Source organism: Trachemys scripta, chromosome 7 (assembly GCF_013100865.1).
Source record: "Trachemys scripta elegans isolate TJP31775 chromosome 7, CAS_Tse_1.0, whole genome shotgun sequence".
NCBI classification, from domain to species: domain Eukaryota; kingdom Metazoa; phylum Chordata; order Testudines; family Emydidae; genus Trachemys; species Trachemys scripta.
In genome coordinates, this window is record NC_048304.1 from 42,510,022 (window position 1) to 42,654,200 (window position 144,179).

At 43.0% G+C, this 144,179-nt stretch overlaps 1 protein-coding gene across 4 annotated transcripts; it reads left to right on the top strand.

Moving 5' to 3' along the window:
* Positions 1–41,544: 41,544 nt before the first annotated feature.
* On the top strand, positions 41,545–78,470 carry RFT1 (RFT1 homolog). 4 transcript variants are annotated; one of them, XM_034775928.1, is made up of 14 exons: positions 41,545–41,791; positions 47,025–47,183; positions 47,928–48,013; positions 49,013–49,129; positions 51,307–51,496; positions 51,751–51,852; positions 53,461–53,595; positions 58,389–58,467; positions 62,083–62,133; positions 63,324–63,454; positions 64,856–65,000; positions 68,867–68,972; positions 72,014–72,263; positions 77,587–78,470. In XM_034775928.1, the coding sequence occupies exons 2-14, from the start codon at positions 47,133–47,135 to the stop codon at positions 77,749–77,751; spliced, it is 1,608 nt and encodes a 535-aa protein (XP_034631819.1). In that variant the 5' UTR covers positions 41,545–41,791; positions 47,025–47,132; the 3' UTR covers positions 77,752–78,470. The 4 variants fall into 4 exon arrangements, with proteins under 4 accessions (XP_034631819.1, XP_034631816.1, XP_034631818.1 ...); XM_034775925.1 differs by lacking the exon at positions 47,025–47,183; XM_034775927.1 differs by lacking the exon at positions 41,545–41,791 and having other exon boundaries at positions 44,393–47,183.
* The last annotated feature ends 65,709 nt before the right edge of the window (positions 78,471–144,179 follow it).

Genomic DNA, 144,179 nt, shown 5'->3' on the forward strand with positions numbered 1-144,179 from the left:
GGTACATATGCCCCGAGTCTCTCATTGCAAGTCTTCATTCCCTGTCCTAGTTACTAGAAGAACCCTGTAAGGTAGCTGAAGTAAACAATTATGTTAAGTTAGAGTCTTGGTTGCATAAAAGGGATTTGTCTTAAATTTATGGTGCAAGGATTTTTTCAGTCCAAAGGCCTTTGTCATGAAAAATGCCTAAAGAAGATTTCCTGAAAGCCTTGTAGCTGAAATGTTCTTATGAACATTGGCTGGGATTGTCAAAGGAGTCTAATGGAGTTAGCATTCTAATTCAGTGGAATCTGAATGCTAGTTGTGTGCTTAATTCCCTTAGGAACTTTTGAAAATCCCAGCTGTTCTTTTATGTCATCATGCATAGAAGCCAAAGGGATCTGATTACAGGACTGGCATGATCCCAGCTCTGATCCAATCCAAACACATTGTGCGTTTGAGACTATCACTCATTCTCTCTGTGCCTTAGTAGTTTTCCCATTCCAAACAGGGATAATGCTAGTTACTTACTACATAGGTTGTAGAGATTAGTGGCTATTGGTACAATATTCTGAACACAGTAAGTGTGAAGAATGATTATAATCCTTCTGATAGAGTCACATGGGTTTAACAAATCAGGAAAGTTTGTATTTTAGTTTTGAAAATGTATATGTTTTCATTAGATAAAAGCCCATAGCCTTAATCAAAGAAAGACATAGTAGTGCTTTTTCAGATGTGAATGGAGGCAAGACATACTTTCTACCACCCTTGCTGCAAATGTTCAGAATACAGACAGGGTCACAATAATCACTGTCATTTTATAATAAATCACACTCCCAAGTTTTCTGATATTCATGGTAGGATGCTGTGACTCTTGAGATGCTTTCCATATGATGCCTATTGATTGTAAGAATCCTGTTCCTCCCACGTGTTCACACTCTCCCATAGAAGGACTGAAATGTTTTGACACTCCACCTATTATTTTCTTATCTCAAAGCGGACATAGTTGTAACAAAGAAAATGTAATGCTCATGAATTAGGCTAGAGAGACAGTCTGAAATTCTCTAGTTATTAATACAACAGTACTAGTAATATATGGAGAATAACATGGGAAACTACCCCAAAATAGCATATGCCTAAAAGCAATCCTAGAGAAAGTTTAGTTTCCATGTCCACACAATCCTTGCCCTCTTCGCTTAGCAACAATTGTAGTGGATGGTTTTGTAACATGGATCTCTTTTCCCTAGTGGATCTGAAATAATGACTGGAAAAGAAAAGTTTGGCCCCATATCACTTTGTCAATCCCATCCAGGACCCCCCCGTGATGTTTTCCAAATATGGATGTGGAATCCACAGACTAGCTTCCTAAGACAGAAACATCATTTTGTAATAATCGTTTTAAACAAGTCATATGTCATGACCTTCCTTCCTATGATTAGTTGTCTACATGTTCAGGAAATGTACTTCAGTTTTTCCTTCTGCAATATGAATGAAGTACTGTGGCTAGTGTACATTTTTCTATTTCACTTAGAGTCAATTTTAGAATTCATTTTATTTTTTGTTGGTTTAATATACCCGTCAGTATCTCCTTTAGTTCAGTTTTTAAGCAAAAAAAGCATAGACAAGGGTCATCAGGCCACAATATCAATTTTATCTTTCCATAAGAATAGCACAGAACACCACCTGCCACTTCGATAGCACTTTTAAGTCTCATATCATTTTACAAAAAGAGCAAAGTTTTATTATCCCCATTTTACAGAGGAGGCAATTGAGGCACAGGGCAATTAAGTGATTTTAAGATCTCACAGCAAATCAGTGGGAAATCCAGGAATACAATGCAGTTCTTTTGAGTCCTAATCCATTGCTCTACCCATGCTGCCTTTCACAAGGATGGCGATTTCAAGAAAGTGTCAATTCTGCTCCCATTTAACCTAATTATTAATTTATTCTACAAGTGTCTCCTTCTGTACATGAGTTGTCCATGACCAGCTTATACGTGCCACAGATTCATTCTTTGTAACATTTATTTTATTAATACCAAATAACAGTAGATTTTCATGAGCAGTGTGTCTTAGTGTTGTTACCCCTTTTGATCAGAGCAGCTAGCCAAAAATTAGCAGTCTCGTAGGTAGTTCCAGTTGAGAGGAGAAACTGAAGATGCTGTCTGGTGCCTTTGAAACAATCTTGTTTATTTACAATGCATGTAAAAAGAAAGTCCTGTTTCTCTGAACATGGTACAAATCAAAATAGCAGGAGACATTTCCTTTGTTTGCTTTTCTGAGCTTGCCTTTCCAGCCAGCACTCTGTACCCCAAAAGCTTTTTCTCTAAGCGTGGTCTGAGGGCCACATTTCTGCTCTTCCAGGATCTCTCTGCTTGGCTCTCCCCCGGGCCTGCTTCTGACTCCTCCCTCCCATCCCTGTGTCCTCTCTGTGCTTCTGTCTGCACTTCAGCTTGTCTCTCTCTCACACATGCCCCTGCCATCAAACAATACCCAGTGGAACCCTCCGCCCAGATGGTGCTAATTTCTGTGTGGGCTCCCATACCCTTTGTCTTAAGTGAGAGTTTGTGATTAACTTGTTTTAAATGGCAACAGAGAGTCCTGTGGCACCTTTAAGACTAACAGATATATTGGAGCATGAGCTTTCATGGGTGAATACCCACTTCGTCAGACGCATGTAATGGAAGTTTCCAGAGGCAGGTATAAATATGCAGGCAAGAATCAGTCTGGAGATAACGAGGTTAGTTCAATCAGGGAGGGTGAAGTAGTTACTATGATATCTGCACAAGGAAACAAATCAACAGAGCCGGACATGTACTCAGAAGCCTCCTGCTACAAGACAAGCCCAAGAAAGAAACCAACAGAACTCCACTGGCCATCACCTACTGTCCTCAGCCTAAACCTCTCCAACGCATCATCAGTGATCTACAAGCCATCCTGGACAAAGATCCCTCACTTTCACAGACCTTGGGAGGCAGTCCTCACCCACAGACAACCCGCCAACCTTAAGCATATTCTCACCAGCAACCATACACCACACCATAACAACTCTAACTCAGGAACCAATCCATGCAACAAACCTTGATGCCAACTCTGCCCACATATCTACACCAGCAACACAATCACAGGACCTAACCAGATCAGCTACAACATCACTGGTTCATTCACCTGCACATCCACAAATGTTATATATGCCATCATGTTCCAGCAATGCCCCTCTACTATGTACATTGGCCAAACTGGACAGTCACTACATAAAGGATAAATGGACACAAGTCAGATATCAGGAATGGCAATATACAAAAACCTGTAGGAGAACACTTCAACCTCCCTGGCCACATAATAGCAGATGTAAAGGTAGCCATCTACAGCAAAAAAAACTTCAGGACCAGACTCCAAAGAGAAACTGCTGAGCTCCAGTTCATTTGCAAATTTGACACCATCAGATCAGGATTAAACAAAGACTGAATGGCTAGCCAACTACAAAAGCAGTTTCTCCTCCCTTGGTGTTGTGACCAGATGGTCAATATAGTATGGTGGGTCCTGCACTTTTCTTGGTGTTAGGGGGGGCTAAAATTCCACCCCTTACCTCTGCTCTTGGGGCACCAAGGGCCCCATTAGTGGCCCAGGAAGGTGGTAAAGGAGGGAAGTGGGGGAGGGGTCTGGGTTTGCACCTCTCTCTGAGACCCAGCCCCTCTCAACACCTACAGATTCTTACCCTCTTCCCCCTTGGGTGGGGTACCTTCAGTCCTTAAATGCTGGGGGAGGGAATATCCCTCCTCTGCTGGGGCAGGGTCTCCCTTATTCCAGTTTTCTGTTCCTCCAAGTCTCACAGCACACCTCTAAGCTCCAGTCCTCTCTCCTTCCCCCTGACTGCCTGAAGCAAGGGGTTTTATTAGGTTTCTAACAGGGCCTTAATTGATTACAGGTGCTCCAATTAACCTGTATCAACCCTCCCTAGTCTACAGGGAACCAGGCCTTAATTAACCTAGGGTTTATATACTTCCCTTCTACCACTTCCCACTGCTCCCTGGTCCTCTTGTATCACAGTGTTCACACCTCAACTGCTAGCAGAGGACCACACCCTCACTGATTGAACTAACCTCGTTATCTCCAGACTGATTCTTGCCTGCATATTTATACCTGCCTCTGGAAATTTCCATTACATGCATCTGATGAAGTGGGTATTCACCCACAAAAGCTTATGCTCCAATACATTGGTTAGTCTTAAAGGTGCCACAGGACTCTCAGTTGCTTTTTATAGATCCAGACTAACACGGCTACCCTCTGATACTTGTTTTAAATGAAGGGTAGTAGTTAAGCTTGTAACAGTTTTCAGTATGCAAAATTGGAGCTATATTGGTACATTTTGATTGTTCACAGGTCTGATGGTATTGTCTCTTCCCCCATTAGATAAACACACTCTTAATATCTGGTTTGAAGTGTGATTATTTTCATTTACTAGTATAAGATTATCCATGAGTATGCTCCAATAGTAGCTTAAAAGTTGCTTTTCCTACAAATATTTCTGTCTGTTTACTAGTTGTTTATAAAACTAAAAACAACACTAACAGCTGTTGCTATATCAGACTTATTTAACTTGTACTGTACTTGAGATGAATTATTTGGAAATGTTATTCTCTTCTACTTGATTATATGATAGGGCCCTGTAAATCATTCCAAGTTGCCCATGCATACAGTTAACTGAAATAATTTTTAACAGAATGTCTTAAGATTACTTGTCTTTAAGAATGTTTGTTTCTAGCATAGAGGTGAAAAAAAATGACTGACTATCATGCTGGTTCAGAGAAGACACCATGAACAAATTTAGTGAAATGTAGTTTGGTTTTGACCATCCATTAAGTGTTTGTATTGTTTAAATAAGAAGCAGAACACAGTATGTGGTTATTTGTTAATATATGCCTAGGACAAAATACTACTTTTATCCATTTTCATATGGTAGCGTTTTCTATTATCAAGTTTATAATTACCGATTACATAGCTATTTGGTAGCAATTCTGCCACTGTAGATTTCAGATTTAGAGACCTGTAACTTCTCCAAACTGCTCTAATTCTTTTTGCACATGGCAATATATAGAATGTCAGTAGAACATTAAGAAAGCCCACTATGTAAGTGGCACTTTAAAAGCAAATAACTTTATTCATAAGGAAAGGCAATTACACAAACCTGTAATTAGTAGTCAGAATTGATGGCAGTCTTAAAAGAACAGACAGTTTCGTTCTTGGAAAAAAAGAAAAGTAAGATGTAAAGAGTTTCAAGTATTTTATAGTTGCCCACAGTATGTCAGATTTACTGCCAGATTCCATCCTGATCATGTACTTCACAAGAGAATCTTGTTTTCTCCTCCCTATCCCTATCTTTTTTCCAGTAACTAAACAGAAGATAACTAGATACAATACAGTCTTACAGAAGGTTATGTAACAAACAGTGCCGTAAAGCCACATGAAGATCAACTCTATAGAGGCTGTGCCTCCTGCTAGGAGACCATTAGTACATGATGGTAATTTATGCTCACTGTCTTACTTTAATGCCATACATATCTGTATGCTGATGAAAGCAGATTACCGTAGGCTAAATTATGTAAAGAATATCACCATTCCCTGTGGTCTGACCAAGAACTATCCAGAATCCCAGTGTATGAAGGCAGAGACCTCTGCATTAAGCCAATGCACCAAGGGGCAGAATTTGGAGTCCAATCCAAACCTTTAGAGAACAAAAAGAGTGTTCTAGCTCTAGCCAATTTGGTTGTTTTGGATAATGGCTGGGACTCGGGCGAAGGTTCTTGCTTCTTCATAAATAATTTTGCCAGCATCTCATAGCTAACATTGAAAAAAGAATATTGGGCACTAAATGACAAAACTATCTGGGCTATTGCCAGACTAGCAGTATCGAGATAAGAGTGACTTGCTGGGTGAGAGGTATAACCCATCCTTTTTAAGCCCTCCGTAAACATGCACAGTAATGAGGGCAAGTAACCAACAACCAACCTTATGGATTAAAGCACACTGAGAAACCAGGAGTTGTACTGGACTTCATGCTCTGGATTGTTCCCTGAGCTTCTTCCAGGATGATGGGCAGACACCAGGAGCTTGAGACCACCGCTGTATCTGAGGGAGGGTGAGGCAATTAAAAATCTATGAAAGTCCTTGGTAGAGTGAGTGGTGTCAGTGGAATATGGTGAGTCAGAAGCAGAAGAAATGGGTGTGAGCTAAGTTGTGAAGTGTGATGCTTCTCCTTTGGGTCCCTGCTGGCAAAGATTTGAAGAGCTAATTTGCTGCAGCAGACACCAAGCAATCTGCCTGATTTTATGTTAGGTTCCCAAAATGCCTGGAGCAAGCAGAAAGTTGTTATGAGCTAGGGTGAAATATTGTTATTGGTTGAGTTAAAACCTCATTCACATTGATGTGAGAAAAAGTCCTCCATTTAAGACAGTTGTAAGAGACAGGTAAGGGACCACACCTAAAACAAAGCCTAATAGAGTCTGCCCAAAGACTAGCACTATGTGGGCTGAGGGTTTGATTCGCTATTGTGACCAGGTGTATGGGTGTGAGAGGGAACACGTAGAAATTGAGGGTAGACAAGAATAGAAGTGTAGAGGCAAAAAAGAGAGAGAGAGAGAGAGAGCTGCGCAAGCTTTTGGGTCCATTGGCTAAACAGTCTTGGGGCTGTACGCTAAGGGCTTCTCTGCACCGGTGAAGCTGTGCCATTGTAGCGGTTTAGTGAAGACGGTACTATGCCAAAAGGACAGTTTCTCCTGTCGGCATAATTAATCCACTTCCCCAAGAGGCGGTAGCTTTCTTGATAGGAGAAACTCTGCCACCATCTTAGCACTGTCTATGCAGGGGTTTAGGTTGGAACAGTATTAAGTCTCTCAAGGGTGTGGATTTTTCAACCCCCTGAGTGGGGGGGTTATACTGATATAGGTCTGTAGTGTAGATCTAACTTAAGAAATTGCTCTTTTTGTTTTTTGTTTCTTCTGCATTCAGAGATGCAGAACAACTGTATCAGAGAAATACCGGACCAATTTCTGCTCCCAACTGGAATGTCTCCAGGGCTCCAAAACTGGAATAGCTGCTCAAGTCTAAGAGGGGCAACGATATTGTGAAATCCACATGAACTCTGAAGTCCATTTACTTCATAGTAGGTATTTGCTTTTGGACCATGGTGTGGGTAGGAGAGGATACACACTACTGATCTACTCTTAGGCATTTGGTCAAATCCTATTGTTTCAATTGTTCCAGATTCTCTTAGGGTACGTCTACACCACCCGCCAGATCGGCGGGTAGCGAGCAATCTATCGGGGATCGATTTATTGCGTGTAGTGTAGACGCAATAAATCGATCCCCGATCACTCTCCCGTCGACTGCTGAACTCCAGCTCGGTGAGAGGCGGAAGCAAAGTCGACGGGGGAGCCGTGGCCGTCAATCCTGCGCCGCGAGGGTGCGAAGTAAGCAATTCTAAGTCGATCTAAGATACGTCAACTTCAGCTACGCTATTCTCATAGCTGAAGTTGCGTATCTTAGATCGATTTCCCCCCCCCCCCAGTGTATACCAGGCCTTAGATGTGAATTACATTATTCCAGTGTGCAAGGACTTAAGTGACTCCCACAGGATGTCCTGGAAGGGGCTGTGGCTTCATTGGTCTCCAGGAAGAGACTAGGGCTTGTCTACACTGGCACTTTACAGCACTGCAACTTTCTCGCTCAGGGGGGTGAAAAAACACCCCCCTGAGCGCAGCAAGTTTCAGCACTCTAAAGCACCAGTGTAGACAGTGCCCCAGCGGCAGTGCTTTAAAGTTGCCAGTGTAGACAACCCCTTTGAAAGGGCCTGTTTTAGGTTGGAAGGAAGTGGAGGGTCTAAGCTGAGCAATGTACTGAAATGTACTGTAAGCCTACAAGAACAGGTACATGATTAGATAAGATCAGAATGTTAGTTTATATTACAACTGAGTATGAGTTGTGGGCTAGGGAAGAGAAGGTGTGTGTGTGTGGGGAATGGTTTGAGTTTCTAGATTTCTAGCAATGCCATGCTGAAGAGAAGTGCTAATAGTGGATACATCACTGGGGGGCTTAGGTCCATGGCAACCCAAAGAGTGAACCAATGGGGAATCAAATTGTGAGTATGAAGTTTCTTTCAATGAATCAAGCCGTCCTTTGGACACAAACAGGGCCATAGAGGCAGTGGGAGAATTCTGGAGGGCCCTAAACACAGCCTGTTAGTTTTCTCTTCAGTATAAGACCTCAGCAGGAGCATATGCCCCTCACAGTCTCTAAGCAGTGTTTGGACACCATTTCTAATGGAAAAAATAGTGCAATTCCTCTGGCCTGGGAAGAGCAAGAGTGAATGACAACAATATCCACCCAGATTTTTCTTTGGTAAGGTCTCCCTCCTGTAGTAAGGACACCCTGGTTATGATTTTTTCCAGAATTGGTGGGTCTTACTTTTCTGCATGTTTAATGAAAAGTTTAAATAGGTTCTCTCATGCTAACCCATCTATATTCATCCCTTTTAGTCAGTTTGCTAAAAGTAGGCTGTGCTGAGATCATGCATGTTTGTTAGCTCTCATAAGTTTTGTGTACCTAGCACAGGTAGAACTGGCCATGATCCGAAAGGATATCTCTAGTGTCTGGTAGAGTTAACTACCTTGTTGTAGGGAGTCCCTCTAGTTCACTGGGCCATGGGGATTGGGAGTGCTGTCCCCAGGGAATAGAAAAGGCAGTGGCAAGTCAGAATGGGGTCTCGTCTAGTACAATAGGGATATTCAATCACTAGGATGCAGTTATGTTTTCAAACAGCATAAACTCCCATACAGGAGGATATGGGAGTGTACAGAATGAAGACTTATTGGCATTGAGATGCCAGTGTGGACCTGGGATTAGCTCGAGGGAGAGAAGAGAGCCCCAAGAAAAGGGCTAGAGCCCTTACTCCTATACAGGTGCAGCAAAGCCACAAACCAACATCTATTAATCTGAAGAGGGGCTGCTCAGCAATGCAGGACAGCGTCCAGCTACAATACAACCAGTTCTCTGTCTATAACAGGAAGCAGGAATGTCAAGGAGTGTAATAACACATCTATAAAAATCTATTGCTACAGGAGAACTTTGCCCTCAACAGGGGTGAAAGTAACTTAAAGGATTTACCGGTACGCTGGAGTCCTGAGCAGGGTGTGGCCTCAACTGGAAGGGGTGTGGCCTCAACTGGAAGAGGAGGGGCCTTTCAAGATTTAAAGGCCCTGGGGCTCTGGCTGGGAGCCCCAGGGCCTATAAATCACCCCGGAGCTACCAGCTGCAGAGGTGGCTGGGAGCCCCGGGGCACAGGGGCGAATTAAAGGGCCTGGGGCTCCGGCCGCCATGGAGCTCTGGGCCCTTTAAATCCCCGCGGGAGCCCAGCTGCTGGAGCGCCGGCGGCGCTTTATAGGGCCCGGGGCTCCCTGCAGCGGCCGGAGCTCCAGGCCCTTTAAATCACTGCTGTGGAAGCCGGTCCAGTCCGGCATGGCATACTGGCTCTTGCCGGTACGCCATACTGGACCGTACCGGCTTATTTTCACCTCTGGCCCTGAAACTCACTAACTTGCAGGAAGAGAAGGGGGAAGTGGAACAGCCAGCCATTAGTATCGACTAAGCCAAATCCATCCCTCCTGTAATTCTCTAATCTTCAAGGGGCTTACCCCAGGGATAATATTGGCCCAATATACCTATTGCTCTGAATGGGATCTGTGTTAGTGAGGTAACCAAGGAAGGAGTGAACATTCTTGCTTTGTCAGTTACAGCTAGACCCTTAGCATTTTGACACTGTGGTTCATTTGTAGTTTAATCATATTTGGTTGCAGAAAGGGAAGTGTGTCTTTCTACTTGGTTGCTTTAACTGCCTTGATGTAGCACAAACTCTTTCAAGTGAGCGGTAAAGCTGAAGAAAGGAAGTGTGTGTTTGAAAGGAGACATACCATAATAGTTTATTTTATGGGGAAGCAAGAGGGGGAAATTTACTTGAAGCCTTTAAGTAAATAAGGGACAGGTCTGGGGAAATCCCATAATAATGTTTATGTGAAAGAAGATCTCATGTTTGTCTTAAGACTTTCAGAAAGGTGTCTCACATGAGCACTGCTCTCGTTTGTTATTTTTGTTTTTCCACCAGCATTATGTAACTCTTTGTGATTCAGGCAGATGGCATTACACTTGCCTTACCCCATACCATGCAATGCTGTTCCCTTTGATCCCATAAGATAAACAAGGTGGGGCGGGTAGTCAGTATTTGGGTAAGTGTCTTCCAAATAACACCTGAGCACTACAGGAATATTGGTAATACAACACGTGACAATGTCTGAAATATTAATACATCTGCATTGTACTGGGGAGGTACAGTTTTTTGTAGGCCATCTGTAATATTAATGCATGCTGTTAAATAGGCAACATGTCTCACTCTTTGGATGTCTTCATTTCAGTAGTGACAAAGAAACTTGTGTACAGTTTGTATCATTTTAAATAGATTAAGTACTGTGAGATCTTCCTAGGTGAAAGGTGCTATTGCAATACAGCAGAACCTCCAAGGTTACCATGCACTATTGCATATTACACACCATTTTTCTGGTGTGGCTGTACAGTACAGCTGTCAATCATAGTCTGAAGTGAACATATTGTCAGTGGAATTTTGGAAGCTAATGATGTCTGTAGGGATTAATCAAGAAGCTCAGAATTCTCTACAGCAAGGTGGAACTCTGAGGGAGCCTCTATAAGCAAATGGAGGCTAGGAGGGCTGGGGCATTGGTTCTGGAGTTTAAGGGTGCCAGACAGTGGGTTCCCACTACCCAAGAAAGGTGTCAGACATGGGTCTGGACCTAGAAGTGTGCCTGAGAGGTGCAGAGTGAGGAAGAGTGACCAGTCAGTACCCTAACCCAGAGGGCTTAGAAGCACATGGGATCCAGCCATTGGGTCCACTAACAACAGACAGGTGCCCTATGAGAGAAGGAGACTCTGTGGCCCTATCCCAGTAGATGAGTCCCCAACATGGAGTGGGAAAAACCTCCTAGGACAGTGAAACTGGGTTTATGTCTGTTTGCTTTCATGACAAGAGCACATTTGTAACATCACAGCAGAGAAGTAATAAATAGATCAATTAAATGATTCTGAGGTACAGGATGCTATTGGAGAGACTAAAATATGACTTGACTGGGCTGTAACAAAATGTTGATCCCAAGTAGTAATTTGAAAAACAAACTGGTCAAAAAAAGCTCATGACACAGAAGGTTTGAAGATAAATATGTTTCTGCAAAAATTTCCTGCTTGTCTCTTGGAATGATATGGCCATCAGCTCATGAAGTAACAATGCTGCCCTCTGTCTGTCTGCAACATAATAGAATGAAGGGAGGAGAATGATTTAAAAGTGCAAAACTGCCAAGCATTAAAAAATATCTTGAGTCAGAGCTCCATTTACTAAAAATCAATATGTTAGAAAGAATTCATTATTGATTCTTTATATTTACCTTCTAGTTTGAGACTTTAGGATGCACTTAGTTCATGTTTTTTAATGTTTCTCCACAACCGTGAGGGCTAGCAACTCTTAAAAGCTGAAATTTTCACATGATTACAGGAGTTGAGGATTTAAGAAAAACACCAAATCTGACAAGATTTGCAATAAAAAGTGGCAAGAGTTGGTCACACTGAGTATGATAAAGTATTTTTACAGTACTACTGTATTTATGAGTTGTAGAAGGTTCTTTTTTTCTTAGTTAAGCACTGCTGACTAGGAGATGCAACTGAGGAGGATAGTAAGCTTCTATAGAAGTTAACAGTATTTCTGAGAATTAGATATTTTAATATGGGAAATGGACAACATGGGTAAGTACCTTGTCCAAGTAGCTGATTACAACTCAAGACATCCTGGCTCCAAACCTTTTGCTCATTTCTCTAGACTACACTGCCAAGGAGTAAGTATTTTTAGAGGTGCTCCCACTAGAACAGAGGTCTCCAAACAGTGGCGCACACCCCTCTTGGGGGGCATGGAAGTCTCAGCATGGATCTGCTCCTGGCCTTGGCCCCAGTCTGAGCCATTGGCTGCAGCTCCGTTCTTAGTCCGGGGCTGAGGCTGGGGGCAGGGCCGGGAGTAGAGCCAAACCTGGTCACAGGCTCAGCTGCTGACCCTCTCAGCAGCCTGGCTGCGGCTCTCCTCAAGCCCACGCCCCCAAGCCTCAGCCCCTGGCCGTGGCTGTGACCCATCCCCAGACCCACCCCCAGCTGCAGCCCCAACCTCAGCCCCCTTACCCCTGTATGCGTTCCCTGTCCTCTTCCCCCCCCGCCCCGAGCTGCAGCCCTGCTGTCAGCTCCAAGGGGGAACAGGCAAGGGTAAGGGGGAGTGAGATTCTGAAAAGTTTGAGGAACACTGCACTAGAATGTAGACAGTACGTTTGAGAAGTCTTCTTGTCTTTTGTTTTCAGCTGATGGGAAACTGCTGTGTGCACCTAGCTACTTGTGCCCCTCTTCCCGCTAGTAACTTGTCTAATAGGATTTGGTGTACTGGGTGTGAAGTTTGCTCACGTTCCATGTAATGGTAATGTTGGCCTTTCCCGGGGGGAAAGTAATTTACATTTCTTTCCGGTACAGTCATATCACAAGTAACCCACCTCTTCTATATACTTCATGGATACCTACCTTTGCATGACTTAGATATAGAAATTAAAGCTACTACTATCAATACTAAAAACAACAAGGAGTACTTGTGGCACCTTAGATACTAACAAATTTATTTGGGCATAAGCTTTCATGGGCTAAAACCCACTTCATCAGATGCATGGAGTGGAAAATATAGTAGACAGGTATATATACACAGTACATGAAAAGATGGGAGTTGCCTTACCAAGTGGGGGATCAGTGCTAACAAGACAATTCAATTAAAATGGAAGTGGGCTATTCTCAACAGTAGAATACCAAGGGAGGAAAAATCACTTTTGTAGTGGTAATGAGGCCAATGTAAACAGGGTGGCCCATTTCAAACAATTGACAAGAAGGTGTGAGTAACAGTAGAGGGAAATTAGTATGGGGAAATTAGTTTCTGTAGTGACCCATCCACCCCCAGTCCTTATTCAGGCCTAATTAGGATGGAGTCCAGTTTGCAAATTAATTCCAGTTCTTCAGTTTCTCGTTGGAGTGTGTTTTTGAAGTTTTTTTTGTTGAAGAATTGCCACTTTTAAGTCTGTTATTGAGTGTCCAGGGAGATTGAAGTGTTCTCTGACTGGTTTTTGAATGTTATAATTCTTGACGTCTGATTTGTGTCCATTTATTCTTTTGCGTAGAGACTGTCTGGTTTGGCCAATGTACATGGCAGAGGGGCATTGCTGGCACATGATGGCATATATCACATTGATAGATGTGCAGGTGAATGAGCCCCTGATGGTGTAGCTGATGTGGATAGGTCCTATGATGGTGTCCCTTGAATACATATGTTGGACAGAGTTTGTTGCAAGGATAGGTTCCTGGGTTAGTGTTTTTGTTGTGTGGTGTGTAGTTGCTGGTGAGTATTTGCTTCAGGTTGAGGGGCTGTCTGTAAGCGAGGACTGGCCTGTCTCCCAAAGACGGTGAGAGTGAGGGATCATCCTTCAGGATAGGTTGTAGATCCTTGATGATGCGCTGGAGAGGTTTTATTTGGGGGCTGAAGGTGATGGCTAATGGCGTTCTGTTACTTTCTTTGTTGAGCCTGGCCTGTAGTAAGTGACTTCTGGGTACCCTTCTGACTCTGTCAATCTGTTTCTTCACTTCACCAGGTGGGTAGTGTAGTTTTAAGAATGCTTGATAGAGATCCTGTAGGTGTTTGTCTCTCTTTGAGGGATTGGAGCAAAGGCGGTTGTATCTTAGAGCTTGCCTTTAGACAACGGATCGTGTGATGTGGTCTGGATGAAAGCTGGAGGTATGTAGGTAAGTATAGTGGTCAGTAGGTTTCTGGTATAGGGTGGTGTTTATATGACCATCGCTTATTTGCACTGTAGTGTCCAGGAAGTGGATCTCTTGTGTGGATTGGTCCAGGCTGAGGTTGATGGTGGGGTGGAAATTGTTGAAATCCTGGTGGAATTCCTCAAGGGCCTCTTTCCCATGGGTCCAGGTGATGAAGATGTCATCAATGTAGCGCAAGTAGAGTAGGGGCGTTAGGGCACAAGAGCTGAGGAAACGTTGTTCTAAGTCAGCCATTAAAATGTTGGCATACTGTGGGCAGCAACACACACAGCAATGGGGGTGGCAGGTGGGGGCTGCAGCTCCAAGGGGAACCACTACCCACAGCAAAGCCGCCCCAGCCCCCGGCTCGATCCTGGCACATGGAAGGTGTGAGCGGGCCAAAAGGGGCAAGAAAGGGGCATCCATGGGAGGGACTGGTCAGAGCAAAGCATCCTTATAGAAACTTCCACATTGGGTCGTACATCTGCTCTCGCTGTTGTCGTGCCATGCCTTGAGATGAATGTGCTGCATATTGGCTCTTTCCAAGCCATAATTTCACATATGGGGGCATGGGATTCCACTGAGTATAAGGAGGTCCCACACGTGAAATGAATAGCAAGTCCACCACATGGATGAGTGGTAAGTGCAGTCCGTTTCACTGTAATGATGTTGTTCATCGCACTGAATCCCCTTTCGCAGTCAGCATTGCTTGCAGCAAGGTGTCCACTGCAAGGATGAGTTTTTTAAGTTTTCCGGGAATGTTTTTTCCTCCAGAAGCCTTGAATTCCACAAATCCCAAGTGTGTTTCCTGTTGATTGATTCTCAGTTGATCAGCCAATGCTCTTATTTCCTTTTCTCCAAAGTGGGGATTCTCTGGATTCTCTGTCCATTTTTCAGGATTCAAAACCAACAAATTGTTAATTAAGTTCTTATAATTGGAAGCCCTTTCTTCACTTGTGCTTTGATCGGCTTTGTTTGAGGCAGTTGTGAATAATTTTGTCCTCATGTTGTCAATGACTGCTTGAGACGAGTTGATTCTGGGGCTTTTTCCAGCACGGTTTAATTTGCTGTTTTTTGAACATCATGGATTATTCAGCCTTCTGAGCTTTTTCAGAGTGAACTCCTGGGTCTGTTTTTTAGACTTTCAATTCTCTTCATGTATATTTTCATTAGGTTGTCTGCTTTTGGAGTTGTCATGTTTCATTGTTGTAACATCTCAGACAAGTTCTTCAATTCTGTCAGCACATCCAGCGTTAAAGAAAGGTTTCTGATGAAATTTACAGAACACAGCTTTGAGTGTAGTCCTTGAAATTTAATACTTTTGCTTCCGACTCTTGACCGGTCTTCTGAGGCCGCCTCAAAGTGTTTTGCCAAAGCAGGGTATGTTTGCCACACTGCACTGACTGCTCTCCACATTGATGCCACCCACCTTAAATTGAACACTTTGCCGATTTTTTTGAAGTACAACATGTAATTCATTGGCATGAGCACTCAGTTCACGCGAGTTTTTTGGTGATTGACTGTACAAGGAATATAATGCATCCAAAAAAGCCTTAAAGTGACTTCTAAAGCTTAATTAACAGCAAGTTCCAGTCTATGGTTGAGGCAATGCCATAATATCACATTAGGAAAGTCCATTCGTAGTAGTTTTCCAACACCAGCTTTGACTCCTAATATCACATTTGCGCTGCCACTACAAAAGCTGATCAACACTTCCAATAATAGTGCTTTAGTGAACCCACAACACAGCAAGCATTTCAAAATTTCCCCTTTAATGGCTGCTGCTGTTGCGCTTTGCAGCTCAATCAAGTCCAGAGGAAACATAAGTGGCATCATAACTCCATCTATACTGGCTTTCAAAAAAATGATGAGAGTAGAGTTTCCAGCGAGAATAGCTGATTCATGGACCAGTACTGTAATTTTTGACTTATTGTCGATGATTTTGTTGACTATTCTCTTTTATTTCAGTGGCTATATGATTGATTATGTCTACACAAACTGTTCTACTATGCAACAAACACCCCATTTCAATTCCGTTGATTTGCTGTAGGTCAATGAGGCTCTTGTGGTCACTGAGTGGTCGATTTGTTTTGGCAATGTAGTAGGCTGTTTGGAATACACGAGCAGTAGTTTCAAATGCTGCTTCTTCACTTTTAGGATTCAGATTAAGAAGAGTTTCTTTTTTAGCCATGGCTTGAATTTTTTCAGCCTCCATGTGAGCTGCAGATTTCTTATGTTCATTTATTTTTTTGCGAAGGGAGGACAGCTCTGTCTCTTTATTCTTTCTGTACGAGGATGTTTTACAAGAGGTCCAGTTTGGAGAGATGTTAACCCCTCTTGCAGAATGGAGCTTCAAATCGGAAACGTCATGCACCCAAGTTTACTGCCCGAAGCAAAAAGGCAGTAGTTTTTCTTTTTGAACTCCTCAAATTGCATTTTTGACCACACAGCAGGGTATGGTGGTGGAGTATCAGTTTTCTTACCTGGCAATTCAGCAGTTTCATTTGTCTCCTCTCTTTGTGGTGGCTGCTTCTCACCACGTGACAAAGGTGTAAAAGTGTCAGCCTTTTTTCCCCGTGGATGACTAGTTTCAGCTTCTTCATTTGTTGCTGTTCTTTTTGACTGACAATCCCCCATTGCCTCACTTTTATGTTTAAACATACCCATTAGGGTCTGTTGAACGTATATCTTCTTAGGTGGCATTTTCCCCCACACTTACTGTCCTCCTATTGTTAATTACACGCCTGACAAGACTTGACCAATAAGAAGCAAGCCCACGCGATTACCATGTGGTGGTATGGCACTCAAGCTAACATTCGTAACAACTACACGAACGTCTTCCTGTGAAAACAAAATCTTCTTGTCTTGCTTGATAGATCTATAACTCTCTCTATCCCATTCATGAATGTTATAAATGTATATGTACAGTATGGATGGATCTCTCAAAAAAGAAAGCTTTTCACTGTAGGACCAACAGCCCCCCGGGGCAGGACACCATTAAGCAGCACCCAGAAACTCAAAAGCTGGGCACCCACAGATGCACTGGCGGCACCCAGCCAGACCTTGCAGAAGTTCCCGAGGTGTTAGTCATGGAAAAACTGTTTCCCTTGTCCCCCCACCCCTCAAAAGGGTGCCCGCGCCCTCCCCACTCCAGAGTCCCAGGCTGCGCGCTTGGAGAATACTCCCAACCACTGGAATGGGTGGCCGCTTGTTTGCACAAGGACAGTAAATGTAAGTAATACTGTATGTATGTATATAAATGTGTCACAAACAATGCAGCTGCAGCCTGCCGCTGACCAGCAGCGACCCCAGCAATCAGCCCTTGCGGGCTGCTGCCTACAGAGAGCTAGCAGCTGCTGATGAGTCTGGCGCTGGGCTGGATCCGCCAAGGAGTAAGTAACCAAAGCAAAAACCACAGCCAGACAGCCAGGAGGTGGGGGGCAAGGGCCTGCGCTGTGCCATGCCTGCCAGTGCCCCGCCTGCCCTAGACCCTCCCTATTTCCTAGCAAGTCAGATATCAAGGATTGTTTAATCTCCCTCCCAGGTGCATAAAAGGGTGCAGGGGGCACACCAATGGGTGGCTAGTAGTAGGGTGAAGAAGAAGTGAATGAAGGACAACTAGAACAGCCTTCATGAAATATACAATTTACTTAGAGAAAATTTTGTCAATTTCAGCCTCTGCACTCCGCAGGACCCTGAAACAAAACAAAAAGAGATCTGAAATCGCGCCCCTATGTCCTAAGGACATTTCAGGTGTTTAATTGAATATTATAAATGGGCGGAATGGAAACTATTTTTTCTTTCAAAGGTGGCACAATAATTTCCCTGAATATCCAGTTTTCCCCTCTGATCTCTTTGTGGTTTTGTCTATGAGGCTATTTGCTTTCCCTGTGATTCTTTAGTTGCTTTAGCAAAATTTCTTTGCCAATAATAAGCCCTGATCATCATGACACATATTCCCACCACATTCTCCGTGGGTTTTTTTTAAAGTAACATTTCAAGGAGGATCTGCAAGCAGTTTGGGCATCACAACCATCCTCTGATGGGGAAGGAATGGGATAGATTTGAAATGGTCCCCAATTCTGATTGTATTTGTGTATTACTATTGAATCCCCTCATCCATGGCAGAAAAGAACTGCCCCTTGGTCACACCAACAACTGTGAAATAAACAAGGATGCCAGAAATGGCCCCTAATCCTGCAGGTTGAACCATGGAGGGAGCAGGTTAATTTAAGCTGTTATGCAGGTGCCCTGGGCAGGCTTCTCCCTCAGCCAGTCCCCCTCCTTCCCGCAGCAAGCTGGAGAGGAGCCGCAGCAGCCGCTGCTGAGTGCGAGGCAGGGGTAAAGCACAGAGCCTAGCCGCCTTCTGCAGCCTGGCCAGAGGAGGAATGAGGAGAGAAACAAGACATTGAGTTTTCACTTCCCAGGCTTTCATTAGCTCTGAGTTTAAGCTGTTATGCAGCCAAAAGAGGTGAAAGTAAGCCAGTACTGAATGTTTTGGCCACTTTCTTACCGGTATGCCGCTGCACTTTTTTTTACCAGTACGCCATTGTGACGTTATTGACATAAACTGGGACCATATAGATCATTGTTGCAACCAAGGTCCTGTAGTGGCACCCAAATCTTGTATAAAGGGGGTCAAATGGGGTGTCTAGGACAAGGTTATGGTTTACTGGTTATGATTATGCTGTCTATATGTGTGTATCAGTTTTGTAGTCGAAGTTATGAATATTGGCTCTATACTGTCTGTATGGCAAACTTATGCTATGCTTCTGGATGACATCCCAGACAAGCTGAGATTAGCTCTGCCTAGCCTGCTTGATGGCCCATTAAGGACCATCAGCTATACAATGGACCCATTGAGAGAAGGCAGATACGCCTTGTACCTCAGCAAAGTATGCAGGGACTGGCCCATGTGACTCCAGACTCCATTTTGCTGTAATTTTCCACAGTAAGAACAAAGGTGTTCTTACACCTAGAAAAGACTATATAAGGCTGATGCCTGATCTCCATCTTGTCTTCAATCCTGCTTCTTACCTCTGGAGGAACTTTGCTACAAACTGAAGCTCTGAACAAAGGACTGAATGACCCATCCCAGCTGGGGATGTATTCCAGAGACTTGATTTGAACCTGCAGTTTATTCCATCGCTGCTGCAAGCCTGAACCAAGAACTTTGCCATTACTGTATGTAATTGATTCCATTTAACCAATTCTAACTCTCATTTCTATCTTTTTCCTTTTATGAATAAACCTTTAGATTTTAGATTCTAAAGGATTGGCAATAGCGTGATTTGTGGGTAAGGTCTGACTTGTATATTGACCTGGATCTGGGGCTTGGTCCTTTGGGATCAGGAGAACCTTTTTCTTTTACTGGGGTATTGTTTTTTATAACCATTCGTCCCTATAACGTGTGGCACTGGTGATAATACTCGGAAACTGGAGTGTCTAAGGAGATTGCTTGTGAGACTTGCGGTTAGCCAGTGGGATGAGACCGAAGTCTTAGTCTGGCTGGTTTGGTTTGCCTTAGAGGTGGAAAAACCCCAGCCTTGGGCTGTAACTGCCCTATTTTAGCAATTTGTCCTGAGTTGGCACTCTCAGTTGGGTTCCGCCAGACCCGCATTGTCACAGCCATACCAGCCCATATCAACTTACTTTCACCTCTGGCTTTTCCTGAGCCGAGATTAGACAAATGTAGGTTGTGACTGCTTTGAGAAATAAATTATTTGCTTGTGACTAGGGAATAAGGGGAATCCAAAAAGTCTAATTCACTTGTAGCAAGAACTGTCAAACAGATTAGATAAAAACAGAGGGTCCTCCCAGCAGGGAAATGTTAATATTTTACTCAGTTAATTTGTCAGATTGATAACTACTTTCCACAAGGGGAGCTATCCCAATAGAGAATGAAAGTATAGTCAATGTAAGTACTATGACATGAAGGGATACTTGACTTCTATTTCACTTTGTTTTGCAGGCAGGCACATACAATATTTTATAATAGAAAAACATGAAAGCTGTTTTCTATGTAAAAGGTCATTGGTTTATAAAAATATAAAAAATATAATCATTCTATTTAAGTGAGTCCAGAGTTTCCAGACAAAAGTTTTTGTTTTTTTTAAACATATGGTAGCAAAAACATTTCTGATTGTTCCACAGCAGATGTCCCTTATGGCTCATAACTGTGACTTGGACAGATCTTCAGCCACTTAAGATGCATCTCTTTTATTATATTAGGTGACTCAAAGGAAGAAGCAGAGAAGAAATTATGATGAGCCTAACGTTTTACATTAAATCCATTTTCAGGGGGCCAAATTCCAGTACGTAATCCAGAAGCACACTCTTGATTAATGCTTTCATTGTTCATTTCCCACCATGTTTGATGTGCTATTGATCATTAACATTCAATTGAAATTAATCGTACCTAACCCATTTGGGTAACTTTTGCTCATGTCAAAAGTGTCTTTAAAAATGTTTTTGGTACAACTCAAACATAACAGGTGCATTCTGAACAATTTAAGTTGTAAGGCCTCCAGTTCTGTTTTGTGATTATTACTGGAAATAGCTTAACTGAAGATATATAACAAATACTAGTTTGTATTAAACATTTTCTAGCCCTTCTGTTTCTCCACATCTCTGTTTCTCCACATTCTCTCCATTGGAAGTATTTGAAACCCAGAAGCCCTGATATTCAGTATCAGAAAATACTGTGTTATGTTTTTGTAGTATAAAGATGCCAAATACACCTCAGACAGGCTACCAGAGTGTAAATGCTCTCAACTTCAGAACCTACTTCTGATGTTTTTCCTACTGCCACTGTACCTCCTTGGTATGGTGTTCTGTCCCCACTAGTGGGACAAAGACCACTTCGAGATTAATGAATCTGCTACAGCCATGTGACTTTTAGCTCATGCAGTAGAGGCTTATGCATTTAGCTCCAGAAGTCCCAGGTTTGATCCCACCCACAACCAGGATCTGTTGATGTTACATATGTCCATCACTGGAATAGTATGAAATACTAAAACCAGGACAGCACTTAGAATTGTATCAAAGCACAGCAGAGAGTCAGGAGAAGTTTAAATAGTACATCCAGGTTAGAATTGCCAACTTTCTGATTGCAGAAAACCAAACGCTCTTACCCGTCCGCCGCCCCTTCTCTGAGGCCCTGCCCCCACTCACTTCATCCCCTCTCCCTCCGTTGCTTGCTCTCCCACACCTTCACTCATTTTCACCAGGCTGGGGAAGAGGGTTAGGGTGCAGGAGTGGGTGAGGGCTCTGGCTGGGGGTGCAGGTTCTGGGGTCTGAAATGCACCAAGGGTCAAATCTTGAACACAGCATCTAGCCACTGTTGCTGGGTTGAGCTTCAGTTTGTTGCGGAAAAACATAATCCTCCATACCCGCCAGGCTGCAGAGTGACTCTGCAGTGGCCTGTACACTGAACTGGCCTGTACAAATCCTCCTGAGGACCCCTATATTGAGGGCAACGACACATTTCTGCAGTGGCAAACCAATTGCTTCTAACTCTTCCAATGCCAATGCTTTGCTGCTCACCTTTACCTTCTGCAGCTGTTCAGTAGGACAAAAGCTTTTCTCTGTCTAGGGAACATACACAACCTTCCATCTGCAGCCTTCTCACCACTTACTCATGCAGTGGAACCAATATGAAGTTCTTCACAGCCATGGATAATGAGGCTGGATTTCCCTCATGTGCATGATTTAAAAAAAAATTACACATTATAATGTAACCTAGACTACAAAGAATTTGTATATTGCAAAGCTAGAGGCACATTCAACTCCTGCAGGAAATCCATAATCTTGGGTTTATAGTCTATTCAGTTAATGCTGTGCTATCTCACATAAATCTTCTAGATTTAATAAAACTGTTTCATCTCTAAACTCAGTTTCTTGAAGACCCCTCAAGTAAAGGACAGATAATTTTCCATTTTCTTTTTGCTTGTAGGCTTTATATTGCTAGTTGTGAAACACAATATTAATTTGGGTTAATAAAATACTAAGGTTTCAACTTCTGGTATTGCTCATTAAACTGGCCCTGACTTTGATTCTGGGAAGGGACCTTTATATTAGACTAAATGAAAAATGTCAACTGTTCAGACTCCATGCAATGTCTCGCTGCTGGTTTAATAGATTCCTATTTCCCAACTCCTGCTATGTCATTATCATTAATTTGCGAATGCTTGAATCCTAGGAAATTAGCTGTAATATTTTAGTTGAAGTTGATTTCCCCTCTGAGGAAGTGATATGATTGAACAGACCTTTAACTGCACTTAGCACATTTTAAAACTTTCTATAGTACTTTCATGTGCTTTGTTATTTGAACCATTTAAACCCTGAATGCTCTTTTCCTTTAATAGTCTGAAACCAGAAATAAGTATAAAAGAAAGGAGCTTTAATAAGTGAGTAATTCTGCTGGCAAGAGTTATAATAATTTGCATGTATAATGTCCCTTTCATCCTGAAATACATCACTAACTAGCATTGAATTTCAGTCATCTCACAGCTTTTAAACTCCACAAAGCGCTACAAGGAAAGAGAAATTTTGGCTTAGGACAATCCCCTGCTCTTACAAAAGCCCCTAGGAGCCATAGAGCAGAGAAGCTCTGTTTCAGTTCTAGTGCAAAGAAGTCAAACAGACTATGGACTGATGGTGCCTTTGAAGAACATAAGAATGGTCATACTGGGTCAGACCAAGGGTCCCTCTAGTCCAGTATCCTGTCTTCCAACAGTGGCCAATGCCAGGTGCCCCAGAGGGAATGAACATAACAGGTAATCATCAAATGATCCATCCCCTGTCATCCACTCCCAGCTTCTAGCAAACAAAGTCCAGGGACACCATCCTTGCCCATCCTGGCTAATTGATTAACCTATCCTCCATGAATTTATCTAGTTCTTTTTTAAACCATGTTATAGTCTTATAGCAAGGAGTTCCACAGGTTGACTATGTGTTGTGTGAAAAAATACTTCCTTTTGTTTGTTTTAAACCTGCTGCCTATTAATTTCATTTGGTGACCCTAGTTCTTGTGTTATGAGAAGGAGTAAATAACATTTCCTTATTTACTTTCTCCACACCAGTCATGATTTTATAGACCTCTATCATATTCCCCCCTTAGTCATCTCTTTTCCAAGCTGAAAAGTCCCAGCCTTATTAATCTCTCCTCATACAGAAGACGGTCCAGACCCCTAATAATTTTTGTTGCCCTTTCTTGAACCTTTCCCAATTCCACTATATCTTTTTTGAGATGGGGTGACCACATCTGCACGCAGTATTCAAGATGTGGGTGTACCAAGGATTTATATAGAGGCAATATGAAATTTTCTGTCCTATTTTCTATCCCTTTCTTAATGATTCCCAACATTCTGCTCACTTTTTTGACTGCAGCTGCACATTGAGTGGATGTCTTCAGAAAACTATCCACAATGACTCCAAGATCTCTTTCTTGAGTGGTATCAGCTCATTTAGACCCCATCATTTTATATGTACAGTTGGGATTATGTTTTCCAATGTGCATTATTTTGCATTTATCAACACTGAATTTCATCTGCCATTTTGTTGTCCAGTCACCCAGTTTTGAGAGATCCTTTTGTAGCTCTTCACAATCTTCCTGGGACTTAACTATCTTGAGTAGGTTTGTATCATTTGCAAATTTTGCCATCTGAGTGTTAACCTCTTTTCCAGATCATTTATAAATATGTTAAATAGGACTGGTCCCAATACAGATCAAGGGGGGACACCACTATTTACCTCTCTCCATTCTGAAAACTGACATTTATTTCTAGCCTTTGTTTCCTATCTTTTAACCAGTTACCAAGCCATGAGAGAATTTTCCCTCTTATCCCATGTCAGCTTACTTTGCTTAAGAGCCTTTGATGAGGGAGCTTGTCAAAGGCTTTCTGAAAATCTAAGTACACTATATCCACTAGGTCCCCCTTGTTCACATGCTTGTTGGCCCCCTCAAAAATGCTAGTAGATTGGTGAAGCATGATTTCCCTTTATAAAAACCATGTTGACTCTTCCCCAACAAATTATGTTCATCTATGTTTCTGACAATTTTGTTCTTTACTATAGTTTCAACCAGTTTGCCCAGTACTGAAGTCAGGCTTACTGGCCTTTAATTGCCGGGATCACCTCTGGAGCCCTTTTAAAAACTTGGCATCACATTAGCTATCCTCCAGTCATTTGGTACAGAAGCTGATTTAAATGAGAGGTTACACTTAGTAGTTCTGCAATTTCACATTGAAGTTCCTTCAGAACTCTTGGGTGAATACCATCTGGTCCTGGTGACTTATTACTGTTTAGTTTATCAATTTGTCCCCAAACCTCCTCTAATGACATGTCAATCTGGGACAGTTCCTTTCAGATTTGTCACCTAGAAAGAGTGGCTCAGGTTTGGGAATCTCCCTCACATTCTCAGCCGTGAAGATTGATGCAAAGAATTCATTTAGTTTCTTCACAATATCCTTATCATCCTTGAGTGCTCCTTTAGCATCTCAATTGTCCAGTGGCCCCACTGGTTGCTTAGCAGGCTTCCTGCTTCTGATGTACTTAAATTTTTTTTTGCTATTACTTTTTGAGTCTTTGGCTAGCTGTTCTTCATATTCTTTTTTGCCCTTCCTAATTATATTTTGACATTTCATTTGCCAGAGTTCATCCTCCTTTCTATTTTCCTCACTAGGATTTAACTTCCACTTTTTAAAGGATGCCTTTTTGTCTCTCAGACTGCTTCTTTTACTTTGTTGTTTAGCCACAGTGTCACTTTTTTGGTTCTCTTATTATGTTTTTTAATTTGGGGTATACATTTAAGTTGAGCCTCTATTATGGTGTCTTTAAAAAACTTCCATGCAGCTTGCAGAGATTTCACTTTTGGCATGGTACCTTTTAATTTCTGTTTAACTAACTTCCTCATTTTTGAATAGTTCCCCTTTCTGAAATTAAATGCTACAGTGTTGGGCTGCTGTGGTGTTTTCCCCACCATAGGGATATTAAATTTAATTATATTATGGTGACTATTACCAAATGGTCCAGCTATATTCACCTTTTGGACCAGATCCACTTAAGAGGAAAGGCAATTCTTTATTTAGTCCTGTGGGTTCCAGGACTAGCTGCTCCAAGAAGCAGTCATTTAAGGTATCAAGAAATTATATCTGCATCCCATACTGAGATGACATGTACCCAGTCAATATGGGGATAGTTGAAATCCCCCATTATTATTGAGTTTTTTATTTTTATAGCCTCTCTAATCTCTCTGAGCATTTCACAGTCACTATCACCATCCTGGTCAGGTGGTCAGTAATATATCCCTACTGCTATATTCTTATCATTAGAGCATGGAATTACTATCCATAGAGATTCTATGGAGCAGTTTGGTTCATTTAAGGTTTTTACTTCATTTGAATCTATGCTTTCTTTCACATATAGTGCCACTCCCCCACCAGCATGACTTGTTCTATCCTTCTGATATATTTTGTACCCTGGTATTACTGTGTCCTATTGATTATCCTCATTCCACCAAGTTTCTGTGATGCTTATTATTTCTATATCCCCATTTAATACAAGGCACTCTATTTCACCCATCTTATTATTTAGACTTCTAGCATTTCTATATAAGCACTTTAAAAACTTGTTACTTTTTAGCTGTCTGCCCTTACATGATGTAATTGAATGGGACTCTTTTTCATTTGACTGTTTTTCATCAGATCCTACCCGTATTTTATCATCTTCCATCCTCTCCTCCTTACTAGGACATAGGAAATCTTCCTTAATAGATCCTCCCCTAACAGAGGATTAAGTTAGGAGCTGACCCTACCAAGTTTCATATGCAACTCCAATGAACCTAGGTAAATCCTACCTTATGCAGTGTTGTCAATCACAAGTATTCAAGTAAATCACAAAATTGGCCCAAAAATAATAAATTAGGGGTTCTTTTTATTTGCCTCCTGTTGGAGCTGTGAGAATACACCTGGGTCATATTTAAAGACTTTCTCTGCAACCATGAGCGCTAAAGACACTTTTAAAGAAGACAGATTCTTATGTAAGCTCTTGACTTCAGAAGCTGGGGTTTTAAGACCAACTCCAAATATCAAACCTTGTGATAAAAATTACAAGATTTGGCAACACTAGCCTTACATACTAGCACAGACTGCTCTTCAAAGGCTTAGCCCTGGTCTACACTACAGGGTTAGGTCAAATTTAGCTGCATTAGGTCGATTTTATAATGAATGCTTCTACACAGGCAACCCTGTTCCATCGACCTAAAGGGCTCTTAAAATCGATTTCTGTACTCCTTCCTGGCGAGGGAAGTAGTGCTAAAATGGACCTTGCTGGGTTTAATTTGAGGTAGTGCGGACGCAGGCAGAACTCCGATCAAAAAGAAGAAATGCTAATATATATGCCAAAATCACACAGGGCATGATGGACAGAAGCTACAAGAGGGACACAAAGCAGTGCCGCGTGAAAGTCAAGGAGCTCAGGCAAGCCTACCAAAAGACAAAGGAGGCAAATGGTCACTCTGGGTCAGAGCCCCATACATTCTGCTTCTATGATCAGCTGCATAGCATTCTAGGGGGGGACCCTACCACTACCCCACCACTGTCCATGGACACCTGCAAGGGGGGAGTCTCACGCAACATGGAGGAGGATTTTGTGGATGAGGAAGAGGAGGAGGAGAATGCACAGCAGGCAAGCGGTGAATCCGTTCTCTCCAGCAGCCAGGACCTTTTCATCACCCTGGAGCCAATACCCTCCCAAGATGGGATCCCCGACCCTGAAGGTGGAGAAATCCCCTCTGGTGAGTGCACATTTGCAACTACAGTACGGGTTTAAAAGCAATAGTGTTTAATGTTTGATTTGCCCTGAAGACTTGGGATGCATTTGTGGCAAGTACAGCTACTGGAAAAGTCTGTTAATGTGTCTTGGGATGGAGCGGGAATCCTCCAGGGACATCTCTATGAAGCTCTCCTAAAGGTACTCTGAAAGCCTTTGCAGAAGGTTTCTTGGGAGGACTGCCTTATTTCATCCTCCACAGTAGGACACTTTACCATGCAAGCCAGTAGCAAGTAGTCTGGAATCATTGCAGCACAAAGCATGGCAGTGAATGGTCCTGGGTTTTGGTCATATTCAAGCAACATTGTATCTATATCTTTCTGTGTTAGCCTCAGGACAGTGATATCGTTCATGGTCACCTGGTTGAAATAGGGGAATTTTTGTAAGGGAACAGTAAAAGGATGCCATTCACGCTGGGCTGTTTGCGCTTGGTGAAAAGGGATCATCCCTGAGAATAGCCACGCAGTGGGGGAGAGGGGTGAAGGGATCATCCCAAATAGCCACGTGGAGGGGTGGGGGAAGTGTGTGCTGCATATACACCCGAAAACCACAGCCCCTCCTTTTAAATGGCAAACCCAACCGCCGTTACTTGCAATGGGAAAGGAGGGCGCTGCAGTTTGAAAACATTCACACATGTTATCAAGGCATTAGAAGCCAAACCCGTATACCCTTTGGCTTACCATGGCTGCCTGGAAACCGAATTCTGTTGCCCAGCCATGTGTGATGTGTCACCATACCGGCAGGCGCTCAATATAAAAGGCAAAATGCAACCTTTTACTTAAAGTACATGTACTGTCTGCTGTGAATTGCTTGATTCACTGTGAAAGAGTCTCCCTTTTGTTCTCAGAAATGTATCATCTTAAATTTTACTCTCCCTTTTTACCTCCCGCAGGTGCAAATGTTTCTATGCTCCCCCATCACCTCTGTCCCTGAGGTTATTGCAGATTAGAAGGTGAAAAAAACCACACTCACGCTGACATGTTTTCCGAGCTCATGAAGTCCTCCCACACTGATAGGAAGAGCTGAATGCATGGAGGCATTCAATGGCAGAGTCCAGGAAAGCATTAAGTGAGCACAATGAGAAGAGGCAGGATGCAATTCTGAGGCTAATGGGGGAGCAAATGGACATGTTCAGGCATCTGGTGGAGCTGCAGGAAAGCCAACAAGAGCACAGACTGCTGCTGCATCCACTGTACAAATACCTGCCCTTCTCCCCAAGTTCCATATCTTCCTCACCCAGATGCCCAAGAACGTGGGAGGGGAGGCTCCGGGCACCCAGCCACTGCACTCCAGAGGATGGCCCAAGCAACAGAAGGCTGTTATTCAAGCAGTTTTGATTTGTAGTGTGGCTACAATAAGCAATGTGGCCTTGTCCTTCCCTCCTCCCCTACCCCACTGGGGATATCTTATCAGTTATTTCCCTTTTTTTTTTAATTACTAAAGAAAGAATGCATGGTTTCAAAACAATAGTGACTGTATTTCCTTTTCCAGCTGTGGTCGAAGGAGGGCGGGTGGTTGGTTTACAGGGAGTTAAAATCAACAAAGGGGGCGGGTTTACATCAAGGAGAAACACACACAACTGTCACACCATAGCCTGGCCAGTCATGAAACTGGTTTTCAAAGCCTCTCTGATGCGCAGCGTGCCTACCTGTGCTCTTCTAATCACCCTGGTGTCTGGCTGTTCAAAATTGGCAGCCAGGAGCTTTGCCTCAACCTCCCACCCTGCCATAAATGTCTCCCCCTTACTCACAGATATTATGGAGCACACAGCAAGCAGTAATAACAATGGGAATATTGGTTGCGCTGAGGTCTAACCTAGTCAGCAAACAGCGCCAGCGAGCTTTTAAACATCCAAAGGCACATTCTACCACCATTCTGCACTTGCTCAGCCTATAGTTGAACTGCTCCTCACTACTGTCCAGGCTGCCTGTGTATGGCTTCATGAGCCATGGGAGCAAGGGGTAGGCTGGTTCTCCAAGGATAACTATTGGCATTTCAACATCCCCAACAGTAATTTTCTGGTCTGGGAAGTAAATCCCTTCTTGCAGCTGCTCAAACAGCCCAGAGTTCCTAAAGATGCGAGCATCATGAACCCTTCCCAGCCAGCCCACGTTGATGTTGGTGAAACGTCCCTTGTGATCCACAAGTGCTTGCAGTACCATTGAAAAGTACCCCTTGCGGTTTAGGTACTGGGTACTCTGGTGCTCCGGTGCCAAGATAGGGATATGGGTTCCATCTATCGCCCCACCACAGGGAATCCCATTGCAGCAAAGCCATCCACTATGACCTGCACATTTTCCAGAGTCACTACCTTTCGTAGTAGCACCTCAGTGATTGCTTTGGCTACTTGCATCATAGCAGCCCCCACAGTAGATTTGCCCACTCCAAATTGATTCCCAACTGACCGGTAGCTGTCTGACGTTGTAAGCTTCCACAGGGCTATCGCCACTTGGGCTTCTCAACTGTGAGGGCTGCTCTCATCTTGGTATTCTTGCGCTTCAGGGCAGGGGAAAGCAAGTCACAAAGTTCCAAGAAAGTGCCCTTACGCATGCGAAAGTTTCACAGCCACTGGTAATTGTCCCACACCTGCAACACTATGCGGTCCCACCAGTCTGTGCTTGTTTCCTGGGCCCAGAATCGGCGTTCCACGGCTATAACCTGCCCCATTAACAGCATGATCTCCAAAGCACCGGGGCCCGCGGTTTGATAGAATTCCATGTCCCGGTCCTCATCACTCTCGCTGCTGCGCTGCCGTAGCCTACTCCTCGCCGCCTGGTTTTGCAGGTTCTGGTTCAGCATAAACTGCACGATAACGCGCGAGGTGTTTACAATGTTCATGACTGCTGTCTTGAGCTGAACGGGCTCCATGCTTGCCGTGGTATGGCGTCTGCACTGTTCACCCAGGAAAAAGGCATGAAACGGTTGTCTGCCGTTGCTTCCCTGGAGATGGGGGAGGATGTACCCCAAACCACCCACGACAATGTTTTTAGCCCCATCAGGCATTGGGATCTCAACCTAGAATTCCAATGGGCGGAGGAGACTGCGGGAACTATGGGATAGCTACTCACAGTGCAACACTCTGGAAATCAACGCTAGCCCCAGTACATGGACGCACTCCGCCGAATTAATGTGCTTAGTGTGGCCGCATACATTCGACTTTATACAATCTGTTTCCAAAATTCGAATTATATAAATTCGGATTAATCCCGTAGTGTAGACATACCCTTAATGTGCTTAGTGGGGACATACACAATCGACTGTATAAAATCAATTTATAAAAATTGACTTCTATAAAATTGACTTAATTTCATAGTGTAGATATACCCTTAGGTTGGTTAGGCTGACAAAGTCTTCTTCAGATCATAGTTCCAATTCAGTATCTTGTCCTAGATTAAATGCTTGATACTGTCTGTTAATGTTATTTGAGGCTAAGTCATTGATATTGATTGTACTGATAAGTAAAGAAGCCTACTCTCCCAAGTTTTCATGAATAAAAGGGAGTTACAAACATGAAGACTTTTGTGCTGCATTTGATCAGCTGTTGTTGTTCCACTGTTCTAGCAAGGCCTGTTCAAGCAGGCTTATTTTAACTGTTGCTGAGACATAGGCATGCAACAGAAACAGTGAGGATGCTAAAGGTCTAAAGTTGTTGATTTTAAATATCACTGTGCCACATAATGCTTTGTGGACTGAACAGTATTCCCTGTTTGCTGCCTTAAGGAGGGCTTACCATCTAGTGGCTCAGATGCATTAAATCAAAGAGGGAGCAGGTGGCTGAGATGATTCCAACTGAAACCAGTTGAAGTTACTAATTTCTCTTTCGCTAGCTTCTACAGCTTCATATTTATAAGGTGACAAATCAAACTCCCAAGCAAGTCAGCAGCAGCTGTCACTTACTGCTGTTCACAGCACATGTCTGAAAAAGACCAGACAATGGCCCCCAATTAGCACACATTTCTCTCCCTCCTAATTCTAGGCCTCCACTTCATTTACATATGCAAAGAAAAGTGGAGGGCATGTAAATCCTTGTTACTCTGTTTGTAGATGCTTCTAGTTTGACATTTATTAAGTGCTCTTTTCTTACCCTTTGTGATATACTAGATCATTTGTGGTTTTGTCCATAATGGAAAAGTTCAGATGCATAATTCTCCACCATTGCAGCAAAAGCAGAGGTGGTAGTGTATCCTAGGTGCTTTTATTACTGTCATCTATAGTATAGCTTCCACCAATCGAGATCTGATTAGTCTGACACGTCTTGACACTTCCGAATGTACTTTCCTTCTAGGACTTGGTTGGAGAGCAGTGGAAGGGCAGAATAGGGCAAAGGGAGACAGCGTGTCTTAGGGGCTCAGAAGACTTATCATATCATAGAAGATTAGAGTTGGAAGAGACCTCATGAGGTCATCTAGTCCAGCCCCCTGTTCACAGCGGGACCAATCCCAACTAAATCATCCGTATTTAGACTTGGATTCTCCTCTAAAGAGAACAACCCAGTAAGGTCCCAAATACTGGCTAATTGCTCAGGAGAAAAGGGGTAACACTGTGGTAGTTTTTAAGGCAATCTTCATGTAGGTTGAATCCAGATCTCCAGAAATCAAAGGACATAATTCAAAGCATTAATCAACCCTTCTGTCTCCTCTCATATTGTAGAAGAATAGTACAGTACATAACTGTCATTTATTTCACATAATTATCTCATTAGCAGCACCCTGAAAACCCTAATAAGGATCAGAATCATATGCCAGACATCATAGCAATTACTCCTTGCTCCTATTATATGTTTAATCAAATTAGGGGCCAATTGTAACTTTAGTAAGAGCTTGATTTACTAGACAATATTAAGATTACTATAAGTTTAAAAGCCACCTGAGAACAGGCAAAGTTGTGAATTGCAAAGTAACTTTTGAACATATCCCCGCTTACAGTAGGGAATGCAAGTCTAGACTATAGAAAATTGGACCATGCAGATGGAGTTTAAGAACTTTTTTAGTTAATAATGTACATCACATTTCTTATCCCAGTAATTAATATACTTTTGAGTTTACACCACAGTCTTCCAAAAACACTCTTCACAAATCTCTGCTGAAAGCCAGGTATCCAAAGGCAACTGATAAATGACAGCAAACTGTATTGGGGTGGTCACAAGGGCATATATGAATCCTTTAGTCTACATAGGTTAAGATTTTTACCAGATTTTTGCTTTAAATATTAGCATAAATATATTGATAATATTGCGGTTCCCTGGCCAAGTACACCTCAAATTCAGCTGTTTAGTTTTCATCCTTATTTGTATTAAATTTATATTTTCTTCTAGCAGTCATCTATGCTTTTAACCAGCCCTGGATCTGACTCGTTTCCCTCTGGAACTGTCACTGACTGCATAAAAACTTGCTCCTTCCTCACATTAAGTTAATTTTATTAAACGATATCATGCTCAAGAACGATAGGCCATATTTGTCTACCATAATGCCTAACTAACCGTTATGAGAGTGTTAAATGTTCAGCACTGTAGGAGTTATTTCAATATACACTTAAAAAAAAAAAAAAGGCTTCAGGGCTCTATTTTCATTGCCATGTGCTTGATGTGTGTGAAAAATACCAGAAAATAAGCATGCATGTGCATATGCAGTCTGTTACCCACAAAATTAGATGCAAATATACATCTGTCTATTTCAGCTCTGCAAAGACACTGAATCATAGAATCGTGGGACTGGAAGGGACCTCTGGAGGTCATCTAGTCCAGTCTCCTGCACTCATGGCCGAACTAAGTATTGTCGAGACCAGTGGTCTCCAACCTTTTTACACCCAAGATCATTTTTTGAATTTAAAGGCAACCCAGGATCTACCCTGCCCCTTCCCTGAGGCCCAGCCCCTCCCCCCAAGCCATGCCCCACTCACTCCTTCCCACCCCCCATCACTCGCTCTCCCACACCCTCACTCACTTTCACAGGGCTGGGGTAGGAGGTTGGGATTCGGGCGGGGGTATGGGCTCTGGGCTGGGAGGTTTGCAGTGTGGGAGGGGACTCTGGGCTGAGCCTGGGGCAGGGGGTTGGGGTGCAGAAGGAGGTGCAGGGTGTGGGCTATGGGAGGGAGTTTGGGTGCAGGAGGGGGCTCTGGACTGGGGCAAAGTGTTGGGGTGCAGGAAGGGGTACAGGGAGGTGGTTTGGGGTGCTGGCTCTGAGAGGGGGCTCAGTGCTGGGGGTTGGGGTGTGGCCTCCTGCTGGGCAGCACTTACCTCCGGCGGCTCCTGGTTTGTGGTGCAGTGTGGCTGCCACTAAGGCAGGCTCCCTGCCTACCCCGGCCCCACGCTGCTCCCGGAAGGGGCCAACGTGCCCCTGCGGCCCCTGTGGCGGGGCATGTGGCTCCATGCACTGCCCCTCTCTGCAAGTACCACCCCCAAAGCTCCAATTGGCCACAGCTCCCTGTTCCCAGCCAATGGGAGCTGTGGGGGTGGTGCTTGCAGGCAGAAGCAGCATGCGGAGGGAGACTGCTGCTCCCCAGCCCCTGGGGCCACGGGGCCGTGCTGGCTACTTCTGGGAGCGGTGTAGGGCTGGGGTAGGCAGGGAGCCTGTCTTACCGGCAGCCCCGCTGTGCTACTGGAGATCTCGATCGACTGGTCGATGACCACTGTTCTAGACCATTTCTGACAGGTGTTCGTCTAATCTGCTCTTAAAAATCTCCAATGATGGAGATTCCACAACTTCCCTAGGCAATTTATTCCAGTGCTTAACCTTGCTTCAATGTAAGCCCATTGCTTCTTGTCCTATCCTCAGAGGTTAAGAAGAACAATTCTTCTCCCTCCTCCTTGTAACAACCTTTTATTTACTTGAAAACTGTTACCATATCCCCTCTCAGTCATCTCTTTTCCAGACTAAACAAACCAAATTTTTTCAATCTTCCCACATAGGTCATATTTTCTAGACCAATAATAATTTTTGTTGCTCTTCTCTGGACTTCTCCAATTTGTCCACATCTTTCCTAAATTGTGGTGCCCAGAACTGGACACAATACTCTACACTGATTAGGCCTCAGGTGGAGTAGAACGGAAGAATTACTTCTCATGTCCTGCTTACAACTCTCCTGCTAATACATTCCAGAATCATGTTCGTTCTTTTTGCAACAGTGTTACACTGTTGACTCATATTTAGCTTGTGGTCCACTATGATCTCCAGATCCCTGTCCACAGTACTCCTTCCGAAGCATTCATTTCCCATTTTGTATGTGTGCAATGGATTGTTCCTTCCTAAATGGAATACTTTGCAGGTGTACTTATTGAATTTCATCCTAATTACTTCAGACCATTTCTCCAGTTTGTCCAGATCATTTTCAATTTTAATCCTATCCTCCAAAGCTCACCGTCCCAGCTTGGTATCATCTGCAAACTTTATAAGTGTACTATCTATACCATTACCTAAATTATTGATGAAGATATTGAACAGAACCAGACCTAGAACTGATCCCTGCAGGACCCCACTGGTTATGCCCTTCCAGCATGACTGTGAACCACTGATAACTACTCTCTAGGAATGGTTTTCCAACTAGTTTTGCACCCACCTTATAGTAGCTCCTTCTAGGTTGCATTTCCCTAGTTTGTTTATAAGTAGGTCATGCGAGACAGTATCAAAAGCTTTACTAAAGTCAAGATATACCACGTCTACTGCTTAGAATCATAGAATATCAGGGTTGGAAAGGACCTCAGGAGGTCATCTAGTCCAACCCCCTGCTCAAAGCAGGACCAATTCCCAACTAAATCATCCCAGCCAGGACTTTGTCAAGCCGGGCCTTAAAAACCTCCAAGGAAGGAGACTCCTCCCTAGATAACACATTCCAGTGTTTCACCACCCTCCTAGTGAAATAGTTTTTCCTAATATCCAACCTGGACCTCCCCCACTGCAACTTGAGACCATTGCTCCTTGTTCTGTCATCAGGTACCACTGAGAACAGTCTAGATCCATCCTCTTTGGAACCCCTCCTCAGGTAGTTGAAAGCATCTATCAAATCCCCCCTCATTTTTCTCTTCTGGAGACTAAACAGTCCCAGTTCCCTCAGCCTCTCCTCATAAGTCATGTGCTCCAGACCCCTAATCATTTTTGTTGCCCTCCGCTGGACTCTTTCCAATTTTTCCACATCCTTCTTGTAGTGTGGGGCCCAACCCTGTCAAAGAAAGCGATCAGGTTGGTTTGACAATTTGTTTTTGACACATCCATGCTGTTACTTATCACCTTATTATCTTCTAGATTTTGCAAATTGATTGCTTAATTATTTGCTCCATTATCTTTCCAGGTACAGAAGTTAAGCTGACTGGTCTGTAATTTCCTGGGTTGTCTTTATTTCCCTTTTTATAGATTGGCACTATATTTGCCCTTTTCCAGTTTTCGGGAACGTCTCCCATCTTCCATGACTTTTCAAAGATAATGGCTAATGGCTCAGATATCTCCTCAGTCAGATCCTTGAGTATTCTATGATGCATTTCATCAGGCCCTGGTGACTTGAAGACATCTAATTTGTCTAAGTATCAGAGGGGTAGCCGTGTTAGTCTGGATCTGTAAAAGCAGCAAAGAGTCCTGTGGCACCCATAGATTAAGACATATTGGAACATGAGCTATCGAGGGTGAACACGCACTTCGTCGGATGTATTCACCCACGATAGCTCATGCTCCAGTATGTCTGTTGCTAATTTGTCTAAGTAATTTTTAACCTGTTCTTTCCCTATTTTAGCTTTCGATCCTACTCATTTTCACTGGCATTCACTATGTTAGACATCCAACCACCACCAATCTTCTTGGTGAAAACCAAAACAAAGAAGTGATTAAGCACCTCTGCCATTTCCACATTTTCTGTTATTTCCCGCCACTTTGAGTAACGGGCCTACCCTGTCCTTGGTCTTCCTCTTGCTTCTCATGTATTTGTAGAATGTTTTCTTGTTACCATTTATGTCTCATTTTGTGCCTTGGCCTTTCTAATTTTGTCTCTACATACTTGTGTTATTTGTTTATATTCATCGTTTGTAATTTGACCTAGTTTCCACTTTTTGTAGGACTCTTGATTTTTAGATTATTGAAGATTTCCTGGGTAAGCCAGGGTGGTCTCTTGCCATACTTCCTATCTTTCCTCTGCAGTTGGATAGTTTGCTCTTGTGCCCTTAATAATGTCTCTTTTTGAAAAACTGCCAACGGTCTTCAATTGTTTTTCCCCTTAGACTTGCTTCCCATGGGATCTTACCTACCAACTTCCTGAGTTTGCTAAAGTCTGCCTTCTTGAAATCCATTGTCTTTATTTTGCTTTTCTCCCTCCTACCATTCCTTAAAATCATGAACTTTACCATTTCATGATCACTTTCACCCAAGCTGCCTTCCACTTTCAAATTCTCAACCAGTTCCTCCCTATTTGTCAAAATCAAATCTAGAACAGCTTCCCCCCTAGTAGCTTTCTCCATCTTCTGAAATAAAAAAATGTCTCCAATACATTCCAAGAACGTGTTGGATAATCTGTGCCTTGCGGTGTTATTTTCCCAACAGATGTATGAGTAGCTGAAGTCCCCCATCACCACCAAGTCCTGGGCTTTGGTTGATTTTGTTAGTTATTTAAAAAAGCCTCATTCACCTCTTCTTCCTGGTTAGGTGGGCTGTAGTAGACCCCTACCATGACATCACGCTTGTTTTTTACCCCTTTTATCCTTACTCAGAGACTTTCAACAAGTCTGTCTCCTATTTCCAGCTCAACCTCAGTCCAAGTGTATACATCTTTAATATACAGGGCAACACCTCCTCCCTTTTTTCCCCTGCCTGTCCTTCCTGAGCAAGCTGTACCCTTCTGTACCAATATTCCAGTCATGTGTATTATCCCACCAAGTCTCTGTGATGCCAATTATGTCATAGTTGTATTTATTTACTAGCATTTCAAATTCTTCCTGCTTATTCCTCATACTTCTCACATTATGATACAGACATCTAAGATACGGATTTATTTCCCTCCCCTCCCCAGTTAGGTCTTGTCTCTCCTTTATCCCTGCTATAATAGCCCATGCTCCACCCAAATTCTGATGCTTGTCCCAGGTCTCCATGTTTTTGACTTACCTGTGGGCTTTGGTCACCTGCCCCCTTCAAACCTAGTTTAAAAACCTCCTCACTGGGTTAGCCAGTCTGTATCCAAATATGCTCTTCCCCTTCCTTGATAGGTGGACCTCATCTCTGCCTAGCAGTTCTTCTTCCTGGAACAGCATCCCATTGTCAAGGAAGACAAAACCCTCCTGGCGACACCATCCTCACAGCCAGGCATTCACCTCCAGGATTCATCTGTCTCTGCCTGGGCCCCTACCCTTGACCGGAAGGATCGAAGAGAACACCACCTGCGCCGCCAACTCCTTCACCCTTACTCCCAGAGCCCTGTAGTCACTTCTGATCTGTTGAGGGTCATACTTTGCAGTATCATCACTGCCCACATGGATGAGTAGTATGGGGAAGTAGTGAGAGGGCCGGATTATCCTCAACAATCCCTCCGTAATGTCTCAAATATGGGCCCCTGGCAGGAAGCATACCTCCCGGGATGCCATGTCAGGTGACAGATAAGTACCTCCATCCCCCCTCAGAAGAGAGTCATGAACAACCTCTACCCTACATTTCCTCCTGGGAGTGGTGGCTGCTATCCTCCCAGCCTTGGGGGTACATGGCTTCTCCTCCTCCACTTCTGGGGGGTGATTTCGCATCGCTTGTTGCCAGGGCAGCATATCGGTTTTCCATCACCATGGTAGGTGGGTTGTTAGTTGGGATAGAGTACTGCCTGCTGCCAGAAGTAACCAGCAGCCAGTGTTCTCCCTATGAGAGACCCATATCCTACTCCCCCCAGTGGTGTGACAGCAGTCCTCTGTAGCTGGATAGCTTCCTCAGCCTTGGATATCTCCATATGAATACTCTGGAGGAATTCCTCATGGGCACAGATGCTTCTCAATCTAGCCACCTCTTCCTGTAGCTCTCCCACCTGCTTTCCTGAGAGATTCTACCAGCAGGCACCTTTCACACTGGATGGTCCCCCCAGCCTGGCTTTCTGTGAGTGGGAAATGCAGACCACAGTCTCTGAAAATCCACACCAGGATCTGGGTAGAGGTATCTATGGTTAGGTTGTCTGTCTGGATACAGGCGCAGGTGGAGGAGACAGGAGCAGTGTTGGCACTGGTGATGAGGCCCTTTCTAACCATAGTGATTATATTACATCTCCCTCTCCCAAACTCCCCCATTTGCTAGCTCCCCTTGGTTGCTTAGCGTCTGGCATTTAAGGCTTTCTCTCCTAGGTCAGCCCTACCCTCTCGTTAATCACACAGGGGAAGGGTGATCATAAGGCTGATTCAGGCTGATCAAAGATGATCAAGGCTGATTCAGGGAACAAAGCTCAAACAGTCCCCAGACACACAATCCCAATTGATTCTGTAACTGAAATAACCTGAAAGAGAAAGAAAAACACAAACAGCCAATCAAACTCACTCATCCCAAGATTAGTACTGGCAGCTTGTTCATTCAGCAGGGGGATCTCCTTCTCCCCTTCTCAAACTCCCCTGTTTGCTAGCTCCCTTTCAGGCTACAATCATTGTTACCTATTAATAATCTTCATAGGAAGTCTTACAATGTACCTGACCAAGTCTACAGGGGTTCTTCAAAATCTTCTCAATTAGAGTTTGAATAATTCTTTTTTCTCATGCACACAGTCCTTAACTAACACAACAACTTAAATCTCAGTAAAAATTATTTCCTGAGTCAGACCTCAGAATTACCCTGTTTACATACAGCTGCTCAGCTTTCATATTCTGCTGTGTTCCCAGAATGCTCATGCTTAAAAGACTAAGACCCAAAACAGGAATGCTGGATGGTACCTGCCCTTTAAGGGTCAGCATGCTCTTACCAAACTGACTTGCCAATTATTCTGTCTTTTGTGGGAAACAGATACATGAGCTCCAGCCAGTCAGAAAAAACATGAAGAAAGCAGAGTGTGGAGGCAGAGCACATATACAGATGATCCTTTATTCTGTGAAGCATTTGAAGTATCTTATGCTCATGACATTTGGCACAATCACACTTGTGGGGAGGGTAAGAATATATAAATAACTGATTAAAAAGCTGGGGAAATATTGCTTATTTAAAGATATTTGAGTAAACACAGCATAGATGCAACTAGTCTGTAAATAAATATATAATGAATTGTTAGATAAATGTATATTAAATAATGGTAGAGAATTAGATATTATATATTTAATAGTTATAAGAAAATATAAAAGGGATTTTTCTGCTTTCTGTGTGTCGTGTTGACACAGCTCTCAAAACTCTGCTAAAACAATTTCAAAGGTTGTAAAAAACCAGAAAGCTGTCTTATCTACAGTTGATTCTTGGTCTGTGTAGATAATGGAGTAAAACCAGACAAATGTGTGACTTACTAGCCAGGCACAGCTCTCCCTAGTAAAACAGATTAGGGAGTATGGACACTGACTGGACAGGACTAACCAACCAGCAACTCCAAGGCCAAAAGAAGCAAATAAGTAAGAATAAGACAACTGTTGTAAAAGACAATGGAACACATGAAAGTAATGAAATGACAACTAGAATGAGTAAGGAGGAGGGTAGCAGTGGTTACAAAGGATAGATAAGGAGGTACCAATAGAGTTTTAGCAAGCTAAGTAAAAATGTATTAGAGCTATTATGATGTGTGTATGAAATTATATTTGGAATATAGTGATTATAGATAAGGTAGTTTTAATAATTTGTGCTTGCATAATATTATGAGACAAGGTATAAAGGATGTGTGTTTATAAAAGGGAGGGTAGAGCAATGCAGGACACCCACCAGATCAGACCAGCATGGACCTGATGAAGACAAAAACAGCCTACCTGCACTCCAGGACTTGGTAACTGATTGTTATTCTGTCTCGCGCTGTCTGTTTCACTTATGCTTTATGCTTGATTATGGCATAAAATTTTCTTATTAAAGCTTTAAACTAGTGACGCTTAGTAATTGGTGTGGACTGCTTTTCACTCCACAAACCTTTCATAGGCTTAGGGGCTATACATGTGTATCTGTTTGAAATGGAATCCTAAATACTGTTAACCATTTTGCTGCTGCCCCTGTGCAATGTTAGAGCACAACATAATGATGTGCCAATGTACGGGTGGACACAATCCAGTTAATGTGACAGGAACATGCTATTGGAATACTAGCACTGCAAAGGGAACATATTCAGTACATGCTTACTGTAGTGATAACAATGAGCCAGAGTCTGGTCTTGCCATGTTCTTATCACATAGCAAAACCCAACTCTTCATGTAAAGATATTCTTGTAGAAAATAACCAAAGCACTCAGATACTGCAATGATGGGTGTAAATAAAATAATTTAATGGGAATGAGTCTGCTCAGCGCGGTTAGAATGAGAGGTAACAACATAAAGCTTAGAAATTATGCACACAGGTACATTAAAAATGTAGACACAAATGGCAATATAGGAAGTGCATTTTATGCTAGGAACCCAAAAGAAAACCACCCCAAAGGTTAACTATATCATCTTTGGTGTCATCTTAACAGAAGTAATTCATATAATTTACTGCAAATAACGTCTCTTCAGCAACTTTACAGAAACAGGAGAGTCACAAACAGTACTGATTTGCACGTGGCCATACACATCTCAAATGTCCATCATTTTGAGGAACATGATTTATTTTACTCTCAAAGTTCCCTATGTTCCATACAAATTTCTGTATCTTCAGTTTTGTTGATGAAAATAATTTACATAATAAATAAACACAAAGAGCTATTTACACTAAAGGAATGCACTCCAAATAATTAATTTTCCTGCATGAATGATTTGTGTGTTCCTCATTTTTTGGATCTTTACGTCACACTGCATTCCACATTTGGGCCTTAGCAGGTGTTGAGTTATAACCATGGCTGTTTGTTGCTTTGGTGAAGTACACAAAAGTTATCTATTTTGACATTATGGGTATCTAAAAACTAAGTGTCTGAGTGAAAGTGACTCAAAAGTCTACACTGGAAACCAGCCTGAGTGATACAGTGACATATTGGTGGTCTGAACTCTTGGATAGTTGCCAGGTGCACCTCTTAACAGAGATAGCTGCATGAAGAAATGTTAGAAATAGTTATCAGTGAGAATGTGTCTCATCAAACAGCCAAATTCTTCACTTCAGGACAGAATCAAAGTACATCTCTAATCTACCCAAAGGGAGAGAAGTGTGTGTGAAAGGTGTCTCCATGCTGCCTTTAAGAGTTGGTGTTTGGGGAGCTGTCTTTCCTTGTCCCATATAAGGGTAGAGTTTGGGGGAGCTGTATGCCTGTGAAGGATGTCTCTCCTGGTCCATTAGAAGGACTGGAAGAGCGCTGGTGGTGTTTGCCTTGACTCCATAGGGGTTGGGGGACGTATATGAATGTTTTCCTTTCCCCCTAAGAGCTCGGGCAAGAGCTCGGTGTGAGTTAGCATCTCTCTTTGAGTGTTGGGAGGTATTTTTACTTGTTCCCTACAAGGGTCATGGGTAAGGGTTGCCCCTTTCTCCCGCCCAATGCAGGGGGGCAGTTGTGTGGCTCCCCTTTTCCCTTCTCGGGCGGGAGCTTGTCTGCCTGTCCCCTGTAAGGGTGTGGGTGCGGAGGGGGTATGTCTCCTTGTCAGGGTTTGGGCTGGAACGGGGAAGTAGCTCAGCGCCTCGCCTCGGGGTGGGGGAGGCGCTGCGCTCCGGCGGCCTGAGGAAGCGGCCCGACAGCCAGAGCCCCACGCTCCGCCCCTGCTGACGAGATCGATGCGCGACAATGCGGCACCGCCACTGACTTCCCGATTCTCTGCAGTCCGAGACCGACGCCGGTCTGGGAGCGAGATGGAGCCGGAGCGGAGGCTGAGAGCGGCTCCCACGCGTGGCAGCCGGGGGTCCGGGTGCTGAGCCCCGCCGGCGTGCGGAGATAGCACGTCTCCCCCTGGTGCGTCGGGGGCGCGAGCCATGGGCTCCCAGGATGTGCTGAGCGAGACCACCCGGCTGGCCTCCTCCAGCGCCCTGCTGCAGGTACCCCCCCCGCTCCTCTGGTGGGCGTCCCCCACGCCCGCGGGGTCCCCCTTCCAGAGCAGGCAGACGCGGCTCTTGGCGAGTGAGGCGGCTCCCGCTCCCCGCCTTATCGTGGAAGGAGGGAATCTCCTCTCCGGTGTGAGAGCGAACTCCTCCGAGTGTAGGATACCGCTCCGCGTGGTAATGTGCTACCGGTAGCACTTATCGACACGCGTAGATTGTAAGACATTGCTATTGTATTAAACTGCTACCTGATGTAGCAAATGCCTACAGATAACAGGGTCTTGCACTATAGTGTATGTGAAATTGCTAGGTGTAGGAATGTGCTATCTGTAGCAGTTAGCGATATGTATAGATTGTAAGAAACAGCTTTTTAAAAAAGATGCTACCTTATTTGTACATGCTTGAAAACTGTAATCATGTTTCAGTCTTCCCTCATAGGTCATGTTTTCTATGGACCTTAAATTTTCACAGACTTTATAAGTGTACTCTCTATGCTATTATCTCAATCATTAAGATTTTGAATAGAAACATCTCCAGAACTGATCCCTGGAGAACCCCACTTGTTATGTCCATCTTATTTATCGTTATGTCCATCTAGTTTTCCTTTCCATAGTTTATGAGAAGGTCATGGGAGACAGTATCAAAAGCCTTACTAGGCTTGTTACACTGTTAAAGAAAGCTATCAGGTTGGCAGGGCCGGCTTCAGGCACCAGCGAAGGAAGCAGGTGCTTGGGGCGGCCAATGGAAAGGGGCGGCACGTCTGGGTCTTTGGTGGCAATTTGGCGGCAGGAAGAGGAAGAGAGGGAGTGGAGGACCTGCTGCCGAATTGCCGTCGAAGAATGAAGTGGCACAATTGAGCTGCTGCCGAAGTGCGGCCGATCAGCTTTATTTTTTTTTTCCTTCTTCTTTTTTTCCCGCTTCGCTGCCTGCGGGGACAAAAAACCTGGAACCGGCCCTGCAGGTTGGTTTTACACGTGAGACTGCTTGAAATACCCTTTTAGCAAAGTAGGACATGTAGCTGCTGCAGGTAGCAGGGTCCTACAGATAGCATTTTCACACACAGACGTGTATGAAACTGCAAACTATAGGGATGTGCTACCTGTAACACTGCAATGTGATGAAGCTAATTCCTACAGACAGCAGTTTCTCACACCATTGGTATGTGAGACTATCTGTAGGAATTAGCTACATCAGATGGCCTTAGTAAATTCTTACCATTAGAAGCTCCTAAGAGCTGTGAAGGGCCATACCTGTTAGCCTTGTGGTGTTCTGAACAAGAATTATTAGCTATAATGCTAACAGAAAGTGAGATGGGTTGGGTACGAGTTAAAGATATGACAGTTTTAACTCCTCTGCTGACAAAACATGAAAATAACCTTTTCCTTACATATGTTTCTGGATGGTACACAGCTGTGGCAGGCTCAATTAGGGCCCAGCTGGCCCTGATAAGAGGGCTATGGTCCAGAAGCTGGAGAAGTCTCACTCTAGCCCTGGAGTGAGTGGGAAGGGAAGCAAGGTACTTGAAGAGGAGCAGTGCTGGGGAAGGGCAAGGAGAAGTGGGGTGCTCCAGCCTGTTAAACCCCCAGGCTGCAGGCCTTGATGAAGGCCTATGAAAAGGTACTGGGGCTGCAGGGGGCAGCCCGGGGATAGGCAAAGGTAGCAGGTCTTAACCCCTTGCCAATGATGAGTGGCCATGACAGACAGCAGTCTGCCCCAGTGAGCGGGTGCTAGATCAGGGGTCTCAAACTCAAATGACCATGAGGGCCACATGAGGACTAGTACGTTGGCCCGAGGGCCGCATTACCGACACCTTCTCCCCCCGCCGCCCTCGGCCTTGCCTCCACTCCACCCCTTCCATGAGGCCCCGCCTCTTCCCACCCCTTCCCTGCCCCCATTCCAACCCCTTCCCGAAATCCCCACCCCAACTCTGCCGCCTCCCTGCCCCCCAGGGGGTGCAGGAGGGGTGTGGGGTGTGGTGGGGGCTCAGGGCAGGGAGTTGGGGTGTGGGGTGCAGCAGGGGGCTCAGGGCAGGGGTCAGGGTGCAGGAGCGGTGCAGGGTACGGTAAGGGGTCGGGGTGCAGGAGGGGTGCGGCATGGGGCTCAGGGCAGTGGGTTGGGATGCAGGAGGGGTTCAGGGATCAGGATCTGGCCCGGCGCATACCGGGGGCAGGGCAGGATCCCTGTCTGTCCTGCCCCCGCAGAGGCTGGAACCGTGGGGAAGGAGGGGCTGTGTGTTTCTGTTGCTTGAGGCACCGCCGCCAGCAGCTCCCATTGGCTGCGGTTCCCCATTCCCGGCCAGTTGGAGCTGCTGGGGGCACTGCCTGAAGCAACAGCCACACCCCGCCCCCCCCCCCCCCCCCCCCCCCCCAATGTTCCAGCCTCTTCCCGGAGCTGCGCAGGGCAGGCACGCAGGAAGCATGCCCTGCTCCTGATGCACGTCCGGCCGGAGCCACTCTGGTAAATACTGGGGGAGGGCAGGGGGGGCTGTGAGGGGCTTGCAGAAAATGACCCGCGTGTTTGAGACCCCTGTGCTAGATGATGACTGGCAGTACCCACTGAGGCAAGGTGGGTTTAGAGGATTGAGGGTTCCCCTGGGAGGGGAAACACAGAATAAGGGGTTACTGTGGGGGCAGCACCTCAAGGTAAAGGGCACTGGGGTCCGGCAGGGACATGGATGAGAGCGGCAAGCGAGACACTGGCCAGTAGGAGGCGCTCTGTACACTGGAGAGCTACTTCCCGAGACGACCAGCAGAAGGCACGGTGCTGGTGAGTCTTGACCTCGCTACAGCGCCATTGGATTAGAGGAGCTTTTGTGGCAAGTACCACCAGTAGAGCAATGTTTGTGTAATATAATATCATAAGCATATTTTCATAAAGAATGTAGAGTATAATATCACACCCCACATGTATGTTTGCTGCTCTGCAAATAGTAAAGGAGCATGCACCTTTGGGTCTAAATGCTCATGACGATAATGCAGAGCCATGCAAGCTCCATGATTCTGTGTGAGATGGCAGACAGTGAGGAGGGCCAGGCAGGTTAGTGGGTTTAGAAAAAAAGGTGTAATGATTATGTATACGTTTATGTATGGGATACTTATAAAATTAGTGGATGGTTTACAATGCATTATAAGAAGTTGGATCCCATGGCCACAACCACCCCGTCTGACCTGTTTGATACCCAGCATATACTGCCAAACCAAAGCTTCCCAAAATACAGTGGGTGGATAGTGGGATATCTATTCATGGTGCATCTCACTCTGAATCTATACAAGTGCTTCTGGTGAGTACCCTGACTGCTGAGGCAAGGAGTCCAGGAGGCATGCACACAAGTGACATAGTAATGGTAGTGACTCTATGGTGACATAACTTGAGTTAACCCAAACTTAGTGTACATATGGCCTTAGGTATATTAAATGTTTGGGAGTATGAGGGTAGACTAAGATTCATTCAGGTGTTTAGGCTCAAGGCATTGGAACTGGCCTTACTGCACCATACAGGCTCAGGAACAAAGAGGCACAAAAAAAAGGTATCATTTATTTATTAAAATTTCTTGACTTGAGGGTGTATAACTCCATGATTTTAGAATTCTTGTGATTGTAAAGGGATCTTGGGGTTGTAGATGTGTGTTCATTATGTTTTGAAAAGAAAAACTAATGAACGGGTTGAACAAAGAATTAGATCAGTCCCTCAGGATAAGTAGATTGGCTATTAACCAAGATAATCAGGGATGCAGGCCCATGCTCTGCATGTCCCTAAAACATTCTTTGACTGCCACATATTGGGAGTGGACAATGGGATGGTTCAATGGGTCGTTGCCTGGTCTGATCATTCCCTTAGAAGTACCTGGCATTGGCCACTGTCACAAGACAGGATACTAGATTAGGCGGACTATTGGTTTGACCACCAATATTTACCCCATTGGTGGATTGACTCAAAACAAAGTTTTGACAATAGGCCAGAAATTCAGAGTGGAAGTCAGATGATCCAACAGAATAAACATCTGCTCTACAAATGAGAAGAAAAAATTAGAAAATTAGAATTAAAAATTCAGGGAATTCAGGGAATCCCAGCAGCAGATAAGACAACTTGACTCGGAGACTTTATGCATTCAGATACAGTGATAAGGGATTCTTTGTTTCTGAGGGGATATATGTAAAATATTTCACTGAATTAAGTTTGAGATTATCTATACTGGCAAGTTAAAACGCTCTAACTTGCTAGCTCAGGGGTTGGAAAAATCACAACCCCTCCCCGCCCCCCCCCCCCGGGCGAGCAAGTTTGAGCGCTTTAAAGCGCTAGTGTGGACAGGCTCGGCTCCCCGTGCTTGGAGCTAATTCCCTCATCAAGGTGGATTACCAGGAGCACTGGCACCTGTGACATCCCTTTGAACTTTGTAGTGTAGACATAGCCTCAGTAGGTTAGATCAGACAAAGAGGAGATGCATTGGGATGCCTGTGCCTTTAAGAACCCAGCCCTGGGAAGCGGATGCTGAGAGGTGCTGTCTGTGAGAGGGGGAAATAAAAAAGCCCCTTTGCCCCCCCCCCACCATTTTGGCAAACACTGGTGTCTCAGTCCCACTGGGGTAACTGCTACCTCCTCTGCCCCTGCCTGTGCTGGGTTTTGCCCTCTGCCAGCGCCTCACTCCTGGGCTTAACTCCACCTTCTCCCCCCCCATCCCTGATTTTCCCTTTAGCCCCTCTCCTAATCCTGCCTCCAGCTGCTTGACCCCTCTGACCAGTCAATTTCCACCCCCTGCTCAGACCCTGGCCACCCCCCTGCTCTGATTCACCCCCTTTGCCACTTTTTAACCCCTGTCAAAAGCAGTTCGCTTTTATGGGTATAAGGGCAGGGTGAAGGGCAGTGGCTTCAGCAGATGAACTGAGCATGCTCAGTACACCGTAAGTAGCACATTACTACGCAGCACAATATTGGTGGCTCACGCTCCTGTGTGTTGCCATAGCGTATCGTGACAATGGACGGAGCACGGAGACCAGCTAGGTTAAGTTGTCCTCTCCTATTTCCATCCCTGTCTCTGGCTCGGTTATTTTCGTAACTGAGGTTTGTCTTCAGACACTTGAGTTTTGCAGGTTCTCTCGTGTCATTTGTGCCTGGCTTCCTGCTGTGATCGCTGCCTGCTGTTTTGTGTTCCTACTTGTTTCTGGGTCTGCTACAGATGAAAACAAAGCTATTCTGCAAACAGTGTCAAGGCTTGTACCTTGTCCCATAATAGGTTACTGGTGAGAGAACACAATTAAGCAACATAAGACAAAAGCTAAATAGATAGCATCATGGTCACTGCTCAGGAGTCAGGACAACCACAGACCTGCTGTGACATCTTATGCAATCCACTTCATCTGTGAAGCAGAGAAAATGCTTTCTTCCTTGGTTAGTAAGTTTGTGCTTACAGTATATTTAAGGGGGGAACAAAGAGTCCTGTGGCACCTTATAGACTAACAGACGTATTGGAGCATAAGCTTTTGTGAGTGAAAACCCACTTTGTCAGATGTATGACATTGCACCTCCATGTAGTTCTTCCCTATGAGTAATTTTTCCTTTCTAGACTAACAATGCATTTAGCATGTGAGTTGTTTCCAATATATATTATTTCTAGATAAACTGATGCTGTATGGGTGGTTCTCAACCTTTGCAGACTACTGTATGCCTTTCAGGAGTCTGAGGCCCAAGCCCCGCCACCCAGCACTGATGCATGTAATTTAGCTTTGCAAGGCCTCCTGTGGCATAAGGCCCTGGGCAGTTGTCCTGCTTGCCACCCTCTAACACTGGCCCTGCACTTGTGGTGCCTCTAACCCCATCCCGTGATCCCACTGGGAGGCGTAACCCCTATGTTGAGAAACAATGATGTAGATGAGTTGACGTGCCATACCCTGGTTGAGAACTACTGATTTAGATAGCAAATAATAAAAATGATTGTCCATGGGCTTAATCCTGTGAGATACTGGACACCTCATGTGAGCTGAGCACATATCCTCATCAACTTCAGTAGGAGTTGAAAGAATTCAGTACCTTTCAGAAAGTGCTTGGCCCTGCACAGAATCTGGTCCCTTGTTAAGATTGATATTGGCCCATTTTTGAAAGTAACTAATGCAACTTATTCTGTGTGTTTTCTTCACAGATATTGTTTCGGGTGATTACTTTTGGCTTAAATGCATTTACTCTCCGCTATGTATCAAAAGAAATGGTTGGCCTTGTGAATGTAAGGTAATGAATAGAATTGAAGGTGAATGATTCCAATATAGAAGTTTGTCACGTTGTTCCTTGTCTAAATACAAATGAAGTACCTGGGCTTTCCCTAATGCAAGATTTTTAAAAAGTGGGTGCATGGTAGCATAATGAAGATGCTGGTGTTAGTACATTTTAAAGGCTTGAAGTAAGATTATATGCCTTGTATTTAAAAACAAATTCTTACCCATTTTGCTAGTAACATTTCAGAAAAAAAAAATCTTAACAAAGTACTTCTTGGTATTTTGTGCTGTTTGCTTGTTGGATTTCTCTAAATCTGAGCAAGGAAAGTATATCAATCCGTTTCACTTTCTGCCTCATGGACTAGCAGGATGACTAAGTGCAATGTTTAGAGCTGTTTCCAGTGGCATTAGAAACATTTCTGTCTGAATTTTGAACTGTACAATGGTATGCCTGTAATCTTGTGATAAGAGTAGCTTTATAATCAGTTTTGAAGTTATAAATGAGTAACTGTCTAGTAGGTTCTTAATATTCAATATTGAACATACAGGTACCTCGTGTTGGCTCTGGCAAATCTTAAGCAAATTGGGTAGAGTATTCCCTTTCCTCCCAACTTCCCTGGGACTTGCTTAAACCTTACCTGGTAAAGGTTGGAGCAGCCATTTGAAAAACACTGCTGTACTCTTATTCCTCTCCTGCCCTTCAGGAGAACTGTATGTTAACAATGTACCACATGAGGAAAAAAAATACAATTTGCCTATATCTGTATTAAACCTTATATCATGACACCACATCTTCCCCCACTGGGGGCAAGTTGGTCAACCCTCTATTATGCACGATTTTTATTATAAGATCATCAATTAGAAATAAGTTTTTGCTCCATGGTATTTAAACTATGTTTATAGGTAAAGTACCTTTGTCAGTTTAGTTTTTAAACGTCAGTTTAGCCGCTGTAGTGCTGTACATGAAGACAAGCCCTCAAATGAATCACTTTATCTTTTTATCCCCTTTCTTTAGGCTAACATTGCTTTATTCTACAGTTGTTTTCTTAGCCAGAGAGGCGTTCCGTAGGGCTTGTTTGAGTGGCAGCACAAAGCGAAATTGGACCAAAACTATTAATCTTTTGTGGCTAACGTAAGTTTCCTTTTGAGATTCTTATGTATTCCAGTCTGTTTATAAAAGCATTCATTGCCAGATGTCTGAGCACATATAAAGATGAAAATATGTATTTACCTAACTAGACTACTGTTCCAGGATGTAGCACATTATGATCTACTCAGTTGCAGCCTGAAGACAAAGACTCAAGGCATTAGATTAAATGGGATTAATGATACTTACCTCCCTTTTTAAAAGTGTTTTGAGATCTACTGATGAAAAGTGCTGTATGAGAGTTGAGTTAAGTATTATTGTTTATACTGTGCTCTTAGTATCCAGGCACTTGGCCTCTTTTGGAGCTATACTGGGGAAGTAAATTCTATAGTCAAGATACACACAAGGGAAAATTTGATTATTTAGGAACATGTACTTCAAAAGTATTAGAACTAAATTCCTTAGAGGTTCTTATACAGCATTCATTCATCACCATAGTACCTGAACGCCTTCTCATAGCGCCTTAAGCTTTGTGACTAGCATCTGTCGTGTGTGTGTTTGCTTATCTTCTCCCCCTGGGGAGAAGTAAAACCGAAAATGAAAGTTTTAATATATGTGGAGGATCCAAGTTTGGATCTAGAGCTTGATCCCAAATCTCTTTGGGATTTGGAGCACTGCGAAAGCATTGTGGTTGGTCCCTGAGGGCTCGGCTATCTTTGGTTACTTTAGAGGCTAATTAAGTACTAGAATTGTCTGCTCCTGGAGGAAGCAGAGTACAACTTTTGCTTAGAAGTAATAGTTGGCCCAGTACAGGACCCTGGAGTGGAAGTGCGAATAGGAGAATGAGAAATCAGAGAAACACGTTGTCCTTCCCTCACCCACAAAACTGCCACATTTAGATAAGATCAGATGTGTGCTTATGTTTTCAAATGTGGAAGAAGCAAAACTAGGTGCCTAGCCAAAATGTCTAGCAGCCAAAATGTAGCGTGTTATTTTCTTATTACTTAGCTTCTTCAGGTTTGTCTATGCAAACATTTAGTTCATGGCAAGCTGGGGTGTGACTCTAGCCCATTACTAGCCTGCTGTGCACAAAGTATCCATGTGAACCTTGCTGATGTGCACTGACAGTTCCTTAGTGTACTTTATGTGCCCTGCTTTGAAAGGAGAGTAGATCAAAGCACTAAGGAACTGTTAGTGTGTGTCAGCTGGGTCCACATGAACACTTAGTGTGCCCCAGCTTGTTGTGAACTAAGTGTTCCTGTAGACAAGGCATTAATTTTATTATTATTTAACTTACATTGTGTGGTAGTAGCTGAAACCAGCCAGTCAGGGCCCTGTTGTACGAAGTGATGTAAAAATATTGTTACTGTCCATATTGCTTAAATTGAATTACAAATAGTTATTTCAGATATGGTAAAGCAGATAAATAAAAAGGCCTATTTGTATTAAATAAATAGTGTTGTCATCCATAATTGAAATTGTGCTAGTAATGATAATTTGCTATGGCTGTAATTATTAATGCTAAATCTCCAAGAGAAAGCAGTTTTTCCTACTTATTTGTGTGTTCCAGGGGCTTTTGCTATGGCTTAGTTTCCAGTCTGGGTTATCATAGGGTAAGATAAATTGTACAGTAATTCCTATTTCTATACTGTTACTTTATTAGCAGCATAATGCAGTAGTCATTAGTATATTGTAACTTATTAAAAGATTTAGTATGTCTTTCTATAGTCTTACCGAAGACTGGCTTTTTCAGAAAGAAGGGTCTGTCTTACAGCCATGCAAGTGGTCCCCTAGAGGTGAGGAGGCTGTCTGCAGCCTCTTACGTGGTGCACTTGAGGAGGCTCTGAGTGGGGTAGGCCTATAAAAAGAAGTCAAGGGAGTTTGTTAGCGATCTTTTTAAAACAACAGCAACAATGGGCAGGGTTGAGGGTTTTTTTGGAGCAGTGGGTGGTAATGGTTTGAACTTTTTCTATTTGAATGTTTAACGTATTTATGTAAATATAAGCACTACAAAGAAATTAAATATGAATACTTGTATCCTGTAGTATCAATTCAAATATTTTAATTGTGTATATAGCAAAGTGAAAACTGCACGTTTCCCTCCTCTTTTGCTTGCAATATGTGATCACTTAATTTAATTTGTTTTTTTGCCATTTAGACAAACGTCTCTATAACTCAGAAAAACAATTTATTTGACCTTTCCTTTCTTTCTTTCTTTAAAGAGTTCCTTTGGGGGTGTGTTGGTCACTGTTCCTGGGCTGGATCTGGCTACGGTTACTTGAAGTTCCTGATCCTAACTCAGTTCCCTACTATAAGATTGGGGTAGTTGCATTTGGTCTTTCTGCAGTGGTTGAACTTCTAGGAGAACCATTCTGGGTTTTGGCACAAGCACATTTGTTTATTAGGCTTAAGGTTAGTAAAATGAGCACTATATGCATATACTGGATAATGGTGGAGAAAGTCTTGATTGAAGTAGTCAAAGATGACTGGGGTATTTAACCACATAACTCTGAATGAAGTTAGACTAGTGTGATGAGATACATTTGTTAAATATTAGGTATTTAAATATACATATATAATTGAATATGCAGTTTGTGTACACTTCAGGTCTTTTGTCTGATGCAGTTGGCAGTGAATCTGTGTTCTTTTCCCCCTCTTCCCCTTAGGTAATTGCTGAAAGTCTTTCAATAATCTCCAAATGCGTTTTGACAGTTATTTTAGTAGTGCTGTATCCACAATGGGGACTTTACATTTTTTCTTTGGCCCAGGTAAGTTTTCTCTGTGTTCTGTACTGTATATTTGTGACTCACCAAACTTCTAATTGCTGCTGCCTCTTGGATTTAGCCAATTAACTAATTCTGAAAGTAAGAGGAAGATGCTTCTGCAATATTGTACTGAATACTGTTCTTGTATATCGGTGTCCACTACACACTTAGCATTGTGACTGACCCAGATTAGTGCTAACAGAAACATGCACCACGTTTTATGTATGCATGCACGTTCTCCAAATATGGACACTTATTATTCTCTTCTTATTTCTAATTCACTTATACATGCTAATGATCTTTTTCTTTTTGATCTTGTTACTTTGAATTCTTACTGTTTGCAGCAGGAAATGACTATGTGTGTACCAGTTCAACAAATATGTTTTGATTTTCCCCCCTTTATTGTGGTAAAGATCAGATGATTTTGTGTATGAGAAATAAGATCTTGAGTTCTTAAGCAAAGAATTTCAACAATAAATATGACCAAATAGATCAATGTTTATTTGTAACAACTTTAATAACTGGCATTTAATATTTGAGAATTTATTCCAAACTAAGAGAGCCTTTGTGCAGACTAAATACTTCTATTGTTTTTCTGTGGTGTGGTAGTGCTTAAAGGCCTGAGCCCTATTGTGCTAGGCACTGTAGGAACATAACAGACCTGCCCCCAAGACTCAGACTGATTTATTATAATAGCAGTTGTATGGATGGTGAAATAATATATGGACTGAATCAGGATTTGAAAGATAGCTGTTCCTCTGTTAAATACATGCTTGAACACCTTACTTTAGGCATAACAAACTGAATCAATTACATATTTTTATCTTTATAACCCTTTCCAGTTTAGTGTCTAATCCTGCAAAACTCTACTTCACAGTAAGAATTTGTAAGATCAGGCCCTTAGATTGCAAATACCCTGCCTTTAATTTTTCTGCAAAATGTAGTGCATACCTGTGGTGTTATAATATTAATGCTGTCTGTCACTGCTATCAATCCTTCAATTTAGGTCCCCCTTTTACAGAGATTACTATAATTTGGCTGCAAATTTCAACTGTTTTGAATCGTTTATAAACCTCTTCTCCATATATAAGTGCTTGTGGCACAGATCAATACAATAAAATAGTCTATGAATTAATTAAAGCTTTATAATTAGGTATCTACTAAATAGGACAAATGAATTGGACAGCACAAGAGGAAAACAGTGCAGTGAAAGACTTGTGTGGTCTCAGAGCTTTGGCTCCAAACATCTACGCTACACTTTCTAGCCCTTCAGCCTGAGCCCTGTGAGCCTGAATCAATTGACCTGGGCCAGCTGCAGCCATGCTGCAAATCTTTTATTGCAGTGCAAATATAACCAATTTTAGGGTGGAGTGACACAGATCGGGGCTAGTGATGTTAAAATGTGCTGTTTAAAAAAAAAAAAGGGATTTTTGTGTGTTAAGGTGACTAGTGATAGTAGTAATTTTGGTTTAGAACATTTGTTTGTAAACTATTACTATTTGACATTTCAGAATAATTGTGAGGTATCGAATTATTATTTAGCTGAATCCTAATATGTAGTTTTAAATCTGTAGTTTATATTATGTTTCATATCTTTTTTTTTTTTTCCAGCTTTTATACACCAGTATTCTGGTGTTGTGCTATGTAATGTATTTCATGAAGTTTTTGGGTTCTCCTGAAGCAACAAAGAAATCTTTTCCAGTTTCTAGAATGACAGATCTGTTACCCAACTTGACTGAAGACCAGGTAAATTGCAGAGCTTAAAGTTTTTAATATTGTAGTCTTCCATGAATAAGGGAATTTCAAAGTTGGTTTTGCTGAATAAGGAGAAACTACTTGAGTAATACCCATCTTAAGTGTGAGTTTGCAGGATGTAGCCTCCTTGCAGAGGATACAGTTGAGTAAGAATATACAAGTTGGGTAAATTATTCTTGTAATGGTTCTCTTTGTATTAATAAAGCTTTTATTACTATTTAAAACATGGCCACCACCTCATTCTGGTCAACACTCTGGTTCCCCCAAACTTCTCAAGCACTCTTTTTATTGAAGTGAGAAATAAGATCCCTTATTAACTAGCTAATTTCTTCGATGCAGGATTGTTTCACTGAAATATATTTTCTAGTGTTTTTGCATAGACCTTTAAGAATGTAGCTGCATGTAATAATGAATAGAATGAGCATTTGTGATTGAATTCCAAGCTGGTTAGTGTCTCTCCTAATGGAATGATAATCTCACTGTTGTGCTGTGGAGTTTTCTACCCAATGTTTTTGGAAAATACTGAACTCTGAAATATTCAGAATCCCTATTCAGCAAAACATGTTCCATTCTCTTCGTAGATAGGGCTCTGAGGAAAATTGTGATTTAATGGACTGGGCAAAATTAGCCCAATACCCGAATTTTTCCAACAGTAGGGAGATCGAAGTGGGCACCTTTGCGCACTGGTCTGGGGCTCAGTGTGGCGTGTAGCATGTGGCAGTGTCATGTTGGAGCAGCAATTTCAAGTGGTGGCCGTCTTGCCTCTCATAAAACTAGCTGCTGAGTCCACTCCCGAACTGCTGCAATTTACTCTGGCTGCTGCAGACTTCTTCCACACTCTCTTCCTGTCTGCTGCTCGGTGTCCACCTGCCTGCCAAGATGGCTTACCTGCTGCAGGCTTAGTAGCTGTTTTTCTGTGAGTGGCACTGCTGTTCTTTGGTGCACATGCGCAGCTGTGGCCTCAGCAGGGAGGCAGAAGTTGCACCAGCTGCTGTGTCTCTCCGCCTCCCCCCCCGAACTGCTGTCCAAAATGATGATGATGCCCATTACTAGCCACACCGAGTATGAGACCTGTATGCACAGATGCCTGCTTCTATCTTCCTGCTGTCAGAAAAATTGCAACAATTTAGAGGGTGGACTCAGCGGTTGGGGTGTGCTCCTGTCTCCCCAGTGAGGCTGCAGGTGCTCATATTCCAAGTGGTGGTGGCAGCACTGCTTGCATAAAAGCAGCAGCTGAGTCTGAAGCAGATGAGCCAACTTGGCAGGCACTAAGCAGGAGAAAGGAAGAGAAGGAGGAAAAAGTCTGCAGCTGCCAGAGTAAGTTGCAGTGGTTGGGGGGGTTTTGGCATCCGGTTTTATGCAAAAGCGTGAAGTAGTGACCTTTTGCTGACTGCACTTTGTGCATATCCTGTGAGAAATTTTGTAGAAAGCCTTATTTGCTTTAAGCCCTGCATATGTATTCAAGAAGTCAATGGAATGTAAAATAACACCCATTAACTTTTAGCCTAAAATGGTACTACCAGTAAATCTGAGCAGTAGTATGAGCTATAGACATTAACTAAACCGTTCATGTCAGTCACGATTATTACAAACCATTTCATGCTGCTTCACCTGATGAGCTCTAAGGCACAGCTAAATCCATTATTACGAATAAAAAGTGCTTGCAAACAATATAGAACGCTGTTCGCAGTGTTGGTCCCAGGATATTGGAGAGACAAGGTGGATGAGGTAATATCTTTTATTGGACTGTAGAGGAGCGGACTCACCCTTGCGGCGCCTCCTGCTGCTAGTCTCTGGGAATTAGCTCATTTCACCGTTGGAGCGCCCCCTGCAGGCTGGTGGTCCACCTGTCCTCTGGCCCCCCTGTCCCTCCCGGACCCCGGTGCCCTTTTATCTGGGGTGCTGCCTCCTGGCAGTACACCCCTCAGTACTAGGGTCTCCCCTCCCCGGGGAACCCTCACCCACTATCCCTACCTTGTCTCAGAATAAGGCCACTGCCAGTCACCAACTAGCCCCTGCTCCCTGGAGTGGCTGATACTGCAGTCTGCCCATCATAGGCAAGGTTGGGTTTGGACCTGCTGCCTTGCCCTATCCCTGGGCTGCCCTCTGCAACCCCCAGTATCTCTTGGCCTCCTACTAGGCCGCAGCCTGGGGCTTTCCAGGCTGGAGCTCCCCAACTCCTCAGCCTGTCCCCAGCCCTGCTCCACTCAGGTACTCTGTCTCTAGCTCGCTGCAGCCAAACCCTTCTCCCTCTGAAGGCAGAGAGAGACTGCTTGGCTTCTGGATCACAGCCTTTTTATATAGGGCCAGCTGAGGCCTGATTGGGGTGTGGCCCAGCTGCAGCTGCTTCCTAATCAGCCCAGTTTAGCAGCTCCCAGCCACAACCTTCCCCCAGGGCTCTTTAAGCCCTTCAGGGCAGGAGTGGGGTAAGCACCCCGCTACATGGACCAACTTCTGTTCAGCTCTGGGCTGAAGAAGAGCTCTGTGTAAGCTCAAAAGCTTGGCTCTTTTACCAAGAGAAGTTGGTCCAGTAAAAGAGATGACTTCACCCACTGTATCTTTCTAATCTAGAGTATTAACAGAAATAGTGTTACTCATCTCAAGAATTAAATAAACCACTATTTTAAAAAATGCATTCACAGTTAAGCAAAAGGGAATCAAAGCAGGGTTTGTCTGCTCTGTCAACACAAGACCTCAGAGTGGGAATCTTTGTTCCAACTTGCCCTTTGGCTGTGATTTAGTTAATCAGGGATGATTTGGCCACAAATCTCAGTATATTAAACCTTTCATTGTTCACAATTACTGCACTAGGCACCCCCTTCTTAATTAGAGAGACATTTAAATATTAATAGTTTGCTTCCTAGGGCTTGGAGCACTTGCATGCAGTTCCAATTAGATGTAGACCTTATTCTCTCCTTCTCCTAAATATGGGAAGCATGATCATCAGATTGCTTTCTCCATGCTTATTAATGCTTCTACAGGAGCACTGTGTTCTCCCTTCTTTCAGCCTTTCCCAGTTGTATCCAAGATAGAACTTTATTGAGAACAACTTACTCCAGGGGTGGACAAACTACAGCCTGTGGGCCGGATTCGGCCTGCCAGCTGTCTTAAGCTGGCCCTCGAGCTCCTGCTGGGGAGTGGGGTCTGGGGCTTGCCCTGCTCTGATGCTCCAGCCAGGAGCAAGGTCAGGGGTCGCTCTAAGCGGCTCCCAGAAGCTGTGGCATGGCCCCCCTCCGGTGCTCCAATGGGAGCTGCAGGGGTGGTGCCTGCGGGCGGGGCAGCGTGCAGAGCCGCCTGGCTGCGCCTCCATGTAGGAGCTGGAGAAGGGACATGCCGCTGCTTCCAGGAGCCTCTTGAGGTAAGCGCTGCCTGGAGCCTGCACGCCTGAGCCTCTCCCCACGCCTCATCCCCCTGCCCCAGCCCTGATCCCCCTCCTACCCTCCAAACCCCTCGATCCCACCCTGGAGCACCCTCCTGCACCCCAAACCCCTCATCCCCATCTGGAGCCTGCACGCCTGCCCCAGCCCTGATTCCTCCCCCCGAACCCTTTGGTCCCAGCCCAGAGCACCCTCCTACACTCCAAACTCCTCATCCCCAGCCTCACCCCAGAGCCCATACCCCCATACTCAATCACCGCCCAGCACCCCACTCCCTGCCCCAGCCTGGAGCCCCCTCCCAGCCCACTCCCTGCCCTAGCTCGCACCCTCAACCAGAGCTCTCACCTCCTCCCATACCCCAACCCCAATTTTGTGACCATTCATGGCCCGCCATATAATTTCTATTTCCAGATGTGTCCCTTGGGCCAAAAAGTTTGCCCACCCCAACTTACTCAGTCTACTCAGGGTTGGCATACAATTCAAGAACAACACTCAATAACTGAACTTGAGATGGAAAGAAAACTGATCCTTCCTAATGTTTCAGCTGGCCTCATGGTAGAGGCTTAGCAGACTAAGTGATAACAGAAATCTTACTGCATATCAAGGAATCAGCTGCAATATACTTCTCCCTGGTCCCATCCATTGCTGCGCAATGCTTCCTGGCAGGGCCGGCTCCAGGCACCAGCTGAGCAAGCTGGTGCTTGGGGCGGCAGATTGTTGGAGGTGGCATTCCGCCCAATCCTAGGGCGGCACGGCCGCTTTTTTTTTTTTTTTTTTTGTTCTTGTTCCGCTCCGGCCGCCCTGTAGGGGGTGGTGGCGCGGAGAACCAGAGTGCCCTGCAGGGCAGTCCTCTTCCTTCCCTCCCCGCCCACCAGAGCGGAGCCCTCGTGGCAGGAGGCGGCACAGCAGGAGGGGCTGCGTGGTAGCGCCCCTGCTGTAGCCCTGGCCGCCCCCTTCTCTCTCTCTCTCCCCCGCCTGCTCTCTTCCCCCGCCCCCCCCCCCCCAACTGGCAGAGACTCTCTCAGCAGAGACTCNCTCCGCCCCGCCCGTTTTTTTTTTTTTTTTTTTTTTTTAATGCTTGGGGCAGCCAAAAAGCCAGAACCAGCCCTGCTTCCTGGTAGAAACTTTCAGCTATTCTTGTTCTTTTTGTTTCTGTAGGGTGCAATGCAGTGGAGACTGATCTTAGTCTGTCACCTTGTAGTGATAAGTCTGTGCTTGTATTCAAGAATATTTTACGTTCGTCATTAGTTGCAATAATAGAGACGGTTTTCCTGGTTAGTACAGGGGGTTAGAGTAGATGGAGTTGGCCTTGATGATAAGAGCAATGTATTCACAAATTATCTTGCAATTTTAATTCTCAAAATCAACTCCAATGGTTAAAACACAGTACGTATTTCTTTCTTGCAGACTGTGGTTGACTGGAAAGAGGCTAGGTTGACTTGGAGCTTCTTTAAACAATCTTTCTTGAAACAGATGTTGACAGAAGGTGAGTATTATGTGCCCTCTTCATGCCTGTCCATGGTTGGAAAGACCTTGGTATTGCTTGTTTGGCTGTCAATTCAATAGCAAGAAACCACAGATAACATTTGGTTGAAAAGAATCACAAAAGACTAGTAGTAGTGTGGTTGTGATACTGACACCCGCAATAGGAAAGGAGTTATCAGCATATTGGTGGCCCAGCCTTATTTTCTGTGCTTTTCCAGTAGAGCTGGGCAGAACACTTTTGACTGCATGAAATTTGCAAGGGTAAGTGTGACTGAATATATCTCTGTACGTATGCATCCCTATATACACCCTACACTATTGTGATAATGTTTCTGCAAGGTATGCCTTATGAGGTATTATTTAAAATGCATAATTTGCTGATCAATAATATGGCAAAATGCATATAGCAACATTATATGTGAAGTTATGAACATAAGCTGACATCATGACTGAAGTATGTTCCCAAATAACTTTGGGGAGTGGCTAAAACAGTTCCTCAGAGACAAAGGGAAGCTGATGCCTCAGTCGGGTGTCAACAAGGCTGATGAGCCGTTACCTGCTAAGTGGCCTTGGCGAGGAAGGACAAAAATCTGCATCTTAGCAAAAAAGCATGGAGTTACTCTTCTTCAGTGTCACCTTGTTCCTATCTGGAAATGCTTCTCAGAGGAGGAATAGGACTATAAAAGAAGGGGCAGAAGCTCCAAGACACCTTCCTCTCTCTCCATGTCTCTCTGGCACCACACCTAAAAAGACAAAAGAAAACAGTTGTTGGACTCTGGAAGGTGAGGGGTGTGGTGGTAGTGGTGGTCCTGACCTGAAGAGTTTGGTCAGTAATCTTGTTGAAAGCATGTGGTTAGAAAGTTTTGCTTTGCAGCTAGGTTAGTTTCTTAAATAGAAGCAAGTAAGTATTTTATCTTCTTGTAACCATTTCTGACTTTTATGCCTCATTACTTCTTTGTAGTTAATAAAATTGTTTTACTGTTTAATCTAATCCAGTGTGTTTAAGTTGGAGGGCTTGGGTAACTATTTAAGGTAATAAGATGGCACATTATTTCTTTAAAGGAATAATAGATTAAATATATTTGTACTGTTCAGGAGAGGGTGGGGCAATGCAGGACAGTCCTTTCTGGGGGAAGATCTGGGACGGGGGGCGTGTTAGAGTCACCCTTCAGTATAACCAAGGCTGGTGAGAGCCAGGGTGTAGCTGGCAGACTGCAGATATGCACAGACACTCAGTGTGTAGCTTGTTTGCTGGACGGCTGAGTGGCTCAGGTGGGAGCTACTACAGCAAGGCATAGTAAGTAAGGCTACAATTTTTGTCATGGATATTTTTAGTAAAAGTCATGGGCAATAAACAAAAAATCACAGAAACCGTTAGCTGTCCCTGACTTTTACTAAAAAATCTCTGACAAAATGGGGAGGGAGGAGGGTCCAGCACCCTGCCCCCTCCCCGCTGCAGCAATTGGGAGCTGCAAGGATTCCATTGCCCAGTGGCTGGGAGGGGTCCCCTTGCTGCCCTGCAGGATTGGGCGCTGTGGGGGGTGTTGTGTGTGTGTGTATGTGCGCGCGCGCGCAAATTTCCTTGCTGCCTGCAGTGGCAGAGGAGCTGTGGGGAGCCCCCTGACAGTGACGGAGGCTGGGGAGCCCTGAGGATGGGGCCCCCTGCCCCTGGGTGCCGAGCAGCCCTGGAGTCCCTCTGCCGCCGCCGGATGGAAGCTGTGTGCCCTCTCTCCACCCCCCACCTGCGGCCCCTGATCAGTTCCGGGGTTCCACTGCTGCCAGCGGCAGGAAGCTGCAGGGGGGACCCCTGATAGCAGCGGTGGCTGGGCAGCTCTGGGGTTGCTGCTGATGGCAGCGGCTGGGCAGTTGCGGGGAGTCCCACCACCTGCAGCTGCAAGAGGGTCCTCTGCTGCCCATGGAGGATGGGCTGCTGTGGGGTCTCCTGCTGCCAGCAGCACAGAGGTCGCTGGAAGTCACGGATTCCGTGGTTGCAGGACAGGGGTGACATGGCCCCCCCCGCTAGCTTGGATTGTGCCCCGATATGTCATAGTACATTTTTAGGTTTTTTATTTATTTATTTATTTATTTTTATTTAATGTATGTTATAGTAAAGCATGAGCACTCCACTGCGGTAGAGCCTCTGTGCCATACTGGTTTAGCATATGAGCCTTTTGGCCCTGGGGACTTTTTCAGATTTGTTCTAACATTAATGAACGTGAGTTTGGCCATTAGTTGTAGTTGATATTTGCCCACTCCACATTTTGTCTTTTTTAAAAACAAACACACAAAAGATGCTTTATGTAAGAAAATAAACTCAACAAATCATGAAGATTGGCTTGTATGGAACAGAATCGATTTAAGGATTGTTTTCTCACACACTCTTAAATGTTGCATCTTAATAGTGTTCACAAATTAAGTATCTGTATGAGATTTGAGGATGTGTATGCCACAATGTAAGCCCAGTGTTAGTAGAAGTCAAATTAGCAGACCCTGGGTTTGTTAACCTGGGGCTTACATATTCGTGTAGATGCTCAAACCTTAGGTTAACAAACGCTGCATTATACTGGCCCAAGTCCAACTATGCATATCCCAGATTTCCTAGTGCCCTCCGAACATGTGGCTTCTTTCTCCCTTTGTTCCTAGTGCAGTAAGGATAAACTTGACTGTCTAGAGTACAAAGAAAGTCAGCCTATGGGATTGTGGGATACTTTTGGCAGACTCCCAGAGCACAAGTCCATTTTGGCTGTGTCTACAGTGCAAAGCAATGGGGCTTGAAGCCTGGGTCCTGGCTTGACTTAAGCTTGGACCTTCCACCCTGTGGGGTCTTGGGGCCCTGAGTCTGAGCTCTAGTTTTAGCATGATTTGCGTGTGGATGAAAGGGGGGTTAGGCTTGAGCCTGAGTTTGAACCCTGGGTTTACATTGCAGTGTAGACATATCTTTAGGGTTTTCTGTTGCAGTAGAAATTTAAATATTGAGCAAGTCTGGAACATCATTTACATTGTCCCAGTTTAGGTCACTCTTTATTCCTCATTTCCTTGCCTTTTTCCTATTTAAAGTCTCCTTTGTATACAATAATATGTCTTAGCATCTCCTGCACAGAGAAGAGGAAGTAAATTTTAAAAGATTAATGGATGGCTGGAATTCACAGATGCTGGTGATGCATACTAATTATTCTATTTTATGGTTAATCTGGAGCTTGAGAAAGCTGGGTCATGTTTGATCCATTTTGGAACTGTTCTGAAAGTTTTATATTAATTGCATTGCTGTTGATTTCTGGGATGTGTTTAAACAGGATGGATTTAATTCAAGAACAGTTAGGCGTCTTTATTGATCAGTGAGGACAAAATGTTTTTAAAGTGTCCACAGTTTTTGTTGTTTCTGTTTCTAGCTGTCCAACTCAATACTTTGGGCCTGACTTTCAGAGCTGCTTGCACCTTCAATTCCCATTGACTTCAATTCATGCCAGGCCTATGGTGTAATTAGTAGATTTTTTTTACCTTTTCTTTTGGCTTCCTCACAACATTGCTTGCTAGAAGTAGACGAATAAAAACTGGAAAAGGATATGGGTACTAACATTCATTGTTAATTGTTAATTTCTTTGTTTTGAATTTACAGGTGAAAGATACGTGATGACTTTTTTGAATGTGCTAAATTTTGGAGACCAGGGTAAGCATGATATATTACCAAGTGGTAACAAAGTTACTTGGCTTTTGCTTTTACATAAACTTTGAAATTAAGACACCACATTGAAATGGTATTTTGAAACTTCAGAGATGATCTCAAAGTCTTAATGACTTTGTACTGAAATGATGGGGAAGTGCAAGGTGTAGACAGAAGATGTTGGTAGTTATGATCAAAGGCTTTAATTTTATGTTTCTCTTGATGAAAATTTTCCCCATAGTAATTGAGAAGGCAAGAACATTGTACATTTTAAAGTGCATCTTACTTAGCACTTTTGTTAAACTGTCTTTGCCTCCTTTTGAGGCTTCTGCTGCCTTCACTTCTCTCTTTGAATATGTGCATTTATTGCATTTGATTTTTTTTCTGCTTGGTATTCCGAGGCACCAGCAACTGAAATTAAAAAAAAAAAAAAAAAAAAAAAAAAATCCACACTATTGCATTAGTGTAACACTGTATTTTTCCTAGGGTTGGGAAACTAACTAGGACCATTATTTCATTCATAGGTCATGATCCTGAAAAGAGTTATGTATGTACTTAATACTCTGTGAGTAGTCACACTGTAGTAATGAACAGTAGTTTTTGCAAGATTGGACCCTAGTCAACTTCTTATTGGGGGTAGAATTGTTAGAGTGCTGTAGAGTGTCATTCTGGTAGCTTATATAAAATTCTTCCATTTGAATGAAAACAAAAAAGGACCTTGCATTTGAAGATGGCTATTCCCCTTTTTTTGAGTTATTGAAGTCCTGATCTTGTACCCGTTCAGTGAAACAACATTTGTTCTACGGTGTCTACTGATCGTATCTCAATGAGTTTTTCCTACAGTCATCCCCTGCTAATGTTAATATAATTTGAGGGGCATTACATATTTGCACATAAATTAAGTTTCACTCAAACTTGTCTTTCTGTCCAAAAATGAGATTTGTAATTCCAGCGGCTTACTGTTATCAATATGTTTAGGTCCAAAATCCTTATGGATAGGAATCCTGCTTCTTTTAAAAGTCTTCTTCTATATATTGTGAGACAAAGTGCTGTTTTATTTATGACCATTCACCAGAAATGCCAGCTCAAAAGGAGTTTGTGTGCACGTAACTTTTTAAGATCTAGAACTAGGAAGCTGAAAATAAAATATTTTATAAAATTTAATATATGATTTCTTTGTTTTTGTTTTGTTTAAGGTGTGTATGACATAGTGAATAACCTTGGTTCTCTGGTGGCTAGATTTATCTTTTTGCCAATAGAGGAGAGTTTTTACATTTTCTTTGCTAAGGTGCTGGAAAGAGGGACGGATGTAAAGCTACAGAAACAAGTAGGTTGAGTGTAATTCTAAATTAGTAAACATCTGCTATAGAACTGTGCTTTAAAATAAGTAAAGAACTAATCATAAAAATCTACTAGTTCCTAAAGGGAGTAAGTTTTTCCTTTTAATATTTAGGGGAAGGGAAAGGGTGGGAAAGTCATTGCAAAAATGTGTTCCTCAAAGACTGTAGAAGTAAGAACACAGACATCCGCACAGGTCCATCGATGGCTATTATGGTCAGGAATGCCAACCCCATGCTCTAGGTGTTTCAGAAGCTGGCACTGGATGAAAGGGGATGGATCATTCAGTTATAGCCCTGCTATGTTCATTCCCTTTTAAGCATCTGGCACTGGCCATTATGGGAAGATTGGATACTGGGATAGATGGACCATTGGTCTGGCCCAGAATGGCCACTCTTACATCCCTAAGTAAAAATGAATGAAGGGAACAAAACTCTATAGTATGGTATTTCCCAGAATGTTAGCTTCAATGTTAATACACTGCGAAATAGTTTTACATAAACCTCACTCTACTCACTTGCGCGTACACACCATTCAGGTTGTCTTATTCTAGGTTAACTGACAGTAACGCTCCTAGTTACTTTGTGCAGTGCTTTGAAAATATATGGAATTCTATATAGTCGTATTTCCACTTACTACGCTTAAAAAAATAGTGTTTTTTTTCCCCCCAGCTTTGAAAAGAGACTAATCAAATGAGACTGTAACTGAGCTATTTGAGATTATGAAGTGCATAGTAAAAACTGCCTTGTACTGCTTTTTCACGGTGGTAAATAACAATAGAACAAGGGAAGTGAATTATAGATGCAAGTCTATGTAAGGAATACTTCATAAAACATAAAGTTCAGCCTCTGGAGTTTACAAATAATATAATTAGATATTTTATTTTCAGTAGTACTTGTTGGTACACATGATAAAACAGGGTTAATAAAATCTCTTGCTTCAGGGCATTATTTGATTGGTGCATGGGGTAACAAATGTATATTTTCTCATGTTCATATTGTATAATTGGCCAAGTGCCTTATAAATTTTCACATTTCTGTCACCTATCTAGTATAGGCCGATGCTACGGAAGGGACACTAGAGTTAACAGACTGTTCTGGTATGCAAATGCTGTCTTCCTGCACAGCAGTAAAAATCCTGCCTCTGCCACTCAATCACTGTGGCCTTAGGAAAATACTTTGCCCTTCTCAGTTTACCACTATTTCAGTGAGGCATAGTGTAGTGTACAGAGCTTTGAACATATAAAACGCTAGGTAAATGACCGGTATGTTAAGATTGAAAGTGCATTTTTTTTTTTTTTAAAAGTAATTCTTTGTGAAAATGTCCATCAAAATAAACTGCAGAATTCTGTAGCTTCTGATTCATGTAGATCATGAAATTCTTTTCCCAGGATGATATTGCAATGGCTGCAGCAGTGTTGGAGTCACTGTTAAAACTCGTGCTTCTGGTAGGCCTGAGCATTACAGTTTTTGGCTACGCCTATTCTCAACTGGCTCTGGATATTTATGGAGGTTCAATGCTCAGTTCAGGATCAGGTAACTAATCACTTTTTGCCAGTTTTAGAAATCTTTCTGAACAGAAGATGCGATTTATTGAGTTATTTTACAAATCACACATGTTGTCAGTCGAGCAAAATTATCTGATAAGTAGAAAAGTACTTCTGTCTGCTTGTGCATGAGACACTGAAGTACTTAAAATCCCACGGAGTTTCTGTATTGCAGTCTACAGTATCCTGCACTGACCTCACTTTGGATAATCCGCTGCATCCATTTGTTCAGTTATGCACATCTAATTTCAGAATTTAATGGCACTGGGGAACCAACTTGCCAGGTAGCTGTTGAGAACTGTTATGGAAGATACACAATGCTTCTAAGCAATGGTCTAATTACATTTGGCTCTAGACACATTTGAAGCTAATAATTTGTAGGGTTCTATTTTATTCTTTTTGCAGGGTAATCCTTTTGGGCGGGGGGCGGCGTTCCATATGTTGCATTTTCAGACTTATGTAGCAATTAACTGGTATATTCATAATATCTTTACAAGAATGGTGTTACAGATGCATTTTATATACAATTTTGTGGGTGTGCAGTTCATCAGTGCAGCTGTAGATTTCCATTATAACCTATTGTTGTGGGGTTTGATCTCCTTCATTTCAAATCACGTTTGACAGGTATTTAGAGCCAAAATCCTCCCTTGTGCATGTATATCCAGCTCCCAGGAAGGCCTGTAGGTTAGTTTATCTATTTGAGTCCAGAATTTGGTTTTTAGTATTCAAGCTCTTTATATATAAGTACACCTCTACCCTGATATAAAACGCTGTCCTCGGGAGCCAAAAAATCCTACTGCGTTATAGGTGAAACCGTGTTATATTGAACTTGCTTTGATCCGCCGGAGTGCGCAGCCCCGCCCCCCTGGAGCGCTGCTTTACCGCGTTATATCTGAATTCGTGTTATATCGGGTCGCGTTATATCGGGGTAGAGGTGTAGTTATCTTCAGTTTTAATCTGCTGGAGAGTTTAATTAGTGATCACATAATTTTTTTCAAGATTTCCAATTGTTGAAAGTTACTTTAAAAGATAGTGTGTGTTTGGTTATTCCATAATGCAGTATTACCAACCCCAAGAGATCAATAATCATAAGTCAGTCCTCTCCAGTCCCAATAAAAAATATATTGTGGGTTCTTTTTATTGGTTTTCAAGCTTCTGAATCTTTAGGGTCATGTTCTTAAACCTTTCTTTGTAATCATGAGGGCTACAAACTTACTTATTTTTAAACATGAAAAGCTGAGATGCTTGCTTAATTACATGATTCCAGGAGCCAACGGTTGAGGAAAACGCTAAGTATTATGAGACTCGTGATAAAAATGCCAGAGTTGTTAACAATACAAAGAGGGGTGCGTTTGTCGTGTGTGTGGCATTTTTTTTAATTTTTATTTTTTTTAAGACTAGCGAAAACATTTGTTTGAAAACTGCTTCTGTATCGAGCATACCATTATTTGTAAATCTATAAAATTATGATGCAGGTCTGTGGCAATCATAAGTATTATTCAAAGCAGTTAGATTATTCAAAACAGTAATCACTGTCTCAGTAGTAATCACTGGGGGTGATTTGGGTATAAAATTGATCCTTTAGTGGTTTAACACAGTCAGTGCAGCTTTACATGTTAAAGGGTAAAACATACAACTGGAAAATTAATTTCTATAGGCTGTTGGCCTCTCTTCCTAGCCTTGGACGAATTGACACTACTCCTAGAGACTGGTACAAGTCCTTTTTCTCCTAGCTGTCTTCTACCTAACAGAAAATCAACACATCAATTGTCCCTGCCCCTAATCTGGGATCTGCTGCAGGGGCCTATGGATTCCCTACATGTTAGCAATCTATTGGCCACTATTGTTTGAGAGTCACCCCCCGGGGCCTGATATAGGTGCCAACCTGCTTCCTGTAACTTTCCTTCCCCCACACTACCCATGGGTTTACTGCCAGAGCCTCCCCACTCCTGGCAGGTCTCTTCCCAACTGAGATCCCTAGCTGATCTCTCTCAGTTGGGAGGTAGCTGATCTGTCAGTTGAGGCTGGGTGCAATTCCAATTAAAGGGCTAGCCATCCTGAGACATTTCACTTCAATATGGAGACACTGACAGTGCACAATGAGATATTAATATTCTGACTGACAAACACTTATGTCTTTAATACTGAAAAATTACAAGGAAAATGGAAAACCTTACAACACAATTTATTACATGGAATATATAGGAGCTTTATAGTGTGAAACGTTGTCTTTTTAATACCGTTAATTGAATAACAGGGAGAAAGTTGCAATTACCTTATTCAGTTTCAAGATAATTAATTTGAGAGACATTGTAGCTCCATGAAGACCCTTGTTACTTTTATCTTTAAGGAGGTTGGTCAGACACAGGCTTGTAACAATTGCTGTTGCTTCTGTTGTCCCTTAATCTGAAATTTGATAGTATGGTGCAAAATGCAGTCAAAAAGGAATGAGCAATAAATATAAGCACTTAAATATTATCACCTGTTCCTCAAGAACTTTGGGCTCTTGACAGATTAAGATGCATGTCTGGAAGCCCACATTGGTTTTTATGAAGAATTTTTAGCAATAAAGAAACATGACTTGCATCAGTTGTCAATACATCTGTTCTGAGTACATATTTTATTACTAATCCGCTTAGATTTTTATTAATTTCAGGAAAATGAAAATTCTGAAAGTGGGTGGTTGTTACAGAATAGCAGCAGTTAGCCCTCTTTATCAAGAGAGCATTTTCTATCCCCTTGCTAGCATCATTTGCTTTACATTTAGCGTCAGTTAAGGGGAAATGAAAAAGGGTGTTACTCACTGTGGGCCCAATCTATCAAACATTAACTGTACTTAAGGTATTAGCCTCTTCGCTTCAGGAGGACTACTCATGTGCATTAAGTCACTCTCAAGTATATTCACAGGATTGGGTCCTACGAAAGTGAATTCCTAAATGTGACACACTGGTATTTGTATCTACCCTGATTTTCCTTCAGTATCCATTAGTTGTTTTAAATTATTTCATTTCCCTTTTTTCTTGCGTGCTTGTAGCATGACTTTGATTGTCTTTATGTGCATCTTCATAGAGTTGAAGACTTTCTCTTCACCTCAAAGAGATGTGCTGTACTGTGGCTGCTCAGGAAATTACTCCTCAGAACTGAGACAGAGGGAGAGTGCACAGTGTCATAACCCTGATCAATTAAGTCCGTTTTTGGGAGACGAGTTCATTTGTCAGTATTAATTTTTTGCTACCTGAACAAACTGAAATGTTAGCTGCCATTTTGTAATTTTCTCACCTTTACGAGTTCACACGAGAATCTTTTAAAAGGCATTAAACCAATTTCCAAAACTAGTGTAGAATTTTTAACTCATTTATAAATACCTATGTCCCATTAAAAATATTAATGTAACTCCCAGTGTAGCACAGTTGCTATCTGTTTCTTATGACAGTATATCCTGGCTGGAGTATATATATATTCTCACTTGCTTCCAGCTCTTGAGGATTGACCTCAGACTTATTCCCCAAGTCCTCTACAATAGACAATGCTGGATTTAACAAGCTTTCGTCTTTATTAAAGAAATCTCAACTATTAAAATATCCTTTTGGCTATGGGGAAAAAAAGATCTGAGCTACAAGTGGTGTCCTTGGCTTTTTGTTTAGTCTACTCATTGTCTTATAGTGGTATTGATAGGAACATGCCTGTGTAATTTAGATTACAGATTGAATTTGAATTTAAAAGTAGCTGTAATGGTAAAATCATCCTTGAAAACATTTGAAGGATTGATCTTTGAGTACCAGTAGATAAGAGAAGTATATACATGAGCCTTCATTATAGGAATATTGGTTCATTTATTGTTTTACTATTTTTTAGGTCCCAGTCTCCTGCGCTGCTATTCTTTATATGTCCTGCTTCTTGCTGTCAATGGAGTAACAGAATGTTTTACATTTGCTTCTATGTGCAAAGAGGAGGTAGACAGGTAGGCAAGAAGGCTTGTGGATCCATTAATAGCCCCTAAAGTGTTCCTGAAAAACAAATTTACTGCAGGTCGACTCTACAGTGCATCTGTACCTAGAGGGAGGGATATGCGGGGGGAGGAACACTTTGGAAATTCAGGTTCCTTTTTACATACTGTTGTTTCACCACTTAAGCTTCAGTTTTGAATTTCCCATCTTCAGTGCCAGTCCTAAAGTAGCGATACAGTCTCAACTAATATAAATATGGTCAAAATGTTCAGACTCTGGTTCCAAGATTACACACCTAAATCCATATATAGGTGTTTGGGTAAGTGACTTTATTTACGCTTTGCAGCCAGCACCCACTCCTCCCTTTGAGGTTAAAGGGTGTTCATAGCTCCTCAGCACTGCTGAAAAACAGGCTACTTATTTAGCAGTCTAAATATAGATTAAATGGATAATCTTGGGCACGTATAAGTTTTAATGTTATATACACAGAATGCATATCTGGTCAAAGTATGAAATGGAAGAAAATAATGATAAATTTCAGTTATAAAAATATTCCATCTCAGGTATTTTTCTGAATGAATGAAATTCCTGTCTATATAGTCTAATATTTCCTTGACTGTTTTAATTACTAATTATTTCCTATTTTTCTGAAATCTGTGCTGATGTGTAGAAGAGGCTGCTTTTGTTGACAGGGAGAAGGGTTGATGCATAATGCTTATGACTTTGGTCACTGTTAAGTGGCGCTACAAACATTTTTTTGGTTCCAAACTTTTTCAAGGAGAGGGTTTGACTATAAAGAATTTGCCAATCTCAATTATAGATTTGACTCTCCTTTAAAGAAAAAAATATAAGTGCTAAATACTGTATTGTACAGCATGTCTTATTACCTTATTAATTTTAGGCAAGTGAACATAAATATTTGCCAGCACAGAAGATTGTGTATTCGGCAATATATCAATTAATTAGGTCCAGGAATTTTACAATACATCATGAAATAGCTGTCTTATTAAATAATGTACATAAGACTCATTAAACTTCAAGTCTTTTCAAATTTTTGACAAAGGACTCTTTCATGGAAAAACCTAGTCTGTCCCCATCCCCCCGCCAAATTTCCCCAATTCTGTGGCATATTGGGTTTTTAAAAGTGAAATGGTTATCAATATAAGAGGACTGTCAAAATAATATAAGAATATTAATGAGACTATTTTTGGATTGGCAAACATCCTGCCTTGAGGAAACAAGTTTGTATGTCATGTGACTTGACACAGACAATTTTCACATTCTATTTTAAACATATATACTGTTTGGACCAAAGTCTTCATTAGATTAAATTATCAGACTTTACAGGTTTGAATGTCTGAGCCACTGATCCATTTTAAATGTCAATTTAATTAAAAGTTTAATTTTCCAACTGTGAACTTTTTATTTCACTTCATCAAAATAATCCCCAAAATTGAAACTTTAAAATTAGATTTTAAAGCTGACTTTTAACATGTTGGGATAATTGCCTGCGTTAGTGAGACTGTATGCCTATCGTGTCTTTTTGGCAATCTAGGCATCTTACTGAGATGTCAAATTTCAAACTGAATTTCACTCCTGAGCATCAAGAGCAGAGCAATAAAAATATGGCAGCATACACTGCATTTTAACCACAACCTTATGGCGGAATAATTGCTGTTACGGTATAATAATTTTCTGTTGATTTGAAAAAGTGCTATATTAATTGCATCTCATTTTAAATTTGCAGTTTTTGTCAGATGTACAACATGCATTTTAAGCCTGTAGATTTGTGATCTGTGCTTAATTGGGAAATGCAACAGCTGCAGAGTGCTCATCTAATGGAAGACAGCAGGACTTGTCATTATCAGCTGTACCAATGTTGCCTTTAAGTTATTCACTGTAGTCTTTTAGACTAGGGCTAATTAATCCCTATTTTTATGAATTAGTTATTTGTTCACATCTATTTTAGCTGTCATTATGGATGTGACTTTGTGAACTAATGAACTTGTTGCAATTCAGGATGATCATGTATGAACTGGATATTTTTCTATGGATACTATAAAGAAATAGAAGTTGGATCAAGTGAAGTGAATTTTCATCTAAGTTTCTGTAGGGGCAAAATGGTTGGTATAGCTCTCTGCACACTGATTGCACATATACTTCATGTTGGAGTAACCACATATCCAGCAATCTGGGAGACTGTTCCAATGCATGCGTGCTTGCTGAAAATTAGCAGATGTTACACACCTGCAGAGAGTGGTGGGTGTGTGTAACATCACTACTGCACTTTAGTTCAAATTAAAATAGATTAATATTGCTTGCCAAAAAATGTTTTTATTTAGATTATAGCCCTTTCCCAATACTGGCTATTTTAAAAAACGATGTAGTCTCAGAAATTAAGTAGGCTATAACTATCCACTTCATATATTAAGTTTTAATGACCATCTGGCTTTGTTTTTTTTTTTTAACCAGAATCTTGTTCTGTTCTGTTTATAAAGGCTAACACACTGCTGGCCTTGCTAAAACTAGCAACAGCCCTTTATTCAGCAGTGTGCAACAACTCCCTGTTACAAGACTTTTCCACTCTTGCTTTTCATACACAGAGATTTTTAGACTGAACCAGCTGACTTGCATGATCTTTTCAAAGTGCTGATTTGTAAGTGAAGTAAATTTTTTAACCAAGGTTTACAGAAGTTTATGAATGTGCCTTCTTGTTTAAGAATTTTTAATATAACGTAGAAATCTTCAGATTTTGCAAGCTTAATTAGTCTGTCAAATCTGGTAAGAGAAATCAGAAATGTATGGTTCACTGTTAAAAATAAAAAGCTCACACTTAATGTGGCTCTTTCTTTGTTTTCCTCCACACCCTTCAATAAGCCTTCTTTATTAGCACATCTTAATTTGATCCCTACCCTACTGTTTATGTTCAAAATTAACCATAATTTGGTTTCTTCTTTTAGGGTAAAAAATTGTGGGACTCTTGCTGACGTAGGTGTTAATGGATAAATATTTTCACTGCATACATTGTTTAACTTGTTTCTCTTTTTTCCTTTAGGTTCAATTTTGTTATGCTGGCCTTGTCCTTCACATTCTTGTGCGTCTCTTATTTCTTGACTCAGTGGCAAGGCAGTGTAGGCTTTATCCTTGCAAACTGCTTCAATATGAGTATTCGAATAGCACACAGCATTCACTACATCAACAATTACTTCAAAGAGGGCTCTTACAGACCTTTGAAAGGGCTGCTACTCTCACCATCACTAATTTTTGTTTATATTATTAGTGGAGTAGTCACTGTTTTTTCAGAGGTGAGTGTGTTTTTCAGATTTCACTATAATTCTTGTAAAAGTCTGCTCATATCAAGTAATTAGAAAATATAATTAGTTTTTTCATTATCAGAATCTCACTAAAGGGCATGCAAGTAGATTATGAGCATAGGCTAATAAAATGTTATTACAATTTTGCAAGGCTGATTATATTGTGTATATATATATATATATGAGACAAAGGTGCATGATGATAAATGCAATTTATCACTTGGGTATTACCATACATTGTGGAGTGAGTATGTGTATATAGAATATCTATCAATGCCACGTGGCCGGGGTCTGACAGATTAATGAATAATGCTATTTTTTACCATATCATCTGTTCTCTGCCTACTAATCAGTCTTCATGGATCTTCTTTCAATATCTCCAATCTCCGAAAAGCTTCAAACAGCAATCAATAAAAAAATAACTTGCCACAAAAATGTTCCCTCTTTTTCCCCCCCTGCTCCCTGGCATCCCCTCCCCAGGACGTGGCATTCCTCTCCCATTCACACCTACCTAGGGTAGAAGATGGGCATGGTTCAGTCCTGCACCTGCTGCAGATTTTCTGTGGTAACGATTACATGAATTAAGTCGAATATTCCATGGCTCTGAGGGGTAGAAACTAGAGATTGTATTGGAAAGGGAGATTCTTCTTCAAGTGCTTGCTCATATCGATTTCATTCTAGGTGTGTGCTCGCCCATGTGCACAGTCATCAGAGATTTTTGCCGACCATAGGGTTGGCTGTGGTGCCCCCTTGAGTGTCATGCTCATGCGTTGGTACATCAGGCACCGCCAGCCCTGCTCCCTCTCAGTTCTTTCTTACTGCCCATGACGGTTGGTCAGAGCACCTTATCTTGCATAGCAAGAGCATTAGCGGTTCTTAACAGCCCATTGTTATTCCCTTTCTAAATAGTTTGTAGGTATGTTTTTAAGTAAGTGTTAGTTTAGTGGTTAGAGTCCCAGCTGGAACATTACCCTGGAGCTGCGTTCGTTGTGCAACAGGCCGTTGCCTCTCAGTGTTCCTCACAGCAGCTGTTTGAAGTGCTTGGGGGAATCCCATATAAAGAATAAGTGCAGGATTTGCAAAAACTTTCGTCCCAGAACCCAAAAGGAGAGGGACATCCACTTGAGAGCACCTGGCATCAGAGTCCGCCTGACCGGATTTCGTTTGTAGCACCTCGGCATTGGTGTAGTGGCACTGCTGGCACTGGGATTCTCCCGGCACTGATCCCCCTCGCCAGTGCCCAAGAAGTGTCTGAAGAAAAAGGGCTCCCTGGCACTGTCCAAGGAGGGGAAGGGGGCTCTGGGCAAAGGACCCAGTTCAGGCCGTGTGCCCGCCCCAGAGCTACAGGGGAGAACCGCTATGGTCGGACCCCTTACCCCAGCCAAGGATCTGACTCCCAGGAGCGGTAGGGGATCCTGGCTTCTAGGGGACCATCATCATCTGAGAGAGCCCAAGTGGCCAAAGACCTGGTGGGCTTACCGGTATCACGAATGCTGTGCCAGGTGCTGGAAGTGACTAAGGCCCCACAGCCCAATGGCAAGCCAATCTTGGAACCTTCCCAAAGGGCAGGGGAGCACCATTGGTCCCCGGATCACAGACTTTGCCCCTGTCCCCATAACCTAGGACACCAGTCCTGCAACATAGGTCACCAGCTAGAAGGTCCAGGTTCCCGGTGCCGCGCTCTCCTTCCATGAGACACGGATCACTGGAACCGAGGCACAAGTCCCCACACTCCTGGTACCAGCCAGCCTCCTGCCTACAATCACCTTAGCACAGATCTCTATTGCCCAGGCTCAACCTGGCCCTTTGAAACACACGGGGCCCAGAGACAGGCATTTTGAAGGTGCGACCTAGGATGGCGCCCCAATCAAGTACCTGGATCCACTCCCCTGTTCTTTCCTCACCCGCCTGTGCCCCTTTCAGTTGACATGGTCACGAATGGCATCTGACTGTTGGCTGCTCAACACAGTATCCTTGGGCTACACCCTACAGTTCTCGACTGCTGCCCCCCCCCCGCCCCCTCTCCCTTTAGGGACCCTTCTCACGAGCAACTCCTCGCTCAGCAGGTAGGAAAACCTCCTAATGCTGGGACCGGTGGAGGAGGTCCCTTGGGATATGAAGGGAAAAGGATTCTACTCACGATATTTTCCTAATCCTGAAAGCAAAAGGGAGCCCAAGACTCATCCTGGACCTGCCTCACCTCAGCAAGCATCTCAAGAAGTTGAAATTTTGCATGGGCTCCGTGGCCTCCATCATCCCTTCCCTGGATCCGGTACACCGCCCTGTACTTGAACAACATATTTCCATTTTCCCAGGACACAGACAGTTCCTCTGTTTTGTATTGGGCCAGCACCATTTCCAATTCACGGCACTGCCCTTTGGTCTCTCATCAGCCCCAAGAGTATTTATGAAGTGCATGGCGCCAGTGGCCGCTTACCTTGGAGTCCGGGTGTTCAAATTTACCTATGCCTCGATGACTGGCTGATCAAGGGCCAGTCTTGGCATCAGGTGTGGCAGCACCTTGATCTGGTTTGCTCCACATGTCACGATCTAGGTCTATTGATAAATGAGAAAAAAAACAGATGTTAGTGCCAATGCAGTGCATAGAGTCCATAGGAGTGGTCCTTGACCCTACTTGGGCCGTGGAATCAAACAGAAAGTGTTCCTTTCCTTTCTTTTCATCCCCAAAACCTGATTCTGTGCTATGTCAGACCTAATCTCACATATGCAAGACCACCCACTCACCACTGCTCATATGTACTTGAGGCTGTTGGGCCTTGTGGTGGTCCGGTATGCACGACTCCATCTCAGGCCCCTACAGGCGCGGCTGGCGTCGGTCTGTGTCCCCAACAGACACAACATAGATTGGGTAGTCAAGGTTCTGGACCGCATCCTGTTGTTGCTTGCTTGGTGGTTGGACCCCCGCATCAGTGTTGGAGGCGAGTCCCCTTCGTGGCCCCATCAGTTACCCTGTTCTCTGATGCTTCGGATCTGGGGTGGGCATGCAAGGTCATTGGTCGAGTGCGATTGCTCCTTACATACAAATGTCAGGGAGCTCAAAGCATTATGTTTGGCCTGTCAAGCTTTTCTGCCTCATATAAAAGGCAAGGTGGTTCAGGTCCTGATGGTCAATACTGCTGCTATGTTCTATATCAACAAGCAAGGCGGAGCCTGGTCCTCAGCTCTTTGCCAAGAAGCCCTCAGGGCCTGGAACATCCATGTTCAGCCCGCCATTCATCTCGTGGCTGCACACCTCCCCGGGACGAGAAACTTTGGCAGATCACCTCAGCAGGACCCTCTCGTTTTGCCATGTGTTGTTGCTCCATCGGGAGATGGTCAGCATTATTTTCCAAAGGTGGGGGACTCCCCAGGTGGACTTGTTTTGCATCCAGGCACAACAGAAAGTGTCACACATGCTGTTCATTTCGGGGGACCGACAGATGTTCCCTGTGATGTACGCCTTCCCTCCAGTGCCGTTAATCTAGAGTCCTCATGAAGATCAAGCAGGATAGATGGAAAGTTGATCCTCATAGCGCCATCTTGGCCGTGCAAGCACTGGTTTGGCATGTTGTTGGACCTCTTGGTGGCTGCCCCGTTACAGCTACTGCTCCACCTGGCCCTTTTGTCTCAGAACCATGGCAGGCTGTTACATTTGAACCTGATGGCGCTGCACCTGATGGCCTGGCTGCTGCATGGTTGAATGCAGATGAGCGGCTGTGCTCGGCCAGTGTCCAACAGGTCCTGCTACCAGAGCAATCTGCCTGGCCAAATGGAAATGGTTTACATGCTGTACTTCAGATAAACATATTCCACCCGAGAGGGCCGCTCTCGGCAGTTAATCCTGGATTACTTCCTGCATCTTAAATTCCAGGGTCTCTCTCTTTCATCTGTTAAGGTCCACTTGGCTGCTATTTTGGCCTTTGGCCCTCCGCTCGAGAGCAGGTTGGTTTTCACCCATGACATGACTGCCAGGTTCCTCAAGGGCCCTCACATCAGTAGGGCCCCATTCCTCCGTTGGACCTAAATCTTGTGCTGTTGCAGATCACGGGAGCTCCCTCCTCTCCTGAAAGGTTGCTTTCTTGGTGATTTACATCTCCCCACAGGGTCTCCGAGATTAGGGCCCTTACCTCGGAGCTGCCTTACATGGTGTTTACAAGGACAAAGGTCCAACTGTGACCGCGTCTGGCCTTCCAACGCAAGGTTGTTCTGTAGTTTCATATGACTCAGGATATATTCTTACCTGTCTTCTTCCCTAAACCTCATAAGTCGGAGGAGGAAGCACAGGTTGCACTTTCTGGACATCAGAAGGAGCTAGCCTTCTACATGGAGAGGACCAAGCCTTTTCATAAGTCACCACCGTTATTCGTCGCAGTTGCCAACAGGATGAAAGGTTGTCCAGTGTTGGCCCAGAGAATCTCATCTTGGATTACTGCCTGTTAAGATGCTGGCTTTGGTAGACCAGTATTGCAAGCTGTACCACCATGAACTCCAAGTCCACCTCCATAGATACTGATTATGAGTCCCTTAGAATGGAGTCAACATGAGCAAGCACTCAAATTAAAAACTGTTACCTACCTTTTGTATCTGGTGTTCTTTGAGCTGTGTTGCTCATGTCCATTCCATTACCCATCCTCCTGCCCCTCTGTTAGAGTTGTCGGCAAGAAGGAACCGAGAAGGCATAGGGCTGGCGGTGCCTGATGTGCCAACGCATGAGCGTAGGACTCAAGGGGGTGCCACAGCCAACCCTATGGCAAAAATCTCCGATGACTGTGCATGTGGGCACGCACACACCTAGAATGGAATTGACATGAGCAACACATCTCGAAGAATAACGAAAAGTAGGTAACTGTTTTGTTGTTTTCCCAGATTTCCAATACGTTCGTCTTTTAAACATAGGTGGATATATGGTTGCAGAAATGAAGGAATGATGTGTAACCTTAATCTCAATGCATAACAAGAAAATAGCTTTCCTAGGTATATCAATTAACTTTGTGTGTGCATAATGAATGATATATTACTGCATATAACTTCTACAATGATCAGGTATATACCAAATGCTTATTTATTTTCATAGAAATTGTATTATAAAAATATTAATATGGCCAATATTAGCTATAATATTTTGTAGGTTCAAATTACACTAGCCAAATCTATCTGATTGCTTTGCCTGAGACTGGCAGCCTGATGACCACCTCAGTAGTACCGCTATTGTGGTCAAGAGAAGTATTAGAGCCTACTTGTCATTGATGCAGAGCATCTACCTCTCTACCAGTAATCTTTCTACAACTGCTTGCTTACTTTGTTTTCTTTGTAGGTATTCTTGTGCTGTGATAAAGGCTGGTTGGCGAGGCTGATTCACATCACTGTGGGAGCTCTGTGCTTTGCAGCAACACTTATCACTGTATTTTTCACAGAGACCAAGCTGATTAACTTTGTTAGAACGCAGTTCCTGTCACGATATACCAAGAAAGAAACTTAAAATGATCATGTACGGAATAATTGTTATGTATGTATGTATATGTTTGCTACAAAGGTATATTTTATATATAAAATAGCACAGGATAAGTTTTAATGGCACCTTGTAAGATTGCTTTTAAAAAAAACAAAACAAAAAACAAACTCCCATAGAAAATTTCTGAGACTGTGTAGCTGAAATGGAAATATTTGGCAACCAGATACTATTTCCATTTTCAAATCCTTTAAACTCATAACAGGTTCCAACACAAATTATACCAACCCTGAGCCAGGTAATTCTCCTTGTCATTCTTATCAAAGCTTTTTCCTTCATAACGGTATTGCCTAACTTTTTGTTTTAGCAGAATGAAATAACTAGGACTTGCACTGATGCAAACCTTCCTTTTGGGAGGCCCCTGTTGTTACAAATGGGACTGCCAAGGGTGACAGTGTCAAAGAATTAGACTTTACCCACTTTTACACAACTATCAAATATTAAAATGGATGAATGACTCTTCAAAGAAAGTGAGGCCACTTAATTATTAAGAATATATACACTGTGTTCAAGGAGAACAACACTGGACAATAGAGCATGTACTAATGGTAACTTAATAGTATACAGAAACAACATTATCCAGTACAAAGAAATTGACTTACTAATGTTGGGAAACATGAAACAATTTGGAACGGAAAACTTCAGACATTTTATGTTCTAAACAAATAAATGGAATGCACAAACTTTTATATGGATGCAAGTGGATTGTACAAGAGAGCTTGTTTTTCTATATACCGTTTACTTACCATACTAGTCAATATACCAAAAATATACTACTTCAGTGTTCACTAAACTACACAATATTGTGTTTTGGAAGGAAGTTCTGCAAAGCGTAAGCCCTCTCTGTTCTTTCTCCTGGTGCAAATCACAGCTGAAATTTCCCAAAGTCCAGAAGCTCAATAGAGTTAAACTTAAATTCTATAACTTTTATTTTATCTCTATTTTTAGTCAATTTATAAATACCAGGCAAACAAAAAATGTAAATAAAAATATTCTCTCATAATTCACATGTGTAAAATAGTCCCAAATGTCCAGATGACCAAAATGGTGTGTATGTATGTATATATATGTATATAAAGCTTCATTGTTGGATGGAAGCATTTTTTCACTTGCTCAGAACTTTCTGAATAGTTTCCATGGACAGACTCATGGGTGAACCTTAACGCATATGTGACTTTTTTGTTGTTGGAAACTGGAGGCTTTAGAATTAGATAAATACTAATGAAGCTTAAAAAAACAATTAGCTATACTTCTATGAACGGAGCTCTGAAATTTCAGATTTCATAAGTGGCAGGTTTTTAATGATCAACATTCATTTTGCTAAGTTTGGACAGACCAAGAAAGTCAAGTGATGAAAAATATGTGCTGGTGCATGTACAGTGTTCTTACTGAATTTTTAATTGTTAATTGTCTGAGGCACTGTGGAGTTGTGTAAAATCCAGTATGATAATGTTATGAACTTAACTCAAAACTACAAAACACAAGCTCAGAACTAAGCTATAGAGTCCAAATTGTCAACTCCATTTCTAGAGAAAGATACGTGAAAATGTCATTAACTCTCAATTGTGCAAAAGCACACATTTTTGGCTAATTGTGCTTTGGAAGACTTGGCCAGGCTTGGGGCAGAGCAGGGGGATACACTTTGACATGCACGTTATTCCAGGTTAGTTTAAAGTTAAAGCTAAGGCTGTCATAGTTTACACCCTGATGAAGCAAAGCATTATTAAGCACCATGCTTAAACATGTGCTTGAAGTTAAGTCCTTTGTTGAAATCCAGCCTCTGTTCAGCACATGCTTAAATGCTTTGAACTGGGGCCTAAATATCACAAGTACCTGGCCCTTGCTGTTGACCCTCCATGCCTTGAGGGTGATATGGTAGTCTTACAGTGTGGGTGAGAGGCAGTGGGAGTAGGCCTGCTGTGCTGCCAGTAGGAAGAAGTCTAGGGAGTAATGTGTGGATTTCTTGGTCCTCCATTTAGTTGTTCCAAAATCCTTGATGCTTCCCAATGATTCATTGGAATAGCAGAGGGTTTGAAGTCAATGGGCTTCATCCCAATCCCTCTTCAGGAAAGGAATTCCTTCAGACACTATCTCCAGCTGCACCAGTTTGAACTCTCAGGGTTTACTAAATTATTTTGCTTTCCTTTGGGGGTTTTTCTGTAAGAGGTGTGACAGACCCAGAGCAGTGGGGTACAGGAGTCTGGTAGAGGGCAAATATACTGGTCACTGGAGTAGTTTTCTGTTCCCTGAGTGACCAGAGCAGGGGCTGCACTCGAGTAATCAGGAACCTGCTAGAACCAGTTAAGGCAGGCAGGCTAATTAGGACACATGGAGCCAATTAAGAAGAAGCTGCTAGAATCAATTAAGGCAGGCTAATCAGGGCACCCGGGTTTTAAAAAGGAGCTCACTTCAGTTTGTGGTGTAAGTGTGAGGAGCTGGGAGCAAGAGGTGTAAGGAGCTGAGAGTGAGAGGGTGTGCTGCTGGAGGACTGAGGAGCACAAGCGTTATCAGACATCAGGAGGGAGGTCCTGTGGTGAGAATAAGGAAGGTGTTTGGAGGAGGCCATGGGGACGTAGCCCAGGGAGTTGTAGCTGTCATGCAGCTGTTACAGGAGGCATTATAGACAGCTGCAGTCCACAGGGCCCTGGGCTGGAACCCGGAGTAGAGGGCGGGCCCGGGTTCCCCCCAAACCTCCCAATTGACCTGGACTGTGGGTTCTTCCAGAGGGGAAGGTCTCTGGGCTGTTCCCCAACCCACATGGTGAATCTCTGAGGCAAGAAAATCCGCCAATAAGCGCAGGACCTGCCAAGATAGAGGAGCAACTTTGTCACAGAGGGCAGGATTTGGCTTGTAATATAGTAGCATATACCATAAAAAAACTTCAGCAAAATGTCATGGGTTTGAGAGAGAGAGACCTTTACAGGCCTAAAAATATGTTTTTGAAGATACTTGTGTGCATAGGGTCTTTCCTTGTGGTGATGTTGGTGTTTTTAATTCTTAGCTGGAAGGGGGTAGAAACCTGGAGCTCTGCTGCTTCTGTCTGTCTGGGTACAAATTCTTCTGATTAAAATGAATGTAAGAGTTTCATTTAAACATTTTGTGTCCCTTTGAATAGGTTTGGCTTTTTTTTTTTTTTTGGTTCCCCTCTATATTCTCTTACAACTTTTTTCCTGGCTTATTACTAATATATTGTGGCGTACTGGGCCTTGAATTGCAGAATGTCTAGACCTTTTCCATTTTGTTATATATTTGTAGAGTTTTATTACCTTTGGGTGTTACTTCATCTAAAAGCACAAGAGAGGAGTCAGACTTCAGGATTCTATTCCAGGCACTGTCATTTTATTGTCGTATGACTTGTGACTTCACCATGTTTTCAGCATCCTACTCCGTAAACTAAACTAAACTACCTCATGGAGTACTGTGAAGTTTGAAAAGTGTTTATGTAAAGTGTTCTGAGTACCTTTGTTATAAGATACTTTAAGAGTATGAATACGTTTTTTACCCTAATCTTGCCTGCCTTCTCCAGTATGCCACAAAAACTTTTCTTCACATTTGGCATTTTACCTTTGCTACTAACCATTTTCCCATTGATGAGATGAGGGTGGGAGACCGTAACGTTGTTCAGGAGAGATGATGTGCTATTTCTAACAATTTTGTCTAAAATAAGTGGTATACAGTTTGTAGTTGAAATTTTGAGTAATTTTCTTTAAAAGAATCGTTGCTTTGATTTCCTACTGGACAGGCTTTGGAAGGGTCTCTTTTTAACAATTGAACATGTCTTGCCTCCCAGTTAAGTGGTTCAGGTCCTGACTGTAAATAATTACTGCAAGTTTAACCACTATAGAGACCAGATCAGAGGGTCTCTAATTTTGTGAATCAGCATTGGTCAGTTACTCTTGTCTTTTTATAATACGGTATCTATTTCATAGTTTTTCAAAAATTTAAAAAATTAGGTCATCTGGTCCATACCCTGGCCAAAGAACATTTGATTTGCAACTCTTTAATTCTTTTTTCAGTCTTTTTAAATAACACTAATCTTCATAAGTTCTGATGTGGGGGAAAATATTGTGGTGTGTAGTTGGGAATAGGATAGAGTAGAATAGATTAATATTAATCAGCCAATTGCCTTCAGGAAAATATTAATGTGGTTCAATAAACTTGCTCAGTTACAGGCTTGGGATACGTTCCTTTTTAAGTTAAAATTATGAGAAAATTGTGAGAAACTGTGAAAGACTGAGAGATAGGAAGTGTAGGCCTTTGAAGCTGCCTGCTTCAGTCCCTTGATTTTTGCAGGCTTTAACGTGAATGCTATTCATAGCTTTCCTGTATGAAGTAAATTATGAATTTTTGTTGCAAAAATAGCGACTAAAATTTCAACCAGGTGCTGGTCATGACTTTTTTCAATTTTATTATTTTTTCCCTAACAACCGCAACTTATTTTCAGTCTCCTCCTCCTCCCCTCCCCCCCATTGTGGATCCCTGGTGCCTCAGATGCTCATAAAGCCTATGTCTTTTGGTTCCGTGACTTTAGAGCGGCTCAAATTATTTTGCAGAGATGCTGCAAAGACCTGAGGCTGAGCCTGGAGGAGGGCTAGTTTGCCTCTTTCTCTTCTGAAAATAGAATAATGATGTTGTGTGCTGATGTCCGATTGCACTGAGAGGAATGAAGTTGAAGCAATTGTTGCATTCTAAGGGTGTAAAATAAGGATACTATGAAATTTTTTTTTACTGTTTGTGTCTTTTTTGATAGTGCATATCCTAAAGAGCTTACAGTTTCTTATATGTATGTACAATACCTAACACAAAGAAGACCTGAATGTAGTTGAGATATCTAGGTGCTGTTATACTGATGAATCCACGTTCACACATGAAGACACTCCGCAGACCTGGAAACCTGCATAACTTTTCCCATTGAATTCAATGGGAAAATACATTTTGTAGTATTCCTGTGAGAAGCATGTTTGGCATATTGGCTCAATTTTCCCCTTTGCTTCTGCCGAACTTCATGGATTTGTAACTTGGACTTATTTTTAGTTATGAAAATATTAGAATTTTTTAAAAAATTGAATCCTTGCTTAATGTTTTTAGCAAGAGTCTTATGTAAAGTCATCTTGATTTATATAACTCATAATGAGTTACATACTCTAAGGAATTTGAGGTTGCTGACATGTTTCAATTGGATTATACAGAAATCTATTATGTGTAGAGCCCAATCCTGTTCCTGATGACTAAAGGAGCAGACTGGTTCCCAAATTTGAAACTCTGTTTTCTAGTGTTCTCTTCTGTATTTTATCCTTAGTAGGTTAGATCCTGCTTGTCTTTCTCCCAATGAAATCATGAATTGTGCTGAAAGTGATCAAGACTTGTCCTTATATAAATAACATGCGAAAGCCCGAAACTGTTGGGTATTAGCCTTCTGAGCCAGTCAGATGCAGGCTAAATATTATTCCTATTGCTATGCACATAGTTAAATTGCCAGACTCTTTTCTTTCTGACATATGTATGCAGATGAATTAGTCTTTAATATTATAAATATCTCATTTGCTAATTAAATCTCAAGGATAGCAGGAAATATGTTGTTTACAAGAATGTGAAATTAAGGCGGAAAAATTCATAATATTGATTTGCATCATCAGTCAGTGCTCAATTACTTCAGTGCAATCAGTTCCACTACTTAGTATTCATTTTTAACTGAAAAATCATGGTATATCAGAGCCGTATAACGTTAATGGAATAAATGGATTCATTAATGAAGCACTATCTCATTTTTGTACCTAATCAGCAATATTACAGAAGTCACATTAAGGCTTTTAATAATCTTCAAGATAAATGGACAGAAATTGTCTTTAAATTTTGTATCAAATGCTGCCCACTTTTTGAATCAGTTTCTTTTCTTACACAGTGCATTGTGTTGACATTTAAATTTCATGGAAATAGCTGCCATTAGTGCATAAATTGGCGTTCAGGGTGGGGAATAGGGCTGTGTGATCCAAAGAGATTCCTGCTGGTTGTTCGTACAGGGCTGCCAGGCACACTGCATTCTTTTTTTTTTAAATTCCCCTAAATACCATTGATTAGACAATTACATCTATTTAGTGTTTGCTTTTCTTGACTGGACACCAAGTGCCTTTGTGAACACAATGTCCTATTTGTACAGTGTTAAGCACACTTGGTGATCAAATAATAAATGATGATAATTCAAGTACAGTAGGAATACCTAAAAAGTAATATAAAGCTGCGCTTGTCATGAAAAATGTATGTCCTGAAGGCAGGGCAGGTTCATAATATTTAATACATTTTTATACTGTGTGTTTTAAGTGATATTTTCTGGTAGGTACACATCCAAATTTATAATTTGGTATGGGGATTGATGAAAATGACACAAGGAGATATATATACAGATGAATGTTGTATCAAAAGAAGTAGTGCAACTACTTAACTTATAACATAAATATATGCAGTTAAGAACTGGTGATTAGTATTGAAATATCTTTTCAGGAAAGTAGGCTTTTGGTGTAGAATAGGTATAAATCACAAGGTATTTTAAATAATTTTTTTCTACAGATTGACTGTGTCTTCCAGAATGCATGTTGCAGTGTGAAAAAATAAAGCCACTTGTGTGAGAGTATTATCTGGTATGGGTCTTTGTGCTATTGCTCTTATTTTTGTACATTGTAAATAGAATATTAGCTAAAGCCCAATGGTGTTTGAACTGATCTTGGAACTGTCAGATTCAGTTCCATGTTGTTTCATCACATCTTTTCACATGGGTAGGAAGGGAGATAGTGGCACAGAGATAAAGTGACTCTCCCAGGATCATAAAGAAGGCCAGTAGCAGATTTTGGGACTAGACCTTCTGTCATAACTATAAAGGGAAGGGTAACAGCTCTCCTGTGTACAGCACTATAAAATCCCTCCTGGCCAGAGACTCCAAAATCCTTTTACCTGTAAAGGTTAAGAAGCTCAGGTAACCTGGCTGACACCTAACCCAAAGGACCAATAAGGGGACAAGATACTTTCAGATCTTGGCGGGGGAGGGGGAGGCTTTTGTTTGTGCTCTTTGTTCGGGAAGTTGTTCGCTCTTGGGACTAATAGGGACCAGACATCAATCCAGGTTCTCCAAATCTTTCTGAGCAAGTCTCTCATATTTCAAACTTGTAAGTAAACAGCCAGGCAAGGCGTGTTAGTTTATCTTTGTTTTCTCAACTTGTAAATGTACCTTTTGCTAGAGTGTTATCTCTGTTTGCTGTACTTTGAACCTAAGGCTAGAGGGGGGGTCCTCTGAGCTCTTTAAGTTTGATTACCCTGTAAAGTTATTTTCCATCCTGATTTTACAGAGATGATTTTTACCTTTCTTTAATTAAAGCTTTCTTTTTAAGAACCTGATTGATTTTTCCTTGTTTTTAGATCCAAGGTGGTTGGATCTTGATCCACCAGGTGTTGGTGGGAGGAAGGAGGGGGAATGGTTAATTTCTCCTTGTTTTAAGATCCAAGGGGTTTGGATCTGTATTCACCAGGCAATTGGTGAAGAGTCTCTCAAGGCTACCCAGGGAAGGGAATTAGCTTTGGGAGTGGTGGCAGCGGACCAGATCTAAGCTGGTAGTTAAGCTTAGAAGTTTTCATGCAGGCCCCCACATTTGTACCCTAAAGTTCAAAGTGGGGAAGCAGCCTTGACACCTTCTCTCCCATGTCCTAGTCCAATGTCCTGTTCATTAGATCATGCTGCCGCTAATCTGGATAGTATTTGAACAGTTTGTTTCCAGATCATGATTCAAGGGATCATGAGACACATTGACTCTTCTGTTAGGGGTTTTGGTGTAATGACCACAGAATAGTCAAGGAATCAGGTTCATTCTACACCTCAAAAGCTTATTCTTCTTGCCATTATCATTTACATTTCTGTGGACATCTACTGAGGGTATAAAGGGCAGGCATTGCTGGGCTAAGACGCACTTTCGTTCTGAACTGCTATAGACCTAGCAAAAGCTTTAATTCAGGTGCTTGGGGAGAATGGCCTAATACAATTTCAGGAATGTGATTTCTATAAATGTGAAATCCTTCACTATTTAAGACAGTATTCTTTAGATAATCCAGGAGCCATAGGAGATAAGGTTTTGCTGAACTCAAGCTTCAGAAAGGTTGAATAAAATATATAATTAAAATGTCATTCATATACTCTGACATAAGTGGTTGTCAGTACCTTGTTTATAATAGCAGATGGTGCCAATGGAGTTACAGTAGCGATATAAAGTTGTGATTTTTAATAAATGACTGAAGTAGTAACACTTCTTACAGTTGCATTGCTAAATATGAAGTCCACCCAGAAAAAGCTTGCTCACCAGTTGGGGAGTAGTAATGCAAACCACACACCTGTGCGCACTCACTTTCCCTGCCTTTCCACTTTCCCTACACTCCATGTAGTCATTTAGACTTGTACAGCTGGTGTAAAACCCTGCGGTTCTGATTTTGAAAGTTGCATACCTACTTTGCATTCACTTCAAATTGGAATAATTTACTCTACCATGTACAAGGCAGACCCATTACTACCTCAGTCCCTTTTTCTTTAGAAAGGTTCTTGTTCTGTTTGGTTTGTAAGTTATTCTGTTGAGCAGACCCTGTACACTTGTTGCACTTTGCAGCTAGGAAAGGAAACATTGGAATGTACAGAGTCTGGGCCCCTGGTGCTAGGGAAGGGTGCGGTCCAGAGAAGATAGGAAGAGCCTGAGGTAGCATGCAGCTCCATGGGGTCTCAGTGCCCCTACTCCCTGTGGAAAACCCTGGCATCCAGGCTGAACTCTCTCTCTCTCTCTGCTGCTGCCCTGCCTACAGCCTCTGCTTCCAGGCTGCAGTGCTAGGACTCTGGCAAGGGCTCCTCATTTGGTGGGGATGTGGGGGCCCCAGCCCATTACCTCGTGTGTGGGAAGTGGGTTTCTGGTCACAGGTAGGTTTGTAGCAGGGCTGCAGCCAGGGAAGATGCGTTCCAGTGCTTCCTTGCACGAGTGCAGCCTTGAAAATCTGCCTGGGGCCAAGGCCTTTCTTCCAAAAATAAGTTGCTATGAAGTATCCCGCCTCTTGCCAATATCGGAGTTCCATTAACATTAAAGTCAAGGGGACGGGTCATTTCTAGGCAAAGTGCTGCTGTTAAGTGAACATCAGGATTGCTATTACGTGGTATGCGCCGTACCTAAGATAGAAACCAGAAAACACCCTCCCCCCCCAAGCTTATTTTAAATCATAATTAATCTTAAACCAGTCTCAGGAATCAGGCTCCTCCACAGCATCGTGAGTGGTAAACACGTGGGGTTGGAGATACCGGGGGAGATCTATGGAGCTGAGTTGCAACGTGCAGCACTTCAGCCAGTGGTTGGTACAATGAGGCCTATGCCTAGGGAAAGCAGTAGGGGGAGCTGCCTTCTCAGCTAACTACCATAGCTGGCATCGGAATTTTAAACCCTGCATTTCCCGCCTCCCGCCAGCAGAGGGAGTCGAGCTGCGGGGTTGGCTCCTCAGCGCCCGGCAGCGAGCTGCACGCTCTGCTCTTGGTCTCAGGGGAACAGTCCCAAGGAGCCGCGACCCCTCAGCCATGGCAGGGTAGGTGAGGCACGGGGAGGAGGGGGGCGCAGAGGGTGTGAGGGGGTGGAATGGGGGGGCAAAGGGCAGTGGGGTGTAGAGAGGAGCTGGGGGGTGAGGGTGGAATGGCTGGAGGAGTGAAGGGCAGTGGGGTGCAGAGAGGAGCTGGGGGGTAAGGGTGGAATGGCTGGAGGAGTGAAGGGCAGTGGGGTGCAGAGAGGAGCGGGGGGGTGAGGGTGGAATGGCTGGAGGAGTGAAGGGCAGTGGGGTGCAGAGAGGAGCTGGGGGGTAAGGGTGGAATGGCTGGAGGAGTGAAGGGCAGTGGGGTGCAGAGAGAAGCTGGAGGGTGGTGGTGGGGGCATGGCTGGGGGACTGAAGGGTCGTGGGATGCAGAGGAGCTAGAGGCCCCTAGGAGGGGAGGGCAGTGCAGTGCAGAGGAGGCTTGAGAGCAGTGAGTTGTTCGGATTTAAGTGCAGGTGGTAGGAATGGGGAGACATGGGTGGGAAGCAGAGGCCTCAAGAGTGGGACAGAAAATTTAAAAGGGGAAGTGAAACCCAATTGGAAAGAGATGGGAGCAGATCTGAAGAGCTCTTTTCCCAGAGTGAAGGGGAGATGGCCCCAAGAGAGACAAGGTTACAGATATAGGGATGGGGGAAGATATTGAGAGCTCTGGGACAGGAAGGAGCGCGGGTTGTGAAGGGAGCAAGCCCAGAGGAGGATGCTGTGAGGGAAGGGATCTCAGGAAAGAGAGTGGCAAATTTGGAGGGCGAAAGATCGAACCCCAAGGAGAGAGGGTCCAACAAAGCAGGGGAAGTGGGAGTCAGAGGAAATAACTTCGGGTGAGTAGAGGGAGAGATTCAGGAATGGAAGAGAGTGGGGCAGTGAGGGACGGAGCAAGGTTAGGAAGACTACAAGGAGGAGGGTAGATATTAACTGGAGGAGAGAGAGAGAAGGAAAGAAGAAAGGTAAGTAAAGAGAGCTAAGCAAAACCTGAGGCAGGCAGAGTTGATTACTTGTATTTTATGGAAAACTAAGGGCCAAAACACTTACAAAAAATGCATACCCACTTAATTTAATTTTTAAATATCACTGGACAACAGGAGGCATGATTCTTTAAGATGGGTGTGGAAGGGCAGAGGGGAAAGCTGGTGGAACTTGGCTGTGAATGGAAGGCGGGCAGGAGCCTGGTGTCCCTATGTTCAAGCTGTGTTGTCTTTGAATTTTGTCCATGTTGATTCTGTATTTGTGAATATGTACAGGTCTGTCTCATCTTATGTGGGGGTTCCGTTCTGCGGTTAGCGCGTTAAGCAAAAACCGTGTATAGTCAAAATTACATTGAGTTCAATGGCGGGCGGAATTGCCGGCACTACAGGTACAGTATTAAAATTTTTTTTTGTTTTTTTGTTTTTGTTTTTGCCGACCTCATAAAGCTGAAATCACGCATGTTAAATGCACGTAAGATGCAACAGACCTGTATACATTTCTGTAACTGCATTTGGAGATCGTGTGTATAATATATATGTACACACACAACTTTGCATCTACATCTGATGTGAGCTACATGCTGGTGCTTGGGAGATGTTGGCTATGTTGGATTCACATGTGCACTTGTGTCATGAATGGAACCTAGCTTGCCATGTGCTGGCTATCCTCATACTATAGTGGAGTCAAATACTAGATGGGCTTTTATACTTTTTTTAGCATCAACTTTTTGTTTTGAAATGTTATATTCTTCTAAAATGCAGGAAATTGCCTGAGGTGTTGCAATTCTTTTTTTCTGAAGGAGGGCTCTACATTTTCCTAGCATTTCCCCTCATGGTTCATCCTTTCAATCATGAAGGCTCTCTCTTCGCTCCTTCTCTCCTACCCCCTCTTCCCAGCCAGCCAGATAGCTACCTTCCTTCTTGGCTTGTTCTGCATTTAGAAAAGGACTCCCCACCCCCCCGAAAGCATTCCTCTTTGTTCCTCTCTCCTGCCTAAGTTTTCTCTGTTTCTCTGAGTGTTTTCACTGCAAACAAAGGTGTGTTCTTAACTTGGGCTAGCTAAAATAGCAGAGAAGACATAGCAACTCCGCTTTTAACTTGGGTCAGCCCCTTGAGTTAAACCCTATAGGGGACCTGGGGTTATACTTGAGCTACTAAGCTGGTCAAGCACATGCTTTCCCAGAGCTCCAATCCACCCCCCTTGCAGACAGAGAATTTGGAGAAAACTGGCTTCACGTAGGATGAAGTTACTCTTGTTCTCTCCAGGTGAGATCTGTGCAGGTGGTGATAGTCTTTATCCATCAACCTCTTCTTAGATAGACAAGCAAGTACCACTCCCGTTCTCTTTAGCACAATGAACGTGAGGCAGAACACAGTAAAAGACCGTCATAAGACAAGGATACAGACTGTTAATAAAATCAAATAGTAATTCATAAGTTTTACATAGATTCTTGAAATCATCACACCATCTTTCTTTGTCTTATTTATTTGTATCTGGGGTGCAATGATGGCCTTTGGGAATGTATTAAAAATTGTGAGTAAGGCAGAGTTGAACAAAGCAAGTATGACAAGTACTGATTGCACAGTGACAAAAGGCAAATTTACGCTTGAGTGCATCTCCCCTTTCTATTGCAACATGCTCCTTGGGTCAAGTGTAAAGTTGCTCTGCCTCTTTGTTATGTGGACAAAGTGATTTTAATAACCAATTTTTTCCAGAATGATGTCATCCCACAAAATTGATAACATTAATCTACTGACAGATGGGGACAGGAACTAAAGCGGCGTGACACATGGAACAATTCACTTCTACTCACTTAATGTCAGGCGGTGACCTGGCTAAACTAACGTTTTAGTGGATATTTTAGTTTATGTAACTAGTTCTTCACTAAGTTTTTTGTACTGGTGAATTTCTTTCCTCCCACCTCCATCTTTCATGAGTTTAGTTAGATGGTGACGTAGGAGATGCTGGCAAGTCACTTGATGGATTTCTTTGCTGATTCTCAATTATTGCTGAAGTCGTTCTGTTTCCACCCCATGCTGGACCTTAACACTGTTCATATTTTCCTCCAAGTCCCTTTGTTCTGTGATCCAGGGGGTGAACCTAAGAGGAGTTTCTTTGTGCTCTGGGTCTGTAGGATGCCATCCTGCACCTTCCCATTCATCCTCTAGCTAATTGGATTATTTGTTTGGTAGTTCATGGCCAAGCTTTCAGTTTGCCATAGCCTCTTGCATTTTTGCTAAGGTGACAGTGGTTCTAGCTCCCATTTTTCAGAAGGGGGTAGCCTGTTTATCCATTATAGATAAAATAAAAGCCAAGTCAATAACTTTTATTTAAAGGTAATTTACCCATTGCTGGTGTAAACTCCAGCTCATGATTTGTATGACATATTTGTATTTCTCTTCTGATCTCGTGCTGAAATATGAACTCTAAAAATGATACAACTTAAAGCCACTAGGTGCTAAGCAAACACACTTTCCCAAAAGCAAGTTGATTCAGTCACCTGGATTGAAATACGATGCTTAACTGTTAGCCTAATAATTTTGAACAATTTTATACATTACTTCAGCAGGTTGTTTAGATTTTCCTGCAGCTGTGAATTAGGTGGAAAAATAGTGCAGCTGAATATAATCTTGCTTTGTCAGTAGAGCACTCACTGCTGACAGGGTGTCCAGTGTGGAAAAGTAAAGAGGTCATGACTCCACATCTGTTTTGTGGAGAACATAGTTATTAGCACTAGTAATACAGAGAATGCTGGAGTGGAAAAAAATAACTCCAGAGCTGAGTTGCTAGTAATCATACCTTTTAGAGTTGTTCCATAGATTGCACTGGCTAGATTCCTCCTAGCCAAACACTCTAGGAAACAAGTTTTGGACAAAATGCTCAAACATGAGGTGGAGTTATTTCTGTTACAGAGTCTATTACTCCACCCTGAGGTTTTTCCCCTTTACTCTACCACTTTTTTGTCCCTCTCTGGTGGCTAGCTGAGGCTTTTCTTCAGGCCTGGTGCTAGACTTCAGCTCTTTAGTTTGTATAGCTTTCTGCCATCTCTTACTGATATTTGCTGAAAGGTTAAATAACCTTGTTTAATGTAATAGTGTACTATCACCTGGCACTAACCGAAATAATAATGACACGCTATATATGCTGGTTAGGACAGGGACTATCTTCACTATGTGTAAACCACAATGTCTCATTTGGGCCTGTAGGCACTACTGTATGTAATAGAAAACCTTATGCTGTTTTTAATTTTTTCAAAACCTGCTTTTACATTCTAAGCATCTAATTTGTAACCAAAAATACTCAGCATTTTTATATTGCCTTGTATGTTTGAAGCATTGATGGTCACAATTTAAGCACCCTTTTCATTCCTAAACCCTGTCAACTCCTCCTTACCCCTTCAAATTACCCCCCAAGCAGGGGCTTGACCCTGTAGGGTCCATGAAGTCTACTAGAGATTTTGCAGTTGCTATTAATTTTATGTGGAAGGATCTCAATACTATAGTGATGGGTGGCAGTATAAGATAGTGTACAGAAAATGAATCCTCTCAGTCCTACTGCCAGGTAAGTAGCTGTTCTTCTTCGAGTAGTGTTCCTGTGGGTGCTCCACTTCAGGTGTCGGTGCATCCCTGCGCTGCAGATTGGAGATTTTCACTAGCAGTGCTCAGTCGGGGCGCGCGTGCGCAGTGTCATCTAGTGGCACCGTTGGCGCCTCATGTGGCGCACGCACGACCTGATCCATTCAGTTCCTTCTCAACCATCCTCAGCTGCAGACAGACTTCAGTGGCAGTGCTGCCTCTTCATATTTCTCTAGAGAAATAATTAGATTAGTTATGATGTTGTACTCCATATGTTTTATGGAAATATGTTTATAAGTGTGAATATGATGTAACTGGAATATGCTTCATGCAAAAGGTCTCTTGTAAGGTATCATTACAAAGCTTATGATCTGCTGAGTGTATTCATCCTATTTGTTTGCATGTATTATTTCTATGTCTGGAGTTAGGAGAATAAGATATAAACTTGTATTACTGATGTAAACATGTTAAGTGGAAGCCATTAAGGGTGCTTCAGAATCAATGAACTGTGAATGGGTTTGTTTACCTGCAAGCCTTCCTGTGCAAGTGTCTCCCAGCTACTAGGTAATGAAGAAGAAGGTCTTACAGTGACATGTGATCATGTCACCTGAACTGGAATCCATCTTAAACTTGGTGCTTTTCCATTTAGAAGGAGTGGTGGGGATCCAGAGAAATAAAAGATTCCTGCTATAAAAGGGGGTGGGACAGAACAAGGTGGGTTGCCAGACATGAGAAATCCCCTAGTTATCACCTGAGCTGGAACTGACAAGGATTGTACCAGGGGAAAGGATTGGACCCAGACTAAGAAGGAGTCTAGTCTGTGAAAGAAGCTTATTGGAACATCTCTGAGGGTGAGCTTTACCTGTAATCAGTTACTTAAATGTATTAGGCTTAGACTTGCGTGTTTTGTTTTATTTTGCTTGGTAACTTACTTTGTTCTGTCTGTTATTACTTGAAACCATTTAAATCCTACTTTTATAGTTACTAATAAACAAAAGTGATTTTATTAAATCCAGAGTAAGTGATTAGTACCTGGGGGAGCAAACAGCTGATCATATCTCTCTATCAGGTTATAGAGGGTGGACAATTTGTGAGTTTACCCTGTATAACTTTTATACAGAGTAAAATGGATTTATTTGGGGTGTGGATCCCATTGGCGTCTGGGTGCTGGAGACAGTTAAGTCTGCAGCTTTGGGGGCATGGGTCTGTGTTGCAGCAGGCTAGCCTGTCTGGCTCAACAAGACAGGGTTCTAGAGTCCCAAGCCATCAGAGAAAATGGGCTCAGAGATAGTTTCAGTGCATCGTGTGACAGTCCCAAGGGGGGTCTTACCGAACCCGTCACAGTTGTAATTTAGTAAGTCTCATTTTTTTGTAGTTAGATAGTTTCTTCCCCCCCCCCCCCCAAAAAAAAAAAAAATTCTCCCCCTCCTCCCCAATCGGGAAACTTTTATTAACTGTGATGCCTGGCTTGCCTGGGTTTAAATGCTCCGACTCTTGTCGTGAGGCAATGCCAGTCTATGATAGCCACTTGTCATTTGGGGGAGATGCATATCCCTCAAAAATACGCCCATTGTAGTAACCTGAAAGTCAGGGCACAGCATGATAGAGATTTCCGCCTCAAGATGATTTTGAAGGAGAAGTCCCTTTTAGCCTACCCCTCAGGGACCACAATCAACACCAGCATGTTCTATATCAATCGTCAAGGAGGAGCTTGCTCCCATTCACTCTGCATTGAGGTTCTGAAATTGTGGAACTGGTGCATTCTCCACCACATAACCATCTCAGCATCTTACCTCCTGGGGTGACAGAATACAATGGCAGACACGCTAAGCAGACATTTCTCTGAGGAGCTCAAATGGGAAATACATGATAGTGTCCTCCAGTTGATTATTCCAGAATGGGGCTATCCATCTGTAGACCTGTTTGCATCAGCAACAAGCCACAAGTGCTCACTTTTCTTTTCCAGGGCAGGACTTGCACCCAAGTCACTAGGGGATGCCTTCCTCATTTCGTGGGACACATCACTCCTGTATGGATTCCCATCAATACCTCTAATCTTGCGAGTCATACACAAGATACGGACCGACAAGGTCCATATCATGCTGATTTGTTCCAACATGGCCCAGACAGACTTGGTTCCCTTATCTGTTGCACCTGGCAGTGTGTGCTTCCCAAGCTCTTTCCTTGCAGGTGGATCTCCTCTTACAGAATGGCGGCCGAACTCTCCACCGAATCTGGAGAAACTCCACCTCAAAGCATGGCTCCTACGTGATTCCAACATGATGAATTAGCCTGTTCGGAACGAGTGAAACATATTATTAAATAGCAGGCGATCAATCACTCGCAATATCTACCTCCAAAAATGGAAGAGATTCTCATGATGGTGCCAACAAAAACAGGTAAATGCAGTCATGGCGCCTCTACCGGCCATACTGGATTACTTACTGAAACTCAAAGAATCAAGCTTAACTATAAGCTCAATCAAAGTACACCTAGTGGCTGTTACAGCCTTTCACCAAAGGTGAAGGGAACATCAGTCTTGCTCACCCAATCACTAGACCCTTCCTTACTGGTGTACAAAACATGTACCTGGAAGTTTGATAACCCACACCCCCATGGGACTTGAACTTTGTACTCAAATGCCTCCCCAGAGCACCTTTTGAATCTTTAGCAACCTGTTCCTTCATTCATATATCTATGAAAGTGCCGTTTTTGGTAGCAATTACCTCTGCTAAACAGGTCAGCGAAATCAGGGCACTGATGGCCGAGACTCCTTACACCATGTTTGCTAAAGATAAGGTCACATTGTGGCCACACCCAAAATTTTTGCCTAAAGTATCAACATCCTTCCATTTAAGCCAATCCATAGACCTTCCCACCTTTTACCCAAAACCACATGGGAACTCACAAGAGGCCATCCTACATTCCCTTGATGTCAGATGTGCCATAACATTTTATTTAGACTGAACGAAATCCTTCTGAAAATCTCCAAGACTATTTCCACAACAGAACATTCCAAGGGATGTGCAGTATCAACCCAGAGACTATCTAAATTAGGGGTTCTCAAACTGGGGGTTGGGACCCCTCAGGGGGTCGCAAGGTTATTACATGGCGGGTTGAGAGCTGTCAGCCCCCACCCCAGACCCTGCTTTGCATCCAGCATTTGTAATGGTGTAAAATATATTAAAAAGTGTTTTTAATTTATGGGGGGGGGGTCACACTCAGAGGCTTGCTATGTGAAAGGGGTCACCAGTACAAAAGTTTGAGAATCACTGATCTAAATGGATTTCTACTTGTAGCCAACTCTATCGACTGCATAACAAGGAAATCCCATCAGGGATCTGATTCCACTCTACGCCTGCCATTGCTACATCTATAGCCTTCCTGAACAATGTCCCTCTGATAGACACATGCAGCGCTGCCACATGGGCCTCAGAGCACACCTTTGCAAAACACTATGCTATCACTCAGTCCTCTATGTCAGATGATGTATTAGGCCTTACTATGCTCTCTGCAACAACACGCACGACTCCAAAGCCCCTACCATCCAGTGGGGCACTGCTCTACACATGCCTGAAGTGGAGTACCCCCAGGGACACTACTCAAAGAAGAGGAGGAAGTTACTCATCTTGTGCAGTAACGAGGGTTTTTCGAGGTTTGTCCCTGTGGGTGCTCCAATACCCACCCTCCTCCCCTTTACTTCGGAGTTTGTGCATCGAGCTCTGCCATAGAGAAGGAACTGAACGGGTCGGGTTGTGCGTGCACTATGTGAGGTGCAAACGGCACAATGAGATGACTGCTGTGCATGTGTGCCCTGACCAAGCACTGCTACCGAAATTGTCCGATCTGCGGCGCAGGGATGCGCCAACACCAGAAGTGGAGAATCCACAGCAATGCACATCTCAAAGACCTGTTGTTACTGCACAAGGTGAGTAACTTCCTCTTATCCCCATTTACAGGTGAAGATAAACTGGGACAGAAAAGTGCTATGGCTTAGTCAAAGTCATGTGATAAATTGATGGCAGGGCCATTATTAGGGCTTGGAACTTCTTGATTCCCAAACCTGTACTCATTCCTGCTCCTCCTCACATTGCCTTTTAATATATGTACATACTCTGCCACTTGTTAGGCCTTATCTGATCTGAATAGTTAGACTAGGTATTTAAGCTGTATGTTCCAGTGCAGCACAATGGTTTCCCAAAAATGATTGTTACTGTGTAATCATAATAATCTCTGCTACCCCTTGCATAGTAATCCTTAAGGTAAACAGGGCTCTGTAAAGGACTCTGTCCTGTGCATCCTAACTTTTGCCTTTGCTTTTTGAGAACCACACCCTTATTCACCTTGCTAAATGGACAGAAGACTTCAGTGTTTTTTTTGTTTTGTTTTGTTTTTTCGTAGCAATCCTCTAGGTAGGGCTTAAAGACTTTGGTGTTTGCCTCCAGAGACAAAACCAGAGTGAAATTTACCTCTCAAATCAATAGTGTTTGAATAATTAATAAATTAATTAATTATTTCTGCTTTGTTGGTATATCACGAGGAGCAGCTATTACACAGAAGCACTATATTCTGGAATCTCTGAGAATAAGTATATGGATACACGACAGACAATTCTGGATCACTATTTGGAGAGCTGAAAAGTTTAACACAAAGTGGCTTAACGTGCAGTGACGGATTGCCGTATTTATAACATTACTATAATGGCAGGCGTCTAAAAGTCTCACACAGATATTCTAAGGAGAGTTGGTTAACATATTTGTTCACCATTTCAAATACATAAACAATAGCAAGTTATGAATAAAATATAAGAAGCTTGCTAACTTAAGTACTATAAATTTCACACAAACAATAACTTCTAAAGAATTAAAGACATTAAGTAACTACAAAAGCATTCATTCCTTAAATGAAATATAAAATGCCATGATCTGACTTTAATAAAAATTTCTAAAATTGATTAGCCAATGTTAACAGTATTTAAAATGATCTGAATATGCATACACTGAAAAAAACATTCATTTAAAAAGATGTAAATTATGTAGCAAACAACTAAGGCCCGGATCCTGCAAATATCACACAGATGAGTCATTTTATACAGGTGAGTTGTCTGATAGAGCAGGGAAGTTTTGAGGATTGTGCCCTGGGACATCACAGTCAGGACAAACATCCTGTGACAAACTTAAATTTAAGTGAAGGACAGAAAGAGATTTGATGTCTATTATAACAGGAGTTAAAGTATTTTTTACATGGTTTAAGCAATTTTTATTTTATGCTTTAGTGGTAAAAATTGTGTCTGAATGCTGTGTGTTTTTTTTTAATGTATTTAGTTTGTTTATATTAAAAAATATTAACTGACTGTTTTTGTTAGTAGCATGGGGGAATCTGTCTCCCTTGCAGGATCTAAGGTTTTTTGCAGGTGGGAGAAAGCAAGAAACAATGCAGGGGCGTGTGGGAGTAGGTATTGTGGAGCGGGACGGGAGTGGAATTAAAAAAATAGTCCTGTGCAGGGCTCTATTATAAACCCTCATGCTTCAGAACAAAAGTCAACCATTGTGCCCCCTTGCATTAGCTGGCCTGCACTGAACGTTAATACCAGCATTCCTGTAACTGGATACCATTACTGAAATCCATAATTTGTATGAAGACTGACTGCAGTGCATACTTGTTTGGCACCTGTCCACAATCTACAAATTATGTGTTTAGAACAGTAAGTGTACATGTTGCTTTTTTGAGTAAAATTAAGTATGTGAAAGAACATGAGAGTTTGCAAAATAAGGGCAAAATTCTACACTCAGCAGGTATAACTGATATTTGGCCTTTTAAAAAGTGTATGGAATAATTATAATGATTACTTGATCCTTATGTTTTACCATCACTTCTGATAGTTGAAGCATCCAATACCTGAAGTCTTTTAAATTGTATATTTAAATTCATCTATAGGATTTTATTTTTCTGTTTTTTTCCTAGTTCATTCTTGTCACATGTTCAGTTTGGAAATTAGAAAATTAACCCCATTAATCGCTGTTTGAAAAGAAATGTACATTGCATTTTCTCCTTTCTCTCTTCCCCTTTCATATTAGTCAAAGTTCCTTTATTTCATTAGTTTACTCCATAAAGCAATTACATAACTGTTACCACAATAGAACTAGAATAGTGAATTACATTTACTGAAAATAACTGCAATTAATTTGAAATTATCTTTATGCAGTCATCTCCTACATATAATAGAATTATTCAAATGTTTCTGAACATTTTACATGCAGTACTGGAGTGAGTTAGATCAATCAAAAATTAATTGCTTCCAAGGCATCAGTGCAGTCTTCTGGGATCAGTTGAATCCCAATATGTCACAATAAAGTCATAATAATTGATGTAGCATAGAATCATGCATTTGCCACTCACTTATAATAGAAGTTTTATTAGCCAAGCAGACTGGGTGGAAAAATGAAAAGAAAAAAGAAATGAAAATAAGTTAAATACCAGATAGTGGCCATTAATATTGATTTGATTCTGTGCTAACACAGTTCATCATCTTGACACTTTCCTTATGCTTAAAATAGCTGCCCTTGTTTTGAACAATTGCTTTTTTCAGTGTACTTTGTATATTGACAGTGAACCCTGGCATTCAATTTGTCAGCCCAAAATATTTCTTTTGAACTTTGCTGTAATGGCTTGGACGCTTTTATGTACTGTTCAGTGTCTGTGAGAATTTCCTTTTTGTTAATGGCTTGAATGTTGCATGATGTATTTTGTTATACTGGGTACAAAACAGGACTAGGGTACTGAAAGACTGAATATTTTTTCCCTCAATTTAAAAGCAATTTCCTAATAATTTTTTCCTGGACTTTGTTTGTTTGAAGTTATAAGCCATGGCTATTGTAGTAGAATAACTATTTGAACATTAATCGTACTGGTATAATACTTCTGATTTTTTTTGGCTTTGTATATTTGTATTAGTGGATGTAAAGTAATTTTTTAGATTCAGATTTGATGTCAAAGGGTGAATTCATTTTCATTGATTCTGTGAATTGTACTGTCTTCTTTCCTTATGATTCTTTTTTTTTTTAAAGATACATTGAGATAGAAAAACTGGCTTAAGAAAAGTCCTGTAGATTCAGAAGAAGAAATGAGATGCTTTGCCTGTTTAATACCTTTTTGTAATGCTGCAGCAAAGATAAATGAAATTCATTTTGTCTCTTATTCTTTCTTGTTTCTGTACCTGATCTATTATCTCTTAAGTTCACTTGCTGCACAATTAACACCTTGTTCAACTGTACCCTTGCAACAGCTTTTGCCTCACTGTATCCATTTCTCCTCTTACTTCCTTGCTCATTTTGCACTAAAATTGGTGTCCTCTTTGTTGTAGTAGTTGCTGAAATTATCAGTGAATGGTCTGGTCTTACATTTGAGCCGTTACTAGAGGAGTGAAAAGAAGAGGCAGTCATCTATGAAGAAGCAACAAGAGGAGGGATTTTTAAAATGATCATTTTGGGGAATTATGGGTGGAACATCTGCAGCCAAGTATGGCAGAATATATAGAGACTCAAAGCCCTCATATTAATCCAAGATGGCACATCAAGACTAGGAAGTGGAATGTGATGGGTTGAAGGAATAAAAAGATGACTTAATATTTTGTCAGAAAATGGCTTGATAAGACTGCAGGAGCAGTTGTATGGCAGAGTATTCACTGGACTCATTAGGAATCACAGGTGAATTATGTAGCTTTTAGTGGAAGGACCAAGGAGACGAGTACATATTTTTTTATACCTGTTTTCAACTTATAGCTGTGACCCTTTAAATGTTTATTTTTTCCCAGCGAGTCAGAGGTATGGGTCAGATAAGCACCCACAACATTGGATAGTTCAAAATAAGCATCAAAACTTTTAGCCCATTTCTTCAGAGCAACACTCTCTCACAGAATCTCCAAGCAGGCTTCAGCTGCAGTACATAGCTGGGTCTGTGTGACACAAACTCAAGGAATCACAATGCTATAGGCCATAGTATAATGCTGTACCACTATTGCTGGGTGACCAATCCCTTTCTCAGTACCTTAGAGTTGTAGGGTCATCCCTACCACTCTGTTCACCACGCACACTCAGTAGGACCAGAATTTTAAAAACCATCCACCCTCATGGCCCCTTCTGTGACCAGGAATGGCTTAAGGAAGAGACCAGAAAGCTTTTACCCCTTCTGAGAGAACATCACTTCTTATATACTTAAGCAAATTTTGTATAAGGATGCTGTCCTCTACTTTTCTTTTGCAATGTGTTTGCCATTTCCTATCATTATGAAATGACTTAGCATGCCATTTGTTACTTTTAATACCCTGTGTTCACATTGTTATGTCTCCCTCTTTAATGGTTTATATTGCATGTGATGAATCTCAATTTCAGATGGGGGACAGATGCATTTAAAACAGGATGTGACTTGAATTGGTGCATTTTCCTTAATCAAACTAGTTATGTATCCTTGAAAAGCCAAAGCCCACTTTAGCATCTCTGAAGTGCAGAAACTTTTTTTCTTTTTGAGATCTCCTATGAAGATAGAATTGTGATTAGGACAACCTCTGAAAGGAAGAGGCTAGTATGGGAGAGAGCATCCCCCTGCACTATTTGAACTTTCAACAAGTACACATACTCTAAAGAGACTTTAGGCCTCAAGTTATGACTTGTTCTATAGAGACATGACTGTCCTGTGTGTTACTGAGTTTCTAATGAGAATGAGTTCAGTCCAGATTTATTATTGTCATTAGGTTCATGGTATGGCATTTTTTGTTTTACAGCTGAATATTATTATAGCAGTAAATATGGCTGATTGACCTGCCTATCTCTAATATGTAGAACACACCACAATTAGAAAGGGTAATGGACTGTTGCTTCCTCAAAGACACATGGGAAGTCTGTGGTGGAGCTGTGTCTTCTGAGTCCCAGTACAGTGCCTTAATTACAAGGCCACTCTCCCTCTCAGCCATAAGGCCCCCTCTTGAGTACAGTGGTGAGGCTGCACCTAGAATTCTGCTTTCAGTTTTGGGCACCTCTTTACCAGAATGATGACAAAATGGGGGAATTCGGAGAAGAATAGCTAAAATTAATTATGGGGTTAGGGAAAATGCCTCAAAAGACTAAATGAAACTATAAGCTTCTCAGGGCTAGGGTTGTCTGTCGCATAATGAGCAAACTGGCACTTATAATAAATGATCATTAATACAAAAATGCCAGATTAAATAATTTTGGAACATATTCTCAGTATCTTTGTTTTTTGTCTTTGCTTGGAACTTTCACCAGAATATATTTGGCCAGTGTTGTTGATACATTTCATTGTGTAGTAAATCTTATTAGTCACATAATCTTGAGAACATCTCTCCCATTTGTAATCCCATAATATCCTTATGACATCCATCACAACTGCTTATTAGAAAAACAGCTACAAGCATTGATTTTTTTTGTGTGTCTTTAAGTGATGTATCTAGTTCTCTTTGAAAAAGTTAGTCATGTGGCTACTTTTCTCTTCATCTCCCTAGCCCATCTGTTCTGTTTTCCTTTTCCTTCTTTATATCCCTTCCCCTCATTCTTGCCTTCCACTTGATTCCCTTATCCCCTGCATGTTTTGCATTGCTTTCTAGTTCTCTTCTTCCCTTGTTGCTAAGGCGTCACCGCCTACCTGTAACCTGCCTGTGAAATAACTGTTTTAAATAACTTTTGACTTCTGTATAACTATGATGGGTTCAATAATTTGTTTATTGGTTACTATGTTCACATTAGTGTGAAGACCTGTGTGTTTTTTGTTGACTTTATATATAGTATAGTTCAATGATTTATCTGTGCTGTGTGACCACTGGTTTTTTTAATGTACATTCTGCTACTCAGTTTATCATGAAAATCTTTTGAAACCTTATTTGATATTTATTTATTTTATTGATTGAGGTGGTCTGATCTGTAGCTGTAAAATGTAAAGAATGTCTCACCAAAAAAACCTTGTTTTGAGTCAATACATTTCACTGTATGTACAAATGTGCAGGCCTAAATTTGGACCTTCTCTTTACCTTGTAGACCTAAAGTTACTATTGGAGCCTAACATATTTTCTTTGAGTACCATAGTCTCCTGTTCTCTAATGGAAGTTTAAGGTGGACAAGGAAGGCACAAACAAGCACTGTAATCCTGATCAGTTGGGATAACATCCCTGTTTCTACTTCTGCCGCAGTCAATGAGAGTTTTGTCCCTGGTTTTCCTGGTGCATAATTAAGGATATCTGAATTTTGTGGAGTCAGAAGTTTTGGGACCTGGATTCATGAAAATGGAACTAGATTGAAATCTAAAACATTCAACTTTTTAATCACCCTATAAATGAAACATGTTTTTGTTTATCAAAATGTGTAAACATAAACATTTTAGACTTTTGTAACTAAAAAGCCTTTGTGCTGGACAAACAGTGAAGAAAACAATGAAAGATACCCATATAAACTATTTGCTATGGAGGATCATAATTTGTATTAATATGCCAATGGGAATACAATAAAACGTACTGTTAACCATATTAAAATATTTCTCATGACCGTGAAAGGAGGTATTTTTCTTTACTTATTTGCCCTTGGAGTTTTTATAATTTTACTGATTTTTTTTTTTTTTTTTAGGATCCAATTTTTTGAATGTCTACAAAATTCATTTTTTTGTTAATGATAATTTTAAAGCTGTCATACTTTTCTAATGTATGCATATAAAACCTTGGATTATTCTGAGAGCCTCTATTTAATTTTCTGCATTTTTTTTTAAAGCATTACTATAAATACTTCTGCATCTTTGGGTTTTTTTACAGTGTTGTTTCTTGTATATTGCACAGCTGCTCTTCTGTTTACTGCTACTGAATCACTTACTAGTGAAAAATAAAAACTTCTCTTTTGGGAAGATTAATTGATATTAATGAACAGTATGTTTCCCTTTGCCTCTTACTATATGTTTTTCTATGTACCACTTCAACTAATTTTTTTTTTTTAAAAACCTGTGCCTGGTAAGTACTGAGACAGAAGTGACAATTTCCTGAAATATCTTTGGGAGATCTTATTGAATTAAATCTAAATAGCTTTGGAGTCCATTGTATTATAAATGCAAAGTATTATTGTGGGATGGTCTATCATTTCTCTAGAGGGGAGAGGTGGCCAGTATGAACTCTGGGAAGCCTTATGAAGGACAAGAAGGAACTTTTGGGACAAACAAAGTTAAATGGGTTTCCTAGGAAATACCAGGGGGGAGATAAATGTAAATTTCCACCTCCAAGGACCCAACCTTTCGAAGCTATGATCTGAGGAAAGAATCGTTGTCTGACTGATTATCTGTTAGCTGTTTCTGAATATCAAATACTTCAGCTGTAGAAAGGAAAGACTAACCTATGCATATGTATTCTTGTTCAGAGCAAATGCTGTTATGAACTTGTGACCACAGAAACCCCCCTTGGTCAAGTTTGAAGAACTGAATCCTATCAGAACCCTTGTTGGAATTTGGGGATGATCTCTGGTAAGCTTATTAACAGGCGTATATAGGTTCTAATGAATTTTCTCTGTAATATGTTTGCCTGAAGAATAAACATGCTCCCTAAAAAGGGGCTGTGTGAGCTTATAACTTTGGGCAATTATGTTGTTTACCTACTTGTAGTAGGTCCTAGCCGGGGCTCGACCCTTCCGGACAGGAGGGGAGCCACACCGACTCACTACTGTGGGAACAAGCAGTCAGTTAGTCCCGGAACTCCGGCTCTTTAGTGCAGAGTCGGAGCAACCACAGTTAAAGCTCAGGCCCTTGACTGCGGGGGCTGAGCGAGCAAATAGATCAGAGCCCAGGCCCTGGATCAGGGCGGGGCAAACACAGTTAGCTCAGGCCCTTGGTTGCAGGGGCTGAGCGAGCAAATAGTTCAAAGCCCAGGCCCTGGATCAGGGCGGGGCAAACACAGTTAGGCTCAGGCCCTTGTTGCAGGGGCTGAGCGAGCAGATAGTTCAGAGCCCAGGCCCTGGATCAGGGCGGGGCAAACACAGTTAGGCTCAGGCCCTTGTTGCAGGGGCTGAGCGAGCAAATAGTTCAAAGCCCAGGCTTCTGTAGCCGAGCGTTGGGTGAGGGGGAAGCCTGCCACCCGTGCGGAGGGTGGCAGGGGGGAACGCAGGCCCACCCACTCCACTGCGTTCCAGCCCGGGGCCCTAACAGCGGTTGCTGCCGCTGCTGGTCAGTGGGGTATCCAGACCGCAACACACTGACATAGGCTCACACTCAGTTGCAGCCGGACCGGGGTCGGCTACCCCCGGGCTACTTCCGTGATCCCCCTCACAGCCTACCTCGGTCGTTGCGCCGGGATCGGGCCAGTCCACCTGCATGGGTTCCTCTCTGCCCGGGCTCGGCGGCAAGTCTGGTAGCTCTGCCGGGAAGTCCGGCCAATGGTCCTCAGGCGGCTCCTCTGGATAGCAGCAGGGGCGAAGGGGTTCGGGTCCAGTCTCACCCTCAGGGTTAGTGGGGTTCGGTTCCCAGGGGTTCTCCCAGTAGCGGGCGTGAACGGGCTCCGGCGGCTCCTCCTCGTAGCGGGCCCGGGGTAGTTCAGGCCAGCTAGGGTCTTCGACGGTCTCGTGGCCGGGAGCTCCCGGCCGCACGTCTGCTCCCTGTGGTGGCTGGCCGCCGACTGAGCTCTGGCGGCCGGCCTTTATACTTCCTGTCCCGCCCCTTGACTTCCGGGGGGCGGGGACAGGGGGTGGTGGTCCCACCCACTCTGGTGCCGGCACGTGGGCTCCCTCTTCTGGGCAGGAGGGGAGCCACACCGACTCACTACACTACTCTTTACAGATGAAGTGCAGAGGCTGGCCTGGTTAGGCCATTGGGCTTGCTGGAGAGCTCACAGTATAGGCAGGGAACTTTGCAGCCTAGAAAATCCCTGGTCAGGATGGAGGGAGACAAGGTCTCCCAAAAGAGGTGACTGCTGAGGAGTTGGGAGTCTAAAGTTGGGTGCCCTTGCTGAACTCACGGAGGGGGAATATAGGTGCAGTTGCCTTGAAGGGTGACAATGATGTTGTGACTTTTCCTTTCAGATGTGGACCTTATCACAGTTATGAGCTATTGCAATGTACTACCTTTTGATCTAGATCAAAGACCACTCTGGAAACTGCAGTTGGTGCAAAATGTGGAAGCACATTGTGGAGGGAGCCCATCAAACCTACACTACAGAGACTGCCCTGGCTTCTAATTTGTTACTGAATGGAATTCAAGATGTTTGTCTCTTTGTGAAGTCCTCCATGATTTCGAGTTGCCATCTCAAGTCCAAAAATCCTTAGACTTGGCCTGGATGCTGTTTTAAAGAAACAGGAATAGTGTTAGAAGGCACTTGTGCTGCTAAACAAAAGGGGATAGAGGGGCAAGAAGTAACCAAGTGTGGCTGAATAGCAAGGCAGGGTATTCAAGCCACATGGGGATCCTTCAGAATAGAAACTTCAAGCTAGTGAAGCCAGTCAAAGTGCATAAATGGCAGCAGGCAATATGTAAGGAAGAAATTCAAAGAGCCAGTAGTTTTGTGTGTTTGTTTATATATATATATATATAAAAATATACACACACACACATATATAAAAAACAAAAATGATTTGTTTAAATATAACAGAAGCAGGAAGCCCATGAAAGAATCAGAGGGTCTGCTCCATCACTGTTTAAAGATAAATACATGGCTGAGAAGTTAAATGAATTCTCTGCATCACTCTTTGCCACAGAGGATTTGGGGAGATTCTACTCTGGACCTGTGTATTTCTGGCAATAAGATCAGATATTATCAGGAACTGTTGTGTTATCAGATGATTTGATGTAACAAACTCATAATTAAAAATACAAAAAGTCCCCGGGCCCAGATGGTATACACATAAGAGTTCTGAAAGAAGTTGAGAATGAAGTGACTGCATATTTTTGCTCAATCTTTCAAAAACTGTTGTTGTACCTGAGGATTGAAGGATACCAATGTTAGCTTTTATTTTAAAAAATCTCTAGGGATGATCCAGAGAATTATTGACCATAAGCTTTACATTTGTACCTGGTAGATTGGTCAAAAATTATAATTAAAAGATAATAAAATACCTAGAAGATAATTATAAGACTTTCTCTAAAGGGGCAAAAGAAAATTCTCCCACTAATCTGTTAGAATTCTTTTGAAAATGTCAACGTAGCAGGTAAAGGAAAATGGTTGACATTCTTATCAAGATACAGATTCTCTTACTAACCAGCATTTTGACCTATTGAGATCTCTTTTCAGTCATTGGAAATTCTTTACTTCCCAATTGTGCACATTTCTTTTAACTGATGTGACTGGAGTAGTTCTCAATATTGTACAATATTGTACACCAGATCAGAAACAAGAAAAAATAGTAATGCAGAAAGATTGAAATGGTGGGGTTTGTGCCAGGGAAATGGGTCAGTTGCTGTGAATAAAACCTAAGACTTTAGTTTCACGATTAGGCAGTTCTGAGGGTAGTATGAACAACAGATTTGGGTAAGGATCTACACCAAAATGTAGGCCTAAAACTATAAAGGGACAAAAACCAAATGATTTAATCTGAGCCCATTTGAATTTGTGGAATGGGGCTAGAATTTGAATCTTGAGATTTGAATCCATGGCTTTGGCTACAGGACAAACCAAATGAAGACAAGCAGGCACCTGTTTTACTCAGGGTGGTTCAGATGTGACTCTTGTTTCCAGAAAACATGATCCTGCAAGATTTTTACAAATGGCACTAGTGAACACTAGTACCTGGTGAAATGTTCCATTAGAATTGTCAAAATGATATAAAATGCATTTGGTCTGGAGCTCTTTTATTTTGCACTTTTTTGCTAAATCCCAAATTTAAATAATTGGCAAGAGGTCTGACACTCATGATATGGATGAGCAAATTTATTTTGTAATTGTTTTTTGTCTCAGGGAAAAGACTAGAATGGCCATTAATAGTGGGGTAAAGATTAATATTATCTGTTACTTTTATTTGTAAATTAGTCATGTCCTCATGTCTCTCAATGAGAACACATTTCTGTGTCCTGTTCAGTGCTAAGCTTGCAATAGTAGGACTTAGCACTGTCATTGCTTCTTTTGTATATTAAACAGGCTTGGTTTCCAACAACTGGTAGACAGAATAGGAAAACACAATAGAACTGCTATCTTTCCTTTTGCCAAAAGGTGGAGCTAGTGATCCGTAAGATAGTCTTGTGTTGCTATTTGGTTTTCTAGGCAAATGGGGCTAGTCTAATATAGGCAGAGGCTTTCTGTTGGCTTACGCTTTAAGTGCTTGATATTTTTCATATGTGTCTGATATAATAAGACAGGCCATCTTAATGAAGTGGCCAAACTGATTAGTGACAAATGGGTTAAGTAGGCGTCTATTGGTTTCTTTTATTTAAATTATTTTGTGTGTTCTGTGTGTAAAGGGTGGAGGTTTTGGGGGGCGGGGCGGGATTTCCCTAGAGAAAAACACGTTGCTGGAGGAATAAACTGTCTCTTGTGTTACTACAGCATTTTGGACCACTACTATAGAATGTTGTGTTTCTTTGAAAAGGAAAATGATTCATTTGCTGTAAGTACAGTGGGACAGACATTGACTTTCTCTGAAAAGTTGTACATTTCCTTCATTTATTTCTAGACCTGTCTGATTTTGGCAAACAAGTATCTTTGCATGAAAGATGTGGGCTTCTTGTTGGTCTTATTTAGTGCCTTTAGCATTCTCAGGTGTGTCAAAATGGGACTGCTGACAGTATTAGTAAACCTGTTCAGTCAGCTGCTCCCAATTTGAGGCAGTGGGCTATGGATGATAGGAAGGCAAAGCAAGATTAGTTTAATTGGGGGAAGTACTCGGGAGAGGCTGGGTATTTTATATTTTTTCATGCAAACGAACTAGGCTGGCACATGCTTTGTACGATGCGTAAGATAGGCCCAAGGATCTTTCTTCTCTGCAGTGCTACTTCTGTATAGACGAGGTGGGTGAAGTAATATCTTTGAAGTTGGTCCAATAAAAGATATTGCATGCAAAGAGTGGCAAATCTATAAATGTTAGCTGCTTCTATTGTAAGATATTTTTATTTAACTGAAAATTAAATGGAAATTCACCTTTTGTACACACTTTTATATCAGATTTAAGATGTAGCTTCATGATTACTTATAGCTAGATGGCTGGAACTGGGTTGAGGGTGAAGCACTAAATGGGTTCACATATTAGACTTTCATATACAATGGATGTGGAAAATCTGGGTTTAGTTTGATATACGAGGTAACCAATTTTTCCATGAGATTACAGTATCACATTTGCATATGATTTACCCCTTTCCAAAAAAAGCTTTTTTAATGTTATGATATTTTTCTGCATGGAATATAGGATATTTTTGCTCATGTATCCTATGCAAGATATAACTGGTTGGATGAATCAACTTAAACATTAATAGATTCAAATGATTGACTTGTTTGTGTCAAGATGGAATGATGGAAGGAAGAAAAAGGAACGAAAGGAGAGAAAACAATAGAATGAATAGTGTAATATATACATCAATTACTTTTAAAAGCAGATTTTCATTTGGATATCTGTTTGAACGGTCATTTGAGCAGTCTTTGAGATGGTTCTGTTAACACAGATTAGCAAAATCTTTGGATTAGTTAGAAGAACATGGTGTTGGCTGGTTTTAAACAGACAAAAAACCATCAGTCTAACAATCTTGAGGGAGGAAGGTGAAATAGATTTAAATTAAATTTTTAAAGAAAAAGACAACTGAAAAATTGACCCATGAAGTTAACCATTTTATGTGACGACATAAAATTGTCTGGGATGATTGCAAAGCCCCAGAACCCATGAAGTAGCGTATACCTAATTCCATTTCTCCCCCCCCCCTTTTTTTTTCTTGCATATTTTTGGGTTTTGGGGGAATGTAGTGCTTGGGAAATGTTTGCTGGAATGGAGATCATTAGTTTAGTATATTTGACATAGAGGTCATAATCATTGCAAATCTAGAAAAAAATTACCTTTCCAGTGACGTACAGCATGACATTCAATTCTTGGTAGTCCAGAGGTAGTTTGACAGCTGCCTGTCTAAATTTTTTGGCTCAGCATATTAGTGTGTGTATATACAGTTGTGATAGTGACCACAGTATGATAAATGCTGTATAAAATCGCATTCTGTTTTAGTTCTGGTCTGTCCTTTGCCTGACTAACTTGTGTCAAGCAGGGGGATCATGTCAGAAAAAAATCAGGGGGAGGGGAAGTGGTGTCAGCATTAAAGAACATTGTCTTTTTCATCAAATAGTATGACGAATGAGAAAAACTACACAATTATTGCTTTCCTAATGACCACGTCCAAAGTCTTGGAGCGGCAAAACAAGGTCGGGGTGGGTTGTGAGGAGACGATAATTTGTCCTCCTTTCCCTATAACAAATGATGCACTTCGTGTCTAGAAGAGCAAAATCGAAGACATGGATGTGCCTGTTGCAGTACTTAGTATAATACTGGGCTGTTTTAGAAGCACTGATTGGGCTGGCTATCCGAGGGATGTATTTTGGTCTCTCTAACATAATAGTGGTAGTGTCACTTTGCTTGTATGCTACTTACAGTAACTATCTCATTTCAATGTGTGAATGTAATGGGCAGTATAACAGCTAACTTCACATACATTGAGATTAAAATTTAACTCCTTGTACTTCATCAACTTCCAATTTCTGCCTCAGTGGGTATGTTTGGAAATTGACGTGAAGCCTTGTCAAGACATTGTATAAGTGATGTGACTGAAAAGACTATCTTAGCAAAATTATATGTATTTATATTGCATTTTTTTTCTCCCAAAGCATTTCACACCCTATGGATAGATAAATGTGCTTCAGACACAAAACTAGGATCTTGGTGGTCAGAACTGGAGCTTTAGACTAACAGCAACATTCTGATCTTGATCCTAATTTGAATTCTGAACATCTCTCCCTTACAAAACTTAAAGAATGTTGGGGCAAAGCTTTTAATTATATATAATACGTAGATAAGAATTTCTACCACTGAGATATAGCTGCATTGGGGGGGAGCACATCAGTGATTTAACAGCACCCAGCAATATTATACCGTGGTATATGGGCCTGATCCCGCCCTCATTGAAATAATGTGGCTTTGCCTTTTAATTTAAGCAGGATCAGACCAAAAGAAAGTTTTATATTTTAAATATATGTATATATAAAATGTACCTTAGAGACAAAAGGTCATATTGTTGGCATCTTTTTTTTAAAGGAATATTGCAATATTTATGGTGCAATTTAAAATGTAGTAGTTGTTTGTAGTAAGGATGTGAGTGAATGCCCAAGTCTGTCTTTTAAACCTAAATATTGACAATGTAATTCCTTATATTTTATAGCAGGTTTCCTGAGGTTATCCCTCTGAACCTATTAAATATGAACAAGAAACTACCCTCAGATTCACTTGTAGAGTTAAAGGACCCAGCACAATCCAGCTCTCTGTTGAATATCTTCCTCATTTAATCTCAGACATGCAGCCATCACATGTAGTATGAGATCCTTCTAGTTTCTCACTTTTCTGTGTGCTTTCTTTCCTGATTTTCAAGAACTGTGTGGATATTTGTTACTGGGTGTGCAGTGGGGAGGAGAAAGGAATATTACACGGAAGTATCTCCTGTGTCTTTTTATTAAAAATAGATAAGCAGGCTATGAAGACAGTCTTCATTTCCATACACTGTCTTTTTTTTTTTTTTGAGAACAGAATTCAAAAGGAGCCATTTAAGGTTCTGAAAGAGTATTCATTCAGTAGTTAGAATTTGCTATTCAAGATGTAGGATTGGTCACTTAGGTCATATGGTATAGTTTATGTTCCCTGACTGGATGACTCTGCCTTCATCCACTACTTAGGCTTCTGCATGAACCACGTTTAATTTAATTCCAAAACTAGTTTCTTGATTTTGCCTTTAACAGAAGACTATCTGATCATCTACTTTCTGAGAATAGTTGTATGGAGAACATTTAATGTGTGTTAATGTGAAAAACGCACATTGCTAAATCAAAGTGCCATTCGATATTTGCACAAATGTTTGCAAATACTCTTCTCCATTTGCCCAGCTCTGGTGTCTAGTTTAAATTTAAATAGCTTTGTCACTGAAAGCGTTTTCAAGGATGATTGTCCCAAATGAATGGTGTTAAGTCTATTAATTTTTTTCTAACACCTTTATTTGCATTTGAGGTTGTCTGGTGCACTTGCTATTTAAAAAAGTGGATAAGCAATTGTGGGAGGAGTCTCTGTAGCATGTTTTACAGTGAGTGCAAAGCTGAAAGATGACTAGTAAGCAACAGCTTTTCTGACTATATTCGATAAACAAGTGTACAACTTACAATTGAAGGTACTTCTAACCATACATAAATCAGTTATTCATCAACCCTCTGCAAGTTGCATGTTGTCATATAGATTTTTTTAACCAGATTTGTACTCGTCCTTTCTCCCGGAAAAATAAACCACTTCTGAGCTGAAAACCACTTAAAAAAAATCCTTTTAAGCTAATATGCTCCATGTCACTAAATACAATTTGTGTATTTTTAAAATTTTTCCTGACCTTATCAAAAACAATAGAAAAATGCTTCTTTCCCCTCAAAAGTATAGACAAAAGACATTCTCATCCATTTATTTACCCTAGAGCTGATTTGTGTTAGTTCCTGCTCAGGTTTGTGAGTGTAATCAAAATATTAAGTTGGTAATGAACCCCCAAAACTATTTCAGGTATTCTTTACAAAAGGTTCATTCCCAAATGAACAGAACAACTCAGTTCATCCTCCCTCTGTCCCCGCAAGTCCCACCAAATGCTGTGAACCAAGCATACTTGCCTGTTTTACGTTGCATCCTGGAAAGCAAACTTTGCCCTTCCCCCATGCAGGGGAGGGAAGTGGAACACTCAATGAATTATTGTGCCTATCCGCTGTAAAGGAAAACAAAGTTATTAAGCTCAGGTGTTTCTGTAAGATGCAGAGAATTCAAGGAGTGTGCAGTGATCTTCATACTCACCCTGCCATGTGGTTTAGTATTGGCAGAACAGGCTGTGCTTCCAGTGGTACCTGCCTGGTAACACTGCTATGTCTGTGTGTCTGTCAAAGTTTCCTTTAGAACAGGGGTGGGCAAACTACAGCTCGCGGGCTGGATCCGGCTTACCAGCCATTTTAAGCCAACCCTCAAGCTCCCCTGGGGAGCGGGGTCTGGGGTTTGCCCCACTCCGGTGCTCCAGTCAGGGAGCAGGGTCGGGAGCTGCTCAACGCGGTTCCCAGAAGCCATGGCATGGCCCTGCTCTGGCGCTCCAATGGGAGTTGTAGGGGTGGTGTCTTGCGGATGGGGCAGCGTGCAGAGCCGCCTGGCCGCGCCTCCGCGTAGGAGCTGGAGAAGGGACATGCCACTGCTTCCAGGAGTCACTTGAGGTAAGCGCTGCCCAGAGCCTATACCCCTGAGCCTCTCCCCATGCCCTAACCCCCTGCCCCAGCCCTGATCCCCCTCTCACCCTCCAAATCCCTTGATCCCAGCCTGGAGCACCCTCCTGCACTTCAAATCCCTCATCCCCAGCTGGAGCCTGCACCCCTGCCCCAGCCCTGATCCCCCTCCTGCCCTCTGAATCCCTCGGTCCCAGCCCAACGCACCCTCCTACACCCCAAACTCCTCATCCCCAGCCCCCTCTGCCCTAGCCCGGAGCCCCCTCCCGCACTCTGAACTCCTCATTTCTGGCCCCACCCCAGAGCCCACACCCCTAACCAGAACCCTCACCTCTTCCTGCACCCCAACCCCAATTTTGTGAGCATTCATGGCCCGCCGTACAATTTCTATTCCCAGATGTGGTCCCCAGGCCAAAAAGTTTGCCCACCCCTGTTTTAGAACAATATTTTTTTGGACAGTATCTCCTTTCCTTTGCATATGTATTACCCCTCACCCCCCTGCAACAACACTCCTTATAAACAATTAGCAACACTTTTTTGTTTAGTTTTAGTAGGCTTTGTCTTCCTTCTTAGAGATCAGGCTCTTACCGCTGTTTGTGTGTTATATTCATGCCAAGAGGCCTCAATCAAAACTCAGACCCAACTGTGCTAGCTTACTGTACAGATGGTGAGAGACAGTCCTTGCCTGAAAGGGCTTACAATCTAAACATACAAGGCAGACAAAGGGGAGGGGAACACAATCGTAAAGAGGTGAAATTACTTGTTGAAGGGCGTGCAGCAGGTCAGGACAGAGCCAGGAATAAAACCCAGATTTCCTTGAGCCCAGTCTCCAGTGCCCTATCCACTAGATCATTCTCCCTCCTGACTGTTGCACTGCTAATCATAGATGGGTGAAACAAAGAGAGATAATTCAAAGGCAAAGAGCACATTCTAAATATTGCAGTAGGATAGAAGAGATGGCTTGGATGGGTTTTTAAAAAGATATTTGGACTTCCTTTGTTGACTGTGGAGGCAGTTTTGGCTAGTGTTTAGAGTGTAAGACTGTTGGCTAGAAGAACTGAACTATATTTCAGACTCTGTCACTAACTTCTGAATGATCTTGGGCCAGTCATTTAACCTCTGTGCCTCAGTTTCCCTGTCTATAAAATGGATACAATAAAATTTCCCCAGCTCCTATGGGATTTTTGTGGTAGTCAAATATATAATAATTTAGAACTTCTTTGTGATTCTCATAAAGCAGGAGCTCTGTATTACTAATACAACTATTAACAGACTCCTGTCACTACCAAGCAGCTGTTTTGGAGATCATCATGGAATGAATATATATCTTTCCTGTACACAATTTACTATGTAATCACCATTTTAAAGTGACTTGATTTATTTGAATAAAAAGATTAAGTACACAATGTTATCCGTTATGATTAAGGCTAAGATTTTGTCACGGATATTTTTAGTAAAAGTCACAGATCGGTCACAGGCAAAAGAGAAAAATTCACGGAATCACTGACCTGTCCATGATTTTACGTCCCTGCTGCCCATGCCGTTCCTGCAGTTCCCATTGGTCAGGAATGGTGAATCGCGGCTCCTGGGAGCTGCAGAGGGCCATGCCTGTGGATGGTCAATGACCTGATCGTGCTGAAGGTTGCCGACCCCTGTACTAGCAGTACTTTGTACCTCGTTCTCCTTCACATCAGTGACTGCAGTAGAGTTACTCCCGATTCACAGCAATAGAAGTTAGCAGAGAATCAGCCCTTCTCTATATTATACTACAGTGTATCTATAAAATATTTAATCATGGCTAAAACTGTATTTCTTTGTTCTGTTTGTACTGAAGTTAAACTAGACTCCTGATAACCTAATGCACCTTTAAGTTCATTTAGATGTGAAGAGAGATGTTGTGACAATTGGGCCTACACACTTAACGAGTTTAGTTGTAAAAAGTAATTGTAAATTCATAAAATATCACAGTAATGTATAACAGAAAAAGTGGATGGGAAGAGGTACAAGAAAACCAGCAGAGAAACTTAACTGGCCTAAACCAAAAAGGCTATGTTGCTATAATCCAAGGACTGTTGAAATTATGCTTGTTAGAAAAAGATGTGGAACTGGAAATAGATGAACCAGAACTGGTGTGTAGAACATTAGGCCTAATTGGTGGAGAAAATAATGAGGGGATGGGCTATTCCACCTATCACTTCCATTTTGGGTCATTAAAAGAAAGAGATGTGAGAAAAGTAGGAAAGAACAAAAAGAAGCATAGAGGGAAGGTACTGGAGCAAGCTTCACCAATTCATGGTTGCCACCCCCACTATTTCTTGGGATCCCAGGCCATCATCATCTTGATCCTAAGAAATGTCCTGGCCAGACCCAGGGAGCCAGATGACATCATCACACCTACCAGTTCCAGTAGCCTTTCAAACACCACCTGGGGTGAAAGGACTTTAACAACAGCCGCAATAACAGCTCCAGCGTATCTCAAACAACATCTTTTTCTCAAAAGGACAGTTACCATATTTAATACCACCTAAGAGACTGTCAAACAAGGAGTTTTTTCCCTTTTAAAGCCTTCTTCAGCTAAAGGGAAAAGGAACAGGGAGGTTGTTAAAATGAAAGCCTTATTTAATACTTTACTTTTCATATGCTTTAACTGCTTTTTCCTTCATTTCTATATGTTTAATAAAAGATTAAAAAGATTTTTAATAGTGTGTTTGCCATGGTACTAAGCAAGCTGAGGTCTCTCTATATATCCATATCTATATCTAACCCTGGAATATAGCACTGTTTAATGTTAGATCGTAACTAGGGCCAAAGGTGTTACTATAACCTATTTTCCATCTCAACTAATACAACAGTCTAAGTTTTTTCTGTGTTTTGAGACACAGACAGCTGGTTAGTGTCTTTGGTGTATAATTATACACACTAGTATATTTCATATTTTTCCTACAGACCTCATACAGGCAAAACTCCCACTGATGTTATTTTGATTACATCCTACATCAAGGAAGCAAACTATGACTTTGAGTTGTATTCCAATTTGAGTTGCACATTTTTAGAATACAGTTGATTTGAATATTCCTTGCTTGTCAGGTTTTTTTAAGCCTAAAATGCTATGGTGTAATCCAGGGGTCGGCAACGTTTGGCACGCGGCTCGCCAGGGTAAGCACCCTGGCGGGCCGGGCCAGTTTTATTTACCTGCGAGTGATGTGCTGGCCGCGGCTTCTTGCCGCCCGCATTGGCCCGGGACGGCGAACTGCGGCCAGTGGGGGCCGCGATCGGCCGAACCTGCCGCGTCAGCAGGTAAATAAAACTGGCCCGGCCCGCCAGGGTGCTTACCCTGGCAAGCTGCTTGCCGAACGTTGCCGACCCTTCATGTAATCTTCCCACCCGTTTCCTTCCCACCCTCTTGCCACTTACCAGGTAGTTCTTTACTATACAGTTACTGTTCAGTGCTACCATCTTTAAAGGATATTGACTCTTTTTCCAATAAAGGAAGATAACCTTCAGCATAATCAGGAAAAAGAATCACATATTTAAAACCAGGGCTTTGGAGCGGAGCCTGGAACTGGAGCATGGAGCAGCTCTGGAACAGTGGAGCTGCAGGTTTTTGCCTGGAGCTGGAGCACAGCTCCAAAGCCCTGTTTAAAACACATTTTTTTTAAAAACCCAACATGTTAACTGCTGTTATGCAGCTACTATGAAACTTAGTTCCTAACACTCACTTTTAATTCATTGTAGTATTGTTGTTGTATATGTAGTATAAACATGTTGGTTTAGTCATTACTTCAGTGCTGATTCCCTTACAAATCTGAGCTCTTAACAAGACAGTAAGAACGCATTTCCCCTTTTTATATATATCTAATTATTTCTGCATGAGCTACCTATCTGGGTTTGTTGCTTTTTATTCTAAAAGTCTAATTGTGTATAAATTACACATGCTGATTTATAGCGCTAATTGTACATTATGGTTATGCAAACAAAATTTTAAAGACGGAGTGTGATAGCATAGAACCTTGTGGAGTCCCACTGACACAGAGCCACACTAGCCAATCCCATTGTAGTATCTAGGCCTGTGTGAGTATATAAAAATACACTAAAAATAACTAGATTGTGTGTGTGTGTGTGTGTGTGTGTGTGTGTATATATATATATATATATATATATATATATATATATATATATATAAAAATACACACCTAATTTTAAAACATGAAAATGTTAAGCTACAGCTTCAACATCGACAATAAATTGGTGGTTTTGAAGATATTAAATATGTATCATGGTTTAATATAAATGCATTTTAGAAAGTATTTGGCTTTCTTAATTGAAGATGTCAATCCCACCTCTGCTTCTAATATTTTTCCTGGTATGTCTGTTTCTAGAAAAATGTGAGCATGTTAAGTAATATTGGTCTACATTAGTACGACAGTTCTATTGCAGTTGACCATGTTGTTTTTTAACCATGATTTGAATTATAGTTAGTGGGGTTGGTAATTTCTCTTTTGAGTTTAGCTGGCTGTGTTTATTTATAAAAGTTGGTGGCTTTGTTTTGTATTACCTGAGATAACTCCCATTCTTTAATCTGTTCCTCCTGATTGTATTTAATGGACTTTAATGCATTTGTGATTTGTGTATATGTGTGTGTGTGTGTGTGTGTGTGTGTGTGTATATAATATATATATATTTTGCATATATATATGCAAAGGTATTTATATTTGATTTTTATATATTTATAAATGAAGTATTTATATATTTCAATTGGTTGCCTGACAATATAGCGTTATCCTCATCCTTTGTATGTTGAAGGCGTGTTAACATTTTTTCCAGTCTTAAAAATGCTCATACATTTAGGAAGAGCAGGGTTATCTGTCAGCAGTATATTACAGGTTGCCATCTGTGTTATTGTCAGCCTACTCAGTAATGTGTGCTAATTAAATTGCAAACAGAAATGAGGTTTCAAAGTCAAGCCTTCAAACGTTAGAAAATGCCAGGTCCACAATTGTCTGTGCAAGTTTAATTTTGCCCCTTGTGCAGCCAAACTGTGCATTGAATGAGGCAGAAATCCTGTTGAAACTAAAATGTGTGATCATGTAATTGAAGACTGTCATAATACATGAACATAATATGACAGAATTAAGGTTACACAGATAACTGTAAACTTGTCATTACCTAACTTGGGTACTTAACTTTAACTTAATTTTTTGAAATGTAGTTTTGGGATGTAGTTTCCTAGATTTTTTCCCCAAAGAAAATAAGTAAAGACATTCTCTGTTGTACAACTTTATTAATTCCCCAACCCTATCATGGGGCAGCATAAGACTTCCACCACTTGAGTTATTGGACTGACTTCATTAACTGACAGCAGAGGAAGGGGGAGAATGATCTGTTGGCACCATGTGCTGACTCCAGAGCACAGGTAGAGAGCCCAGCCCACCATTATCTCCATCTGGGAGAGGGATGTCTCCTGATCCAGGTGGTGCCCCAGGGTGTGTGTGGTAGTCCCATATTTAGGATTTTGGAGACACGGGAGGAGCCCTAGCCATTGCAGTGTGTGCTGGTGCTGCTGCTTTGGCCATGGTATGGGCCCAGGTCTTTAGAATATTCGTATTCAGTTATTATTTTGGCATGGTTGCAGAGTTTTCCTGAGGAGTGTAAACTATAGAAGGGAAATGACAATTTAAAAGTTTAACATTGCTAAGATTTTATGGAACAAAGAAAAGGCACTTTTCTAGCTTCAAGACTTTCTCCCTGCTGAATTTCAAAGGCTTGCTGCAAACAATGGGTTAGCTGTTTTTGTTTTGGATTTTGGAAATGATGAGTATTAGGCAGTAGAGCTAGTAGAAAAACAACCCCACACATTTTTCCATAGAAAACTTTGTTTTGGTTCAAATACTGTTTTTGTTTTGGATTTTGGAAACAAAATCTCTGTTTGAAATGAAGGTATGGGGTGAGGTGGGAGGAAGAAGAGAGAAGAAAGATGCTTTACTTTTTTTTGTCTCCAAGTGGAAAAGTATTAAATATAATATGAGAAGGAGAATCACTCAATTTTAGAAAACACTTTTCTAGTTGAAAGTGATTTCCCCCCCCCCACTTTGTTTTTACCTCCCCTTTTCGTTTTCAAGTGGAGGAGGAGGAGGAGGAGGAGAGAGAGAGAGAGAGTTTAAAAAAAAATAGGGGTGGAATCCCTAAATGAAAATTTGTTTTGAATTATTTTTTTTTTCACTTTTGTAAGCCCGGAGGAAAAAAAAATAATTCAAAACAAATTTTCATTTAGTTTTGTTTCAGATTTTCTGGTGAATCAAACAATGTGATATTTTCCCCTGCAAGAATGCTGGGCTGGGGGGGTTTCTCCCGAAAAAAGGTTTTGATTAAATAGCTTCTCAATGGGATCTTTTTGGTTAAAATTTGACCAGTTTAAGAAATCTCTATACAGGAGTCACTACTTGCTTCCTCTAAAAGAGGGGTGGGGAAACTTTTTGGCCCGAGGGCCACATCTGGGTGGGGAAATTGCATGCAGGGCCATGAATGTAGGGCTGGGGCAGGGGGTTGGGATGTGGGAGGGGGTGTGGTGTGTGGGAGAGGGGTTCGGTGTGCAGGAAGGGGTGCAGGGCAAGGGGTTGGGGTGCAGGAGGGATGTGGGGTGCAGGAGGGGTGTGGGGTGCAGCAGTGGACTCAGGGCAGGCAGTTGGTGTACAGGAGGGGAGTGGAGTGTGGCGGGAGTTGGGATGCAGGAGGGGTGCGGGGTGTGGCAGGGGACTTGGGGCAGGGGGTTGGGGTGCAGGAGGGGAGCCGGGTGTGGCAGGGGGTCCAGGGCAGGGGGTTGGGGTGCGGGATCCAGCCCAGCACCGCTTACCTGGAGCGGCTCCGGGGTGGCAGCAGCGCGCCGCGGGGCTCAGTCAGGCTCCCTGCTTTATATGTCTGAAAGTCATTAACATCTTGTGGCCTGTGTGCAGGGGTGAAAGTAACTTAAGGAACTTACTGGTATGCAGGGCGGCTGGGGTCCTGGGCAAGTTGGGGGTGGAGGGCATCTTTGGGCCCTTGGAAGGAGCGGGGCCTCGGGCTGAAGGGGCGGGGGCCAGACTCCCCCAGCCAGCCCTTCAACGCTGCCTGGCTTGGGGCTCTGGCAACGATTTAAAGGACCTGGGGCTCCGGCTGCTGGTGCAGCAGCGGCGGCTGGGATCCCCTGGGTTCCCGGCCACCGCTACCATGCCAGCCGCCGGAGCTCGGGGCCCTTTAAATCGCCGCTGGAGCCCCAGGATAGCGGTGGCAGCGGCTGGGAGCCCTGGGACTCTGGTGGCAATTTTAAAAGGCCTGGGGCTCTGACTGCTGCCAGGAGCCATGGGCCCTTTTTAAATTGTTGGGCTCCAGAGCAGCTGCCCCTTTTGCCTCCCCCCGTCCCCGTCCCATCAACAGCCCTGCTGGTATGGTCAGCTTTTCTTACTGGTATACTGTACTGGACAATACCAGCTTCCTTTTACCTCTGCCTGTGTGAAATCTGTTTGTTTGTAGTTACAGTCCACAAGTAGTACTAACTGGACCTTTTTGGGGAGTGCAGCAGAGACTAAAGATTAAATTGGAATTGAGAATGAGTTACTTCTGACATTTGTTCTTCCATCATAGGGTTAGCAAAAACATTAGTAACTGAACAGGGAAGCTTGTACCTGTTCTGGAGATAGTGGATCTTTGTCTTCAATGTTGCCAATCTCAAATGCTTCACTATCACTAAATTTGATTGACACTATTGAAAGCACATTTAGTTAGTAGTCGTAGCAATAGAAGTAAGCTATATATGATTTTTATAGGTGTTACCTGTCAAAATACAAGAAGTAAAATTTGAAGTCATTGTGTGGGAGTTTTACCAGGTGATATATGATATTGACAGAAGTTTTGCAGTTAGTTCTTTGCAGTGCCATGTGCTTGCAAATTTACCTCTAATATAAACATAAATTAATGGAACCTTAATGTGAGGTGTACATAATTGCTGCTTTAGAAAACTGATTTGATGGAAATTGAGTTGTTGTTCGGTTACTAGTAGTTAAAAATAGAAAAGTAGTATAGGTCAGAATCCACTTCTCTACACATTCAGATAGATCCTCTTGTTAGGTGAAGTTAGATGATGATAAACTAATTTTATTCTTAAATGAAAGTGAAACTCACCTTACTTAGCCAGCTATTATCGAATCATTTGGTGAATTGTTTATAAAATAATTGAACAAACCTCAATAGGTGCAGAAACTTGCTCCAAATAAATATACAACCTTTCAGGTACTCTTTTGAATATGTGAGACTGGCTGGAAATAGAGAAAATGATTTTTCTTTTTGTTTTTCTTTCTGTTTCTTTGTTTTGTTTCTATCTTTTGTTTTGTTTTGTTTTGTTTTTCTTTCCTTAATATACTACAAGAAAAGTTTATTTTGCCTTAGTACAGAACATGGGAGAACTCTGGACGGGGGGAAGGTTAGCTGAATTTTATTCTTAATCGTGAACAAATTTGGGTCATTTGACTTACAATGGTGTGAGAAGAGAATGAAACCCAAAGTTTTGATGTGGATTTTCCCAAGTTTTGTCTAATCTATTTATCACTCATTTATACAGCACCATAGGGAGGAATAACTTCAACTTCAGCAATTTCTAGTGTGACTGTCTAGGCAGTTTGAAGGGCAACTGATGGTTCAAGTTAATTTTGACCACACTAGTTTACTGATTCCTCTTACAAGCTAGGAATTGGTATTTTAAAAATTGTTTTAATCATTTTTTAGCTTCCTCTGTGCTGCTGGTACCAGTTGTTTGCTGGAAGTGCCATCAGCTATGACAATGGTAGTATGCAAAGAGAATGCCAATGTTTTTACATCAGTTTCTGTCCTACTTCACTCCTGATCAAGGAATCAGAAAAAATGTTAGCATTTCATGTTGCTGCTAGTGCATAATTTCAACAGTCCTTGGATTATAGTTTACCTAGACTCTTGGTGCAGACTAGAACAGATTTAGTGAGTTGTTGGCTATGCACATGCATATACCTATGAAGACCATCAGTAGATGTGGGGGAAGTCTTCAAAAATGTAAAATTGTTAATAAATCTGTGTGAATTAGTCATGTAGACTCATCCAAACATATTTGCCAGACTCCAGGATTGGCACATTCAAAAGTGAATGTAGCTCTTTACTATCGTAGATTAGAAACCGTAACAATACTGTCAGGCTTTTCAACCCAAAATCTCAAAGCTGTTTACAGATTTTAACTCTGCCTCCCAACAGCCTTTTGAAATATGTCCCCACAGTCTTACAGATGGGAGACATGAGGTACAGAGAAGTTAAATAACTTGCCTAAAGTCATGTGGGGAACCAGCAACAGAGCCAGGAGGGTAGATCATGTTATTCCTGCCTCTTTTGTACAATTAGATGATTTTCACACAGATCATTGGGAAAGCATAGATATGAAATAACCTTACCTCTACCTGGAAACTTTACACAATGGCTCTCAACCAGGAGTCCAAGAACTTCTGGGGGGCTGCGAACAGGTTTCAGTGGGTCTGCCAACCAGGGCCGGCTCCAGGCACCAGCTGAGCAAGCTGGTGCTTGGGGCAGCAGACTGTTCGAGGCGGCATTCTGCCCAATCCTAGGGCGGCACGGACGCACTTTTTTTGTTCTTGTTCCGCTCCGGCTGCCCTGTAGGGGGCGGCGGCGGTGCGGAGAACCAGAGCGCCCTGCAGGGCAGTCCTCTTCCTTCCCTCCCCACCAACCGGAGTGGAGCCCTCGTGGCAGGAGGCGGCGTAGCGGGAGGGGCCGCGTGGCAGCGCCCCTGCTGTAGGCCTGGCCGCCCCCTTCTCTCTCTCTTCTGCCCGCTCCCTCCCCACCCCCACCCCCTTTTGCTTGGGGCGGCCAAAAAGCCAGAGCCGGCCCTGCTGCCAACAGGACCAGCATTAGACTTGCTTGAGTCCAGGGCAGAAAGCCAAAGCCCTGCAGCCCCGAGGCCTACCACACAGGGCTGAACCAAAGCCTGAGCAACTTAGCTTCACAGGGCCCCTTGTGGCATGGGGCCTCGAGCAATTGCCCGGCTTGCTATCCCCTAACGCCCAACCTGGCTTTTAAATGCAGAAACACCAGTTGTTGTGGCACAAGTGCTCCATGGAGTTTTTATAGCATGTTGGAGCTGACTCAGAAAGAAATAGATGGAGAACCCCTGCCTTAGACAACATAGCAGCCATCTCTGAACTCAGCCAGTTTAGCCTCCACAGGGTAAAGGTCTTGTTTATCTCTAGCAGATAGGGAGCTAATTAAACTTTCTATAACAATGAAGAAGAAAAGGATTATGATTTACAAAACTGGATGTGTGAAATTATTTTATTGTCAAGGATGCTTTCTGCTTGCATAAGAAAGCACAACAGAAAGCAGACATCCACAGCTGAAGGATATATCAGTATTTCAAAGAGAGAAAGTTTTGATCATGTTTGAATGTTCTAGATTCCTCCACTGCTGGTTAGTCCAGTTCCTCAGTAGTAAGGATCTTTATTCAAATTCACCTTTCTGGAGATGAGTCCTAAACAAAATGTTGTGTTGGTAGTCCATCGCTGACGAGGATAATATCGCAGTTCTCGCATATGCCTACGCATATGACTCCGCAGTCTGAATCCTGATGTGCAGAGTCAGCCGCACTGAGGATATGGGAAGTCTGTATGATGTTTGATGACGCAGGTCTGTGGCACCTTTCATGTGCAGCCTGGAGATAATTTTGTTGATCCCGCTCAAACTTGTCACATGCTGATCTTGTCAGAGATTGCCAGTGAGTCCTGTTTTGAGCCATTTGCTCAAGTTCTTTGGGATTGATGCCAGCCCATTTGAGACTGCTCTTCAGATTATCTTTGAAGCGCTTACACGATGACCCTTCTTTATTTTGCCTGATCAGCTCCCCATACAAGATCGGTTTTGAGAGACTGTGGTTTTCCATTCTGATGACATGCCTGGTCTATCTAAGTTGTGCTCTCAATAGCATTTCCTCTATGCGATTGTGTTTTCTCTCTCAAGGACCTTAATATTGGTCACTCTGTCCTGCCAGCGAATGCTCATTATTGAGTGGAGGGAGCGCATGTGAAATTGCTCAAGCTGTTTAATGTGATGTCTATAAAGAGTCCACATCTCAGATCCATACAGGAGAGATGTTAGAACCACTGCAGTGTAGATCTTCAATTTGGTGGAGAGACGGATATTGTGTTGGTAAAGAACTTTTGTTCAAAGTCGGCCAAGGGCCTGGCTGGCTTTACTAATTCTGGAGGAAATTTCCTTATCAAGGGAACCGTCACTCGAAATGGTACTGCCCGAATACTTGAACTGATCCACATTTTTCAACTGTGCCCCTTGGATGAAGATGGCTGGCACTGGGGCATTGCAATGAGGTTCTGATTGGAACAAGACCGCCGTCTTCCCGAGACTAGTGGTGAGGCCAAAGAGCTGGGATGCTTCAGAAAATCTGTCAATGGTGACCTGAAGATCATCTTGTCTTTGAGCCATCAAGGCGAAGTCATCTGCAAAAAGTGCCTTGGTGAGAAACCTCTCCAGTGTCTTGGTCTTAGCATTCAGTCTTTGAAGATCAAAGAGGGAGCCATCGAGTCAGTAGCGGATGTATATCCCTTGATCCAAGTCCCTTGTTGCATGGTTGAGAACACAGACAAAGAACAAGTTGAACAGCGCTGGAGCAAGTACATAGCCTTGCTTCAGTCCATTCGAGATTTCAAATGCATCAGAAAAGTAGTACTTGCACTGTCATGTGGTCATGGAACAGATGGATGATTTGTATGAACCTTCTTGGGCAGCCCAGTTTATGTAGAATAGCTCATAGACTCTTTCTGTTGACCATATCAAAAGCTTTGGTCAAATTGGTGAAAAATGCATACAGTTCCATGTTCTGCTCTAAACATTTTTCCTGGACCTGCCTTACGACAAAGATCATGTTCATAGTGCTATGGCCTGGTCTGAAACCACACTGCAGTTCTAGCAGATTCTCCTCAGCTATATTTGCAATGAGTCTGTTTAATAAAATGCGAGCTAGTATTTTTCCTGCTGTACAGAGGAGAGCAATGCCTCTGTAGTTTCCGCAGTCAGCTTTGCTGCCTTTGTTTTTGAACAGTGATACAATAATAGCCTCTTGGAAATCTTGTGGCATTTCTTCTTCCTCTCAAATGCTACTCAAGATGTCATGGAACACCTCAATAGCCTTTGGGCCTGCTCCTTTATATAATTCTGCTGGGATACCATCCTTTCCAGATGCTTTGCCAGAATTCAGTTGTTTGGTGGCTTTTATAACTTCCTCAACTGATGGAGGGAGATGAAGATCCCCTTTGAAGCATTTCTCAAATAAATGTTCAAGGACATGCTGATCAACTCCGGATGGTGTATTGAGTAGACTACTGAAGTGTTCAGCCCGTCTCTGTACGATTCCCTCCTTATCTTTGATGAAGGTTGTGCCATCTACTGACTTCAAGGGGGTGGTGCCAGATTTAGATGGTCTGTAGGCTGCTTTGAGAGAGTCAAAGAACATCTTTGTGTTGTTTGTATCTGTGTAATTCTGGACATCTGCAGCTTTCCTATCCCACCATTATTCCTGCATTCTCCTCATTTCAGACTGGGCATTGCTCTGTAGGTACATATGCCTATCTTTCTTTGAGATGGAAGTGAATTCATTATGCCATTCAACAAATGCTTTCTGCTTGTCACTTAGGAGTTTGGAGATGTCCTTGTTGTTCTCATCGAACCAGTCCTGGTTTACCCTTTTCTTTAGCCATATCACTAATTTAGTTGTGTCAATAATTAGATGTTTAAACTGGTTCCATTTTTATGATGGGTTGCCAGTGATTGGTTAGCATGAAAAAAGCTTGTCATCAAGTGACTGCTGAAACTGCACCTGATAATTGGCATGCTTGAGCTTTGCTATGTGGAAGGATTTTCTATTAAGTTTGGGATGCTTGCACTGTAAAGGGACTATATGCAGGTTCAGCACTGCTCTTACCAATCTGTGGTCTGGCCAGCATTCTGTACCACGCATGGCTCTGGTAATTCTGAGATCACGAATGTCTCATTGGCGGATGATAACATAGTCCAAGGGTGGCCAACCTGTGGCTCCAGAGCAGCATGCAGCTCTTCATAAGTTAATATGCGGCTCCTTGCTTAGGCACTGACTCCGGGGCTGGAGCTATAGATGCCAACTTTCCAATGTGCCGGGGAGTGCTCAGTGCTCAAACCCCTGCTCTGCCACAGACCCTGCCCCCACTCCACCCCTTCCTCCAAGCCTGCCATGCCCTCGCTCTCCCCACTCCCCACCAGTGCCTGCTGTGCACCATGTAACATCTGATCGTGGCGGGCGGGAGGCACTGCAGGTTGGAGTAGGGGGAGCTGATGGGTGGGGGATGCTGACATATTAGAGTGGCTCTTTAGCAATGTACATTGGTAAATTCTGGCTCCTTCTCAGGCTCAGGTTGTGTGCATGGACGTTGGAAACTTTTCCCCTTAGCAGCTCCCATCAGGACGGCAGAGGAGCCCCCTAGAGTGGCACCATCATGGTGGTGTATATATTACTCTGCTGGCCCAACCCCCCTTCATTTCCTCCTTACTATCCGTGGCGGCATTGGAATGTTTCGCTCTCTCTCTCTCGCTTGAAGTGATCCCTTAGCTTTTACATAGATGGTTATCAGTTAGTTAGTTAGAAATCCATTGTTTTCAGGTGTCTGGAAGCTAGTGGGAAAGAGGGCACTCTCCCCATACAGCTGCTAAGCAGCTCAAAGACGCTCCTGGCATGCAAGGACACATTGCGGGCCCGAACCAAGAACCGGCACCATTGAATCCGGTATCCAGCGGATTCAGTGCCGACGACGGGCTGGAGGAGGTCCTCGAACACCCCTTCACACCTGACACTTTCAAGGCAGCAAGAGACCTCATTGATTTGTTGACGCCAAACTCCTTCCCGTGCAGGGAGAAGCTTCCGGCACCACCTAAAAGAATGCCATCCAGAGGGAAGCCGGCAATGGTGTGCCACTCAAGGTCACTGTCTTGGCACCGCTCGTGGTACTGCTCCCACTTGAGCTCAGCGTCCTATTATTCCCCAGCACCCACGACCCAGCGTAAGGTTATGGCACCAGAGGTGAACCAGCCAGCGGCGCCTGTGGCGACTGCATGCCGGTCAGCCAGGCACCGCTCCCCGGCACCCTGCAACTGCTCAATGTTTGGCATCGCCCTGGTCCTCTCAGTCGGCATCCTCCGGCTCCAAGGCCGACTCTGGTCGCTCTAGCTATAGCAGACATTGAGCAATAGCTAGCAGAGAATCCCAACCAGCATGATAGCCACAATGGCCCCCTCTGGGTCAGTGGCCCTTCTGGACACCATGGGCCTACCACCAGCACCAGGGCATCTCTTCCAGAGCCTCTAGGTCTGGACAATCTATGTGATGCCATTCCAGGTCACCATACAGGCACCCATCAAGGACAAGGGAGGCCACTCTTTCTAGGCCACCCCTGGACCCACAAGAGCAACTGGTGTCCCCGGGCCCAATACCTGAGGCGATGCCAAGCTCTGCAATGCCTTGAGGTGTCAGACCCGCAGGGCCCTGAAGTGACTGAGGTTTATGGGGACACCTAGGAGGGTCTGGATGAGGACAACCAGCAGCACCTCACTTCCTCCTCTTCCCCAGATGAGGCTGTGGCGGGTACGTCAGTCTGAGGACTGCCACCGATAGACCACAGGGCTCATCAGGAGCTTCGCAGAATAGCCCTCAATATGGGCCTTCAGGCAGAAGAAACAGTTGAGCAGGAGGATCTGATGGTGGACATCCTGGGTCCTGAGGGTCCCCCCAGAGTCGCGCTCCCTCTCATAAAGAGCATACAGTTGAATTGCAACACTATATGGCAGACCCTGGCCTCCATCACGCTGACAGCCAGGGGCGTAGAAAGGAAATACTTCGCCCCTTCCAAGGGTTACGAGTTCCTGTTCTGTCATCCGACTCCCTGTTCCCTAGTCGTTTCAGCAGTCAACAAAAGGGAACAACACGGTCAACAAGCATTGGCCCCAAAGGCCAAGGAAGCAAAGCATTTGGTCCCCTTCGGTAAGAAGGTCTGCTCCTCTGGGGGCCTCCAGCTACGCATAGCCAACCAGCAGGCAATCCTCAATAGACACAACTTCAACTCTTGGACCGCAGTGTCCAAGGTTTAAGGATCGCCTGCCCCAGGACTCACATTCTGAGTTTGCGGCTTTAATCAAGGAAGGGAAGATGGTGGCTAAGACTTCTTTACAAGCCTCCCTCAATTCAGTGGACTCTGCAGCCAGAGCCATTGCCTCGGGGGTAGTCATGTGACGCTCAGTGTGGCTCCAGGCATCGGGCCTCCCTCTGGAGGTCCAGAATACCCTCCAGGACCTTCTTTTTGAGGGTTCAGGCCTTTTCTCGGAGCAGATAGACTCCAGGTTGCATGGCCTTAAGGATTCTAGGGCCACCCCGAAGTTGCTAGGGATGCATACTTTGGCAACCCAGAGAAAGCCCTTCAGGCCTCAGCCTCCGCAGCAGAGGCAGTATCAACCCTGACCCAGGCAGGAGCCGTATCACAAGCGGGGCAGAAATAACAGGTGCAGAGAGAACACTATGCCTACCCAGGGTAAGCCCCAACCTGGAAACAAGCAAGGGTTTTGAAGGGGCTCCCAGGAACAGTGTACCGACCCAGTTCCCAGATCCATCCCCACAGTTTTTAAACAGATTATCCCACTTCTACTGTGCGTGGTCCCATATAACATCGGACCGATGGGTCCTACGCACGATACAGGTGGGATGCACACTCCCGTTTTGCCCTTCCCCTCCCTCCCACCCACCTTCCCTGTCCCTCTTCAGAGACCCCTCTCATGAGCAACTCCTTATGCACAAGGTTCGTTCACTCCTCGAGATAGGTGTGGTGCAGGAGGTTCCGCAGGAGCTAAGGGGAAAAGGGTTTTACTCCTGTTACTTTCTAATCCCCAAGGCAAAGGGGGGTCTTTGACCCATTTTAGACCTTCGCGGACTCAACAAATTTATGGTCAAGCTCCAGTTCTACATGGTTTCCCTAAGGACTATTTCATTTTTGGATCCGGGGGATTGGTACGCTGCCTTCAGCGTGAAGGATGCATACTTTCACATCACTATTCAATCGGTGCACTGATGCTTCCTCCAGTTTGTCATAAATCAACATCATTACCAGTTCACGGTTTTCCTGTTTGGCCTGTCCACAGTCCCCCGAGTGTTCATGAAATGCATGTCAGTGGTGGCAGCCTTCCTGCGGAAAAGGCAGGTCCGAGTGTACCTGGCTTCTCACAGGTCGTTCCAAGGAACAGGTCCAGTCCTACGTGATGATGGTCATGGACACATTTCACACACTGGGCTCCTCCTCAGTGTGCCCAAATCTTCTCTCATACCCACCCAAAGGTTAGAGTTTATAGGGGCAGTCCTGGACTCGGTACAGGCAAAAGCGAGCCTTCCAGAGCCCAGATTCCAAGCCATAGAGCAGATTGTAAATTCAATGCTTCAGTATCCCACTACCACAGCCAGGTGTTGCCTACAGCTAATAGAACATATGGCAGCATGCACGTACGTGGTCAAGCATGCCCAACTGAGACTCAGACCCTTACAAGCGTGGCTCACACTGTCTTACCGTCTGTACAAAGACCCTCTGGACCTCGTGGTGACAATCCTGGCACAGGTGCTAGAATCCCTGTGCTGGCGGCTGGACCAACCAGTGGTCTGTGCAGGGGTACCCTTTGCCAAGCCCCAACCTTCTCTGATGTTAGTAGCAGATGCGTCAGATCTGGACTGGGGCACACACTTAGGGGATCTGAGGACATAAGGCTTGTGGTCGAGAGATGAGATACCTCTCCATATCAACCTGAAGGAGCTCAGGGCAGTTCCTCTGGCCTGCCAAACCTTTCACGCCACATTACAAGGTCAGTGTGACAGTCTTGACAAACAATACCACCGCCATGCTCTATATAAACAAACAAGACGGAGCCTGCTCCTCACCTCTCTGCCGCGAGGCTCTTTGGGACTTCTGTATAGCCCGATCCATTCAGCTTGAAGCATCCTACCTTCCAGGAGTGCAGAACGAGCTTGGGGATTGCCTCAGCAGGTCAAACCACATGCACGAGTGGTCAATCAGATCGGACATCATACAGTCAGTCTTCCAGAAGTGGGGTTATCCTCAAGTAAACCTCTTCGTCGCCAAGAGCAACAGACAGTGCCCTCAGTTCTGCCCATTCCTAAACCACAGTCTGGGTTCGGTCACCGATGTGTTTTTAATATGCCATCTGAAGTATGCCTTCCCTCCTATCCCGCTTGTCCACCGGGTCCTCCTCAAAATTCGCAGAGACAGGGCGACGGTAATCATGATCGCCCTGTCTTGGCCTCGACAGCATTGGTATACAACCCTATTAGAGCTGTCCATAGATGCCCTGATTACCCTGCCCCTCCACCGAGATCTGATCATGCAGGACCACGGGCGCCTCCTTCACCCGAACCTGCAATCTCTGCATCTCATGGTGTGGAAACTCTGTGGCTAAATTCCAGGGAGAGCCAGTGCTCTCAGTCGGTGAGACAGATTCTTTTCGGCAGTAGGAAACCTTCCACTAGGGCTACCTACCTGGTGAAATGGAAGAGGTTTTCCTGTTGGTGTGAACCCAAGCGCCTTCAACCGCTCCAGGCTACCATCCAGTTATTCTGGAATACCTCCTACACCTTAAGCATCAGGGTATATCCCCTTCCTCCATCAGAGTACACCTGGCAGCCATTTCAGCTTTCCATCCATGGGAGTCTGGGCGCTCGGTATTTTCTAATCCCATGGTGGGGTGATTCCTCAAAGGTCTGGAGAAGGTGTTCCCATATTCTTGCCGACGTGTCCCAACCTGGAACTTAAACTTGATCCTCTCCAAACTCATGAGCCCACTATTTGAGCCCCTGGCCGCTTGTTCCCTCCTCTACCTTTCTTGGAAGGTGGCATTCCTGGTGGCCATTACGTCGGCAAGGAGGGTGTCCGAGCTGAGAGCCCTCACCTCTGAACCGCCATACACGGTGTTTCATAAAAACAAGGTGCAGCTTAGACCATGCCCTAAATTTCTCCCCAAGGTGGTTTCCCAATTCCACATGGGTCAGGACATTTGCTTACCGTCGTTCTTTCCAAAACCCCACACGATCCCACAGTCTAAACACGCTGGATGTCCGGAGAGCCCTGGCGTTCTACATAGAATGAACAAAACCTTTCTGCAAGTCGACCCAATTGTTCGTTGCCATAGCTGACAGAATTAAGGGTCTTCCTGTCTCTGCACAATGCATATTGTCCTGGATTGCAGACTGCATCCACACGTGCTATGAGTTGGCCAAGGTCCCAGCCCCAGAGATTACGGCCTATTCAACCAGATCACAGGCATCTTCGACAGCCTTTCTGGCTCAGATCCCTATCTATGAGATCTGTAAAGCAGCCACCTGGTCTTCAGTGCACACATTTACAGCCCACTATGCTGTTAGCCAACAGGCCAGAGATGATGCGGCAGTCAGCACAGCTGTTCTTCAATCAATTGTTCCATGACTCCTACTCTCTTCCAGTGGTAAGCTTGGAAGTCACCTAATTGAAATGGATATGAACAATCACCCGAAGAAGAAAAGACGGTTACCTACCTTTTTGTAACTGTTCTTCGAGATGTGTTGTTCACGTCCATTACAATACCCACCTCCCCCTTCCCCTCTGTTGGAGTCAACGGCAAGAAGGAACCGAAGGGGGGAATCAGGCTGGCAGGGTAATATATACACCGCCATGAGGGCGCCACTCTAGGGGAGCTCCCCTGCTGTCCTGACGGGAGCTGCTAAGGGAAAAAGTTTCCGACGTCCGTGCATGCAGTGCGCGCACACCTAATTGGAATGGAAGTGAACAACACATCTCAAAGCACAACAGTTACGAAAGGTAGGTAACCATCTTTTCCTTTTAGAACGCTGTTATGGTCTTGGCCTTCACAACATCCTCTGGCAAGAAGTTCCACAGGTTGACTGTGTGTTGTGTGAAGAAATACTTACTTTTATTTGTTTTAAACCTGCTGCATATTAATTTCATTTTGTGACCCCTAGTTCTTGTGTTATGAGAAGTAGTAAATAACACTTCCTTATATACTTTCTCTACACCAATCATGATTTTATAGACCTTAATCATATCTCCCCTTAGCCGTCTCTTTTCCAAGCTGAAAAGCCCTAGTATTATTAATCTTTCATCATACAGAAGCCATTCCATACCCCTAATAATTTTTTTGCCCTTTTCTGAACCTTTTCCAATTCCAATATCTCTTTTTTAGATGGGGCGACCACATCTGCACACAGTATTCAAGATGTGAGCGTACCATGGATGTATATAGAGGCCAGGTGATATTTTCTGTCCTATTATCTATCCCTTTCTTTATTATTCCCAGCATTCTGTTCACTTTTTTGACTGCCACTGCATATTGAGTGGATGTTTTCAGAGAACTATCCACAATGATTCCAAGATCTTTCTTGAGTGATAACAGCTAATTTAGACCCCATCATTTTATATGTATAGTTGGGATTATGCTTTCCAATATGCATTACTTTGCATTTATCAACATTAACTTCCATCTGCCATTTTGTTGCCCAGTCACCCAGTTTTGAGAGATCCTTTTGTAGCTCTTCGCAGTCTGCCTGGATCTTAACTATCTTTAATAATTTTGTATCATCTACAAATTTTGCCACCTCACTTTTATTGTGTTTACAGATAATTTATGAATATGTTGAATAGTGCTGGTTATTCATAAATGACCTGGAAAATGTTGAATAGGACTGATCCCAGAACAGACCCCCAGAGGACAACACTATTTACCTCTCTCCATTCTGAAAACTGACCATTTATACCTACCCTTTGTTTCCTATCTTTTAACCAGTTATCAATCCATGAGAGCACCTTCCCTCTTATCCCGTGGCAGCTTACTTTGCCTAAGAGCCTTTGGTGAGGGACCTTGTCAAAGGTTTTCTGAAAATCAGCCACTGGATCCCCTTGATCCATATGCTTGATGACCCCCTCAAAGAATTCTAGTAGATTGGTGAGGCATGATTTCCCTTTACTAAAACCATGTTGCCTCTACCTCAACACAATATGTTCATTTATATGTCTGATAATATTGTTCTTTATTATAGTTTCAACCAGTTTTCCCGGTACTGAAGTCAGGCTTACAGGCCTGTAATTGCCGGGATCACCTCTGGAGCCCTTTTTAAAAATTGGCGTCACATTAGCTATCCTCCAGTCATCTGGTACAGATGCTGATTTAAATGAGAGGTTACAGACTACCGTTAGTAGTTCTGCAATTTCACATTGGAGTTCCTTCAGAACTCTTGGGTGAATAACATCAGGTCCTGGTGACTTATTGCTGTTTAATTTATCAATTTGTTCCAAAACCTCCTCTAATGATATCTCAATCTGGGACAGTTCCTCAGATCTGTCACCTAAAAAGAATAGCTCAGGTTTGTGAATCTCCCTCATGTCCTCAGCCATGAAGACAAATGCAAAGAATTCATTTAGTTTCTCTGCAATGGCCTTATCATCCTTGAGTGCTTCTTTAGCACCTCGATCGTCCAGTGCCCCCACTGGTTGTTTAGTAGGCTTCTTGCTTCTGATGTACTTAAATTATATATATATATATATGTTTGCTGTTACTTTGTGAGTCTTTGGCTAACTGTTCTTCAAATTCTTTTTTGGGCTTCCTAATTGTATTTTTACACTTCATTTACTAGTGTTTATGCTCCTTTCTATTTTCCTCACTAGGATTTAACTTCCACTTTTTAAAGGATGCCTTCTTGTCTCTCACTGATTCCTTTACTTTGTTGTTTAGCCAGGGTGGCTCTTTTTTGGTTCTCTTACTATGTTTTTAAATTTGGGGTATACATTTAAGTTGAACCTCTATTTTGGTGTCTTTAAAAAGTTTCCACGCAGCTTGCAGAGATGTCACTTTTGGCACTGTACCCTTTAATTTCTGTTTAACTAACTTCCTCATTTTTGTATAGTTCCTCTTTCTGGAATTAAATGCTACAGTGTTGGGCTGCTGTGGTGTTTTTCCTGCCACAGGGATATTAAATTTAATTATATTATTATCACTGTTACCAAGCGGTCCAGATATATTCACCTCTTGGACCAGATCCTGTGCTCCACTTAGGACTAAATTAAGAATTGTCTCTCCTCTGGGTTCCAGGACCAGCTGATCCAAGAAGCAGTCATCTAAGGTGTCAAGGAACTTTATCTTTGCATCCCATCCTGAGGTGACATGTACCCAGTCAATATGGGGATAATTGCAGAAAAAAGTGGGGAAAAAACAATACGCAGGGGAAAATGGTAAACTAATATGATTTACAACAATTTTGGTAATTAAGTCTAGTGTAGGGTTACTTTATAGAACAAAACGTAAGTGGCACTGATAAATACATTCATGATAACACAAGTTTGTCCCCCAATTTATAGAAAGCCATTCAAAGAAGAATGTGCTTTTAGGGGAGATAAGTAAAGTAGGTTTAGAGTTTCTGTTATATCAACAGAGCTAAAAGTCATCTCATAAAGACTTAAAAATGTCTCTGTAAAGAACATTCAAATGTAGTGAGATTCTGTCTCAACAGTGTGAAATGCATTTTGATGTAGAACAGGAGTGAGGAGGCCAAACATTTGGTGTTGGTGATTAATAATTGAATATTGTTAATCCCCGAGTTAATGCTTTCTATTAACAAATCATTATGCAGCTAATAGCAAAGATAGACTGTATAAATATTGTTCTTTGCTGTCCCTATGGGTACTCCACTTTAGGCATGTTTGCATTCCTGTGCTGCTGATCGGATAATTTTGGTAGCAGTGTCCATTTGGCCCACGCATGTGTTACACCCCCTTCGCACTCTGCCATGAGGCTAACCAATGCTCAGCGAATGCCCCTGGCTAGAGATGGAGCTTTAGCTGTCCATTAGCGGATTGTTAACTTCTTCAGAATAGTTAATTTTAGCTACCTTTTTGGAGCTTACATAAGAACAGCCATACTAGGTCAGATCAAAGGTCCATCTAGCCCAGTATCCAGTCTTCTGACAGTGGCCAGTGCTGGGTGCCCCAGAGGGAATGAATAGAACAGGTAATCCTTCAAGTGATCCATTCCCTGTTGCTCATTCTCAGCTTCTGGCAAACAGAGGCTCGGGAAAGCTTTCCTTTCTTTTTCTTGTCTCCTTTATCTTTTTTACTCAACCCCCCCCCCCCGAACCTCAACAAACAAACAAAAAACCTTTATTTTAGGCTTCGTTCCACTTCCCCCCCCACCCCACTGTCTCGGTATGCCCAGTTCACTGGGTTTAAAGTAGTGTCTCAATCTAAGGATTCTGTCCTGGTGATTGACCAACACTCTGTGTGTCTGCTGCCTGGGAGAAAACCCCATACCACAGAAGTGTGGTTTGTGCCAACAACTGAAGCCCAGATTCAGAAAGGATAGAGAACTGAGACTCAAGCTTAATGGAGGCAGCACTTCAACCACCCTCTGAGCTGGGCCAATGCCCCGGATGGTGGGAAGCTTCACTGCAGCTCTCTACTTGTAAAGGAGATGAGCCCAAGAAGATGCTCATTAGCCATTGATGCAAGGTCTCTAAGGCCTGGTCTACACTATGATTTTAGGTCAAATTTAGCAGCGTTACCTCGATTTAAACCTGGACCTGTCCACACGATGAAGCTCTTTTTTTCGACTTAAAGGGCTCTTTAAATCGATTTCTTTACTCCACCTCCAATGATTGTTTCGGAAATTGGCCTTGCTGGGTCGAATTTGGGGTAGTGTGGACAGAATTCGACGGTATTGGCCTCCGGGAGCAATCCCAGAGTGCTCCATTGTGACTGCTCTGGACAACGCTCTCAACTCAGATGCTCTGGACAACGCTCTCAACTCAGATGCTCTGGCCAGGTAGATAGGAAAAGGCCCGCAAACTTTTGAATCTCATTTCCTGTTTGGCCAACGTGGTAAGGTGCAAGTGAGTGCAGATCTCATCAGCAGCGGTGACCATGATGGAGTCCCAGGATCGCAAAAGAGCTCCAGCATGGACCAAACGGGAGGTACGGGATCTGCTCACCCTATGGGGAGACGAATCCATGCTAGCTGAACTCCGTTCCAGTAGTGAGGTTTTTACTCACGAAAGCTTATGCCCAAATAAATCTGTTAGTCTTTAAGGTGCCACCAGACTCCTTGTTGTTTTTGCAAAACATTAGAAAAAGTCTCAAAGGGCATGAAGGACAGAGGCCATAACAGTGACGCACAGCAGTGCCGTGTGAAAATTAAGGAACTAAGGCAAGCCTACCACAAAACCAGAGAGGCAAATGGAAGGTCCGGGGCAGAGCTGCAGGTATGCTGCTTCTATGCTGAGCTGCATGCCATGCTAGGGGGTGCAGCCACCACTACCCCAACCCTGTGCTTTGACTCCGTCAATGGAGAATCACGCAACATGGAAGCGGGTTTTGGAGATAAGGAAGATTACGATGAAGAGATTGAAGATAGCTCACAGCAAGGAAGCGGAGAAACCGGTTTCCCCAACTGCCAAGATACATTTTTCACCCTGGATCTGGAGCTAGTAACCCCCAAACCCACCCAAGGCATGCTCCCGGACCCTGAGGGCAGACAAGGGACCTCTGGTGAGTGTACCTTTGTAAATATTACACATGGTTTAAAAGCAAGCGTGTTTAATGATTAATTTGCCCTGGCATTCGCGGCCAGTAGAGCTACTGCTAACATGTCTGGGGATGGAGCAGAAATCCTCCAGGGACATCTCCATAAAGCTCTCCTGGATGTACTCCCAAAGCCTTTGCAAAAGGTTTCTGGGGAGGGCTGCATCATTCCATCTGCCATGGTAGGACACTTTACCATGCCAGGCCAGTAGCACGTAGTCTGGAATCCTTGCATAACAAAGCATGGCAGCGTATGGTCCCGGTGTTTGCTGGCATTCAAACAACATCCGTTCCTTATCTCTCTGTGTTATCCTGAGGAGAGTGATATCATTCATGGTCACCTGGTTGAAATAGGGTGCTTTTATTAAGGGGACATTCACAGGTGCCCATTCCTGCTTGGCTGTTTGGCTGTGGCTGAACAGAAATGTTCCCTGCTGTTAGCCTCGTGGTGGGGGGGGAGGGGTGAAGTGATCATCCCAGAGAATTGCATGTGTGTGTGGGCGTTATTTGGGTTTGTGCTGCATGCTAACCTGCAAACCGCAGCCCCTCCTTTTAAATCACCAACCCGTTTTAAATGGCCAACCCAACGGCCACTTGGTATGGGAAATGGGGGTGCTGCTGTTTGAAACCATTCCCACATGTTATGAAGTTTGAAGAAGCCAAAAGACTGTGGCTTACCATGGCTGCCTACAAGCCGAATTCTGTTGCCTGGCACTGCATGAGTGATCTCTCACACCAAACCGGCAGGCCCTCAATATGAGGCAAAATGCGACCTTGTAATGAAAGCACATGTGCTGTGTAATGTGAACAGCATGGTTTAATGGGAAAGAGTGATCCTATTGTTCTCTAAAATGTGTCTTTTTAACTACCAATCTCCCTTTTCCGCCACCAGCTGCAAATATTTCTCCTTTGCAGAGGCTAGCGAAGATTAGAAGGCAAAAAAAAAGCACTTGGGATGACATGTTCTCAGAGCTCCTGCTGTCCTCCCACACTGACAGAGCACAGCAGAATGCATGGAGGCAGACAATGTCAGAGTGCAGGAAAGCACAATATGAACACGAGGAGAGGTGGCGGGCTGAATGGTGGGCTGAAGAGAGTAAGTGGCGGGCTGAAGAAGATAGGTGCCGTCAGCTTGTTGACAGAAGGCAAGAGTCGATGCTCCGGCTTCTGGAGCATCAAACTGATATGCTCCAGCGTATGGTTGAGCTGCAGGAAAGGCAGCAGGAGCACAGATCGCCGCTACAGCCCCTGTGTAACCAACAGCCCTCCTCCCCAAGTTCCATAGCCTCCTCATCCAGACACCCAAGAACGCGGTGGGGGAGCCTCCGGCCACCCAGCCACTCCACCCCAGAGGATTGCCCAAGCAACAAAAGGCTGGTCTTCAATAAGTTTTAAAATTTTAAAGTGCAGTATGTCCTTGTCCTTCCCTCCTCCCCCACCCCTCCCGGCACTTCCCTTCTCCCCCACCCCTCCCAGGCTACCTTGACAGTTATCTCCCTATTTGTGTGATGAATTAATATGCGACAGACCTTTCCGTATCTAACACACTAGATTCACCTTTACTCAGTACCGTGGCCCCAGTACAAAGTCCACCTGGAGCTGCAGACTTTCTGGCAACATCATGCCAGGCACCCCGTTTTTCATCCACTGAGTCAGATAGTGAGCAAGAAGATGTGGTCTCCCACCGCTCCTCTCACCCACCCTACAGTGCCCAATTCCAGTATGGACCTCAACCATACTGTCCCTCTGATCCCACTGAACAATTAAGAGAGAAACAAGAGGCTGAACTTGAGGAGGAAGCTACCCCACACACTAATTTCTCATCATCATCACCAGATGAGACAATGATGCACTCTCCACCATCGTTGGCAGATTATTTTAAGCTATTTCAGGAGCTAGCCCAGCAGATGGCAGAGGCATTGCAGATACCATTACAGGAGGTGACCGTATCATACCACAAACTAATGGATATTTTACATTAGTCTATCCTACCTCATCCGGAGTAGCCCTCCCTATTAACAAGTCTCTCTTGAAACCTGCCAAACTCATATGGCAGACCCCTATGTCAGTCCCACCAACATGCAAATGGGCGAACAAAAAATATTACATGCCAGCAAAAGACACTGAATTTCTCCTCTCCCACACACCTCCCAATTCAATCATCGTAGACGCAGTGAACTCGAGGCTGCTAGCACCATCTCAAATCCAGTCCCTATGATCGAGACTGGAAGAGGTGCAAAAAATCATGGAGGACCTTCCTTTTGAAGGTACAAAACTGTTTGCTGAGACGACAGATACTTCCCACCACACTTGAATAGACTTCAGGGCTATTAGTTGATCACTCGGAATCTAGACGCCTGGACAGAAGAGAGGGGGAAAAAAACCTCTTAGCTTTCATTCAGACCTCGTTCATAACAATATTCAGCTCAGATCATATAAATCCCAGAGAAAATAGTTCAGGTTCCCCAAATGGAAACCGTTGGGATCTCAACCTGCTTTCTCAGCTCAAAATGACAGTTTTGATGGGTTCGTCAAGACCACTCTTCTCAATGCCATCTGACACTGGAAAAACTCATCCCTATGGATGCTGTCTCACCATGTTCCGCAGCACCTGGGAACAGATAACCTTCAACAAATGGGTGTTGGAGATTATTCAAGTTGGGTACTCCATCCACTTCACCTCCCCACCCCCCTCCCCAACACCCTTCCTTGTCCCTCTTTGGGGGACCATTCTCACGAGAGCATGCTATGACAAGAGACCATCTCCTCAGCGTAGGAGCCATAGAGCCACTGCCCATACATCTAAGAGGCAAAGGCTTCCTCATACTTAAGAAAAAGGGAGATTGGAGACTCATACTAGACCTCAGAGTGCTCAACAAATTTGTCAAGGCTCAGAAGTTCAAGATGGTCACACTGGCGAGGATTATCCCAGCGTTAGAAAAGAGAGACTGGTTCTCAGCCTTCATCCTTCAATATGCTTGCTTCCACGTTTCGATTCATATGGTGTCTATCAAGGCTGATTCCCCACTCTGACACTTTGAGTGCAGAAGGTGGGGGTCCACAAGGATTTTAAAAATTAATACTGGCCACTCCAGACTGGTATTAAATTCTCAAGGTTACAGCTCTTTTCTGACCTTGACTTGGTAAATGCTGCCACCACCCAAATGCTTAACCCCTTTTTTTGGAACCCAAGAAGGCGCACTTGAGAATTCCTTCCTGTGGGGTATCCTCAAGCCCTTTCACCCTCCCTCTGGGGAAGAGCTGAGAAAGAAAACAAAGGAATAATTAAACAATATACGCACAAACTTCTTAGGACACCAAAAATCCAGTCCTGTTCTTAAAAAAGGTAAATTTTATTAAAAACAAAAAGAGAGACAATACATCTGGAACTGAGGCTTTTGCTAGATTTTAAAAGACTGTCCTGGATCTATTCAAGAAGCATCAAGATAGCTCTCGTGAGGTTCATCTTAAAGATTACAAGCAAAACAAAAGCGTCTGGGGTTAGCACAGAGGAGTCCACCAGCCAATAAGAAATAACCCTAATCATGTCTTCCTAGACATTCCCTAATTTACTTACATTTCTGGGGTTCAGATAAGCAATCTTCAGGTATGATCTGATGGTTTTTCATACCTGGCTTAAAGCTTATCACAGCATAACTGCTCCCTGTTCCCCTCTTTTCCAGAGAACAACACACAGACAAAGGGAAGTTTTTTCCCCATTTTAAAAAGTTCTAGCCCTCCCATTTGGCTCTTTTGGTCAGGTGCCCAGTCCTTTCCTTTTACTTGTGGGCTTGTTAACTCTTTACAGGTAAAGCAAGTAGAGAACAGCTACTAAGAGGAATTTTATAGCTAACTGGGTGCCCATAAAAGGGAGTTACTCCCCTCCCCCCCCCCCCATTTATTACAGTGTCACCGATGATACCTCAGATTCCCACTTGGCCAATGCCACTACCAGTACAGAGTACTCCCTTTTGGCCTCTCATTGGCTCCCAGAGTATTCTTCAAGGTCCTTTCAATAGTGGTGGCCCACTTACGCTCCTAGGTCGTTATGATTTACCCTTACCTGGATGATTGCCTCCTCAGACTGTGTTCCTTCACCAAAGCAGAGCAAGTTATCCAGACTGTCCTGGATCTATTCAAGAAGCTAGGCCTGCAAATCCGTACACAAAAAATTGACATTAACACTGGTACAGAGACTAGAATTCATAGGAGCAGACCTCGACTCTTTCCAAGTAAGAGCACTCCTCTCACATCACCGTCTCTCCACACTTAGAGACAGTGCAATCCAGATACCAAATACTGGCCAGATATTGGCTTCAGCTTCTGGGGTATGTGGCCATGGGAATATCGGTGATACCTCATTGCCGACTCCGCATGAGATGCCTCCAGTCGTGGTTCAGTTTGGTTTACAGACCGAACAAGGTCAACCTAGATGAACTGCTATCGATGCCCACCAAAATCAAACAATCCCTGAATGGGTGGAAAGACCCAGCAAACACCTGCACTGGAATCCCATTCACCCAACCTCCCTCATCTCTACTCCTCACGTCTGACACATCCCTTGTAGGCTGGGGCGCACATCTCAACAATCTCACAATATAAGGTAAATGGTCTCCATGTGAGATGTGTGTTCACATCAATTTACTGAAACTCAGAGCAGTCAGGAACACATATGCTCACTTCCTGCAGATGATCAAAGGTACACACACAGAGGTCATGATGGACAATATAGCCTGCATATATTACATAAGCTGTCAAGAAGATGCTAGATTTCCCTCCCGTTGTATGGAAGCACTAAAACTGGAACTGGTGGGTTTCCCACAGTGTTACAATATCAGTGGCTTACCTATCAGGAGTACACAAGATGACAACAGACAGTCTCAGCCTCAAATTCTCACACAACCATAAGTGGGAGATTGATTCAGTAGTACTCCACGTAGGGTGACCAGATGTCCTGATTTTATAGGGACAATTCTGATTTTTGGGTCTTTTTCTTATATAGGCTCCTATTACTCCCCACCCCCATCCCAATTTTTCACATTTGCTGTTTGGTCATCCTAACTCCATGACATAATCCGATAATTGGGGATGCCGATAATAGACTTGTTTGCTGCCTACCAGAACAAGAAATGACACATGGTACTGCTCCAGAGTGGGCATTGGCCAGCGCTCCATGGGGGATACTCTCCTCTCATGTGACAAAGTCCTCCTTTATGCCTTTCCCCCATTCACTCTATTGCTGAAAGTACTGTTGAAAGTAAAAAGAGGAAAACAGCATAGTCCTTTCTCCCACATGGTACAGACAGATATGGTACCCTTATGTGTCACAACTGGTGCTGTGTCCCCTAATGATTCTTCCAATCACTCCTTCCCTCCTCTTGCAGAATGAGATGCGCTCTCCATCCCAACCTATGGATACTATGGCTCAAAGCCTGGCTCCTTCATGGTTCTAGCATGTAGAAACATGCTCTGAAGAGGTACAGGAAATGTTATTACACAGTAGGAAAGTGACTACCCGTCTTACTTACCAACAGAAGTGGACCAGGTTCTGGATCTAGTGCCAATCCAAAAGGGTCACACTGGAGATGGCCACTCTACGTATAGTCTTAGACTATTTGTTGGATCTCAAGAAATTGGGACTCTCTATTTGTACACTTAGCAGCAGATAGAAGGGACTCAATTTTCTCCCACCCGACAGCGAAGAGGTTTCTCAAAGGCATAGCGAACCTCTTTCCCCACCCAAGCTTCCTCTCCTACAGTGGGACCTCAATCTAGTATTAAAAGGACTGACCAGACCACCCTTTGAACCCATGGCCACTTATTTTTTAACTCACCTTTCCATGAAGACAGGGTTACTGATCGCCATTACCTCGGCAAGAAGGATAGGGGAGATAGTGGCCCTGATGGCATAGCCCCCATTCACAGTGTTCTTCCCCAACAAAGTCACGCTTAGACCACATCCAAAATTCATCCTCAAGGTGACTTCTGCATTTTATATGAACCAACTCATTCACCTTCCAACCTTTTATCCTAAGCCTCACCAGGATAATAGGGAAGCCATCCTCCATACGCTCGATGTAAGGAGAGCCTTGGCCTTTTATTTGGACAGGACAAGAGGTTTTTAGAAAATATCTTGGGCTTTTCCTTTCCATCGCAGACAGGTCAAGAGGTTTTTAGAAAATATCTTGGGCTTTTCCTTTCCATCGCAGACAGGTCCAAAGACACAGCGATTTCAGTTGAAAGACCCTCTAAATGGGTCTCAAATTGTATGAAACACTGTTAGCAAGGTTGCAACCTAGCACCTTTATCTACAGTCCATACACATTCCACGAGATGAGTTTCCTTGTCCGTTGCCTTTTCCAAGGGTATCCCTATATCAAAAATCTGCAGAGCAGCTACCTGGGCATCAGCACATACCTTTGTAGAACACTATGCTATCCTAGGGGACTCTGCTACAGATTTCAGATTTGGCACTATGGTACTATCATCTATAATAGACTCAACCCCGAAGCCCCAGCCCCTTCTGATTTATTGACAGAATGATGCAAATATAATTTTTTTAATTTGTCAGCATTTTATTGGAAATTTCTATGAAGAGGTATTGAAACGAGGATTTGTTTTTAATTAAAAGCAATCTTTCTGGCTTTTTTTGGCTGCAAAATCAGTAATAATGTCATCGTAGGACAAAGACAAAGTGATGTCTTGTTCGATTGCAAGAATAGCAAGACCAGTCAAGCATTCCTGACTCGTAGAACGGAGATAGGTTTTAATGAGCTTTAGTTTTGAGAAATTCTGTTCTCCTGATGCTACTGTTACAGGAATTGTCAGTAGAATATGAGTGGCAATGTACACATTAGGATATATGTCAACAAGTTTGCTGGTATGAATAAACTGTGCAACGTCCATCACCGATTTTTGCATGTGGCAACACTGATGACAATGTACTCAATTCTTCGCACAGTTCAAGTCCATTTAAATCAAAGTATCACTGTGCTTCAGGAGCCTCTCTAGGTTCTTGCACTTTGTAATTCACTGCTCTTGTTTTCCTATTTTGTTGAATTTAGTTATGTCATACAAAAATCCAAACTGTTCATTATGTACTCATAAGGTATTAAACCTTTCATCAATGGCAGATATTGCTTTATCCATCACAACATTAAAAAATTCAACCTCAAATTTCTTTTATGGATCGTCTATGAGCTCATAGCAGATCATCTATTTGCTCCTTCATACTCCACTTTCTGTTTTTTCCTTGAAACTCGTGTCACATTCGGACATGGAAATTTTGGTTCTACACAAAGTGCCTGTGCAAGCTCTCTTGCTGTAATCTGTGCTTCTTTGAATCCATTTTCTCTGTATTTTACTAAAAAGTCTTGTGTGTTGTTTAGTAAGGTAAGTGTTGAATCAAGCTGCATCATTGGACTCTGCATTATTTTGCTTACACTTGAGATTTTAAAAAGAATGTCATACCAGATTACGACAGATGTTAGAAACTTGAAGCTGGATATTTCAGAGGCCAATGACTGTGCTTCACTTTTTAGCTTTTGGATCTCTGGCTTCTTCTGAAATAGCAACCAGTGCTTTGTAAACGTCCTCAGATTGATATCTCAACGTTTTTGCACTTTCTACTCTGCTTTCCCAGTGTGTCTCAAATAGAGGCCTAACGGTAGTACCATTGACATGTGCTTTGAATATTTGCCATCGTTGAGTGGAAGCTGAAAAGAGCACGTAAATACATTGCAGCAAACCAAAAAAAGAAATCGCTTCTACAGAAGACTTGGCCATATCACACAAAATCAAATTAAGGCTGTGGCATGCATACAGAACAAAAAAGGCTCGTGGATTTTCTGCCAGCAATCTAGCTTGCATGCCAGAAATGCATCCTCTCATATTGGCACCATTATCATAGTCTTGTCCTCTAATGTTCATTACAGACAATCCCATTCGTTTTAGTTCATCAAGGAGAACTTGAAGTCCAAAACCTGTAGTGTCCTCTACTTCTAAAAATGTGATAAACAATTCCTTAACTGTAATCTGTGTTGAATCACTGTTGACAAATCTCCCTACTAATGACATCTGTTCTTGATGACTTATGTCCGGAGTGCAATTTAGAATTACGGCAAAATATTTTGCCAA

Bases quoted from the DNA above. Each gene is read 5' to 3' on its own strand.
- RFT1 (XM_034775925.1), top strand. From the start codon at position 41,729: ATGGGCTCCCAGGATGTGCTGAGCGAGACCACCCGGCTGGCCTCCTCC. The intron at 49,130-51,306 runs GTAAGTTTCCTT...CTTTCTTTAAAG, and splicing joins ATTAATCTTTTGTGGCTAAC to AGTTCCTTTGGGGGTGTGTT. The intron at 72,264-77,586 runs GTGAGTGTGTTT...TTTTCTTTGTAG, and splicing joins TAGTCACTGTTTTTTCAGAG to GTATTCTTGTGCTGTGATAA.